The following is a 144,179-nucleotide window of genomic DNA, read 5'->3' on the forward strand; positions in this document are numbered from 1 at the left end:
CCATTTCCAAACCCTAGAATCCTGGATCTGGGGATTACACCTTGGACAGCAACTCTGCTACTCGATTCATTTCCCAGTTGTTGAAGTTTCTCCTAAAAGTAGGGGGTCCAACAAAGCTCGCCCCTCACATGACAAATTGACAATATGAGTCAGCAATTGAGGCTTCTTTGTTGCTTGCTGACATGTACAAAGGAAAAAGACCTTTTAAAGGTCCATCACACCAGGGTTCCTTCCAGAAGCTCAGCCTTCTACCATTCCTTATCTTGTACATGATACCTTTTTTGTAGTGAGGATATGCCTTGCAAATGCCTCTCCACACCCAAGCCACCACAGTCAATGGGTTTACATGCCTGCTCCTACTTAATTAACCAGGGAATCTTGGAGGAACCTTTCCAACCTGTTCAGAGGAAGTCCATCATAGGTTACTTCACCTTTTCAGCAATTATCTAATGAACTAGAAAGAGAAACATAGAATAAGCAGGGAACCTAACCAACACAGTTTTGATCAGTATGAGTTTTTCACCTTTGGAAAGGTACCTAACCTAGCTTTCCAAGAAGCAAACTTCCTACCCATCTCAATGCTTTTAGAGGTACACTTGGCCCCCAAATAGCATTCCTAAATAGTTTGAGGGGAAAGAGCTAACAAAGCAGCCGAACACCTTGGCCAGGCCATTCAAATTATCTATATTCCTGATCGGCGGCATCTCACTTTTAGCTAATTAACCTTCAAGCCTGAGATAATCTCAAGCCAACAAATGTGATATCTGACGTGATGAACCTTGTCAGCTAAATCACGGAAGAACAGAGTATCATCAGCAAAGTGCAATAGAGCAATCTTCAGGCCATTACTACCCATTTCAAAACCTTCTATAAGGCCTCCATCAGTTACTTTAGCAGTCATTCTACTCAGTCCTTCCATTACTACAATAAAGAGAAAAAGTGACAGAGGGTCACTTTGTCTCAAGCCTCTCAAACTAAGGAAGTTACCTTTAGTAGGTCCAGAGAAACTTTGAAGTTGAAACGCATAACTTGAACTTGATCTAGTTCCTATATTTTCTTTTGATAAATTAGTTCCTACGTTTTTTTTACCCTGTGCACTCTGCTAAGCATGTAATCCAAGAAAGCCCTATTGATGTGATCCTAGCAATGACTTAAAAAGCATGCCTAAGTGCACAGGTGAGATGCATTTAGGGTATACGCTTTGCCTAAGTCCCATGCGCAGCACTTTCAAAAGGCATTTGCCTGGTGCACCTTACACTTCAGCCCAGGCACATGCCTTTTGAAAATTTGTGCATTTTTCTGTTTTTTTTTTTTTATGCCTAGAGCTGGGATGGGGGCTCTGGGAAGCCCCTCGATACAAGCCCAAACAAGTCCATATTTAGGGTCTTAAATTCTTAATCCCTATAAAAAAAAGATTTTATAATTTTTATTTGTCTTTTAAAAATATTTTTATTAGGATGAATGAACGAGACTAGAAAACCCCCTATTTGCTTTGCTCATTCATTCATCCTAATAAAAGGTATTTTTAAAAGACAATTAAAATTATAAAATCTTTTTATAGGAATTAAGAATTTAAGACCCTAATATGGACTTATTTGGGCTTGCCTAGGGGGGCTTGGTAGAAAGGCATCTCATAGAATCAAGAATGCATAATGTTCAACATCACATTAGCTATTTGAAATAATGCAATTGGGGAAAAATAAATAGAATGAGAGTTTTACATTCTTGAATATGTTTTATATGTTATGCTTGATTCTATTTTTAAATTTTCATTTTAAATATGTTTTACATGTTATGTTTACATATTTTAATCTGAGATAAATAATAGGTTTTTTAAAACAATATTTTAAAATTTAAGTTTAAATTTTTTTAATTAATATTGTGTTTACTATTTTGCATTTTTTTCATTTTTGCACCTTTCTTTGAATTTTGAAAAAGTGGACGCCTCACTTTACGCCTTGCGCCTCGGGCAGAAAATTCCCTTTGTGCTTGAGAAACACTGGATCCTAGTCCTTGTCTAAATCAATCTTACACTAATCCATTCTTACTCCTCTTGCACATTCAGTCGATCAGTTTGTTGGCAATAAGGACTCCAGGATGGAAATGATTGAACCCAAAAAAAAAATGTAATAGCTCATGAACCTGATGGGACCCTCCAATAAACATCAAAGATGAAAATGAAAAACTCCCTCTTAAGACACTTTCAAACAAATACAACAACCCCTTCCCTGGAGCTACAAAGGAACTTTATAAGAAGGATATCCCCATCCTGCTTCTAACCCCATCATCAATTCCTTTAGTAAATTTTGCTGGAATTTTGTAAAATACCTTTCAGTTTAATGAATACTCAAGCTCACAACCTTTTTTTATGGTGCTTCCCCATATATAATACACTTCCATTTTCAAAAATAAAAAAGAAAAAGAAAAGGCTCAAGCGATAAACAACTTCTATTCCATTCTTTGAGACTGCAATAATATTTATCCTTCAGCACTCTTTAAAGCTCTATACAAGATTTTCTGCAACCATTTTCCTATTTTGTCATTTTTTTCTTTTCTTTTGGTTTCCCTTGCCAGCCAAACTAAGAAAAGTCCCTTTTAAATTTTCTTTTACATTATTCCATTTTCTTCTCGACCAAACACAACTAAAGGAATAACCTCGTCCTAATCAACCAAATCATCCTTCCACTCTCTTACCACACCACAACAACAACAATAATGGTGCAGTGGATTCCATCTATACTTTTATCAAGAATAAGCTTACCTTCCCTTAGATATATATGAAGAGTTCAGTAGAGCTAACCTCCTTCTGAATAGCCTTTGTGCAACATAACTAGAAACCTATACAAGTCAAAGATAAGAAGGAAATGTTTCTACAAAGCAACACAATGCATCAACAAAGTCCTCCGTTTTCAGAAATGAAATTTTCTCCAACTCTAAAACTCTCAACTTCAAAAAATTTAGTAGATAGTCTTAAAATGACTAAAAAGTATTATAGCATTTTTATTGGTAACAGTCCAAAAAGCATTATAGCATTAACAATGTCGTTCACAACTAGCATTCTATGAAAATGAGGGAATCATCTCCTTATCATCGCAATGAGGTACAATGGCCTCAATCTACCAGAAGAAAGCCTTAAAGTTTCAGCCCCACAGATAAACGATTAAAGGGACAAAGAATCACCTTGCTTCAAACCCCCCATAGCTCCTAACTAACAAGTTCTGGATCATCTGCTTCACAGTACCCCTAGATCTTTATACCTAAATAACAACTGCTCTCTCCATGTCGATATAATAAACACTTGGATCAGAACTTCCTTATCCAGGCAAATGGATTCTTTGGCTAGTAAACACAATCCACTGAACCAAAATATGCATTCCTTATGGCACATTCACTGGAACATGAAAATCAATAGAACATCAGATTTTCTAGCTACCAAGTATTATTTCTTAAGGTTTTAGCTTAGCTGCCCAGAAGGCTAAAGTAGGCTGCTCTGAGCTGTAATGTTTTAGGATGATTAATGTGCCTTTTGCTTTTTGTTTCATCAATAATGGATTTACTAAGATCAAAATAGGAGCACTAGAGAAGCACAACAACAAAATTGTAATTTCATCAACCCCTGTAGATGAACCAGCTTCATTTTCAACTAACACCCACCTCTTCTACATGCCCTCTTGGTAGAACAAGAGAAAGTTCCAGCTTTTTTCTCACGCATTTATGCATCCTACCGTAATACTTAATTCATGGATCCCCCCAACCAGTACAATTGGTGTCATACAGGGATTCTGAATTAGGGGTGTCAATTGGACTGGATTTGGTCCAATCCGATCCAGTCCAACGTGAGTCCATCACAAATGGACCAGGTCCAATCCATTCCAATGAATATTTTGGACCGTCCAATCTGTTCAAGTTTGTTTTAGTTTAGATTAATTCTAACCCAAACCTGGTCCAGTGACACCTATATTCCTATCTTCTTTTTTTTTATCAGCAACACAGAAATGATTTCATTACTAAAAAATAGGCATGAGTACAACAAGAGGTTGTGAAAAAAGAAGAAAAGCACAGCTATGAAAAACTGACCCCACCCAGATATTACAATTGAGTCCTGTGTACCCCTTGCTTAGCTAGACCATCTGCCAAGCTGTTGGTAGTTCTTCTCACCCACTTAACTCTGATAGTCAAGCCCTTTGCTAACCATTTAAAACACCTGAAGTCATTCCTCAGGTGCCGTGTCACCCCCTCTCCTTCCTTCAGCCATTTCACAACAGTTCTCGAATCACCTTCAATGACTAAGTTATCGATGCCCAACTCCTTTGCCTTCTCAACCCCATACACTGCAGCTAACAGTTCTGCTCTTGCCACATCATCCTGTTCAGCAGGCCCTGAGTATAAGGCTATGATGTTTCCTTCCTCATCCCTAATTACCCCACCCCCCATCGGCCATCCCTAAGGGGCCTGGGTTACCCAAGCAACTCCCATCAAAATTCAGCTTCTTCCAGCCGCATAATGGGGGTGGCCACATCTCAGCAGGTTTCTGTCTTCTAGAAGATGAAGCAACAATAACAGCCCAGGCCCTAAAAAAAGTCTTCAACCTTAAAGTCTGAAAACAGTTTCAAACTTTTTGCCCATTGTGCCACTCTTAAGGTTATGATTTCCACCAAGGCTTCCTTACTCCTTTCTCTTTCTTCAAATATTCTTGAATTCCTTTCCTCCCAAACTGTCCATAGTATCGCTGCTCTCACACATCTCCCCAGGATCCTGCCCCTCCTTTTAGTACAGCTAAAAACAGGAGGGATAAACAATCCTTCTAACCTGTCAGGAGACCAAAAACATCCAAAGAGGGAGGAAAATCAATTACAAATTCCTATCTTCTATCAATGGACCAGATATTGGATCAATCCAACCCAATCCAATATAAATTAGGGTCCAACCCAAAACCAGTCCATTGGCACCCCCATTCTGAATCAACACACTCCACTTCATGAGATGTTACAACCACTGACCGCAAGGGTTCCCTAGGGCCTGCAGATTCATTCCTTAGTCAGCTGATACCGGTCTATCAATCCCCACCCCACCCCCCCGGAAAAAAAAAAAAAAAAAAAAGATCTACTCAGACTTAGATTGGAGAGGAGAAACTTCACTTTAATTGAGTTTCCAAAACCAATAGGGCCAGAATATACCATTGGAATATCCCCATTGTGGATTCCAAATGCCCCACCAATGCCTGAATACCTGGATTCCCACTGCAGCATCTATCAAGGTTAAATTTATGTGATACTAATTTTCTCACTATTGTTCAACTAGTCAGTTTTAATGTTATTTAAGCACAAACAGATAATCCTAAAAAAGCATACAGAAATTTGAACGGATGTTTTAAAAATTAAATAAGAAAAACATAATAGCATATAGACTCGATTTTTCTTTTAGGAGATACACAAAATCTGGTGCAATAACCAGAACCATGTTGGGTATTATTTATGACCCATAGGACTAACTGTCAATTTATAATCTATATCTATCAGTCCCAGGATGAAGGAACTCATAATCACAAATCAAGTGGTTTATATATCAGAATCCCTTTCTTGTCGAACATTATTAGATGTAGACCAAGAGCTCCATCCAAAAGAATAAGCTTGAGCTCAAATACGGAAAACAAACCACAACCAAAGTAGAAACATAGTATAATTACATAACTGGATTGCACACAAGGCATATGTAAATATATAATTACCTGCATCTGATTCATGGGAGTCAACTACCTTTTCCTTGTTCGCCTCGCTGAACTCCCACGGAATGTCGGGATTGTTATCCGGAGAATCGATATGCTTTACATAGGTCAAATCATGAAAAACAAAATGATTAAGTAACTAACCAAAATACATTCGAGACTGCAATTATGATGTTTATTAGTGGAAAATGAGACTCACATAATTCAGAGCAGTGGAGAAAGAACGAGAGGCCTGCAAAATACAATGTAACAATTGATGAATTAAAAGAGAGATGCAAGGGAAAAAAGTTGAGAGATGGGGAGGCTGATGGAATACTTGATGAATCTCAAGCAACTTTTTGCTCGCAAGACGAACTACTGGAGCGAACATTGTTATGGCATGCAGAGCTAGGTGTACTGTGGGAGATGGAGAGAGAGGGAACTGGGAAATGCACGAAGGTTATGGAGAGAGCTGGGCGTACTGTGGGTGCGTAGAATGCACCCTTTGCTAAAGGCGTTACGTACGATGTCACAAGTCACAATTTACACTCGTGTAGGGATTGCAACTTGGGCTGAGTTAGCCCGAACTTTGGGTTGGATCGGGTTGTAGTTCAAGTTAGGCCCGGTTATATAGGATTACAGGGTAGAAAACGAGTCCGGATCCGGTCCGAACATAGGTTTTCCACGGCCATTACAGCGGTACATCGGGAACATGAAGGGAAATATTCGCAATGCATGGCTGCAATGGCTGTTTGGACCAAATCCCAAACCGTAGGAGTGAGAATCGAGAGATAAAGTCAAACCATCTATAAAAAAAGTGATAAATTGAAATTTCATTAGCGAATTATAGTAACGAATATGTGACTAAAGTAATTAGATCATATGATATTTTTAATATGATTGGTTATTTTTAAAAATTAAACAATTTATGTAACTTATTCAAAGTGATTACTTTTTTTTTTATTTATGCTATGTTTAGTTTGAAGGAATAGGTGGGGAAATACAAGATTTGTAAAGGTTTCTTTATCTTTTCCTTTCTTTATCTACTTTTTCCTTCAAACCAAACACAGCCTTATTGTGCAATTATTATATTATATTTAAATTCATATGTGTATGTATATATCAACAATTTTTTAGTTTTAAAAATGTAATATAAAGTTAGTGATCGTTGAATCATACAATATAAGTATATAACAAATATAGTAAACCTTATAATTAATAAAAGAATTCGACATGATACCAAAAAGACAATGATACTAAAAAATTTATAACCAACTAACCAGCATCATAAAATTAAGAATCAATCAGGTGGGGTTTTCATCAAAATTCATCGAGATTGCGATAGGTTAAAACTTTCCGATATGGTGTCTTTCCAGCATCATAGAATTTTCCTTAATAAAAAATTAAGGTGGTGTTCAATTGGTGATTAAAAAAAACTTATAGTTTAACCATGATAAGGTATGATACTAAAAAAATCTTGTAACCAATCAACCAGTGTCATGACAGAGGTAACCAATGAGGTGGTATTTCATTTTTTTTTTAAATGAGGTGGTATTTATAAAATTCAATTTTTGTTGACATGACATGTGCTATTTTTAGAAAACAAAACTACCCACATTGTCAAACACCCCTTAGTTATATTTTTGCTGATGTGGAACGTATTTTTCTTTGTTTCAGAAAAAAAAAAAAAAAACATTTCACATTCTCCAACACCCCCACTTGATTTCGTTCCTTATGGATGTGAGAACATCAAGTTGACAAACTAGCTCCCTTTACAATGGCTCTACACTCTTTGACCAACTCTCTTTCTCTCCACGGAATGTTTAGATTACCTCAAGAACTCTCCGTTAAGGCCTTAACTTTCTACTTCTTATTTAATGTCAAACCAAAAACAATCTTAATGACGAAGAGTTTGTTTGGTTTGCAGGAATAGAGGTTTAGAATTGGAATCGGAATGGTGCAACCATTAGGTAGGGCAGAGTTAGAATCCCATTCTCATTCATGGTGGAATGACATTCCCCCATTTGAGGGAGTGGCCATTCCCTCCCCTCCCCTTAGAGTGAAAATCCATTCCATCCAATTTTTGTATTCTAGTCTAAACCAGACAGATGAGGGGAATAGACCATTCTGATTCCAATTCCAACTGTGAATCAAATTGGACCCTAACTTTATGAGAGTAATTTTTACCACTATGGATAAGTTTTTCTTTTTTCCAACAAGTTTATAGGCATTTCTCATTTGAATTTGCTAATCTTTAAATTTGTGGTTAATACTTTTTGCAATCTCCTATGCAAGTTATTTGATCAAACCAAAATTGATTTTCCAAAGAGTTTATTTTATTTTATTTCATGAGAGAATAGAGGTGTAAATCGGGTTGTGCCGCCCATGGCCCAACACGAATTTGGCCTGACCCGGCATGGCCCAACACGACGGTCCATGAGCTATGCCAGGCCCAGCACGACCGTGTGGGCCATGCTAGGCCTGGGGTTTTAGGTCCACGGGATGGGCCGGCACGGCCCATATATATTATTTTTATTTATATATATATTTATATAATATTATATAAACTATAATTACATAATAATGTATAGTATATAATATACTAATAAACTAAATAATTTTTTAATTTTATTAAACTAATGGTCGCAAGTGGCACGGCCCATATATATTATTTATATATTTTATATATTTTTATATAATATTATATAAATTATAATTATATAATAATATATAGTATATAATGTATTAATAAAATAAATATTTTTTTAATTTTATTAGACTAATTTATTTAATTATTGTATATATAAGCAATTGTATACATCAAAATTCATATAAAATTAAAATTTTAAGTTTTTTGTCAGTTTTTTTAAATAAATAGCTTTGTCCCGCTGCATAGCCCGACCTGGCCCAAGGCTCAACCCATGGGCTTGTTTTACACCTCTATGAGAGAATATTGGTTTTTGCATGGAAAATGGGGATTATATGCAAGGTTCAAAATATTGATACACCCGATACGCCAAATGATGTGTATGGATACTTTGAACTTTGATCTTGTGCTCTCTTTTTTTAGTTTTCTTTTTCAAAATTTTGCAGGGCGGTCTAAGCAAGAACTACCTCTAAGGATGATCATTTATGGCCTAGCCCAGCCCGGCTTGCCCATCCTAGAAAATTCCTAACTTGGGTGTCTATTTTATTTTTCGTGGCTTGGCCTGATCCAGGCCTGTACCAAGCTCGTATGAAATATGGGATAGGCCTGGGTGCAGAAAACATTAGGCCTGAAAAACCTGGCCCAGTCCGAACATATAGTAGGGTTAAGGGTTTTTTAGTTTTTAAGAGTTTTAGTACTTAAGACATGTAGTTGTTGTCTTTTACATGTTTTCCTCAGAGTTGTACTTGTTGTCTCTAGGTTTCTTTTTACACTCTTACAACTTACAAGTAGCTTAAAAGAAAGTTGCATGTGACTTTCCATCTACTCTAGTATCTTTTTTTTTTTATTTTGGTAGAAAGGATATTCATTAAAACAATAAGAACAACAAGGAAACTAAAAAAAAAGAAAAAAAAAAAGAACAACAAAAAGATAAATCCAACTTTCAAACATCAGAGAAACAAAGCGGGTTTGAAGCACTACACTTAAAGCTTGACAATCTACCCTACTTTGCAGCAGCATGAGCTGCACCATTAGATTATCTCAGGCAAAAAATAAAATTAGAAGTTTAAAACATTTCCCTATAGATAAGACTTTAATGTCTTGGCAAAAAAAAAAGAGAATTTCAAAAGCTTCAACCACAAATCATTTCTAAGAGCTTTCACTAAGCAAGAACAGTCAAATTAAAAAATAACACTTGTTACTCCTAATTAACCTACAAAAATTGTCACATTCAAAAGGGCTTTTGCCTCCACTACCAATGGAGAAGAAGCTTTCATTAACCCAAAACCATAGCTTCCATGCTCTAGATTAAGGCCTAAACCCAAGTTCAACCAAATGTATCTGGCTTTAGTACATAGTAAGAGGGAGAGCAAAGTAGATTCAAACTCATTACGACACTTATCACATGCATCTAAGACAACCAAGCCCCTTTTGAAGAGTTTTTTTCCAACTAATCCATCAATATTGCATCTCCACAAAAAGTGTTTGATTTGGTAATTCCCAAATCAAATTCCAAAAGCTTTTGTCAAACCTTGGTCTAGAAGAGAGAGTAGATTCCTCCTGCAATTTTCAGCAATGGAGGAGGCTAACCGAACTAAAAAATTCCATTTTTACTACCAACCCAAGTTAATTTATCATTCTAAGGGATAGAGGAAAGGTCCAGGTCCAAGATATTTTAGGCAAAGCCAAGGAAATAAGAGATTAATTATTTCCTTGTTTTAACATCTATTTTCATGGTTAATAAGATCAACAACTACCATATTTGTTGAACTCTCTGGTTTAGGACCCATTAGCCTAAACTCCAAAATTCCCCAAATCCAAGGGTTATCCCATACTCTCACATCCAAACCACTACTAACCTTTCAATAGATGCCATTTTTAACACTTCTCTTCCTGCAAGAATATTTCTCCAGCCCCACAAAGGTCTACTTCTCAACTATGCATGTAGAAAGTGGGACTCGGGAAAGTATTTTGCTTTTAAAATTCTAGCCAACAAGCTAGAAGAGTTATAGGACAAATGCCAAGCCAACTTAACTAGTAGAGCTAGGTTAAAGGAATGGGGATCTCTAAAGCCAAGCCCTCCATTGGACTTATTTTTACAAATTTGAGTCCATCTGGCCCATCTAATCCTTTTTCCTTTGCTCACTATCGCCCCATCATTAATATTTTTTATTATTTACAAAGGATTTATAAGTTTTCTTAATCAAGAGAAAATAAGGCAAGCAATAAGTCAGGATTGTTGATAAAACAAACTTGATGATAATCCAAATAATTAAGTAGAGGGTTTTATTGACAAATCTCTCAGCCAACTATTTGAAGGTTTGGGGTTTCCTCCTTCCAATAAGGGGATGGGAGCCCAAATAAGTATAGGGTTTCTTTGAGAGGCTTTTCTTAGCCTTTGTGTCTAGGTTTTCTTTTAGACTTTTCTTCATGCCTTCACTTTTACTTTTTGTCTCTATATGATCTTTCACCAAAAAATGAATTTTCACTACCAAGACCACATGAGTCAAAGATGATAGAATCGAAGAATTCACCATTGTTCTCTTGAACCAATGTCAAAGGCACCTCATATTTTAACACATATATATTTATCTTTTAAGCTTTTGATTTCCTAACCTGTTGATATGAAGTTTGAATTTTGTATCTTTTTTCAATAATTTTATTTTACATTTTGAATTTTACTATAAGAAAATCCAAAAGTATGATCTTGTATGGGATTGGAAAAACAATACATTTAAGTGAAAGTGTGAAAAGACAATCATGTAATTCCTTTCTAACCATATGCATTTGTTTAATATTTCTTTTACCCTATTAACTTTATCACCTTTATTACATAACATTTATTATATTATATTATAATTTAGTTTTAGATTTCCCTTTTATTGTTACTATGTAATGTTAAATTTAATATGCTTTAGTTAATGACAATAATATATCTAAAACAAATTATTATTTCATGCTTTTTCTTTTTTAATTATTCTTCTTTTCTTCATTTGATTTAGTTATGTCAATGGTTGTTAGTGGAGACAAGGTTAATGAGAGTGGTGTAAATTCTAATAATAATGTGAATTTAAATGTAGATGTGGATACCGATGTAAGTATGGGCATGCTTGGGACTATAACTAAATTGAAAATGAGAATGAAAATGAAGTTCAAATTAAAAAAAATAAAAAAAAACCATCAGTTGCTTGTTGGCTAGGTATAATCATTGCAATGAGATATTTTCAATTACTTGTTGGTAAATAAGCTAGAGATGGGTCAAAAATTTGGATATTTGTGTTTCTAAGGCAAAGAAAATGCGTCAAGCAATTATGTATATGCTTATGAAGATTGAGTTGTCATTCATTTTTTGTTGAATCTCTAGATTTCAAACATCTCATTAGTGTTGCACGTCAAAAAGTTAAGGTACCATCTCAACATACCATTTAGTGTGACATATTATTACGTTTCAAGAAAAAAAAGAAAAGACTGATTTAGTGGCTTCAATTCCTAGGCATATTTGCTTAACTATAGATTTGAAGAGGTTTATTGTAGGTGATGAGTACCTGACCTTAACATCACACTTTATTGATTCTAATTAAAAGTTGCAAAAAAAAAAAAGGAATTGTCTTTCCATTGCATTCCTCCTCATACTGGGTTGGTTATTTGTGATGCTATTATATACCATGTTAATTAGATTGGAAAATTGAGACATTAAACACAACATACTTTCTATCACCTTAGACAATTGTATTGTTAATGATGTTGTTCAAGATATTTTGAAATGACATTTATTGGGTAAGGATGTTCTTATATGTGGAGGTGATTTTTTTTCATATTCGTTGTTGTACACACATATTGAATATTATTGTTCAAGCTGGGATAAAGAAGGTTGCGATTAGATAGCATTAAATATATAAAGCTTTCAGGTCCTAGGAGAAAAAAAGTTTAAAGATACTACTTCACAATTTTGTTTAAATCCAAAAAGAATGTTGCGATTAGACTTTTTTACTCAATGAAGCTTAACTTATGATATGGTTGTGTGTTTTGTACTTTAAGTGTACAATTTCTCATATGGCTCTCATGATACAAACTTTTAGTTTTGTGTCATAGAAAAAAGAATGGTCAAAAGCATAAACTCTTTGTGATTTTAAAGGTTTTTAATGATGTAACCAATATATTTTCTGGTAGCAAATACCTAATTGCAAACTTGTATTTGGGTGATTATAATGCTATCTTGTTTATAGTTGTTATTTTGGACCCTTGTTACAAAATAAAATTGGTTGATATTGCTTTACCAAAATTTATGGTTTAAAAGTTTATTCATAGTTGGAGAAGGTAATGAATGCATTTTATGCTCTATTTGGACAGTATTCAACTTGAGTAAATTCCAATTGTTAGGTGAACGTGAAATTATTAGCTTTGAAACTGGATAGTCTAAAGGTTATAAGAGCAATTTCTTAAATGAAGCTAAGTATGCCAGCTGCCAAAGCAAATTATCTCGAGTGAAATTAAGGTAAGAAATCAATTCTTAATATTTATTTGGAAGAACCAAGGCATAACAATAAAGAGGAAATAAATATTTTAGAATGATAGAAATCAAATGCAATGAGGTATGGTGAATTTGCAACAATGGCTTGTGATGTTCTATCCATTCTTATTATAATCGTTGCTTTAGAATCAACATTCAGCACTGTAGGAAGAATAATAGTGCAATATAGAAATTTATTCAAATAAAAAATAATAGAAGTGTTAATTTGCCTTCAAATTGGTTACAAGTACAAACATATAATGGTAATTATATAACAACTTATTATATGTATTTATTTGACATGTAATTAATCTTTAGCAACTATTTATATGTAGATGATTTGAATGAAAAATACTTCATTAATGATGAAGATTATAACAACAATGAAGCTAACCAAGTTCGAAGTAACTTAAATGCTTTTCACTATATATAAAATGATTTTTTTTAATTTTATATCAACTAATTACATTATTATTTCATTCTTTATATAGTAAAAATTATTTCTACTTTGTTCTTGGAAGAACTGATCAAGAGATCAAAAGTTAGGTTCAAAGTTGGTTACAGGACATGAATCGTATGGAACATGGAGTTGATTCATCTTCTTTGCTTTTTTTTTTTTTTGTTCGTTTGATGTCATTAAACTTGATGAAAAAACTAATATTGTATTGAATTTTGAACTTGATGTGGTAATGCTAATAATAAGCACTATAGTTGCAACATGTTGTGATTGTTTTTTAGATGAATGTAGCAAGTTATGCTTTTGGATTTTTAAAAGTAGGTTATGATTATTTTTAGATGAAGGAAACATGTTATTTATTTAATTTCTTTTTTTTTTTATAAAAATACTATGTTATGTATATATTTTTGTTGAATGCAACAAGTTATGGTATTGATATTTAAAAAAATATAGGCTGCATTTATTTTTATTTTATTTTATTGATATAGGGTTACTTTTGATAGGAAATTAGATGTTAATATGTTGTATTTTTTTAATAAATATAGAATAGATATTTACAATTAAAAGTTGAATCGTTATTTAATGTTTTAGCATAGTTGGGGCCTAATCCCAAACTAGCCAACGTGTACTTGAAAGTTGAATTGTCAATTGATGCCTATGTGGGTACGCATAAACATCCAGCTTAATGTGGCCCAGTCTTAGACCTAAATACATATTATTAAACCTGGGGTGTGGTCTGAGCCAAGCCTAAGCAGCCCTATGCTTTGTTAATATTCTAGCATAAGCCAATGTAATCCACCATGATCATCCCTGACTACTTCTAGTTACATCCAATTTTAAAAAATCTAATATTTCACATATTGAAGCAAGGCCAATATCATACAATATGCCCTAATACATGATAAATTATAAGTTACATGTGAAAATATTTTCATTAGGAGTCCATGAGTGAATTGTTTGAAATGGTCTACCTTCTGGTTAAACCATTTCACTTATTCAATAGAAATTAAAGAAAATGTTTTAGATTATAGTCAAAAGCAATTTTAGCTACCAATTCTTAGTTTTGACTATTTAATTATTGATTCCACTTGGATATACTTGTTCAAAGTACATATTGTTGTTTTTGGAATTTTAGCTAAAATGATACATAAATACGTATGTAAGTATTTATATTTATATATGTATAGTGTACTTGAAAATTACTTATAAAATTATGTGTGGAACAAAACTAAAATTCCATCAAATTCTTTATGCTTAACTTCTACCCAACTACTCTTAATTGGCTTTTAATACATTTACTAAGGTCAATCCCTTTTGGTATTATGTCTTTTTGGCATCATAGATTTTTTCATATTTAAGTTTTAGATAGTATATAATATGAAAGATTTTCATTCATAATAGGGAGAAATTAAGAAAGAATATAAATAATCATTAATTAACAAAAATATTGAACACAAAAAATGGGGGTTCTATAATTGTACTAGAACTTAGATTTAGGTCTTGGAGGTTGTAACTTAAAAAAAAATATTAGGGGGCGTTTATTTTTTATTTTTTTTGAGGGGGCAATTGGTCAATGGGATTGTGACCAAGAAACCCATATTCCTTTTTTAGATTTATGTGTGGATCAAGGAAAGTTTATTTTCTTAGGCAAGTGATACCCAAATCCCAAGTAGGTAAATAACTTTCCCACCTGGGGGAATTGCTAACACTTGGATGGGACAAAAATGCCCCTTTTGATAATGGATTTTTTATGGATAAAACAGTCATTACATTGTTTACCTATGAAATAAAAGAACATGGGTAAATGCACTTAGCTGGATAAATGTTTCTCAAGAAACAATTACCCAGGTAAGTAACTTACTGAAAAGTGAATGGCGCCTTAATGCATAAAGTTTTCTACACTATCTTTAGTCCACGCATAGAGTTTTTTATAAAGTTAGTCCATACATGGATTGAAACTATAACATTTTTTGTATTTTTTTCTAATATATAATTTGGCTCTAAACTATGGGGCTATTTGGTAATTGTTGAAGTAGCTGAGCTGAACAAAATTGTTTTTGAAAAACCAAATGATGTAAATTCAGGGTTAAGCTAGCCAAACAATCTAGTGGATTTGCTTCTTAGATGATCTCCTATTAGGAAAGTTGTAATGAGTTTGTTTTTAATTTGGCATATTTAGTCTTGTATAAAAAGGCAATGGAAATAAAAATCCCTCCAATGTTTAAATTCATTTTTTCTGGTGGCATATCTAATTGTGGGTATACAGGATTGTCTTATCAGTAAGGGTATTATAAATTAGTGAAAATTTATACCCTACATATCTATATGAATAATTAAAGATGATTCCACTATGCATTTATTTTATTACAGTTCCTTTACCAAAGCTTTGTATTTGCTAACCCATGGAGCACAACTTTTCAAAACAATTAATTTGTTTATTGTTAGAGGCAACAATTTTTAACCCAACCTGCTCAACCTACCCATTTATTATTAGGGTTGGGTTGTACTTTTAATATTGAGTCCTTAGCAGGTGGGTCAACCTAATAAGAAGAATTTTAATGGATTAGACAAGTTGGGTCATGGGTATCCAATGGATATCCATCAATTAGGATTGTGTATATTTTTCATCATTTGTTTTTTTTTTTTTTTTAGTTTGGAGATAAGCCTATCGCTCGACTATTTATTCTCTTCCTCTACAACACACACACACTCTCTCTCACTCTCGTTTTGTACTAAAACCCTAACGTAGTGTTTTTAACCTAGCCAGTTGAATCATTCAAACAATCACCTAGCCAAGATTCCAAGTTCAATTTTAGTAAAACCTATAATTTTGTCAAAAAATGTTGACCAGGTAAAAAACCATATGACTTGGTCAGTCAGACCATTGACCTGTTTGACCCAGTGACCAAGTGACGAGTTGAACATTAAACATGTGTGCAAACTTTTAGAGGCCATAACTTTATGCTCCAATGTTTGACTACGGTGACATTTTTTATTTTGGGTAACTTTTTGATATTTATGCACCCCAATGGGCTTGTAAGTGCCTTTCCCCACTATTTTTGCCAAAAGAAAAACCTTTTTTGGCATCAAATTGTAATTTTCAATCTTTTTTACAAATAAAATCTTAAAACTAAATAAGCGATATAAATTAAACGTAAAATAATGCATATATTGCATGTAGATTATAATTATATGTTATTACACACACATATATATATGCATATATGTGTGTGTATACTTAAATATATAAAATGTTGATATGGAATGGTCTAACCTATTCGACCGAGATGGTTGAATCAGTGACTCGCGATAAAAAATGGTTCAGCCCCTGAGTTAGTTTTAAAACAATACTACCCTAATTTGAGATATGAGGTAAGCTGACAACAAATAAATGCATCAAGAACTAAAGTGGTTCATCCTCCTCCTAATTTTGGCCATAGTTTATCAAAAACTGTAGTTTTAGGTTGATGATTAGCTTCAACTTTATCGGAAACCATGGCTATAGGTTGAATATATCTAACTAGAGTTGTGCAACAAACCGTGGAAAAAAATCACACATTTTGTTCATGATTTGTCAAAAATGATGATATGGAATGGTCTAACCTATTCGACCAAGATGGTTGAATCAGTGACCCACGACAAAAAATGGTTTAGCCCCTAAGTTAGTTTTAAAACAACACTACCCTAATTTGAGATCTGAGGTAATGTGACAACAAATAAATGCATCAAGAACTAAAGTGGTTCATCCTCCTCCTAATTTTGGCCATAGTTTATTGAAAACCGTAGTTTTAGGTTGATGATTAACTTCAACTTTATCAAAAACCATGGCTATAGGTTGAATATACCTAACTAGAGTTGTGCAACAAACCGTGGCAAATAATCACACATTTTAGTCACGATTTGTCAAAAACCATAGCTCTATATAGATTGAAGTATTTAGCTTTGGTTCTGCCAAAAAATCTATGGTTATAAGTGGCGTATTTAGCTACAGTTCTACCAAAAAACTATGATTATAAGTGGCATATTTAACTACGGTTCTACAACAAATGTGGCTATAGATAACACGTTTTAGTCATGGGTTTTCGAAAACCATAGCTATAGGTTGAAGTATTTAGCTTCGGTTCTGAAAAAAAGAAAAAAAATCATGGTTATAGGTGGTGCACTTAGCTATGGTTTTACAACAAACCGTAGCTAGAAATAAAGGACTTTAGCTATGGTTTAAGAAAAATCTGTGGTTGTAGATTTGAATAATAGCTACAGACAACTTAAAATCGTAGTTATATGCATCTTTTAGGTACGATTTATTATGTAGTTAAAGGCTCATACAGTCTGCATCCATCCCTCAGTTATAGATAACTACTATAGCTATAGATGTGCTATAACCACGGATTAGTTGAGCTGTAGTTGTAGGTTATAGCCACGTGAACATAGACTGTGGTTTTCTGTTCGTAGCTATAGAGCTATAGCTACGGAGTTTTTAACACTTTGTCACAGTTTTGTCTGTAGCTAAAAGTCATATTTCTTGTAGTGGTGTGTACTAGAACCCTAATATGAGATCTAATGTAAGATGACGACAAATAAAATCTAGGGTTTAAGATTTAAGATGGGCCAATATCACTTTGAAGGAAGATCGAATATTATTGGAGGAAGAGAAACCATTGTCCAACTTACTGGTTTGGGTTTTTTTCTTGGATTGCCTTTGTTCAACTATTTTCTAAGAAAATAGGTTCATTGGAATCGTGAATCAATAGGCTATGTTATTTTCTGCCATTAATCAACTTTCTTTTACCTCTATTTTTCTCGAAGAAAATGAGTGATTCTGTTTCAAGTGATTTTGGTAGTCAGGCTTATTGAGGTGTGTGTGCAGTAGGGCTATTGTTCTTGTTTGATAGAAATCTCAATGGCAAGTATCTTTAGGGTTTTCCATACATGTTATCTTAAATACGATGATATGTATTTTACCTGCCAATGGATTTTATACATTTTTTTTGTCATTTTTTGGTGTTTTTTATATTTTGTGCAATTCATTTGAATTTGCATTGCTTAATTTTCTATGTTTTTCTATAAATTTTTAAACTAGTCTACAATTTCTGTTATTTTTCCCGCAATTTGTAGTTTTTCTTTGTTTTTTAGTAAATTTTTTTGTTTTCATAATTTCCATGTTTTTCTATAATTTTTATTATATTATTGTGCAAATTTAGTTTTTTGTAATTTTTTTTGTTTTTCATATATTTTTTATATTTTTATTTTTCTATATATTTCTTTTGTTTTTTTGTTCATTTTCTATGTTTTTCCTATATTCTTTTTGCAAATTTATTTATTTTTGTAATTTATGTTTTTATTGAATTTTCTATTTTTATATACTCTCTATTTTTTATAATTTATGTTTTATTTTTCTAGAGTTTACATATGTCTCATTTAGTGAATGAAAATTTAATGGGTTGGGCGGACTGACTTGATCATTCCTTGACCATTAGTAAAAACATATGCTTTTTTTCTTAAAAAAAAAAGAGATCCTTTGGATGGATTTTAAAAGTGGGTATCATAAACAATAAACTCTAACTACTACATTTTTTAAGGTATTGTTTATTAGAATTTGCTAGAAGGTTTCTACCCATCAAATTTTAGGTATAAAATATGTTTGGAGGTGGTATGAGAAGTGATAAGAAAGATTCATACGCTAAGTTTGGAAAGAGTACAAATGCAAATATTTACGGTACAAATACATAGAAAATAATACAAAATTAATTAAAACTCAATTCAAACGGAACCAAAAAAGGGACCATTTTTGGTCCTCCATTCACAACTTGCCACATTTTAATTGCCGTTATGAGGTCAAAAGAGAAACATAAAAAAGAAAAGCAATAAACTACTCACTGGAAGAAACTTTCATATGTTTTTGAAAGAAAATAAAATAAAAACAAAATTTGATTTAAAAATCTTAAAAACAGGACATAGCACTCTCTCTCTCTCTCTCTATACCATGGTAATAGAACCGGTGGTGAAAAGGAAGATAACCAACAACTAAGAAGAAGCAAATAACGCAGTTGGATGGTTTTGGGAGAAAAAGCATGATTAAGTTCTGATTTGTTGTTTAGTTACCAAAAAAACGAAAAGTTTTGATTCATTGTCTATTCTCTGCTTTTTTTATAGGTTGTTAAAAAAATCAAACCATTATATTAAATTGATGGTATCCCAGATGATGAATCCTAACTAGTGGAGTAAAGTGTAAAGACATACCCCATTTTGTCACCTAACCCCAAAAGGTCTATGTTATAATCTATTAAGAACATTGTGAACATCGAAAGAACTAGTTGTTTACTTCATGGTTGAATAGATGGAGTCGCCACCCATACATACTTACATTTGCATTTTGTAAATCATTTCGAAATTAATAGTCTCCATACCATTCAGCCAAGACAAGGCTAACCTATGTAAGTTGTGAAAGAAAAAGGGAAAGGGGTTAGGGACCCCTCTCTCGAGTTAGTGAAAAAGCCAATTTCCATCTCTATTTTTTTTTTTTTTCTGAGCAATGAAAATGTACAGACCTACATTCCTGATGACTTGAAGATTGACGTTGACTATGAAATTCTCCCTCTCCTCCTCTAGGCCACACCACTTTTGGATGCAAGAGCTTGAGCAAAAGGGTGAGAGGGTATGTCCCCACCCCTTTTCTATCAGAAGCCCCACCCCACCTTCGGACTCAGTTGACTGGCCAAGGAATCGAGATAAGTAAAGAGTCGCCACCTTCTAGATGCCGAAGAATATATGGTTCTCACACTTGCAAAAGCAATATAGAAAACAAAATGACATAAAAGAAAAACAGGGAAAAGATACTAATAGCTAAAATAGGCTAACTAACTACTTATCTAGCAAAGACAATGGAAATCTTTAATTGTAACGTGGGAATCTGAGGTAAGTGTGTTACCTTTGTGTAGCCTTCGAACAATGAACCGATGCTACTATTGGATCCTAGAGAGCTTAGGAGTTAGACAATTTGAATGATTTGGTGGTGTTGATCACTTGAATTGACACTATAGGAATTTTATCTCGGTGATGACAAAGAGATAAGTTGATGACACAAACAATGGCACTGGAATCCGAATGGTAATAGGATATGAATGGGAAAAACCTTCCCCCCTTCTATCCTTTTGATCTCTCATTCTCTTTTATTTGCTATTGAACCATCCCTTTCGTTTAAGCTCGATAGTCCCCTTTCAAAATCGAGAGAGCCCTCCCTGCTCATCCTATTCGAGAGCCTCTCTTTTACCGAAAATTGGTATCTCTCAAAACATCTATACTCCCTCTCAAGCTCTCCCTTCTCCTACTCTGAGAGACTCTGCTTTTTTGGGAATGGTGCCTCATATTTATAATGAGAAGGAAGAGGTTTTTGTAAGCTTTCAAAATGAAAGGGGGGGGGGGGCGGTTTTGGCAAGTCAGGATTTTGAGGGGTATTTGGATAATTTGGTGAATGAAGAGTATTTTAATAATTTTGGCTTTGAAGGGTTTTTTTGTTGATTTGTAAAGAGGTGATAGTAGTATGTGCTTGGATTTAATGCTTTTGGTATGGGTCATCGAACTAGGGGATCAGGTAAGGTCAATGGTGGATTTTGAGGATTTTGGGTTAAAACTTGGACTTTTTGGGTTTTTAGTGTTTTGGAGAGACTGGAATGGTTAGATTGGACGTTCAGGAATGAGTTGGGGTTTAGATGGAGGGCCGAGCAAAAATCGAGTGTTGACAAACTTTCATCATTAACATGTTGATATTGAAAATAGGAACAAACTGATCAAAAGACACTTTTGTTTGAGTGGGATAAAAGGATAAATAGAGAAGTGAGTTTGAAAGTGAAGATCATAATTGATCGTTGGAGGGAGAGGAATGGTGGTGAGGGTTTCGAGAAAGATGACGAAAGATATTACGATTTAATTTTGATAAATTAAAGAAAGGAGAATATGACAAGGGCAATAATCAATACCTTGAGCATTTCATCCTTTAATATTCTATTTTATTAGATAGGGTGGCATGATCTGAATGGAAATCTGAAAAAAGGCCCTTTTTTGGTGCATCCACATCGAATTTTTACCCATACAAAATACACAAGGTTTTGCACCTTAAATATTTATATTTGGACTCTTTCCAAACTAAGCCATATGGTTTTATTGGACTGAATATTGATAAGCACTTTGTTTTAGTTGTAGGTAGAGGCAGATCTAAGGGGACCTAGGGGAGCCTTGGTCCCCTTATGCCCCAAAATCCATGTTTATTCTCCCTCTCGCCCCCAACGGATGGTTCCACCCTTGTTTGCAGCCTTGTAGGTGTCTTTTTGGACTTTTTGCATAAGAGTATTGAAACAAAACTATGACCTATCTTCAAAGTGATACTTTTCTGCTGAGAATATGAAGGAAAATTGGTTGAAATGCATTTTGACTCTCATAATTCTATTTTAGCTTTGAAGGATCAACGATTGCTATCATATAGGCCTACCAGTGGATGATAAATTAAATAAAGAAGATATTGGATTTCCTAAAAGCAAAGACTTTGTGAATACTATGAGAGCACCACATCCAGCCACACATTGTGAATATCTGTCCATGAATCTAGCATACAAGGGAGATATTTCCTATGTGGGGTTGGATGTTGTGCTCTCAGTGTTTGTAGTAGGCCACCCTTTGAGGTGACTTGGGTTTGATAAAGAATGTGCCATTTTTTTGATAAAGTCCTATTTTCTATATTTGTAGAACATTAAATAGGTACCATTCATGTGTCCCCAAGGCTGTGTTTGATTTGAAGGAAAAAGTAGGAAAAATAAAGAAAAGGTAGGGAAATCAATACAAGGTTTGTAAAGGTTTCCCTACCTTTCCTTTCCTTTCCTTTCCATACTTTTTCCTTTAAACCAAACATAGCTCAAAGGATTAAAAACTTTCTCCCCTAGAGTTGTGGTGGGTTAATTCTCTTGGTCTATATTTAAATTTCTTTGAATCACATTAATATAAATTGACAATGATCCTATAAAGACATGATACAACAAAGTTTATAATCAATCAATTGACATCATACAAGTGGTAAACAACAACATGAATTTTCTCAATCACGGGTTATTTTCATAAAAAAATAAATATAGGATTAGCTAAATGCTGAATGCTGAATGCAATAATTATTTAGTAGGCTGTAGGACTAACGATAATGCTCCACGGTCCACACTAGTTTTTTAATCCATGGTACCCACAACCATTCAACTTGTGACTATGGACCCCATGCATTTTGTCATTGGCGTGGGATGTTATCATTGGGTTCTTTATAATTATTGTGTTCAATTAATCTGAATTCTCAAAATTCACCCTGGGGTAGATTGGTCAAAGTCTTTTCAGTATCATGTTTTTAGGTTTCTTTTTTCGGTAGAAAACTCCCTGAGGTTTCAAACAATAATAAAACATCCCCTAATGTTTTGCTTCAACAAAACCTCCCATGTAGTTTAAAAAAAAATTCAAATTACATTTCTTCTGTCATTGGAAACTTCGAATTTACAAAATTACCCTAACTACTTGTTAGTACATCTTTCTACGTAATTAATGTTAGATTTGCCCTTCCAAACTTCACTCTACTTGACAATTTACATATTAAAAGTATTTCATTCTTTTCAATTTGACCCAAATAACTTTTTTAGTTAAAAGTTAAAAATTGTTTTGGGGGTATTTTAGTAAACATATAAATGAATTAATAAGCATAAGGGTAAATGGGCATTTTCAAAGAATTAATGCATTAAGTTAAGGGTAAATTGCTGAAACCTCCATTATACTATCTGACAATTGCGGTTTAGTACCCTGCTTTATGCATGCTAATAGCAGTGTCATCCCCTAAACTTTTTGACATTGTTGCATCTACACCCCTCCATTATTTTGACCTGGAGAAAGTGGGCAAAATTACCAAAATATCCAACTTTGAACTTTTGAATGGTTAATTGGCTTCTAAATTTGCTTTTCCATATTACATTGATCATAAAATTCATAAAATTTGTGCTTTTTTCTATAATTTCTTTATAGTTTTTTGAATTATATATATGTATATATAATATTGTTTTTTATGAAATTTGTATATTTTCTATATTTCTACATTTTTATTAAAACTTTATCGTTTTATGTATGTTTATGCAATTCTGATTTTTGGTTGAATTTTATTTTTGAAGAAAATCATATCATTTTTTTTATGTTTTTTTAACTTTGGCTTTTTTAAAATTTTATCAATTTTTGTGACTTACATTTTTCTTTGAGTTTTGAGAAAAATATTGAGAGTAGTGAATATACAAATCAAAGCAGGTGGGTTGAGGTTGGTGAGAGTTAGGGTGGGTTCTAACCCACTCTTCAAGCAAGATATAGATGATTCTTCCCCGGGCAGTTTGGTTAGCGTAAAGCCACATATTTTCATGTAAGGGCAATCTTAATCTTAACATTTAAAAATGTTGAGATGATGCCATCGTCAATTTTGGTTAACATTCTAAAGTTGAGTTAATGAAGGGGTGTAGATGCAATAATGTCATAAAGTTTATAGAAGGATGATGCAATTAACAAACTAGGGTACTGAACCGCCACACTGAGAAAGTACAGGGGAGGTTTTAGCAATTTAGCCATGTGTAAAAAGTCAACAAAAACATCACTCCGTCACTAAGTCCGATGGAAATTTTAAAGTTACTAAATTACCCTTGACTAATTGTCATGGTGTTTTTGAAGCTTCTTGCATTGGATCCTTGAGTTACAGAGTGAATATGGTCTAACACAAATATTAACTGACACCGAAACAAAAAGACAGGGGTATGAATAGAAGGCGAGAGAGATGGATGGGCGAGATTTGGAGTTCGAACGAACACAAAGCGATCAATGCAAATCGTCCATCCTTTTTTATAAGCAATGGCTCTCCCACCTTCTTTTCCTTCTTATCCGATTTCACAAACTGGGTTACATCAAAACCCACCAACGGACGAGCTTTAAGAACGAATCCTTTTCTTCCCAAATTACTGGAGAAAAATTCAAAGAGATGCCAAGGGAAGCTAAAGAGGACGAATGGAAGATAAACGCAACATCCGATTGCGCAATGAGACCATATCACTCATCATCTGTACTGCCCTCCATGATATGAGCAACGGCAAGATCACTCATCGCTCCGGTTCCTCTCCCGAACAGATTTCCTATTCTTTGCAGAGTAGGCGAATAATCCAAAACTAATTTAGATTTTTTACGATAAACTTCCCTCTTCCAAATTGAAGAAAACACGAAGAAGAGGAGGAAGGCGGCTTGCTCTTGTTCTTATAATTTTGGTAGCCTTTGGAATTTTCAACGAGCCATCTTCTAGGGAGTATAGTCTTGGGTGGAGATAGAAAATTAATGGCATTAGTTTTGGATAAGTGGGTTCGAAAATGCAGAGTGAAGACAAGAGTAAAGAGGACTATATGAGCATAAATGGACATTGCTGATTGCGCTTTGCTGATGAGGAGGTTATTGCTACCATATTTGTAGGAACCAAAAGATTTCATGGATGAAGAAGGTGAGGACGAAGAAGAATAGGAGGAGGATGATGAAGATGTGAGCATTTTTTTCTTCCTGTTGATGTATTTGTTGTGGTCATTGCCATTCTCGTCGTCTGGGAAGAACACCAAGAGAAGACCCAAACCCTGACTTTCGTTGCTGCTCTTGGCCTCAATAAAGATGTCCATCTCTGCCATTAACCTCTTCATCAGCAAAACAACAATGTACATAGATGCCAAGGACAATTTAGTGAATCCTTTATGGGTTCAACATCATTACAACAACAATAATAATTTGGTAACAGCATTGTTGGCATTGGCATTAGAGAAAGAGTGATGCGGCTCAAGAGAGATCCTGATTGCCATGGCATTGTAGGGCTGGTGGGAATGGTGTTGGAACAGTGGAAGCACATTTTTGGGTGAAGGCGTGCCTAATTATAAGGGATGGGATCTAATAAACACTTGATAAATATTTTCACAATTGTCAAATCAAAAGTGGGTATTAATCTTTTTCAATGGACAAGTGTAAAAAATTTTTGTAAGTGATCATTTAAGGAACTTACAACGTGTTACCTACCTGATCCGAACTGCAGTTGTAATTGCAAAGAAGGTGAGTAATGCTGAGGCATGCCCAATTGTAATCCTGAGAATGACGGATCATCCAGAATTAGTTGCACTATGTAAAACATCTGAATCCCAATTCTCTGAGACGTGTTATCGCACTTATTGCTTTAAAGACATTTACTTGGGCACATTCAGTGGCACCAAATTCAGCTACGAAACCACTACAAACAAGGTGTGTAGTGTACAATGGGTTAGTTACATGGTTCAAAGGCACTTCCTTCTGCTATTGTGCGATAGTGACGAAAATATCTTTGCTTGTTTGGGCTTTGCTTTATTTCTACTATTGAAGAGTAAAAATGGTAATTTTGTTGAAGGGTTTTTACGGATACACACATAGGGAGGTGGATTCCTTTCTAGTATATATGGGGACCGGCAAAATTTGGGAAAATTGGATGCATCAATTTAACATTTTCGGTGTAGGTTAGCTATGGAAAGGAGGTATTTATCTAATTTTTTAGAAGTTCAGGAGAGTTATTATTAAATTAAAATTAAAGGAGAGGTTTTTATGATTGTCAGAAACATTAGGGGAAGTTTTTGTATATTACCCTGATGTTTTTCATTTGGAGTTAGAACGTAAGGGAGGTCGGTGCAAAATTTTCAAAAATATATAAAAGGTTTTGTTAAAATAAAACCTCGGCTTTATCATTGTCAGAAAATTCAGGGAGGTTTTTTACATTTATCCAATATTTTTTCCCATAGTATATCTACTAAAAAATACGAAATAATATGGCCTCTCAAATCATTCCTAACCGCCTATCCGGTATCCAAACAAAATCACGACTGGCGACGTTCAATCCGATCACTGATCTTGCCATCTGGCAATTCCCTACAAAGATCTCTCCGGCTGCAGCTTCCTGGAGAGAGTAGCGAACCAATTTTATCCGGCTTCTGACTCACAGGCGCACTGATTTTTCGCAGCCGCAGACGGTGAAGCTTGGAACTCGGGAGGACCCCAAGCCAAGAGCTCTACCGGGAAAATCAAATCGGATGTTTGACACAACCAATACGGGGCGAAGGAATGGAGAAAGCGGTGAAAATGCTGAAGCCATCATCAATTCTATGCGTATTCGTTCTCATATTCTCTGCCATTTCTGTCGACAGAGCTGTGGCAGAAGGTGTTACTCCCGATGAAGCTAAACAGCTTAGAGACGAGGTGCCTTTTCTTGTCTATGTTGCCAGAATAGCTCATTTTCTTTTCCGATATTTTGGTAGTTTTAAGAGGGTCAACTGTTATGAATTTCTAATTGTAAGGAAAATAGGAACTTGTTTGATTGAAATTCATGATTGATCTGTTTTTGGCCCGGAACGTATCGGAAGGTAGTTCTTTTATTACAGTCGATTATCTTCGAATTTCTTCCTTTTGCTAAGAGTATAATTCATTGGGTCGAGGTTGCGAACTTTCACTAACATAACCAGTCGACTCTCATTTACAATTTTTTTTAGTTGATTTTAGATATCGTGGGGTTCTCTAGTTCCTTTTAAACTGACCTAATGCTTAAATTCACCGTCATATGAGATGATTGAAAGGCCCGGCATACATCATGATATTGGTTCAGGTTTTCGTGCCAAAACGAAAAAAGTCTAGCTTTACCATATCTATTATAATGTTTCAACTCAACAAAGCCATATTCCAGATCCCAACCACTTGGGTTGGGCTACATAATTCCTGTTACCACATTCCATTTTACTGTATTTATGTGCTGCAAAACGTAGTTCCTGGACACACTGACAGAGATCCATTAGTAGAGAAATCGCCCTCATAGGCGTTTTCTACTAATGAATTCTTTTTGGTGTTTGTTCTAAGGTTTCGATAAAATTCTATCTAATTATGTGCTTAAGTTGATACACATCTATTGGAGAAAATTTATTTTATTCTTTTTTGTTCCAAAGCATATGCACCCTGGTCCCAGGGTATTTGGTTTTGTTCTTTCCTGTTCAACTGAAGATGTTAGCTGAAAATACCGTGGATTAGAGTGCTTTAAGGAGTTTATCAACTAATATTTCAAACACAAAGAAACCGTAACTACTCTCATAGTCATGTTTTTTAGATGAATGATAACACATATTTTCATATTGACTAATATTGTAGTTTATGTCTCTTAAACAGTATTGTCTGTGTGTTCAATACACTATTAATTGTTTATGAAATGGTAGTTGATTATTATTTAATATATCTTGTAAATTTACACTTCACAACTTTCTGAGAAATTTAGTTGGTGATATATCTGTTATTTCCTATAGGTGCGTGAAATGTTCTACCATGCCTTTGATGGTTACATGGAGCATGCTTTTCCACTTGATGAGTTGAGACCTCTGACATGTACAGGAGAAGACACACTTGGTGGTTATGCCTTAACACTTGTAATAAGATAATCCCATCTTTTTTTTGTTTGAACTTTTTTCCCAGTTTAATTTTGTTTAAATATGCTTTGATCATTCATGATAAAACAGATTGACTCCTTGGACACATTAGCCTTATTTGGCGATCGTGAGAGATTTGCTGCCTCTGTTGAATGGATTGGTAAAAACCTTCATTTTGATATTGTAAGTGCCTCATATGCTGCATTGGCTTTACTGTCTTGAACAAGTAACATTTTCTAATTCTGTGATCCTGAAACTTTGAAATATATCAACATATAAATTATCAGAAATCTTAAATTGTAAAGATGCATCATGTCCCCAGTGTGGACCAGACTATATTGACACTTTGCCGTGAAAATTATCTTTCTATCTTTTGTTGTTACTGTTGAAACAATCATGCTTAGTTAAATATACGTGTTTATATGCTTAAATGTACATATGGACATATGAAAAATGTTTTCCAAGGGAAACTCACTAGATGATGTCATATAATTCTGCTACATGGGAGGATTCTTGTGGCCAATCCAAGCTGTCCATTGAATAAGGGACCTGTTGATAAGTCATATGTTCACTCTATTCCGTATCGGTCATGTACCCACCTTTGTGGAGGAGCTTTCTTGGAGTTATACTGTTATACAATCCATATGGAGTTTCATTTTTTTTTTTCAATTTAAAAGATGTTCCAAAAGAAGGCTGAGGGGCTTATTTTGATAAGTGTTAAAATTGTTTTAATTATTAACAGGATATGTGCATAGCTTACAGACCCTTAGGGAGGGTAAAAAATTCTATCATTCCCAAACTCAGACTTCCTCTTTACAATTGCTCCCTGGTAGCACCTTGTTAGGCTAATGCATTAGCCGACCTTTGTACGTGTTGTATTTTTACATGTGTGTTCCTTGTCAGCCATTTAAACTTTCCAGACTTCATTTTTGCAGGACCACAACACTCTCTCACTATTCTTCAGTCAACTGCTCATCACTTTTGAGTTCCTTTCAATGATTATCTTGTTAGAATTCAAGTCTTTTGCCAGCTGCCTCCCCTGAAGAACAGCTATGAGTTCTGCTCTTGTAGAGTCCCCAACTCCAATTGGTCCCGAGAATAAAGCCCTTGCTTTTCCTTCTTCATCCCTAAATACACCTTCCATTCTGGAAGGACCCGAGTTTACGAGGCTGCTTCCATTAAAATTGAGCCTAATAAAATCTTTTTTAAGTGGTGTCCATTGTCTATGCTTCCTGCTTCCATTAAAATTGAGCCTAATAAAATCTTTTTTAAGTGGTGTCCATTGTCTATGCTTCACATTCCTCTTAGAAGAGGTTGCAGCCACTTCCCCCACTTAAAATATCATCAAGGGAGAAAGGTGAGAATGCATCCAGTGATATTATCCAATGTGCCACCCTTATTGTATGCATTCAATTAATGCCCTACCTTCCTACTTTCTTGGTCTTTAAAGATTATTCAATTGCTTTCATCTCAAATTGTCCAAACAACTGCTGCTCTAGTGCACCTCTACATAATTCTTCTTCTTTTCTGTGGCCCTATAAATGTTGATAAGGAGAACAAGATGGCTACTTCCAAAGGAAAATCCAACTACACTCAAATAAGGAGAATAACCATTCCCAAAGTAACAAATGGACAAAAGATTAGTAAATGATAGCAGGTCTAATTAGTAGTTTTGCAAAGAATGCACCAATTGGGGGATAAGCACTAGTTTGCCAATCTCTTTTGAAGAGAGTTGAAAGTATTGATATTCTCATAGATCTGTCAATGGGTTGGGTCTACCCAACAGAACCAAACTGAACTGATTATAATGATTTGCCAAATGCTGACACTGAATCGCGATGTCATCTACTTCCACCAGGATCCTAGCCACATCAATTTTCTTCCAACATCTATTTCTATCATCACACCTCACGTACTTACAGCAAAAATTACCAATAACTTTAAAAGTAAAGAGACACCACACATGTGGAGGAATACCGAGGACCCCAATCCACATTGCTCTCCTCCTTCGCCCCGCTTGAATCAAACCTGCTGCTGGGAACCACCACTCCCTGCTCTTCTTTTCTTCTAAACTCAGGACCCACTCTGCATCTTCTCTAGAATGGAACATTAATAACAACATGCCTCCATTCAGCTTTCAAACACCCCAAACTCTCTCTTTCTCCCATTCAAACCCCGCCCAAGATTCCACCTTTTCTTCTTCCAACTCAAACCCAACAAACCTTTCTACTAGACTTGCATTAAGGAAATTTAATCTCTCCCAAACCTTCCGTCTGAGTTGCCACATCCTGCATCACTCCTTTTCCTTCCACTTTTTCTTCTCTCCTTTCTGCGACCCGGCTGCCCCTCCTCCATTTCTTTCATCGGTATCATTTGAATGGTTCATATCTACAACTTCTGCTGCATAGAAGCATCAGACAGATCCCCAACTTCTGCTGCATAGAAGCATCAGACAGATTCCCAACTTCTGCTGCATAGAAGCGTCATATGCCCTTCACTAGGTTGACTCCATACAGGCAATGAACCTCATCTGTGAAAGATATCTCCATCTTTGATCAGAAATCCCTCGTCCATTGACTGGAAAATTCCTCCTTTCTAACTTCACTAGCCTCTTATGTCCTGCCTCCTCTTTTCCAACTATTTCCTTTTCTTTAAGCTCTGCAAAGAAAGCACCTATTAGAGCCCAGTTTCCATTAGCTTCTTCCCTATCTTTCCCCTGCTTCTCCTTCCTCAACCCATAAACCTCTATCCACCCCTTCTGGCAATGGCAGAGCACTTGGACAGTCTACAGAAGCACCTACTACAGGCTCAACACCCAACTAAGTAACCAAAACTGAATTTACACAGGTACCTGGCTTTTGAGGCAAAGAACAGGAGCCCACAACATTTTCCTGGCCATGACTGGACTAGAAGGGTCAACCTGGTTACACAAAGGAGTTTGTTGATCAGTGTACTTGGGACAGGAAACAACTCTTTCTGTGGATTTAGCCTTTCCAAGCTCACCCCTTCCTGGACAGTCTGAACAAATCCTCTGAGAAGAGAAAGGCTCCACTGTACTGACACCCTGACTTCAATACATGTAATGGCTCCTCTGAGAAAGGGACAGTGACCTGCTCAACTTTGGCTTCAGGTTCCGTCACCTTCATTGTTTGAGGTGCCTTGATTGTCCTATCCAAACTCGTTTCAGCTTCTTCACCAAAAGCAACTTCAAAATCTTCCTTAAAAAGAACATCCGTGTGGAAACTATTGACTTCTTCTATAACCAAAGTCTTGTCTTCATTGACACTGCCTACGCTTGGCAATTCATGGGAATCTGAATCAAAACTTTCGTCGCTTGAGCTGGTTAAACTTTGGGTTACACCTTTCTAGAGAACCACATTGTTTTCCTAACTCAGGATCCATTGCAAGGTTGAGTGAGCCACTGTGTTTGCCTTACCTAATCCTGACCAATGAGCCCTGGCCGAGGACAATTGTGGACCCGAAGAATCATCTACCATTGGCCCTTTGTCTTGATTCACATGAGACTTTAAACAGTCATGTGCCTCTCCCTTTTTGGGCCTAAAGCTCGGCCCAATTTTTTCAATCAGGCCTGTATTCTCAGGCTTCAAACAACTAGGCTCAGTACCCACATTAATACCTGACTTCTTCACGTGACTAGTTAAAGAGTCACACAGGGGGATTTGGACTGTTATTCCTACCTGGCTCAACTCTCTTTGGTCTGCTTCACCCCTACAACTCTCGACCAATCTTTGAGCCTACATTCAGTTCCCCTTCTTTTTGTGTGTGCTTAACCTCTTTAATGCCATTAGTCAGTGCCTGAGCATACGCCCAATCACCTGTCACTGCTTTTCCTTTTTGATTTCTCTGTGCACAGCTTCTGTTCTTCCAATTTGGTGTAATTTCCCATTCCTTCTGCCCCAACGAGCCAACGCCTGCCATGTAAGCTATCTCTCTCTACCTGGTCATCTTCCTCCCTTCTACCTTCCTTCCAGAATGAAGCTTCCATGGAGGTTGTCAACCGCACAATAAGACAAACCATCTGTAAAAACCTCCACCTTTCTGGGTATTTCTTCTGGTTTGACACCATTTAGCTTTAAAACTACTGAGTGAAGATCAGTAGGCAAAAGTGCCAACAAACTGAGCACTGCATAATGACACAGGGGATTCAAAACTTCTTTCCACAGATGAAAAGGCAACCCAATGATTCTAACGATAATATTATCTTCTACTCCAGCTTCTTCTGCGTTAGACAGAGGACACCACCTTGAGACTGTTACAATACCAGAACCTATTTTGAAGCTTACCGCTGCAATTATTTTTGATAAGATATGTATTTTATTGAAATTAAAGAGAAGCAAAAGAAAGGTACAAAGATGGACACTACAACCACAGAGGCGCGAGCTGCAGCCTCAGAGTAAAACGCTAATTACATCTGTGCCCAGAATAACTGATTCTTGTGTACCCCTTGCTTAGCTAAATAATCACCAACTCCATTGATGATCTTCTTTCCCAATGAAACCTCACTTCAATGCTTGTGGTTAGCCATTTAATTCTTCACAAAGCCCCCCTAAATTACCAAGGTGCTTTCTCTGGTTCCCTTGGCCACCCGATTACCAGTTTAGAGTCACCTTCAACTAGTAATCTGCCAAAGCTCAACTCTCTAGCAAGCTCCACTCCTTGTAAGGCTGCAAGGAGTTCCGCATTCACAGCATTCCCTACTCCAATTGGACCTGAGAATAAAGCTAAAATGTGATCATCTGCATTTCTGAATACCCCCCAATCCCAGAGGGACCGGATTGCCTAAGCTGCATCCATCAAAGTTCAACTTGATAAATCCTTCTTTAGGGGGCCCCCACTCTATCACAGGCTTCTCCTTGACAGTTGAACCTTTTGCAATCAGTCCCCAATTCCGCCATAGGTCATCAAAGGAGTAAAATAATGTGAAAAATAGTCAGATTGTCAGAGGCTTTAATCCAATTTATAACCCTGTTGAGTAGACACTCCCAAACCGCAACCTTATCTCTCTCCTTGTCATTGAATGTTCTAGCATTTCTTTCCTCCCAAACTGCTCACACTAGAGCCGCCCTAACTCATCGCCACATAGTCTTACCTCTCCTGTTAGGCTATCTGAAAGATGTAGGATCAAAGAGGCTATTAATATGCGAAGGCTCAGTTCATCTGCAACCAAAAGTACCAAAAATCTTTTCCCAGAGACCTACAGCAAAGGGGCAGGATATTAGTATACACCAGTTTGGGGAAATACTAAGACCAGGTCTTCTCTTTTGCAAGTTGTCCAAGGTGTTTAACTTTCCAAGAGACACTTCCCTACAAAAATCCCTCACTTTAGGGGGAATTGGTCTAGACCAGATTTCCTTACAAAAAGACAACTGGGGGTTAGACACAGAACACAAGGAATAGAAGAAGGATGCACAAGAGAAGGAACCCAAAGAGTTGGGGTCCAAACACACGCATCAGGTTTAGAGGGGTCCAGGCAAATAGGTTCAAGAGTCTTGAGAAGCATGGCCACACAATCAATCTTTGAATCCCTCAGGTCTCTCCTAAAACCCAAGTTCCAATTAAAACCCAAAGAATGAGAAAGGGACACAAAGCTTTGAACGGGTTCATTTTTAAAGAGAGAAATAGAAAAAAAAGAAGGAAATTGATCCTTTAGGGCGGAGTTACCAATCCAGATGCCTTCCCAGAAAAGAACCTTATCACCAGAACAGACGTCATACCTCATGAGGCTCAAAAAGTGGGGGAGAACCTCAATTATAGCCTTCCATGGAGAGTTCAAGGTGGCCTGCCAAGATACACCAGTATCCTAACCATTATCTGCACGACCATGAATACTTCCTACAACCTTATGCCAGAACCTTCCCTCTCAAGCTTACCGCTGCTATTTCTATCTCATTTTCCGTTAAATCAACACAGAAGGGGTAGTAATAATGGAACTTTTTAACTTTAACTCCTTCAACAAAGCTTCTGTGACTATCTTCCAGTCTTGTGGATGCTCCCTGGTTTGAACTACCCACTTCTTGCCAGTCCTCCATTCCTCCGTTGGCTATCACCCTGCAACTCTGGGATCTCCTTTCCAAAAACTGCTTGAACATCTTTAGTTACCTCCTCCTCCTCCATAGCCTCCATTTCTCCAGATTTGTCAATGAACTAGTTCTTGGTTGGAAAACTGGGCTTCTTGCTGTTCATTCTGCTTCAAGAAATCTTGTAGCACTGTTAAATCTCCCCCCATCCTTTGATTTTGCTGCCTTCAGGTAAACATATCACCTGTTTTTTTCCCTCTTCCAAAGAATTCATAGAGTTATAAATAGCCCCTTAACATTTGGTTTTCTCTCTGCCTTAAACTCTCTTCCTGCCTCAATGTTTGTACTCTTGTAAGCAACCTCTCTTCTCAGATTTAGAGCTTCTTCCAAGAAACTTTGAAACCATTCTATTACTTCTATCCCTACTAACAGCACCATCACCATGTTCATCTCCCTTGCCTTCATGGTAATCCTACCTTGGGTTCTGAAACTCTTGAACAGAAAAGTTTTAGCTTCAACCTTCACTACTCTCCTCCATCTCCCAGTCTTTGCAAAGCTCCTCTCCATGTCTCCAACTCTCAAATTAAGTTCTGAGTTGTTATATTATAGGTGATTATAGATGACAAGTATAATCGAGTCAAACTTGATTATCCCAATTAATAATCGGTTTGGTACTTTGGTTCTGGGTCTGATTTTACAGAACTGATAGGATCTGGTTTGGAACTGGTTCTACCCTATCCGGGACCCAACATGACCCATTGACAGCTATATCTTCTCATGGAAAACCTCCCAATGAAAAGCTTCAATTCTAGAGGGAATAGGGCTGCACAAAATCTCTTTCAAAGAAAAGACCTGCACAGGGTTTAAGGGAGGGCAAAGAATATGGAAAAAGGAGGCATGATAGAAAGATCCAGATGGATGAGGAGCCTAAAATGAAGGCTTATCTTGGTCATATGGCAGGGGAGTTGAGCTGAAATTTACGTTATGAATAGAGGGGATGGTGAGAGGAATTGGACCCTCAAATCATAATTGCCAAATGGAAGATCTCTAGGTCATTTAGACTTCTTCAGTAAATAATTTGACCAACAAAAACTGTTGATGCAGAAAAGACTAAAGCTTGTACAAAGAATTAGATTAGATATGGGGCTGACCACAATCCCAAAAGAATACAAGAGATAGTTAGAAAATAGCAAGAAAGAGGGAGAATGAGACAGAATAAAATTGCTGTCTAAGATTTGGCTCCAAGAGTGAATGAAATCTCAACTGAAACATAGCAAAGGGGCAAAATTAGTGTTGCATGGACTTCTTAAATTAATGTTGTCTTCATGTTAGACATGCATTGGAGTCTGACACTCCATGGTTTTTTGGAGAAAACTTTCCTGTCTCCTGGCTTATATGACATATTGACATAAATGAACAGATAAGTTACAATATAAATGCCATTTTTCATACTGAAATTACATGTTAACAAAAACAACTTTTTTTGCAGCTATAATACATAGAATTCAAAAACATTTGAACTATGTTAATAGTATATACTTATTCCATAGATGTCTTCACGAGTCATGTTTTCTCATCTGCTGAGTTAGAATCTTGGATACATGTCAGTTCTGATTCATGTGTCCGTGTTTGTGCAAAACTGGACAAAATACCCCTACAGTCTGCATGTCCACTGACAGGTTACTTAATGTGCAAGAAAAGAAAAAAGAATAAAAACCGAACCTCATAATTTATTCTTATACTCAAACAACCCTAGGAAAGAGCTAAAACATGGAAATCAACACATGCAATGCATCAGCACAAAAGGCCACTACCCAATAATGCCTCTGGACCTCCTGGTTATACAAGGTCTTGGGAGAGGTAGACTGGATATGGACCTAACTTCTCTTTTGGCACAAAGTTTTAGCAATCACCTCTGTATATCCTTTTTCATGTTGAATGTGCTGCCTTCTGCAATTGTCTGTCTGTTGTAAGAAAATTTCGATGTTATTGGAAGTTGTTTTACTTTGCTCATTTAGTTTGTAACTCTGAGCCTTGGAGACTATTTTCCATCCAACATGCAGAACAAAACAGTATCTGTTTTTGAGACTACAATCCGGATCCTTGGAGGTTTGCTTTCTGCTCATCTCATTGCAAGTGATTATGCTACGGTATATTTCTAGTTCCATGCAGTCTTCAACTATTTAGTTTTTCTGTTCTTTTCATTCTCTTTTTTGTTGGATGTGGTGAAATTAGGTCTCCCAATTAATAAAAAAATTAGGTCCCCCTATACCCAATTCTGAAGAAAATTTTATATGCTTACAGAGTTACAGTAAGAAAGGCATTTGTTGTCACATACTTTCTATGCATAAAAATTACAAAACTCAATAGTTTCCAAGTGACCATTTTTTGATAGGTCTACTTTAACTAAGTTTTGTCCAAGGTGCAGATTTAATACCTTGCTTTCTAGTGCTTCTCCTTCATACTGCATGGATTAATAACTTGAAATCCTTGGGTAGAAATCTTCTGAATTAAAAAATATGAAAGAAAATTAGTTTCTTGAAGAGAGAAGGAAGAGAGAAGGAGAAGAAGTTGAAAAGAAAAGAGAGCAATAATCTGGTTGCCCCATTCACTTATTATTTATACTAAAAATAATAGAGCAGTACAAAGACAGCTATGCCCTTATAGGACGGCAAAACATAAAACAACATATATAACACTCAAAAACATAATAAAATTTGGACTCACATAACTACTGTGGTCCCCACCTTCTATCTAACAACTAACATAAAACATCTACTCAGAAAAACATCATAAAACTGATTAATCTTCAACACTCCCCCTCAAGTTGGGAGTAAATGTCACACATTCCCAACTTGCGTAGATCATGTTCAAGCTTGTTCTTTGCCACCCCTTTAGTGAGAACATCAGCCAGCTACAACTCTGAAGAGACATAAGGCAAACAAACTTCTCCGGTTGTTACCTTTTCTCTTATAAAGTGTCTATCAACTTCAATGTGTTTTGTCGTATCATGCTGAATTGGATTGTGGGCAATATTGATTGCAGCTTGATTGTCATAGTATAGCATCATAGGTTCCTCTGCTTTCACCTCAATCTCACTCAAAAGAGATCTAACCCAAAGAAGTTCTGAGACACCATGAGCCATGAATCTATACTCTGCACTTGACCTTGCCACAACCGCTTGCTTCTTACTCTTCCAATAGATCAAGTTTCCACCTACAAAGGTACACACTCCTGATGTAGACCTCCTGTCATCTAAGCATCCCGCCCAGTCTGCATCTGTATGGGATTCTAGCTTTAGATTCTCATGATTTGAGAAAAGAATGCCTTTGCCAGGGTGCTTTTTCAGATATGCAAGTATTCTCTCAATAGCTTTCCAGTGCTGAACCCGAGGTGCATGCATGTACTGACTCACAACACTGACAGCATAAGAAATATCTGGTCGTGTCATACACAAATACAGCAATCGGCCCATCATTCTTTGATATCTCCCCACATCCTTTACCAACTCACCATCTACACTATTAATTCTGTGATTTGGATCAATAGGAGTGTTTATTGGTTTGGTCCCTAGCTTTCCAGTCTTCCATAGTAGGTCAAGTACATACTTTCTCTGTGAAATGAAGATCCCATGCTTGGATCTTGCAACTTCAATCCCCAAGAAGTATTTAAGCTCACCAAGATCTTTGATATCAAATTCTTGCTACAATGATTTTTTGAGATCATCAATCTCCTCTAGATCATTTTCTATCACAACTATATCATCCACATACACAATCAAAATTGACACCAGAGCATCTCTCCTCTTCACAAAGAGGGTGTGATAAGACTGTGTTTGTGTATCCAAAACGGATGAGTGCCCCTTTGAACCTGTCAAACCAAGCCCTAGGTGACTGTTTCAGTCCATACAGAGATTTTCTGAGTCTACACACTTTTCCTTTACCAACATTTTCATAAAAACTTGTTGGAATGTCCATATATACCTCCTCTTGTAAATCACCATTGAGGAAGGCATTTTTGACATCAAGCTGGAACAAGGGCCATGAATAGGTGGCTGCTAGAGATAAAAGGATACGAACTGAACTCATCTTAGCTACTGGTGCAAAGGTTTCTAGATAATCGACACTATAGGTCTAAGTATACCCTTTTGCTATCAACCTTGCTTTGTACCTCTCTATCTTGCCATCGACCCTATACTTCACATTGAATACCCATCTGCATCTGACTGTCTCCTTGTTTGGGGGGAGATCAACTATTTCCCAAGCTTGGTTTTTAACCAAAGCCTCCATCTCATCTTGCATGGCTATTTTCCACTCAGATTTGGAGAGAGCTTCAATAACATTCTTGGGTATAGACACAGAATCCATGGAGGAAAGAAAAGCATGGTAGGAGGGTGATAAGGCACTGTAGGAAAGATGGTGTGAAATGCAATGGGCTGTATACTTTCTCTTCTCCTTACGAAGTGTAATGGGAAGATCAAGGTCAGTGGGATCAGCTGCAACAATGGTGTTAGGACAGGAACATTATCATCAGAAAACATAACAGGCTCAGGCTCAAGAGGAATACCTGGAACTGTATCTGCCGAATCTGGAGTTTCAGAAGGACTGATAGAGAGTGGTGTGGGTTGAGGATGTGTGGAGTCAACCATCATCTGCCAGCGCTGATATTTTTGTGAGGCTGCTCGTAGTGGCTCAGGTAATGAAACTGGAGGTGTAGGTGCTGGCTAAACTGATGGAGGCACCAAAGAAACAGGAAGAGGAATAGGTTGTGAGTTCTCCTCCCCAAAACTCTCCCCCTGAGGAGAACCACTCGAGAAGAAGAAGGTGGATTCAAAGAAGGTAACATCCATAGTAACAAATCTGCTCCTCGACACTGGGTCATAACAGCAATACCCCTTTTGGTTTTGAGCATACCCAAGAAAAACACATTTATTGACCTTAGGATCCAATTTCTTGCGATGAGGGCCAAGAATGTGAACAAAGGAAACACAACCAAAAATCTTCAGAGGTATATGAGATATCTCCCCGTCTGGAAAAAGAAGACTAAATTGCACCTTGAACCCCAAAGTCCGTAAATGAACATGGTTAATCAAATGCACGGCTGTAAGAATTACATCTCCCTAGAACTGCACAGGAACTGGAGCACACACCATAAGACTCCTTGCCACCTCCACAATGTGTCTGTTAGCAACTCCATTCTGTTGCGGTGTATATGCACAACTGCTCTGATGAATTACACCATGTTCTAAGAGATACGTGATCAAGTCCTTCTCAAAGTACTCTCTGGCATTATCTAATCTAAAAGCCTTAGTTCTCACTCCAAATTGTGTGAGAACCATCTGGTGGAACTGTCGTACCAAGTTAGGAACCTCATTACGTGATCTCATCAAATATATCTAAGAAAATCGTGTATAATCATCCACAAACGAGAGAAAGTAGCGGAATCCTCCCATGGAAGGGATTTGATATGGCCCCCATACATCAGTGTGAACAATATTAAAAGTAGAAGTACTTCTTTTATTACTTGGTTTAAAAGACTGTCTACAATGCTTTCCTAATTGACAACTCTCACACTCCAAAGTAGATAATTGAACAGACTCAAACAGCTTTGGGAAAAGACATTTCAAAGAACTAAAAGAAAGATGTCCCAAGTGATTGTGCCAAAGCATAATTTGGTTCACTGATTCTGACCCACTACTACTGCTGCTACTAACATGATGCCCCTGATGTCTCGGAATCTCATCCAGAAGGTAGACTCCATTCACCTCACGACCACTCCCAATCATCTTCTTTGACTCTAGATCCTGCAAAACACAATTACCAGGAAGAAAGGTCATGAAACAATTCAAATTTTTTGTTAAAGAACTAACAGATAGTAGGTTGGTATGAAGTCTAGGGACATGTAAAATAGAAGACAGAGTTATATCATTGGTCACTCTAACTGTCCCCTTCCCAACAATGGGAATATGTGAACCATCTGCTGTAGAGACTCTATCTCTACCAGAGCACAATTGGTAGGAACTGAAAAGGGTAGGGGCATTAGTCATGTGCTTAGATGCTCCCGAGTCTATAATCCAGGAAGGTCCCTCCTTACTCGAAGTGGATGCAAGATTTGCAATTGCATATGGACTACTTATATATGCAAAGGAAGTGGTGTAGTTGGCTCCTGCATTCTGCTATCCATTTGGGAGGCTAGAGCTAGGTGAATCTTTCTTACTCATAAGCTGTCCACACCTCTCCAATTCTTTTATCACTGCTGCTACTTCAATGGATTCCCAATCAGTTTGGGAAAGAGGGGCCCAAGAGTCTCCTGTAGTGGCTGCATTTGCATTTCCCTTCTTGTTCCTTATCTGGACAGGCATAAGATTTGGATGAAGCTTCCAACAAGTGACCCTGGTATTCTCAGGCTTCTTGCAATAATCACACACCAAGTCCTTCTTATTTTCCCTTTCTAGTCTCACTACTCCCCCTGTCTCCATTCGGCTTAGGTTTTGTTGTACCAACCATAGCCGACTGGTCAATCCCAGGCTGTCTCAGCATTACATTCCTCCTACTCTCCTCTCCAGAGACAAAGGCATAGGCTTGAGAGAGTGTCATACCCTCCCTAGAAAGAATATGCTGCCTAGCAATGCCAAATTCAGGGTTCAGCCTTGCCAAGAACTCGAAAACCCTATTCTCTACCAGTTTGTGATAGGTTGCTGCATCATTTACATTTTCCCATACCATAGTTTCTAAGTGATCTATTTCCTACTATAGGGTTTTCAGCATGGAGAAATACAAAGCAAGAGGTTTTTCTCCCTGTTTCATACTTATCACCTGATTCCTTAATTGATAGGTTCTGGCTTCATTTTGCTTCTGAGGGTAGGTCTCAGTCATTTCATCCCAAATCTCCTTAGCAGTATTAGCCCATAGGAAATTTTTTGCAATATAAGGAACATAGAATTACACAGCCAGGACATTACCATGTAATTCTTCTGCACTCATCAGGAAGAGTCTGTATCAGGTTTCTTCTCCTCCCTAGTGAGATACCCTAATTTTCCACGGGCACCAATAGCCATCTTAGCTGATTGTGCCCACTCCAAATAATTTGTACCATCAAGTTTTACTGTAGTAATGATCCCAAACCCAAAAATATCACTTCTACCTCCAACACCCAGTCCCACAGTACTAGTAGATTTCATCTCGGTATTCCAACTCTCCATCTTACTTCAAACAGTTCAACAGTAAGAAAAAATAGATTGGAGACCTTCCAAAAACAATTTAATATCACACACACAGAAACCAACCCTTCTGGAAGAAGAAAACCCTATCTGGAGAGAAATCTCTCTCCTTCCCACGCCTCCCAACAGTGAGAAGAGTGATCGATCACCTTTCTGATGACTAGATCCCACCAAAAAAATCCAAGAACTGGGCCATCTATAGCAGATCGATCAGCCCTTTATTACTTCATGCAGTCGGTTGATCTAGGGCTCCATGAGAATGCTTCAAGAAACCCTAGCCGATGCTTTGATACCAAGTAGAAATCTGCTGAATTAAAAAATATGAAAGAAATGTAGTTTCTTGAAGAGAGAAGGAAGAGAGAAGGAGAAGAAGAAGTTGAAAAGAAAAGAGAGCAATAATCTGGCCGCCCCCTTCACTTATTATTTATACTAAAAATAATAGAGCAGTACAAAGACAACTATGCCCTTATAGGGTAGCAAAACATAAAACAACATATATAAGACTCAAAAACATAATAAAATTTGGACTCACATAACTACTGTGATCCCCACCTTCTATCTAACAACTAACATAAAACATTTACTCAGAAAAACATCATAAAACTGATTAATCTTCAACACCTTGTTAAGAGGGAAGGGAGTCATATAGAGGAAGAAAGAAGGAAAACAAGAATAGAAAGTCACCTTGCATTTGTTCTCCTCCTCCTTTTGGTAAATGGCGGTATATATCTATATATATATATATATATTTATCAATAACAGAAATCTTTATTGAGTTCAATTAAGCATAAGTTACAGAAAAGTGGAGGGAGGTAAACTATCTTAACTCCCCCAAAACAAGGAAAAAGAAAAGGTACAGAGTTAGAAATAAGCCCAAAACAAAGAATCCCTATTCACCCCTTGCTTAGCTAGCCCATCAGCGAAGGAATTTGCAGTTCTTTTCTTTAACCAGTTTACCATTACCTCTGAATCACCTTCAATAATCAGTGTCTTAATATTCAATTCTCTTGCCCTTTGAATCCCTTCCAAGGCTGCTAAAATCTCAGCCCTAAGAGAGTCACCCTCACCAGTCGGGCCAAAGAAAAGGACTAAGTCATTCCCTTCCTCATTTCTGAAAATTCCCCCAATACCTGACAGCCCTGGATTCCCCATGCTACTGCCATCAAAATTCAGCTTTATATAACCAGCAGGAGGGGGAATCCAAGAAGGATTTATGACCCTTTTAACCTGGGCAGAACTTGCAATTTCTTTCCATCTTCTCAACAAATCATCCACAGTAAAGTCTGAAAACAGGTCCGGGGATTTCAACCAATGTGCTGCCCTTATGTGGATCAACTCTGTTAAGTTCTCAGCATTCCTCTCCTTATCTAAAAATAATCTGGAGTTTTTTTTTTTGATAAATTAAAATGTGAATTCATTAATCAAAGAGAACAATCTGTTACATGCATCCCTTGTAGAAGCACAAGGTGCAGCCTCTCCTAGATATTACAGTGAAACAAGAAAAAACAATAATAATGTAGGTACGTGGTTTGCAATTAGTCTGTTGCTCATTTTTTTTCCCTCTGTGATAAACTTATAGTACATTGCAGGTTTGTGATGAACACATGATTCATCACACGATTGCGATAAACCTACGCTCAACGCAAACCCAAAACAGATTAGGGTTGAAACTGCGATGAATTCTTATACACATTCGGTTCTGTGATGAACCTTGAGTGCGTGCGACCCTGCGATGAATCTCATACACAATCGGACCGGTGATGAACTTCGAACGAACGCTGCCTTGCAATAAATCCTGGACCGATATGGAACCCCAGTTTGATTAAGAATCGGGCTTAAATATTGACTGCATGTGTAATTTTGAGCGATGTGCGTAACAAAGTGCCACGTAGGTTTAATAAGAGATTGTCCGCCAAGCAGTGACATCACTAGCGCCATGTCGGTTAAGTAAGGTGCAAGAGGCGGTAATACACGTGGATTATGAGAATCCCCGAATAAAAGGAAAGTCAACCTTTGAAGGGATCTCATAAGACACATGGTGAAACCCTATCTATGCTCCTTAATGACCGACAACGAATCTAATGTCCCTTTCCTAGTAGAAAACAAACTCTTTTGGCTCTTTCCTTTCAGCACCTCGGGATCCTTCTCCATAAATAGGGATTCCCCCTCATGACGAAGGACATTCGTTCTACCACTGGTTACCCCTATCATTGATTCCCTGCTCGAGCGATCTCACTATTCTCTCTACCCTAACCTTTTGGTTGATTCCCTGCTCCTGGTCCTCCTCTGTCCTTTCAAGGAGGCCATTCCCCTAGCCTGACCACTACCTTACTTACAAATAAATTACAAACTTGCCCAAAAAAGCTCTTCCCTAGAAACCCCTTGTTTGGCAAGATTGTCAGCAAAAGTATTTGCTGACCTACCCACCCATTGGACTCTAATGATCATGTGTCTTGTTAACCATTTAATTTTTTTCATAAGATCCCTATAGCTCCAAGTAGCTGAATTGGGGTTCTGCAACCAGCCCACAATCACCTTAGAGTCCCCTTCAATCAGCAACTTCTCTATCCCAAGTTGGTTGGCGATCTGGCCCGTGTAGAATCACCTACTCCCACTGGGCCTGAAAACAGTGATAGGATCTTGCTATCGTCAGTTCTCAAGACTCCTCCAATCCCTGACAATCCCGGATTGCCTTGACTGCTCCCATCAAAGTTCAATTTGATAAAACCTTCTGAGGGAGGTATCCAAACTGTTGCAGATTTATTTTTCTGAGAGGACAAATTAGCCATTGCAGCCCAGCTTCTCCAAAAATCCACAAAGGAAAATGGAGAAAAGGATTCTAAGGTTCTCAACCACTGTATAGCTTTAGTAACGATACACTCCTTTACTGCTGGAATGGTTCTCTCCTTGTCAAGAAAGATTGTAGAATTCCTTTCTTCCCAAATAGTCCACAATGTGGCTGCTCTAATGCATCTCCACATGCATTTCCCTTTTCTTTGTTGGCCAAATGGAGGTAGACGAGCTAAACAACAGATTGACTTCTGATGGAAGAACCCACCTGCAACCAAACAAATCAGAAATCCAATCCCACAGAGCTGCAGAGTAGCAATCCTCACTATAGGCTTTGCACAAAATACACCAGTTTGGGGAAAGACACAAAAAAGGCCTTCTCTTTTGCAAGTTTTCCAAGGTATTAATCTAACCATGGTACACCTCCCAACAAAAGACAGCTATCTTAGGGGGAATAGGTTTGGTCCAAACTTCTCGTACAGGGAAAGACCTAGGCACATCACTAGAACAAAGGGATTTGAAGAAAGAAGCACACAAAAAAGATCCTTGAGGAGCAGGGGCCCACACCCTCTTATCAGGGGAAAAAGGGTCTAAACAAACATTGCCAAGAGTAGAAAGCAACTCGATGACACAAGGAAGTTCAACCTCCCGTAAACCTCTACAAAAGCCAAAGTCCCAATTCAAAGAAATAGGGGGAACTGGAGAGGAGAGGAAAGGGGAAATAAGCTCTTTTTTTATAAAGGGAAAGAGAGTAAAGAGAGGGGAAAAGGTCTTTGAGAGACAAGTTACCCATCCAATTATCTTCCCAAAACAGAACTAGATTGCCTACACAAGCATCATACCTTACACATTGAAGAAATTTGGGAAGAATGCCATGTATGCCTTCCAAGGAGTTGATAGAGTATCCTAACGAGATACTTAGGCATCCCAACCTGAATCGGAGCAACCATGAATGCTACCCACCACCCTATGCCACGAGCTTTCTCTCTCCATCGACCATCTCCACAACCTCTTTCCCAACAAGGCCTCATTTTTAAGAATCAAATTCCCTAAACCTAGCCCCCTTCTCTCTTTACCTTGACTCACTATCTCCCAACTAATTAGATGGTCCTTTCTTTCAACCCCTGATTGCCACAGGAAATCCCTCATCAACTTTTCCAATTTTCTAGCCTCCCTAGAAGGGATCCTAAAAACGGAGAGGAAGTACATCGGGAGATTGGTAAGCGTGGCCCTGATCAAAGTTACCCTTCCCCCCAAGGAAATATAGTTCTTTTTCCAAGTTACTAATGTTTTTTCAAATCTCTCCACAACTGGAATCCAGAAGCTACTTTCCTTAGGATTCCCACCCAAAGTTAAACCCAAATAAGTCAATGGCTAGGATGCCACAAAACATCCCAAGTAAACAACAATGGACTCGACCTCACTATCCTCCCATGGAACATCCCAAATAATTTGGAGTTTCTTTCTTCCCACAAAGACCAACACATAGCTGCCCTTATAGTCCTCCACATTATCCTTCCTCTTTTTACTGGCCAACTAAAGAAAGATGGAGAGAGCAAACTCTGTACATTCAAAGGAGGTTCCAACTACACCCAAAAAGGGATAAAGCCCAATCCTAAACAGCTTTTGCATAATGGCAAGACACTAATAAGTGGTACCCATTCTCCCCATCTGCTTTGCAAAGAATATACCTGTGCAGGGATAAACAAGTCTTGGGTCTTTTTTTTCTGGAGAAGATCACAAGTGTTGATTCTTTCTAGGAAGGATTCCCTACCCGAGGAGGGGTAGGTTTGCACCATATCTCTTTAACAGGGAACGACATGCCAAGGGAGGTAGGTTGCTGAGTTAGGATTTTAAAGAAAGAAGTACAAGAATAAGAGCCCGAAGGGGAGGGGGTCCAAATTCTACAATCTTCCTTTTGGGGGTCGAGAAAACCATTTTCAAGCAATGCCAAAAGGGAAATAGTGTTTTCTAACTCTGTATCCCTAACCGCCCTTCTCAAGTTCAAATTCCACCCATAACCAGAGGTTGTATCTGAGGGGACTAAAAAGGATGAAATGGGCATATTCTTTAAATCAGAGAGAGCATGCAGAGAGGGGAACTGGGTCATCAAAGGAGAGTCCCGTACCCAAGTTTGTTCCTAGAATTTGATAAGGTTGCCTGAGTTCAAGTCATACTTGGTCCACTGGGAGAAAATTGGCAGAAGGTTATGGATGGCTTTCCAAGGAGATGTGCATGTAGTCCTTGCCATGATTCCGGTATCCCACCCATTGTCCTCCATCCCATGAATGCTAGCCACTATCTTTGCCCACAATTTATCCCTTTCTAAAGGAAATCTCTATAACCACTTCCCCAATAATGCCAAATTCCTTTTCCTGATATTCCCAATCCCCAATCCTCCTTGTTTCTTGCTTCTTGTTACCACCTCCCATTCCACCCTATGGACCCTCCTTTCCTCTCCTGTCTCCCACAGAAAACCCCTCATCAACTATTCCAACCTATTAGCTACCTGAGAGGGAATCTTAAACACAGATAAATGGTGGATATATATTGTATTACTATAAATCAGAAAGAAGGGACCCCATGGTTACAAAGAATAGAAAGTCACCTTGCATCTGTTCTCCTCCTCCGTTTGATAAATGGCGGATATATATTGTATTCATAAATTATTAGAAAGAAGGGACCCCATGGTTATGAAAACATAACATGTATAAATGGTAGAACCATGTATGAGATATACATGAATTCCTGCATACACAAAAGCCCCATTGAAAATTAACTTGCATCTGTTCTTGAATTTACATTCTTTTGCCATTAATTAGAGTGCACATCTTAGGGAAAGCTTCTTCTGAATCATCTAAATGAACAATATTTGCAGTATTGTATCATTGACCATGTTGTGTTGATATTCATGAATATTCTTTGATACATCTTTCGGTTTTAGGGAATGGGAATTCCATCCTATGATAATCAGTTGCTTCACTTAGCTGAGGATCTTGCACAAAGACTGTTACCTGCATTTGATACTCCTACAGGTAACTTCTGGATTATTCTTTTGTCTTTTGTCTATATGCATAGAATGATATCACTGTTTCAACCTCTAGTTTCCTCTAGACTTGAGTTTTTCTGCATATCATGTGTCAAATTCTTTGGAGGATTATTTAACTTGGATACTGATGTCTTATTTTTCTTATGATCCTTATGGTATGCATTACAATCAAATTCTGTACAGGCTAAACATAGGACTGGAGAACATGAGTGCAGGAATCATAGATGGGTTTAGAGTCTAGACTATCTATAACTTGCCATAATCATCTGGCCTAGTAGATTAGCTGGGTCTGTAATCATCATGTGCAGAGGATTATAATCATGTGATCTTACTGTATTTTGTTGGATGGTGGAGAAAACTTTTAAAGTAAACTGGCAGAAGAGCATGTGCTTCGCATGTATATATAATGTTAAAAATATATGGGTATTATATACATTCTAGGTTTTGACTAGTTTGTCATGTAAAAAAAAAAAAACAAAATTATTTTCTCCATCAAAAGAAAATGCAGAAAAGATTCTCATCTTTAGAAGTAGATTGAATATATTTTTTGATCAGCAACACTGAAAAATATTCATTCATTAAGATTTTAAAATAAAAGCATAACAAGTTGTGAGAAATCAACAAACTCATTACAATTTACAAACCAAACCACCCAACATTGTATTACAATTGTGCCCAGTACATATGTTGTCTTTGAACCACTTGCTTAGCTATTTTCCAAGCTATTAGCAGATCTTTTAACCCATCTTATTTGAATGTTCATGTCTTTTGATAGCAGCCATCTGAAGTGCCTGAATTCATTCCTCAGCTGCCAAATCGCCCCTCACCTTTTTTCATCCACCCCACTACTAGTTTCAAATCACCTTCAATAATCAACCTACCAACTCCCAACTCTGGCTATCTCAACCCCAAAAAGTAAAAAATTCTGCCCTTACCTGATGTGGACAGAAAAGAATATATATGCAGAACTTTAAGTATATAGCAATAAGCACAATAGTACCAATCTGGAAACAACAAAAACAAGTTGGACTATTAGGGATTTCAGACTAGAACCTGAAGTAGAACTCCTCTTGGAACAATTCTGCTACAGTAATAATGGCGTCAAGCTCTCGCGTGGAGACAGCGATAGAAGGATTGGAAGGCGCTAAATGGGTAGATTCCTCAAAACCCAAGCCCCCAATACTTGAAAACCCTAATTGGGGCTGAACTATAACTCAAATAAGAGAGAAAAAACAAAAAAAAGGACCACCATAGAAGTACCCCCTTCTCTTTCATAAGACTCAATGGCTTGCTGGAGAAGTTAACTAATATATTTAAACATAAGCCCCTAAAATGTTCTCCTTTCACAAACGACACCTTAAGAACAAAAACCAACTTCAGGCAACCTCCCAAAAGATAAATTTTATTACAAAAAGATCTAAGAGACCAAAACCCAACAGATGAGCACCTTGTCCTTACCAAAATCTGAATTATAAAATAATGAAAATACCTCTGGGCCTAAAGTGACAACAAAGCTACCCCAGAACAACTATTTGGGATCCTACTACAAAAACAAACTTAAAACATAGACATTATTTTTTTTCTCTTTTTTTAATTCTCTCTCTCTCTCTCTCTCTCTCTCTCTCTCCCTCTCTCTCTCTTTGGGCTCCTGAACCTCATAAAGGTACTAGGGGCATTAGATGACCCAAATGGGCATAACCAGCCATTCATAAAGACCTTCCTTAGTCTTGAATGCTGTCTTCCACTCATCCCCCTCTTGGATACGAATTACCACTTTTCAAATCTATCTTTGAAAAGACTTGTGAGCTAGCCAATGTGTCTAACATATCATCGAAGTGAGGTATGGGAAACTTGTATTTAATTGTTTTTTCCTTGGTAGCACAGCTATCAACACACATATGCTAACTACCATCTTTCTTTGGTGCGAGCAAAGCTGGTACAACACATGGACTTAAGCTTTCACAGATCAACCCCTTCTTCAACAACTTTGTTACTTGTCTTTGGAGCTCCTTGTGCTCTTTAGGATTCATTCTATAGTGGGGTAAGTTAGGTAATGTTGCTCTTGACATTAAATCTATGTGATGCTGCACTTCCCTTAATGGGGGAAGGCCATCAGGTAATTCCTCACGCATCACATCAGCATACTCATGAAGTAGCTTTTTCATATCCTTTGGAACAGGTGTTTCCTTCTAACTTCTTTTGTAACCAGCACATAAACAATATTCAAATTCCCATTTTCTTAAGCTAATTAATTTGAGGTGAAGAGGGTAGTGGTTGGCTTAGTTTCTTTCTTTGGAAATGAATTAAGTTGCATTGGTTTAGCAGTTATCTTCTTATTGTCTTAAACAAAGCTGTATGTGTTCTTGTCCCCATAATGAATGTTTTTATGGTCATATTGCTATGGACATCGAAAAAGAATATGGCATGCGCCCATTAGGACAACATCACACCATATTGATTTGTCGAATGTGTTACCAATAGAGAAATTAAACCTCATTTCCTTGAACCACAAAATGCGATATGGTAGGGAGTGTTCAATAGTCTTGAGTTGCAACTTATCCACTATCTTTTGAGAAACAAGATTGTCACTACTCCCACAGTCAATAATCAGATCACATAACTTCCCACCAACTGCACAATGTGTTTTGAAGATATTTTTTCTCAACTAGTCCTTGGGTTGTGGTTCTTGAGATGCAACTATGGAGTGCCGTATCACTAGTGTTTCACCCTTAACATCCCCTTCATTCATTTCCTTACAATCAAAATAATTTCAATGATGTCCAACCAATCTAGAAACTCTTCAAGTTTCAACTCACCATCAAACATGCTATTCGGTCTTCCCATCACTGGTTGTTGTTTCTTTCACATTGGTCACCTTTAGGTTGCTCAATGTCTACTTCATTGACAATGTTAGTGGGTTGTTCATCAAATCTAGGAGCTTGTCTTCTTCCCAACCCCAAATCACTTTCTATGTCACCATCCTTGGCAATGTTTTTTTTTTTTTTTATATCAAATCCCTAGCCGTATGTTGAGCTACAAGTTAAGCAAGGTGTTCAATTTGTTCTTGCAACCCTCTTATAGCCTCTTGGAAAACCTCTATAATGACATGTGGTGGCCTTCTACAACCTCAACCACGTATACCCCTTGCAACAATAATAATATAAGCAAGATACAACAAGAAGATGAACTTTGAAGCAAGCCTAAGGAAAGAACTTGCTTTGATACCACTTTATGTGGATAGAAAAGCAAGGTATATGCAATGCTTCAAGTGTACAACAATACCAAGCTGAAAACAACAAAAATAAGTTGGATTCTTAGGACTTCAGATCTGAATCTAAAGTAGAACTCCTCTTGGAATAGTCTTGTACTCTTATTGGAGTAATAATAGCGTCAAGCTAGTCTCTTGTGCGGACATGCAATAGTGGAAAATTGGAAAGCACCAATTGGGCCAACTCCTCAAATCCCAAGCTCCTAATGCTTGAAAACCCTAGCTAGGGCTGAGCTATGGTTCAAATAAAAGAGAAAGAACCAAAAGGATCCCCATAGAAACAACCTCTTATCTGTTATAAGATTCAATGGCTTGCTGGAGAAGCCAACTAATATATTTACACATAAGCCCCTAGAATTTTTCCCTTCACAAACAACTCCTTAAGAACAAAACTAACTTCAAACAACCCTCAAAAGATAACAGTTGAAAACAGCCCTCTTGTAGTCTAAAACAACTTGAGATTAGATACAAAACCAGAAAAAGAACAAGAGAAGCTTAAGAAGTTGAGAGAGGAAGAGACCTGGCGGCAATAAGAGAGTTAGAGAAGAGAGGTTCGAACTTAACCTCCCTCTAACACTCTAAATCATTTTATTAACTTAATCTTTGAAATATTACAGAGGGGCCCTTGGATGGGCAAGAAATTACAAAACAGAGTATATAAGAGTATGGGCCTAGAATAAGGCCCATTACAGAGAAAAAACATAAACATAACATAGAATGATAGCCTATGGGCCATTTGGCCCATCTCCTCTACACTCCCCCTCAAGCTGAGCATATATGTTAATCATGCCCATCTTGCCAGTGTCATGCTGAAGCCTTGCCTTGGGAATGCCCTTGGTGAGAAAGTCTGCCAATTGTCCTTTATAAGTGATGAATGGAAGACACACTTCACCCGAAGAGACTCTTTCTCGAATAAAGTGTCTATCAACCTCAATATGCTTAGTCCTATCATGTTGTACTAGGTTCTAGGCAATGTTGATGGCTGCCTGATTATCACAGTACAACATCATTGGCTTGTCATGATCAATCCCAAGTTCTTCCATCAATGACCTTAGCCACAACAGTTCAGAGACTCCATAAGCCATGGCCCTGTATTCTGCTTCTGCTGAGGATCGGGCCACAACTGATTGTTTCTTGCTCCTCCAAGAGACAACATTACCAGCCACCAGACTACAATACCCTGAAGTAGATCTTCTGTCATCAATATTGCCATCCCAGTCAGCATCAGTATAAGCTTCAAGCTTCAGATGACCATACTTAGTAAATAGAATTCCCTTTCCTGGAGAGCCTTTCAGATAACATAATTCGTTCTGCAGCTGCCATATGAGTATCTCTGGGAGCATGCATGAACTGGCTAATACAACTGACAGCATATGCAATATCTGGCCGAGTCATGCACAAGTACAGGAGTTTCCCAAGAAGTCTCTGAAAGACCCCTTTGTCTTCCAACAATGTTCCATACAAAGCTGAATGTTTTTGACTCGTATCAATGGGAGTTGCAGCTGGTCTAGCACCCATCTTTCCAGTTTCAGACAACAAATCAAGGACATTTCCTTTGGGAGATAAGAATCTCATCCTTAGATCTAAAAACTTCTATGCCAAGGAAGTATCTCAACTCTTTCAGATCCTTAATCTCAAATTCTGTGCGAATGAAAGACTTAAGGGCCCGAATGCCTGAGGCATCATCACCAGTTACTATAATGTCATCAACATACACAATGAGATACACTACTAGAGATCCACTTTTCTTCACAAAGAGAGTATGATCTAACTGTGTCTGGACATAGCCGAATCTAACAAGTGCAGCTCTAAACTTCTCAAACCAGGCTCTAGGAGACTGTTTGAGTCCATAAAGTGATTTCTTCAACTTGCATACCTTTCCTTGCATATCTTTCCCATACATTCCTGGAGGGAGAGACATATAGACTTCCTCATGTAAATCACCATTTAGAAATGCATTCTTTACATCTAACTGATAAAGAGGCCAATCAAAGTGAGCTGCCAGAGATAGGAGAACCCTCATAGATGTCATCTTGGCAACCGGTGCTAAGGTATCCAGGTAGTCAATCCCATATGCCTGTGTGTAACCTTTTGCAACCAGTCGGGCCTTGTACCTCTCAATAGTCTCATCAGCCCGGTATTTAATGTTTAAGATCCACTTGCATCCAACAGGATACTTCCCTTCAGGCAAATCCACCACTTTCCATGTATCATTTTTGTGTAGAGCATCTATTTCAGACTTCATGGCATCTCTCCATTCTGGAATCCCAAGAGGTTCTGATACAAACCTCGGAATAGGGTTAGAAGCAACTGAAGAGAGGTAAGCAAAGTATGAAGGAGAAAGTAGATCATAAGAAAGGTGTTTGGAAATGCAGTGTGCAGTGCACTTCCGCTTTCCTTTCCTAACAGCAATGGGGACATCAAGATCTGGGAATGATGGTTCCAAGGGGGCTGGAGCAGAACCTGTTATCTCATTTGTGATTGGGAGTGTATGAGCCTCATCTGTTGTAAGGGAAACAACTTGCTCATTTCTGGATCTTTGCCTTTGGTACACTTTTGGATTATGGGTAGGGCGAGGAGGTAAAGAAATAGGAGCATCAGGACGGGATGAATGAAGTGGCTGATCCTCTTTTGGTTCATTTGGTGAGGATACAAGCTTGTCAAGAGACTCAACTGGGACAGGAAGAGGAAGAGCAAATACTTGTGACAAACTCTCCCCCTGTTGACAATGTCCTTCCTGAGGGGATCCATAAAAAGGTGAAAGCTCATCAAAGGTAGCATCCATAGAGACATGCCGAGTACCAGTCTTAAGATCAAAACAACAATAACCCTTTTGTGTGGGGGAATAACCAAGGAAAATGCACTTGTGGGCTTTTGGTTCAAACTTATGTCTTTGGGCACTTGGAATGTGAACATAACAAGTACAACCAAACACACGAAGAGGAATCAGAAAAAGATCCAAGTCTGGATGAAGAAGATTGAAGGGGGATTTAAACCCTAAAACCCTGGATGGCATACGGTTTATAAGATAGGTAGCAGTAAGAACAACATCACCCCAAAATCTTGTAGGAACATGTGAGGCAAACAAAAGGATTCTTGCAACTTCAACAATATGTCTATTTTTCCTTTCAGCAACTCCATTTTGTTCAGGGGTTCTAACACAAGAGCTTTGGTGAATAACCCTCATGTTAGAGAGATACAAGGATAAGCTATTTTCAAAGTACTCTTTTGCATTGTCAGATCTGAAAACTTTAATTCTGGTATCAAATTGGTTGAAAATAAGCTCATGCAATTGCCTCACAAGTCTTGAAACTTCATCACAGGATTTCATTAAGTATATCCAAGGGAATCTAGAAAAGTCATCAATAAACAGGATGAAATATCTGTAGCCCCCCATAGAAGATAGGTGGTAAGGCCCCCACACATCAAAGTGCACAATATGAAAAGGAAAAGAAGATCTTTTATTTCTCACAGGATAATTGTTTCTACAATGCTTTGACAACTGACATGACTCACAATTGAGACTGGACACACTGACTCCCTTAAACAATTCGGGAAGTAAATGACTCAAAGCAGAAAAAGGTAAATGACCAAAACGACAATGACTCAACAAAATTCGACTGACAGACTCCGAAGAAGTAGAGCCAAAGGCAGCGTTCTTGGGATAATCAAGGCATTGGCCAGGAGTGTCGAGCAAGTATATTCCGTTCACTTCATGGCCATGCCCAATCACCTTCCGAGATTCCAGATCCTGAAACACACAGTGAGAAGGAAAAAATGTTACACAACAATTCAATGACTTGGTCAAGCTACTTACAGATAATAAATTTGTATTCAATTTGGGTACATGAAGAGTGGAAGATAAGAGTAAGGAGTTTATAGGCTTGACAATTCCCTTGCCAGAAATAGGGGCAAGAGAACCGTCAGCTAAGGTGATTTTGTCACGACTAGGAAGCAAATCATATGAAACAAACAAAGTGGAACGGTTGGTCATGTGATCAGAAGCACCTGAGTCTATGATCCAAGGGGTCTTGGGATTACCTGAGGTGGATGCATGGTTAGCAGAAGCTCTTATACTTGAGTGAGCAAATGCGGTGGTGGCTGAACTTCTAGAAGGATTGGATGATGAAGTTACACCTTCAAGCTGGTTGATTATTGTTGAAACTGAAGAGAGGAGAGTTGAGTGTTCTGCAATGAGGGTTTTTGAGAAGAGGATTTCGAACTCACACTATCCCAGCCCCCTAACACTGTTTTATTAGATATATTTGAATAATTACAAGGAGGCCCTTAGTTGGGCAAGAATTTACAAAGAACTTAATATTGACAGGATGGACCCAAAATAACAAGAAGAATAAACAACCTATGGGCCATTCGGCCCATCTTCTCTACACTCCCCCTCAAGCTGAGCATAGATGTCAATCATGCCAAGCTTGCTGGTATCATGCTGAAGATTTGCCTTGGGAATGCCTTTGGTAAGAAAATCTGCCAACTGTCCTTCAGATGTGATGAAAGGAAGACACACTTCACCCGAAGAGACCCTTTCCCTAATGAAGTGTCGATCAACTTCAATATGCTTGGTTCTATCATGTTGCATTGGGCTGTGAGCAATGTTGATGGCAGCCTGATTATCACAGTACAACATCATTGGCTTGTCATATTCAACTCCAAGTTCTTCCATCAAAGATTTTAGCCATAATAATTCAGAAACCCCATGTGCCATGGCCCTGTATTATGCTTCAACAGAAGACCGAGCAACAACCGATTGTTTCTTGCTTCTCCAAGAAACAACATTACCAGCTACCAAGCTGCAATATCCAGAGGTAGATCTTCTGTCATCAATGTTCTCGGCCCAGTCAGCATCGGTGTAAGCTTCAAGTTTCATATGACCATGCTTGGCAAACAGAATACCCTTTCCTGGGGAGCCCTTCAAATAACATAGGATTCTCTTTGCAGCTGCCAAATGAGTGTCTCGAGGAGCATGCATGAATTGGCTAATGCAACTGACTGCATATGCAATATCTGGCCGAGTCATGCATAGGTACAAAAGTTTCCCAAGAAGTCTCTGAAAGATTCCTTTGTCTTCTAACAATGTCCCTTCTGAGGCTAAGAGTTTATGACTCATATCAATAGGAGTAGCAACTGGTCTAGCACCCATCTTTCTAGTTTCAGAGAGCAAGTCAAGAACATACTTCCTTTGGGAGATAAGAATCCCATCCTTGGATCGAGCCACTTCTATGCCAAGAAAATATCTCAATTCCCCCAATCTTTAACCTCAAACTCTGTATGGAGAAAAGATTTTAGATCATGAATTCCTGAGGCATCATTACCCGTCACTACAATATCATCTACATACACAATGAGGTATACTGCCAGAGGTCCACTCCTCTTCACAAAAAGAGTATGATCGGACTGTGTCTGCACATAACCAAAGTTAACAAGTGCTGTTCTAAATCTCTCAAACCATGCTCTAGGGGATTGTTTTAGTCCATAAAGAGATTTCTTCAGCCTGCATACCTTCCCTTTCATATCAGTTCCATACATCCCTGGAGGAAGAGACATGTAAACCTCCTCATGTAATTCACCATTCAGAAATGCATTCTTCACATCCAATTGATAAAGGGGCCAGTCAAAGTGAGTAGCTAAAGATAGAAGAACCCTCACAAATGTCATCTTGGCAACAGGTGCAAAAGTCTCTAAATAATCAATCCCATATGTCTGTGTATAGCCTTTTGCAACCAGCCTGGTCTTGTACCTTTCAATGGTGCCATCAACTCTGTATTTGATAGTAAAGACCCACTTGCAACCAACATGATCCTTCCCTTCGGGCAAATCCACACTTCCCATGTGTCATTCTTGTGTAGGGCATCAATTTCAGATTTCATAGCATCCCTCCATTCTGGAATCTTAAGAGCTTCTGACACAGACCTGGGAATAGGATGAGAAGCAATAGAAGAGAGATAGGCAAAATATGAAGGTGAAAGAAAACTGTAAGAAAGGTGCTTGGAAATGGAATATCAGGGTCAGGGAAGGATGAATCCAAAGGTGCTGGACCAGTACCTGTTGTCTCTTCTGTGACTGGAAGTGTATGAGGCTCATGTGTTGTAGGAGAAACAACCTGCACATTTTTGGATCTTTGCCTTTGATACACCTTGGGATTGAGGATAGGACGAGGAGGTAGGGTACTGGGACAAGGAGAATGGAACGACTGATCCACCCTTGATTCATTTGAAGGAGAGGCAAACACATCAAGGGACTCAACAGGTACAAGAAGAGGAAGAGCAAACACCTGTGTCAAATCCTCCCCCTGTGGACAATGTCTTTCTGGAGAGGAACCATAAAAAGGGGAAAACTCATCAAAGGTGACATCCATTGAGACATACTGATTGCCAGACTTTGGATCAAAACAACAATAACCCTTTTGTGTGGGGGAATAACCAAGGAAGATACACTTTTGAGCTTTGGGTTCAAACTTATGCCTTTGGACACTTGGAACATGTACATAACAGGTGCAGCCAAAGACACGAATAAGAACAGGAAAAAGGTCTTTGTCCAGATGAAGAAGAGTGAAGGGAGATTTAAACCTCAAAACCCTGGATGGCATGCGGTTTATAAGATAGGTAGCAGTAAGTACAGCATCACCCCAAAACCTGGTAGGAACATGTGAGGCAAATAAGATACTTCTTGCAACCTCAACAATATGCCTGTTTTTCCTCTCAGCAACCCCATTCTGTTCTGGGGTCCTAGCACATGAGCTTTGATGAATAACCCCCATGTCAAAAAGATAGCAGGATAGGTTTTTCTCAAGGTATTCTTTTGCATTGTCCGATCTGAAGATTTTAATCCTGGTATCAAATTGGATTAGAACAAATTCATGGAATTGTTTTACAAGTCTTGGAACTTCATCATGGGATTTCATCAGGAATATCCAAGTGAACCGTGAAAAGTCATCAATAAACAGGATAAAATATTTGCAGCCACCCATGGAGGGTAAGTGGTAAGGTCCCCACACATCAGAATGCACAATATTAAAAGGAACAGAAGATCTTTTATTTCTCAAAGGATATTTGCTTCAACAATGCTTTGACAATTCACAAGACTCACAATGAAGACTGGACAGACTAATTCCCTTAAACAGTTCAGGGAATAGATGACTCAAGGCAGAAAAAGACAGATGACCAAAACAACAATGACACAACATAATCCGACTAACAGACTCTGAAGAGACAGATCCAAGAGCAACATTCCCAAGATGATCAGTGCATTGTCCCGGAGTATCAAGCAGGTATATTTCGTTCGCCTCATGGCCACTCCCAATCACCTTCTGAGACTCCAGATCCTGAAAAACACAGTAGGAAGGAAAAAATGTTACACAACAGTTTAGTGACTTGGTTAAACTGCTCACAGACAACAAATTTGTATTTAGTTTAGGTACATGAAGGGCAGAAGGTAGGTACAAGGAATCCGTAGCCTTGATGGTTCCCTTACCAGAGATAGGGGCAAGTGAACCATCAGTTAAAGTGATTTTATCACGTCCAGGAAGTAAGTCATATGAAGCAAACAAGGTAGACAGATTGGTCATATGGTCAGAAGCACCTGAGTCAATAATCCAACGGATCTTGAGATACCTGAAGAGGTAGCATGATTAGCAGAAGCCCTTGTACTTGAATGAGCAAATGCTGAAGTAGTAGAATTTCATGAAGGGTCGGAAGGAGAGGTCACATCACTCAGCTGACTGATCATCTTCCCAAACTTTTCATATTCTGCTATCATGGCTGCCAACTGTGCAGAAGCAGACATCTCTTCACTATCTGGCCCGACAACTACATTTGCACTTCCTGATCTTTTACTATCATGTTTTTTCTGAAACCGAATGGGAACAAAATTAGGATGTAACTTCCAGCACTTGTCTTTGGTGTGCTTCGGCTTCTTGCAGTATTCACATATAACTTCTTTCTTTCCTGTGCCACTAGAAGTTCCAACATTCCCTTTAGGTTTAATCCCCATATTGGCAAAGTGATCATTAATATCAGCCCCTTGAACCTGGACAGCCCTTCTGCTCTTTTCACTACTCACCAATGCATAAGCTTGTGACAAAGAGACACACTCCTTGGAAAGAATATTCTGTTTTGTGATATCATATTCTGGGTTTAGTCCAGTTAAGAACTCAAAAACCCTGTTCCTTTCAACCAATTTCTTGTAGGTCTCTGCATCATTGGTGGTGTCCCAAGTTACAGCTTCTATTAGGTCAATCTCTTGCCATAGGGATTTCAGGGTTGAGAAATATATAGCAAGAGGTTTCTCTCCTTGCCTTAAATTCTTTACATCACTTCTCAATTTATATGCCCGGGCCATATTGAGTTTTTGGGAATAGGTTTCTGCAACACTGTCCCAAATTTCTTTTGTTGAATTCATCCATAGGTAGTGTTGACTGATTTGTGGCTGCATTGAGTTCACAAGCCACCCAATGACAGTGTAATTTTCTTGCATCCACTTCTCGTAGGATGGATCATCTTCTGGGGGAGCCTTCTTACTCCCGGAAATGAACCCCCACTTTCCTCTACTACATACATGAATCTTTATTGATTGTGACCATGCCAGATAATTAGTTCCATCTAGTTTAACTGTGGTCACAGTCAATAAGGAATCACTTGGAGTCCCCTGAACCAGTCCATATTCAGCACCACTTTTGTTTTCAAACTCTGAGGAGTACATCATGTAAACACTCCAAATATGATTTCAGATGACTTCTACAAGTATACTGAATAAGGACAAGCAATAACTGAGTTCAACCGACCACAAGGAGGCAACACATTGAGTTCAGCCGACCACAAGAAGACAATACACTGAGTTCAGGCTTCAAGAAGTAATCAGAAACTCCTAGGCACTGTGCACTCAGCCGAAGTACCTTTTCAAAGTTGTACACTTAGCCAAGAAGAGTAAGTACCAATTGGTATTGCTGAATAGGCCTTTTCACAAACACAGTGTGGGCAATAGAGACAACCCCACTGTCAAGGAAGAGAAAAGACCCAAAAAAACAGTTCGTACAGCCCCCTAAAACAGCCGAACAAGAGTAACAATACACAACCTTGTTACAAGGATGTTTCGGTAGGTTTTAACAGTCCAAGAAGAAGAGAAAAAACAGCCCAGAAATTTCTGGGTTAAACCAGATTTAATGCAGTTGAAGGTTATAGAACAGCTGGGATTTTCGGACACTTCAACAGTCCAAACACAGTTGAAGGTAATACAAAACAGAACCAGAAAATTGAGCACAACTTACAGTTCGAGCTTCAACAGTCCAAACACAGTCGAGCTTCAAAACAGAACCAGAAAACTGAGCACAACTTACTGTTCGAGCTTCAACAGTCCAAACACAGTCGAGCTTCAAAAACAGAACCGAGCTGTTCCCCTTCCCCCCCCCCCCCCCCCCCCCCCCCCTTTTTTTTTTCTTCTTCTCTGATTCTTCCTGGTCACTGAACCCCTTCTCCAAGAGATTCTAGTCTTGGGCTCGTCCAATGACCTCCAAGAATCAGGCAGTATGTGACTAAGCCTCCAGCCCTAGGATATTCAAGTTCAGATACGCTCTGATACCATGTTGAAACTGAAGAGAGGAGAGTTGAGTGTTCTGCAATGAGGGTTTTTGAGAAGAGGATTTCGAAATCACCCTATCTCAGCCCCGTAACACTGTTTTCTTAGATATATTTGAATAATTACAAGGAGGCCCTTAGTTGGGCAAGAATTTACAAAGAACTTAATATTGACAGGATGGGCCCAAAATAACAAGAAGAATAAACAACCTATGGGCCATTCGGCCCATCTTCTCTACAATTATCTTTCCAAACTTCTCATATTCAGCTTTCATGGTTGCCAATTTTGTATTGGCAGACTCAACCTCTGTATTTGTACTTGTGGTTGCATGTGCACTTCCTGTCTTTCTACTATCATTCTTTTTCTGGAATTGGATAGGGACAAGACTGGGATGCAATTTCCAGCACTTGTCCTTGGTGTGTTTCGGCTTCTTGCAATATTCACACACCACCTCCTTCTTTCCTATGCCACTGGGAGCTCCTATAACCACTTTGGGTTTAATTCCCATATTTGCAAAATGATCATTGATGTTGACTCCTTGAACCTGCACTTGCCTCCTACTCTCTTCACTGTTGACCAAAGCATATGCTTGAGACAATGAAACATCTTCCTTGGACAAAATGTTCTGCTTTGTGATGTCATATTCAAAATTCAGCCCTGTCAGGAACTCAAAGACCATGCTCCTTTCAACTAATTTCCTATATGTTTCAACATCATTAGGGGTATCCCATGTCACAGCCTTTATCAAATCAATCTCTTGCCATAGAGATTTCAAGGTTGAGAAGTATGCTGCAAGTGACTTCTCCCCCTGCCTTAGATTCTTCACATCACTCCTCAGTTTATAGGCTCTAGCAACATTCAACTTCTGGGAGTAAGTTTTTGCAACACTATCCCAAATTTCCTTAGCCGAGTTCATCCAAAGATAGTGCTGACTAATCTGTGGCTGCATTGAATTCACAAGCCACCCAATCATTGTGTAGTTTTCTTGCATCCATCTCTCATAAGATGGATCATCCTCTGGAGGAGCTTTCTTGCTCCCAGAAATAAAACCCCATTTTCCTCTGCTACAAATGTGGATTTTCACTGATTGCGACCATGCCAAGTAGTTGGTCCCATCAAGTTTAACTGTAGTTACAGCCAACATGGAATCGGCTGGGGTTCCCAAAGTCTGTCCATATTCAGCAGCATTCTTGCTTTCAAGGTTCGAAAAATCCATCATGCAAGGCTCCAATTAGGATTTTAATAAGTTTTCCAAGGTACTGGGGTACTTGATGAACTTAGTTTGAGCTGAATCGGCAGCAACAACCAGCTCACAGAATCAGTTCAGTCTTGACAATTGTGACAGTCCAGCACGGTGGCAGCTCTTTCTAGAGTAAGAAATACTATTTCAGCCTTCAAGGGACAACCAGCAGACCCCCAAACACAAAGTACTCTAGGTCCCCAACAACCGTTGTCCCAAAGAGAGAGAGAAAGTCCACAGTCCTTAAGAGACCTTTTGTCAAACACTCTGTGTGCAGTAGTTAACAGTCTACTGTTAACTAGTAGAAACCACTTCAATAGTGTTCCGTATAGGTCCAAGAAAAAGGCTGGGCTGAAATTGAGACTAGTACCACTTAGTCCAAATCAGTTTCAGCAGCTTGGCAGTCCAATAACAGCCGAACTGCTCTCCAAAATAACCCAGAAATTTCTGAGTTGAATTAGTCCAGCAACAGTAAGAATGGAGGAGGGTTTTTAATGCTTTAACAGCCCTCCCAAGCAACGAAAATAACCCAGCAAAAATTGAGAAAACTTACAGTAAGAGAATCTCTGATTTGAACTTCAAACCAGGCTGAACACCTTGCTTTCTGAGATAACTTCGACACCATTTTCTCTGATTTCAAATCAGGCTGAACACCTTGCTCTCCGATTCTTCCTGGTCACCAAACCATTCTCCAAGTGTGTAGAGACTTGGGCACCCTCCAATGACCTCCAAGAACTAGGCGAATGACTTTAATCTTTCAGCTCTAGAATCTCCTCATGCAGTTGGCTGAACTAGAACCACATGAGGGTCACGCCAAGCTCTGGCCTGCTCTGATACCAAGTTGAAAACAGCCATCTTGTAGTCTAAAACAACTTGAGATTAGATACAAAACCAGAAAAAGAACAAGAGAAGCTTAAGAAGTTGAGGGAGGAAGAGAGCTGGCGGCAATAAGAGAGTTAGAGAAGAGAGGTTCGAACTTAACCTCCCTCTAACACTCTAAATCATTTTATTAACTTATCTTTGAAATATTACAGAGGGGACCTTGGATGGGCAAGAAATTACAAAACAGAGTATATAAGAGTATGGGCCCAGAATAAGGCCCATTACAGAGAAAAAACATAAACATAACATAGAATGACAGCCTATGGGCCATTCGGCCCATCTCCTCTACAATAACTTTTATTACCAAAACACCTAAGAGACCAGAACCCAATAGATGTGCACCCAACTGCCCCTAACCAGAATCTGAAATATAGAAATGACAAAAATAACTTTATAACCAAACTAACAACTAAGCATCCCAAGACAACTATTTGGGGCTTTGGGCTCTAACTATGTAAATGAACTCAAAACAATATTTATATTATTTTTTCTCTTTTATTCTTTATTCTTTTGTCATTTTCTTTTTTTGGGGCTCTTCATTACCACCCCTCCTTGCTCAATTAGGCCTGAATACAAAGCACAAATAATACCTCTCTCATCCCTAATCACCTCTCCAATTCTTGAGGGACCCGGGTTTCCTATTGAACCAATAATAAACACTGAACCAATAATAAGGGAGTGCAACAAAGAGAAGAACAATCAAGGAGGTGTTGCGGAAAAAAAGACCTGATCTAGTGCTTATCCAGAGTCTAACCTTCAGGAGGTTGATTGCAAATGGGTTAGAGGCCTTTGGGGAGAAAGGAATTTAAGGTGGAGCTTTGCTCCATCTTGGTGAGCATCGGGGGGTATAATAACAGTCTAGGAGGAATCAATGCAGTGTATTGAGGAACTGGTGGGTAATTTTTCAGTCTCTGTAAAACGAAGGAGTGTAAATGATAGTTTTGAATGGGTCCTCACAAATGTCTACGGGCCAAACTCATATAGAGAGAGGAATTTGTTTTGGGAGGAATTGGCAGATATTAGAGGACTGTGAGAGGGACCATGGTATCTAGGGGGAGACTTTAACATAATCAAATTTTTTGAAGAAACGAATGGAGGTAGGGGAAGGATCACTACAAGTATGAGAAAATTTAATGAATTTATAGAGGCCTTTGAGTTGAAAGATTTCTCTCTCGAACATTCTAGCTTTACTCGGTCCAACCTTCAAGTTAATGCAATCTACTCTAAGCTGGACAAATTTTTAGTTTCTCTAGATTGGGAAGAGCATTGGACAGATTTGCTCGGAAGAACCTTGCCTAGAATCACATCAGATCATTGGCCAATTTGTTTGTTAAGAAGAGTTTTGATGGGGTCCATCTCCCTTTAGATTTGAAAACATATGGCTTACCCATCCGGAGTTTACAGCCAGAGTCAAGTGGTGGGATACTTCGTCCCAACCACCAACCTGGGAAGGCCAAAACTTTTTGAAGAAATTGTAGTTTCTTAAAGAAAAAGTAAAAGATTTTAACAAATTGACCTCTGGGAGATTGGAAGAATAAAAGATAGGATTGATTTCTCAGATTGGGATGATTGATAGGAAGGAGATGGATGGGCCGCTGTCGGATACTGATAGAGAGTTGAGATGGTTTACGAAGAAGGAGCTAGATAGAGGTTACTCTCCTCCGAGAGGATTTTAGCTGGGAACAGAAATCTAGGGAGAAATGGATCAAAGAAGGTGATGGTAATATGAGGTTTTTTCATGCCATTGCAAATGGTAGGAGGTGAAAGAGCTTTTAGTCACTTCACTGTTTTTGGGGGAGATTGAGATTACATATCATACTGAGATAGCTAAAGCTTTTGTAGATCACTTCAGATCAATTTTTCGTAGACCTCTCAATGAAAGATGGTCCATTGAAGGTCTTAATTGGGAGATATTGGGAAATGATCAAGTAGAGTTCCTGGAAAGAAGTTTTGAGAAGGAAATTAAGGAAGCAGTTTTTTCAATGGACAGGTCTAAAGCACCAGGGCCTGACGACTTTACAATGGATTTCTACCAGGACTGTTGGGAGATAATTAGAGATGACTTGATCAGAGTTTATGGGGAATTCCATAGGAGGGGCAAACCAGCCCCGGAATGAACTCAATTTTCTTATCTTTAGTCCTTAAGAAAATTGGTGTTGCCCATCCTAAAGACTTCTGACCCATCAGTCTGGTTACAAGCATTTATAAGATAATTGCTAAGGCTCTGGCTCTTAGAGTGAAGAAGGTAATTCCCTCACTTATTTCTCAATTTTTGTTCATGATAGGCAAGTTGTAGATCAGATCCTAATTGCTAATGAATGTGTTGAGGCTCAGAAGAGATTAAGAAAGAGAGGAGTTGTGGCTAAGTTGGACGTGGAGAAGGCTTATGATCTTGTGGATTGGGAGTTTTTGGTTAAGATCCTAAGAAGCAGTGGTTTTGGAGAGCGGTGGTGCAAATGGATCAAAGGCTGCTTGCAGTCTATTCATTACTCAATTCTTGTCAACGGATTGGTGGTTGATTTCTTTGCAGGGATTCGAGGTCCTAGACAAGGTGATCCATTGTAGGGCTGGCCAGTTGGTAGAGATAGAATCCAGGTAACTCATTTACAATTTGCAGATGACATTCTGGTATTCTGTGAAGGGGACAATAAAGTTGATGTGGAAAACTTGAAGTTGGTAGTGGATCTATTTGAAAGGGTCTCCAATTTGAGGATTAACTGGAATAAAAGTGTGGTGGTTGGAACCAATGCGCATGAAGAAGTGTTGGGGGACATGGCAAGTTACTTGGGATGTGAAAAAGGAAATTGGCCGATCAAGTACCTGGGGTTACCACTTGGTGCAACCCCAACTCTTTGAGTTTTTTGAATCCAGTGGTAGAAAGGTTTGAGAAGAGGTTAGCTGGGTGGAAGAGAAATTACATCTCATTAGGTGGGAGGATAACTTTGATCAAATCTACCTCAGCCAATCTTCCTGTCTACTTTATGTCAATTTTTAGGATGCGCTTGGCTATTGTGAGAAAGATGGAAAAGATTATGAGAGACTTTTTGTGGGAGCCTAGGGAAGGGAAGAAAGATCATCTGCTCAGGTGGGAGGTGTCGAAGTTGTCTTCCTGCCTTCCTCAATCACATCAGGTATGACTTGGTTTCTGGTCTTAAGATCAGCTTCAGGTTTTGGGAAGATATCTGGATTGGGAATCCCCTTTGATGGGGATCTTCCCCTCACTTTATGCTTTGTCCATCCTCATAGGCAGAACAATGACCGAGTTCGTTTGCTCCTCTTCCTCTCCTTCTGAGTTAAATTGGAACTTGGGCTTTGTTAGGAATCTTAGAGAGGGAAATTCCCCTTGTTACCAGTTTGCGCTCTCTATTGAATCAGTGGTTCTTGGGGTTGGGGGTGAGTACAATAGGGTCTGGAGCCTTGAGTGTTCTGGGGCTTTCACTTGTAAATCCTTCTTTTACTCTCTTGTAGCTTCCTCTTTCTCCTTCCCCTTTCCCTGTTAAAGAAATTTGGTGTTCTCCCGTCCCTCCTACAGTTGGTGCTTTCTGTTAGGAAGTGTATCACGGTTGCATTAATACTTGCGATAAGCTTTAAAGGAAGGGGCCAATTTGTGTTTGTCCCCCAACTGGTGCAGCTTGTGTAAGCTTAATGGTGAGACTGCAGTCCATCTTCTAATTTTCTGTCCTTTTGTTAGCTTTATTTGGGAATGGTTTGCTTCACTTTTTGGTTGCAGGTGGCTCTCTCCTGTTAGCTCAGAAGGGGTGTTCAACCCTTCTATTTGTAGGTGTTCTACTAAACGGGGTAAGCTGTTGTGGAAATGCACAAGGGCGGCAGCTATTTGATCAGTTTGTGAGGAAAGAAATTCTAGAATCTTTGGGGAAAAGGAGAGGAACAAGGAGCACTGATTGAAGTCATAACTCTAAGAGTGGCTAATTGGGTTTAGACTGTCAACTTGTTTTTAGACTTTAAGTTCGATATTTCTTCAGGGCATGGGGGGCTATAACAGCTTCCTCTTCTAAAAGACATATTGCAATGGGGGACTGGTCTCCCCTGCCCTGTGGTTGGTTTAAAGATGAACTTTGATGGGAGTACTGTGGGTAATCCAGGCCCCACTGGAATCGGAGGGGCTATCAGGGATGATGAAGGTAATATATGTGCCTTCTTCTTGGGCCCAGGTGGACAAAGTGATGTTGCATCAGAATTCTTAGCAGCTGTCTATGGGCTTGAGAAAGCAAAGGAATTGGGTCTAGATAGGCTAATTATTGAAGGTGATTCCAAAATAGTTGTGGATTGGTTAAAGAAAGGGGAAGGAGTTTCATGGCACCTAAGGAATGATCTTAGGAGGTTCAAAAGTCTCTCCAGGGATATGTTGATTCAAATTAATTGGATTAGAAGATCGGCCACCAGTTTGGCGGATAGTTTAGCCAAACAAGGGGTACATAGACACCATGTTTTGGGCTCAGGTGTAACTTTGGGGATTGGACAGTTGGTGTCTATTTGTAACCTTCACAACTACTTGTTGTGCCTCTTTAGTTAATTTAATGAAATCTTCTTAAATCCCAATTTGAGGATCACTTAAAGTCCAAAACTTAGGTTAATTCTAATGGGTCAAGAAAGATCATTTTATAAGTATAACTAAAATTTATATCTTGAAAAATCAACATGTTCAAAACTAGATGACAGAAGCAACCCAATAGGTAGAAAACTAATTTTCATTTCCTAATCTAGGTTAAAAAGTTAGTTCATGTCCTTTAATCACAAATGAAATCCAATTTTGTTTCCTAATTTGTTTGTTCATCATCAACTTAATGGCCTATCTCATTTATCTTTTGGGTTTGAGCTATGTGAATATTGGTCATTAATCAAGTAGAACTACATAAACTTATTGAGCTTAAGCGAGATCCAAAACAGAACTAAAAATAGTTCGGATTATAAATGGGTTCAATTAATGAAAACTAAAACCCAAATCTGAGTGCCATCTAAATCCGATCAGATTTGAACATTTGGATTGAATTCAAAAGGGCGGGAGGAGAGGTTTGGTGTGCAAGCTAGACTTGGACAAGGCTTCTGATATGCTGGATTGGGATTTTCTTTTGGGTGTAATGAGAAGCTTTGGCTTTGGAGATAGATGGTGTAGATGGACCAAGGGGTGTGTTAGGTCATGTCACCACTCTATTATGGTAAATAGAACTAGGGGTGAGCAAGGATGCAAGCGGATTGGATCAGATTTGAATCAGGGTGTATTCGAATCCGATCCGACATTGTTCATGTCAGATCCGATCGGATGTGATAGGACTTGTTTGAATCTGAATCTTATCGGTAAGTCGGATCTTCGAATTTGATCTTATCCAACTTGTTTTCTTTAAAAATTAATAAATTATTAAAAGAAAATAAAATATACTAATTTAAATAAAGTAAAAACAAAAAGGCAAGTATTTTTTAATTATTTTCATCATATATATACATATTTTTTATAAAAAATAAATAATATAACAAATTTATAAAAATATAATATAAAAAATATATTTATAAATAAATAAATAACATATATATATATATGTATTATATATTTTTATTTATAAATATATAATATATATCAGATTGGATAGGGGTGATTCGAATCCGATCCGAAGATCTGAATAGGGGTGATCCGAATTCGACCAAATAGGATCGGATCTCGGATTGGATAAGATCATGCTTTGATCCATTTGCACCCCTAGGGGTGAGCAAGAAAAATTGAACTGAAAATTCCGCTTAACCGGATTGGTCAGTTTGGTATTTTAAAAAAAAACAAAGGTACTGGTTTGGTTTTGGTTAACCAAAATAAAAAACCGGCGGTTAACTGAACTGATCGGTATACATATACTTCTATATATTCTATGTATATTTATGTATATTATATATATTTTTCATATATATTTTATATTATCCATATATTATAAATTAATAAATATGCATTATATATATTTATAATATGTAATATATTATTTATTATTTAAAGTATAATATTTTATATGTATTTCTAGCTTTTTTATTATATATTTATATATTTATTTATAACATATAGTATCAATATAAAAAAGCCAAAAAAATTGAAGAATCAAACCGGTCAACCGGTTAACCGATCGACTTCTGTTTGGTTCCAGTTACCGGTTTTTCCAGAAACCGGTAGTACTAATTCAGTTTCAAAAAAAAGCCCATCCTAGTCGATGCCTGGTCCAGTTCTTTGAGCATTGGTTTTAAATACTACCTAGGCTAGAAAAGGATTGATCCTTTGTCTGTGGATGTACGGTTAAATTGACCATTGACCAATGGTCTTTAGGGCGAGAATCTTATCAATGTGGGTGGGTTCCAACCCCATCATGTGCATCATGTGTCAATATCACAGATATATTATAACAGAAAGACCTTCTGTGAAATTCAAATTGTGGCATGTGGATGCACGTGCATTGTAACACTGTCTCAATACCATGGGGTCTATGACAGAGTAGAGAGATAATAGGAGAAAGGAATGAGAGAGAGGGGGGATAACAAAGTGAGTATTAGTGAATTTAGAAGGGTACTTCGAGGATATAAAAAGTCGATCATTGACGAAAAGAGAGAGGGTGTGAAACTCTCTCTTTTTATATAGTAGATAGATAAATGCTATGCACATAAAACCCAAACCAGGTGGTTAAAGGCCATCTTAGTTTGCTGATTTTCAATATGCCCACTGTCTAGTGGGAACCATCCAATGGCAGGTCCCAATCCTTGAAACATGGAACATGTGGCAAGATATGGAGAGGGATTAGAGCTTTTGGTGTCAGGGTTGAATATCTCGTTTAGGTTACTCCTAAGATCTGCTAACTTGGCCATAAACAATTGTGCTTAGGGAGGGGTTTTGAGGAGTCACCTTTTCAGGGAGCTGGTATTCCTGAGTAGTTTATGGCTGCATTTTTTTTTCACCATAGCAGTTCCTTTTTTTTCAGCCTCTTGGAGGTAACTAGGCCTGTCTTCCCTGCATCTAAGTTTCTTTTCAACAACGAATTATCTGTTATTGATATAAAACTGCCATATTCATCGAAAAAAAAAAGATATAATACTGCCATGAAACATATATATTCCCTGTTAGGCTTGCCACATCAAAATTCTGTAAGGCTTGCCACATCAACTTGATGATGTCAAACCTAGGCAGGTATTTGGATAAGCTTTTTGCTTTAAAGCAGGAAAAGGGGTGGGGTGGGGAATGATTTTCACTTTTTTTTTCCTAAAGGTAGATATGTGTTTTCATCTGCTGTAGGAATATTAGCAGGGTTTCATTCTTTCTAGAAGTTATTTATGTTCAGTGTTACATGGACTCTCATAAACTGTGAAGTTTCCAAGTTAGAAACACGTTGGTCTTTTTTCTTATAGATTTTTTTTTTTTTAATTTCAAAACTCGACTATAGACATATTCTTTTATGAGTATACATTGTTATGGACCATTTTAATGGTACATACATTTCTTTTGATGTTTCCTAGCTCATGTTGTATTTATCTTTCTAAATCAAACTCCTGGACATGCATGGCTTCTAAGTCCCATGCCTGTCTATGTGCAAAACTTTTCTGTTTTGAAATTTAACAAGGAAAGAAATTGTCTTCTGCAAAAATGCAAGGATTTTGCTGGTTTTTATGACAAAAAGAGTAATCTCTGGGATGTTAGGACTTAGGAAATTCAGTTTTGAACCTATTTTATGTTTTTTCTGGCAGTAGTATATTAGTTGCTTCCAAAATCTTATTCAAACTATCTATCTTCTTTTGATGCAAAACACTTACTAGTGGGTGGTGCTAAAGTTATTTTGTATTTACTGCTTCCTAATGGTTATTATACTTGTTTAGTAGAGCATGTTATTGGACAGCAGGCACTTTTGACTTTCTGAGTAGAGAGTATAACAATTCATTTGCTGGAATTCTAAGTTTAAGATGCTTTTAACAAGTTTTTAGTTTTCCATGTTATGATTTTTCTTTTTAACTGTAATGTATATTAGGAATCCCGTTTGGATCTGTCAATCTATTGCATGGAGTTGATGAAAATGAAAGCAAGGTATAGCTGTTCTATATTTTCTGCACTTTTTTCATCTAAGAATTCATACTGTTGGGCTGATGTAGGGATATCTACTGATGATTGAATCTAAAATGAACAATGGAAAAGATAGAATCTTAGAATAAGTAAAAACAAAGATTAAGAGAAGAAGAAATAGCTAGAGGAGTCACACTTGTCTTCTATCAAGTATAGAGTCACACCTAACTGTTCTTGAGCACTTTTCCCAATAAAAAGAAGCCAAAAGGAAAAGCAGTATTTTTATCAGCCAAAAGGGAAAATGATATTATCATTTTTTTCATTCTCTTTCACATCTATATTATGGACCTTACTTGTATTTTCCCTAATCTAAAAGGCACCTAAGAACTCCTCAATTCATACCCATAGGTAGAATGACTTCAACATTACATTTTACTCTTAAACCAAATCCAAAGGTAGGCTTCGTAACCATTGTAAGTTTGATATGAGTTTGTGGATATTAAGCAACTTCTAAAACAAACACTGAACAAATAAATCGTAAAACAAAACACTCTTAACCAGATGTTTCAAAAGAATTGAAAAATCTTGTCACAGATTGATTTACTGTCTGTAAATGTGTCAACATCACACAATCTTGACTCTCTGTAAACAACACAATCTCTCTCTCTCTCTCTCTCTGTGTGTTTTTGGCTTGACTTCCAAATAATTCATAGATAACTCTCAGCTTTACATATTGCTTCATACACACACATGTCAAAACTTCTATTATCACATCTGTATGATGGTAATCTTTGACATGTTGATCAGCTTAGGTTTCTTGTTGATTTCCTGGGAGTTTTTCAATAAACTATATTGTATATTTATACTGTTCACCATGCCTTTATATTTTAATTTGTTATTTTGTGCACTGTTAACAGTTTTGACTTTCTTAAGAACCATATCATCTGGTCTAGTCTTAATACATTCAATTTTCTAAGAATCAATGACTTCAAACAAAGACTAAGCATTGTAAATGCTATGGCAGTACTCGTTACAAATTTCTCCTTACTCTGCTTTCAAAGTAGATATTTTGGCCACTTATTATCTGAGGCTTATAGGATGGACAAGGGGTAATGAGTTGGGCCAATGGCTGTACCTACACTCTGTAAGGAAAGATAGATCTTTGGCATGCGGTAGGAACACTTTGATCAGCTGGATCGAAATAACTACTGACTTTTTTACAGATCCACTAGCTAGTGAAGGAACAAATAGGGAAGTTAATATTGGGGGCTGTCCCAAGGGGACGGATCAATCTAATTGAGTAATTTCTTGTTGGGATATGCCACTTCTTGGGTTCTGCTACCTATGCCAGCCTTTTTTTTTTTTCTATTTATTGTACTCTTTTATTCCACAATAAAATTTTCATTGATCTGTTATAGATAGAAAAAAGTTTCATTTTCTTCTCCTTTTCCATTTGTTCTCTATTGCATGACAATACTATTTGGTAGAAATCCTAAAGTTCTTTTGGCTGTTTTAGATAACATCAACGGCTGGTGGAGGGACTTTAACCCTAGAATTTGGAATACTGAGTATTTTAACAAACAACTCAGGTGATTATTGTAGTTGCTTTTGTCTGCAAAGTTTATGTTAAGCGTGATTATCAAAAGGAAAGTTTATGTTAAGCTTATAATTCTATCATCTGCTGTTATCCAGTTTTGAATATTTTGTCCACATCCAGCATGACTTATGCCTTCAATAATATACTTTCAATTATATCACAGATATGCTATTTTGGTGGTTTATCTGTCCTCTAATGGGAAATAAAATTCGTTGAAACTTAATAACAATGTAGCTTTTGAGATTAATTTAGTAATTTACAGTCCTCTTCAACATTGTTTCTTTTATTATTTTACTGCTCTTATTTCTTTTACACTTGATATAATCTTTTTTTTTTTTTTATGTTTCCACTTTCTAGTACATGTGCTGTCTTTTCTATTTTCAGTGTGCCTCAATTCTTATGCCATACAATATGCTTTTTTCCCACAGTTGGACATACTGTATCTAGAATACTCTTTTAATATTTTGCTCTCTATTCTTTCTTTTTGACATGGTACGTTCATTTTGTATTTCTGGTATGTACCCTCCCTTTTCTATTTTCTTAGTCTGCTTGAAGTACCATCAGTAGGGGTGTCAATGCACCGGTTTTGGGTTGGACCCCGTCCAAATCAAAATCAATTTGAATGGATTGGATGGACCCACAACACATATTGAATTGGACCAGTCCAGACTTAATGGTCCAAGGTATTTATTGGATTGGACCTGGTCCATCCTGAATGGATTTATATTGGATTGGGTCCGTTTCATTGATAAAAGATAAGAATACAGGTGTCAATGGACCAATTTTGGGTTGGAACCAATCTAAATTAAAGCCAATTTGAACAGATTGGACGGTCCAGACTCCAGACATTGAATTGTGCTGGTCCAAAATGGTACCTGGTCCATTTGTAATGGACTCTTATTGGACCGGATTGGATTGGACCAAATCCGGTCCAATTGACACCCCTAGCCATCAAAACATGCTCTTTTTCCCAACAGTGCATACCGTATCTAGATCTAATGGGTATTGCCTGGTGGGGACTGGTCCACCTTTTTTAATATTCTCTCTCTCTGTTTATATTTATATATATGCCAATAAAAAAGAAAAAAAGTATATAAATTTATGTACAGTGACTGAAAAGGTTATTTTGACAATGACCATGTTTTAATGAAAAAACAGTGAACATGATTTGTTTAACGACTTTGCAGTTTTTCAGCAAGTCACAAAAAATGCAGTGCGTGGTATTTGGGCCCGCCGCTCAAAACTGAACCTTGTTGGTGCTCATATCAATGTCTTCACAGGTGAATGGACCCAGAAGGTAATGCTCCAAAATTCTTTTGTAACATTAATTTAGTAGTTTAGCTGCTAACTGATACTTGTGGACATGCATATAACATTCAAATGTGTAATATAGCGCATCAAACCATCTCCAAACACAATTGGCATGTATCATATGCTCAAACTGTGCGTCTGTGCCCTGGGTTAAAGATGGTACTAGCTCTTTCATTTAGTGAAAGCCCTGACTTCTAGTTATGTCTTTTTAATCAAGGTTTCCTTTTTGTTGCACGAACGGGGTTTATCATAGCAGCTTGATTAAATATGATTGTTAATGTGATTTTTTTAATCTTTTATATGAAGAATTTCTTGTAGATTTATTTCTGCTATCTCCTTCCAACATTAATGCCAATATACTTGGGAATTGATGGTTCTCTTTAGAGGGTTCTTTTAGAGCTGGAAACTTGTGATTTCTTCTTCGTTCATCATTCTTATAATATTTGAGCATTCCACAACTGATGAGAAAATTATTTTTAGTGGTAATCAAAAAAATTCTAGCACTTTGGTGGGGTTTCCTATTTAACCTAGGGAGTGGGTTCTTTTAGGATTGGGATAGTAGTACATATTTGATTAGCATATGGAGAATGTTAGTCTTTGTTGAAGCCTTTTCCTCGTATTTTCAGAGGGCAGTGGTATTAAAGGGTTGGTGGTACATTATACCTGCTTTGTAAAGCATGATGAATCATCGGGTTAATGTTTTGAACTTTGAAATGATTGGAGCCTTCAACAATACCGGATGTAGTAAAAATTTTATTAAGAAGATGAGCAATTTTGAGGAACAAAGTGTTGTCTAAATAATATTTAGACAGCTTTATGTAGTAGACAGCCAAGCTTAATTCTTGGAGAGCACATCAACAGATTCACACTTGCTATAATAAAGTTAGATCTACCTATTTAGTATGCCTGCGGTCTTTTCAGAACCCAAAATCAATTCCTCAAAAATGGTCCTTTAATGGATCTAGTCTACTAAACATTACAATCAAGGTTACCAGTTAGTGCATATGCTTTACTGATCCTAGCAATGTAATCTTTCATCACTCAACACACTAGGAGTTAGCATTTGAAGATATGTTTTGATACAAAAAATGTTTCTAAACAGCTCTTTTAGCAACTTCAACCTAATTTTAAACATGTTTCTTTGTTATTAAGAATGGGATTTCTTAACATGGAAGAGGAGATAACTTATCAAAAGAAAAAAAAAAGACATGGAGGAGGAGATGAAAAGAAAAGGGATAGTAGAAAGCCATGTCCCAAGGAGGATGACCAGTGGTTTTCACAATAATATTGACAAAATGCACAGAACATTACTGTAGAAATTTCTAGATAAGGGGGTGTTTGCCAATGTGTATGGTTTTGTTTTTCAAAACAAAAATAACTGCCACATCAGCAAAATCATATTGCTTTTACTGATACGGTAGCTAATTTTTATTTTGAAAAACTAAATCATACATATGGGGGAGCACCCCTAAATTGTCCTTTGGAGATATTAATTCTAGCTGATAACCTCTGCTTCATTTCTTACTTCTAAGCTGATTGCTTTGCTTTGCAGGATGCTGGAATAGGTACCAGTATCGACTCTTTTTATGAGTATCTTCTAAAGGTATGGTGGCTTTGTTGTATAAAAGGAGAAATTTCATTGCCTGCATGATTGTTTTTTAAGACTAATATATTAGGTGCATTATCCCAAGGTTTAGAAAAATTATGAGGCCATCATTAGTTTAATTCCTTAATCCTTAGTACTTTTTGCAGAGATAAAGTCCATATAAGGTTAGTGTTACTTATATTTTAACATGCGTATATCTGTTTGTGTGAAACTGTATTCTAATTGGGCCGGTTATGATTTCCTTTTGTCTGGATGAACCCTCCTATTTGTGCCATGTTTGGAATCATGCTGAGACTATCCATCAAATCAGAGACCTTGTTGATTATCCATGTATAATTCCCAGGCTTCACAAGCACTATACCCTTTTAGTGAAGTTCTGGCCTTGTGATGTTAGTCATTGGTAGTTTCAACTTTTGATTGATAAAATGCTCACAAGCGGCTTTTTCATTAATCCACACCAAATTATATTTCCACATGGAAGATTCCTGGGTTGTATAAACTTCTTTAAATGGCCCAACTAGCAATTTGATGCAGGAACAACCAAACCAAAATGTTTGGACCTACTTTCAACCCAATCTCAAGGTTCAAATATCCATTAAAGGTTCTTTAGTCTAGTCTGAAGATCCAAAAATGGTGCATCATTCAGTCCAATCTCAAGATCCAATAAAGACCCAATGGTTTGGTCCATGCTGTCAAAATAGGAAAAAAACATTGGGAAAGAACTATGTAGGGGTGTAAACGGATCAAATTCGAATCGGATCAGGCAATATCCGAATTCAAATCCAATTAGAAAATCCAATATCTGAATTCGATTCGATATCTGACGGATATTGAAAATTAATATCTGAATTCAAATCCGATTAAATATTTGAATATTCGATACGATTCGAATTTGATTAATTAATTATTTTAGATAATTAATAAATATATAAAATAAATATTTTATTGATATAAAGTATATAATAATATAAATTATTTAGATAACTTAATTATTATATATATTACATAAAATATTTTATATATTATATATAAGAATTAAATAATCAGTCAAATTTGGATATTTATCGAATCGAATCAGGTCATATCTGAATTCGAATCCGATTAACTATTTGGTAAGAATAGGATATCAGAATTTGACCGATAGATATTTGAATTATCCGAATTCGATTCGATTATGTCAAATATCGAATTCAAAATCGGATTTTCGAATACCGTTGACACCCCTAGAACTATGGGAGATAGAGACTTCACATGGTAACAATGGAAGTACAACTTTGGGACTTAAGCCAAAGATTGGGTGAAAAGGTAAACACTGAAAGTTAGAGTGTTAAGTGGTGGGTTTCATTAATAGGGAGTTGGATCCCTGAGGCATTGACTAAGAATTAATAGAGTATAGGGTCCTATCAATTAGGAGCTAATTATGCATAGGAATCATTAAGTGCAAATACTTCATAAATCAGCACATCATGTAGGAAGCTAGAGCTTTGTCATCTTGAGTAAATATTTCAGTCAGATGGATTGGAGATCTGTTAACTCTTTAACAGACAGTTTAGCTAGAGTTGTAGGGAGAGCAGGGTTCTGCTGCAGAGTGCGAAGCCTTTCTCTTAGGATATAGATTTTGTTGTATACAGGCTTGCTGTAATGGTAAAATCTTGGGCTGCCATTTGTGTGAACATGGATTTGAGTATGTGATCGGCTATGCTTGCAGAAAAAAGCCAGAAGTTAGGTCTGTATTCCAGATTCCGGCCTACCCCTCCCAAGACTGCAGATAGCTGGGACCAACATCAAGTAATGGCCTTTAGGTAAGACTTATAAGTCTAAAGTTGTTTATTTCTATCGCCCCTTCCATCTTCTGGATTAAGGAGATAAATGTTGCATTTGCACTTTTCTCTACAGATTTTGTTAGTTTGCAAATCCTTAAACATATTTATAGTCTCCTACTCTCCTCCTTGATCAGCAACCATCATGCTTTTAGCATGCTATGTTGAAACCATCTGAGCTTGGAATCTTATCTCCATTCATTGCCTTTCCCACACCCCAAATCTCCTCAAATGATTGATACCCGTATCTTAGACAATAAAGTCTTGGATGCAAGTTGCATAACCTCCTAATTTCATAATACTTTTTTTTTAAAGGTAAAGATTTTTTTGCATAAACCACATCAACAACACACACACATGCACTCTCTCTCTCTCTCTCTCTCTCTCTTAATGTAACCTCCAAGACTCCAAATGCTGAAGGCCAAAGGGATAGATGACCACTTCCCTTAGTATCAGAAAACCAAGGGCCAAGCTTGCAGATTGCAAAGTTAATAAAGTCCTCCTTAAATCTGCACCTCTTAAGGAAAATCCTTCTATTTCTTTCAGCTCAGATTGATCACACCACAGCTGCAGGCACCATTCCCTACACTGATTTTCCATTCTTACTCATGCCATGCTGCTGCCAACTAGATAGCATATCAGGGAGGAACTGTTGCAAAATTCAACATAGACTGGCTGACTTCAGGAAATGAACCTACAAGGCTTGGACAAAATGACAGTGAATGAAGAGGTGCCCACACTTCTTTTTCTCTTAATGAATTTTATTTTGGTATAAAAGAAGAGGTGGTCCACACATTCAGCCACCCTCCCACACAAACCACAAAAATTGTCCTGGATGTCAACATCTCTTCTTAGTAGGCTATCTCTTGTTAAACACTTCCCAATGGTAGCTGACCAAATCAGAAAGCTGGCCTTATGATGCAGCTCAAATATGAAGAGAGATAATGAAAGAAATTTGCTCAAAAAATATGAAAAAGAAGAAGAAAATTGGATGGAACTTTATTAATATGAGATGGCTTACAATATGAGGCAATAAGGTTGGGGACTCGGTCATCCAAAGAAGAGGGGATTCACTCACCCAAGAGAGGACTCTCTTAACTCTCAAAGAAAGCTCTAAGCTTCTCAAAGCAAAGGGAATAACTTGATTGCCTCTAGCTTGAGATTACAAAGCTTTATATAGATAACAAAAACTAGGTGTTAGAACATTTAATGTAAAACTAGCCATTAGAGAATTTAATAAAACTAGCTGTTAGAAGCCCTCTAACAAACTAGTTGTTACAAGCCCACTAATCAAATGGCTATTGGAAGCCCATTAGTGAGTTCAAATTTAGGCCCACTTGTCTTCTCCTTTTAAAGTGATATGGTGCTTCTCGGGGCATGAACTTGAACTGCATCAGTCTCCCCCTCTTGAAAAGAACTCGTCCTTGAGTTTTAAGAACTTTAACAAAATGATTTATCACCATGCTTCCACTGCATTTTTCTATTACTGATCCTTTGATAGGCAATTGATGATGTAAACCTCCAATATTGATCAGAATTCCTACATCATGTCTCCTAGCTGTTGAAACATGTTTCTTGTGCTTCCAATAACCCAACTCTTCATCTAACAACCATTTTAAGCTTGGAGAAAATGACTCCCAGTAAGGGTCCTCATACACTTGTATAAAAAAGATGTAATTCAAAGCTCTTACTTGATGAATGTTGTCTCCATCAATTTGAAATTGATCACAAACGATAGAAGATTCCTCATAAGTAATGGACTTTTCGTCAAACTTTGGAGGGCTATCCCAATCAAGTCTTCATCACTTTGAAATTGATCATGAACAATAGAAGATTTCTCATAAGTAATAGACTCTTCATCAAACTTTGGAGGGCTATCTCAATCAACATTTTCTCTATCACTTTGAAATTGATCACGAGTGATAGAAGATTTCTCATAAGTAATAGGATTTTCATCAAAATTTGAAGGGCTATCCCGGTCAATGTACTCTTTTTCCTTTGGCATTGTTAATGAAAAAGGAAACATAAGATTGTCATTACAATCTTTCAAGGCTTGATCCAAAGATAAGGTTGGAGCAATATGGTCATTCATAGGAACTTGTTTGGAAGCCTTCGTAAAATCTTCTTCATCATGCATTGAAGGTTTTTGTAGCCATTCTTGAGCTCATTGATTTCTTCACACAGATGGGCATTTTGAATTGGAGCCTTGTGTTGATTCTTACTTGGCATGATATCTTACTTCGTTGAAAGATTTAGATATGCAGCCAGTTTCATTGATCAATCTTGTTTCACTTATAACTTTTTGTAGAAAACTTTGATTGATGAACTGTTTGTCGCATTAGAAATTACACTCAAAGAGCTTTCCAATGATATATAGCATGACCCAATTTGATGAAGATTTCATTGCTAGAATTGGGATGTCATTTGACCTATTTTCTATAACTGCAATACTATTTTGGATGAGGAAAGAGGGTTGAGTAATGAAGTTACAAACTCTAACTACACCCGCTCTGATACCAATTGATGCAGCTCAAATATAAAGAAAGATAATGAAAGAAATTTTCTCAAAGAAAAAAAAGGAAAAAGAGGAAGAAAATTAGATGGAACTTCATTAATATAAGATGGCTTACAATATGAGGCAATAAGGTTGGGGACTAATTGATGCAGTTCAAGTTCATGCCCCAAGAAGCACAATATCATTTTAAAAGGAGAAGACAAGTAGGCCTAAATTTGAACTCACTAATGGGCTTCCAATAGCCATTTTGGTTAGTGGGTTTCTAATAGCTAGTTTGTTAGTGGACTTCTAACAGCTTGTTTTATTAAATGCTCTGATGGCTAGTTTTACATTAAATGTTGAAACAACTAGTTTTTGTTATCTATATAAAGCTTTGTAATCTCAAGCTAGAAGTAATCAAGTTATTCCCTTTGTTTTAAGAAGCATAGAGCTTTGTTTGAGAGTTGAGAGAATCCTCTCTTGGGTGAGTGAGTCCCCAACCTTATTTCCTTTTATTGTAAGTCATCTCATATTAATGAAGTTTAATCCAATTTTTTTCTTTTTTTTTTTTACTATTTTTTGAGCAAATTTCTTTCATTATCTTTCTTCATACTTGAGGCATCACCTTAGAAGGCACATGCTGTCTCCAAACCAAAGAGCTAGGAAAGAAAGAACTTAGGATAGATCTCAGGTTCTTTGCTAAAGAGCTAATCAAAAGTTCCCATCACTTTGCCACTTCAGGGCCCAAGCATCATCTTGTCCCAGTCTAATAGATTGATTCCCAAGAAGCTGAAGCAACTGCAACAGGCTATCAAACTCCCAATCTTGCAGTTTCCATGGAACTTAGGTGACCACACTACATTACCTCCCAGCAATTGATAAGAGTCTTCTTTTTTGTTTGATAAATAGTAAGATAATTTATTAATACCAACAACAATGTTACAGAGATCCACCAAGAGGTGTGTGCAACCTCTCCTAGAAATCATCAACAGATTATAACACTAAGCCCAGAATAAGTGGTCCCTAGAAACCCCTTAGCTAGAGTATCTGCCATTCAATTAGCTGATCTTCGTTGCCACTGTATTCTTACATTCATATTACTGACTTGCAATTTGAACCTCTTTATCTCCTCTCTGCAAATTCAAATTGCTTCTTCCAGGTTCCTCAACCATCCAATCACCACTTTGGAGTCCTCTTCAATGACTAACCTGTCAAAATTCAGCCTCCTTGCTAATTGAACTTCCTTCAAGTGCAGTGAATCCCCCATACCAATTGGACCTGAAAACAAAGCCACTATACTCCCATCTTTATCTCTAAATACACCACCTATTCCTGAGGGGCCTGAGTTACCTTGGCTGCTACCATCAAAGTTATGTTTAATAAAATCTTCTTCAGGAGGAGCCCAACTGGAAACTACCTTCTCTTTATGAGCTATTTGCCACTGACATCCAATTCCTCCAAATATCAACAAAGGAGAACTGTGAGAATAACTCCGTAGTTTTTACCCAATGTATTACCCTTGTCGTAATGCACTCAATTACTGCTTCCACACTTGTTTCTTTTTCTTAGAATGTTCTTGCATTTCTATCTTCCCATATGCTCCCAACAATTGATAAGAGTCCACCACAATGGAGGAACACCTGCTCCAAAGGACTGTTATAACACCACTTATCTCTCCAAAAAGCTGATCTGCTACCCTTGTTCCACTCATCTCTCAAAGTGTAATTTCATAATACTTTTTGATCATTAATGATAATGACTATCAAAGGGTGCAGCAAAAAAGTGATGATCTGGGTTTCATATATAGTATAAAATTAGGAGGAAAAGACTCTCCTATTCTACAAAATGACCATAACAAGGTCAGAAGTACAAGAAGCCATACTATGAATCAGCACCTGGGCCTTGAGTTCCTCACAACATTTCAGCTCTTACAACATTATTCCTGGATAGTGTATCCACAAGCTTGTTGATCTTGGTATCCATCTAAACGAGCAGTTCAGCATAGATGTCAAGGCCTTGGCTTCTCCAACAAAAAGTGTAATGACTTATGGACCTACAGATGTCTCAAAGATCAATTCAAGCACAACCAGGAAAACCAATTTTATACCATTCATCTTCCCAAAATATCTCTTGTTACATTCTTTTTTTTTTATCAGTAAATATCTTTTGTTATATTGCCAACAGTGAATTTTGTGCATTCAGAATGAGGACATTGAAGCTTAATATTCCCTTCAACAACTAAACCATTCAAGGATGAAACACTTCTTGAATTCTGCTCATGAAACATTACTTAGGTTTTTAGACTTTCCTAAGTTATGGATCTGCACATGATGATATTTACAGGTGAGACAGTAGAAGGATTTTTCGAGGTGCCAAAGCCCAGGGAAGTAATTTGTGTGCTGGTTCCAAAGGGATTTAGAGAGATGAGGACTGAGACACATTGACTTTAATAGAGACTAGGAATCTAGGAGTAGATCATAAAACATGAATTCATTAGAAATTACCTATTTTTTTGTTCAAGATTTTTGACACTCATGCAGAGCCTCTTGCATTGTGCATCTTCATGTGCCTATCAACACTATTTTTGTTATCTTAGAAACAAAGAAGTTACTATTGCACTGCTTTTTTTATTGTTTTTTTATGCGTGATGCATAGTCAGGCATGACCTTGGCCAAATGGTCTAAGGTGCAACTTGCATTCTTGATGATTCATTAGATTCTGCATTTTACTTCTTATTATCAGTTCTTGTTGTTTGGGTTGGGAAGGGGGAAGGGAAGCCAGTGAACTTGGTCCTCTTTTCTTTTCATTATTGGCCTTTCTATTGCACTGCAGGCTTACTTATTATTTGGAGATGAGGAATACTTATTCATATTTCAAGAAGCTTACAAGGCTGCAATGCACTATCTTTACAATGATCCTTGGTACATTTCTTCTCTTTTCTATGGGCATTTAAAAAATAATCGTTTTATTGATTAGTTATTTTTGTTTTCATTGTTTATTTTTTCTTTAGAATTTAGCTTATTAACTCTTAACATACTTGTAGGTATGTGGAGGTGAATATGAACTCTGCTGTTATTGTCTGGCCACTGTTTAATAGTCTGCAGGCATTCTGGCCAGGACTTCAGGTATTTTACACTTCTATGTTTTATCATTTTATTAGGCAAAATGTTGTTTCCCCTGGGAGAAGTGATGGCATTATTGACTGTGAAGAAAATTGATCATGTTGTTTGGAAGGTTCTAGCTGGGGATATTGATCCTGCTATTCGTACACATGCAGCCTTCTTTAGTGTGTGGAAAAAATATGGCTTCACCCCAGAGGGTTTTAACCTTGCTACACTCAGTGTTCAGGTATCTTCTTCAACCACAAACTTCTGGATGTCTCTATATTTTTTTAAACTTGATTCTTAGGGAATTTATATTTTACAGATGAAGCAATTTGATAGTGTAAGAGGCTTTATTTTTTTGTTTGAAAAAGGTAAAGTATAAGTTCATTAAGATGAAAGAAACTGTACATGAGATAATGTACCAGAATGTAATTTTAGTCCCCCCCCCTCCAAAAGAATCCATCCTCAAAAAATAAGAGAAAGTATCATTTTTAAATACAGTATTTATGGATAACCAACTTCTAAGATCCTCTACTACGCTATTAATCACCACAGATTTTGGTGAAGCCTTCTGTTCGAAAATCCTCAAATTTCTTTCAGACCAAATGACCCACAAAACTGCCAAAGGAACTGCTGATCAACAAACTTTCCCTTTCGTGGATAAACCTGGAATGCCCCATTCTTGCATCAAGTCCTTGACTGAGAAGGGACAGCTCCAGTTCAGATTGAGGGCCCTTGTGAAGTGACTCTTTTATGTTACTTTTTGCTGACTGAACTTGCTATCTGGCAGTTGATGTGTTTTGCTGGTACTGTCACTAAAACTTAGGTTGGCACATAATACTAATAAATGAAGTTCTCCTCAATGAAATCTATGGTTTGAATATGGTAACGAAATTGATATATCCAGATTTGGGGTCCTGAGTTGGCACCAAGGGTAATCTGCTGACATCACAAAACGAAATAGGCTGAAAAAAAATGGAATTTCAGTCTAAACCTTAGTTTTTTTTATATATAAACAAGAATGTATAATGTGGATTGCAAGGGGTAAAGTTACCCCAAAGAGTACAGATAGGTATAGTTACCCCAAAGAGTATAGATATTGCAACAGAGCCCAGTACAGTTGCTCCCTATCAACCCCTTGTCTAGCTAGAGAACTTGCTAGCCCATTTGCCTCCCTTGGGATCCATTGAAAAGTTACTGTCGTTCCCCTTAGTAATCATTTGATTTTCTTAACCCCTTCTCGATATTTCCAAGCTGCCTTCTTCTTGTCCTTTAGCCAGCTCACCACCACTTGAGAATCCCCTTAAAAAACCAACATTTCCAAACTTAACTCTTCTGCTATTTAAGCCCCATATAACAACTCTAATGGGTATTGGACAACAATTTGTTTCCAACCCTATTCACACTCTGAATGCTCGGTCAACCCCCATCACTATCTTTATAACATGTTAGAACCCTAGGAACCCAAATCTCAACTCAAATACCCTCAAATCCACTGTTAAATATGTAAGGTTCCCTTCTAACAATCACAATTGTGCCACATCTCCACTCCTGTCACATGATCAGACTCCTTAATACGAAATAAAACCCTTAACATCCTTAAGCTCCAACATTTCGTTGTCCATCCATCAAAGATTCCATTTTGACGGATTTGGTTCTGACACTTTTTGAGCCCAAAACCTGTAATCTGCACATCCTGATGCAATCAAACCCTTCCACCAATCCTATAACCCAAATTCCTACCACTTTACCAAATTTCAATCCAAAATTCCCTTATTTACCCTTCCATCAAACCAAAATTCTATTACGAGCTCTCTCATTAGTCAAAATACCCGCATCCTAGATTCCCATGATTTCAACATCTCTAAGTTTGTTAGACACCCCCATTAGACTCGAAATAACCTAAAATATCCATCCACCAAATTTTAGCCATAAAATCCCCATTTTTCCTGTCCTACAGAAAAGATTCCAAATCAAGCACTCTCGTTGCCCGCCACTCTCAAAATCCAAGATCTCCATTGTGGCACCTCTCCCAAGACCTCCAAACCATGATGTTACCTTCCTAGGCTTCTCGATCAGCCACCCATCAAATTTTGGAATTCAGACACAAGATCCCCATTTTACCCTTATATAAAAAGATTTTAAATCGATTATTCTTATTGGCCACTACTCTCCTCATTCAAGATCTTCATCGTAATACACCTCCCAAGACCCCCAAAACCCTACCAATTCCTTCCTAGACCTCCTGGTTGACCATCCACCAATTTTCAAACCTCAAAATACCCAATTTACCGCTCATATAAAAAGATTCCAAATCGACTATCCTCATTAGCCACCACTCTCCTAATTTAAGATCCTTCATTGCAACACACCTCCCAAGACTCCCAAAACCTACCAACACCTTCCTAAGCCTCTTAATTGACCATCCACCAAATTTCAGACCTCAAAATACCCATTTTACCCTTTATATGAAAAGATACCGAATCGGCCATCCTTATTGGCCGCAATTATCCTGATTTGAGTTCTTCATTGCAGCATAACTTCCAAGATACCCAAACCCTACCAGTATCTTCCTAAAGCTCCCGATTGACCATCCACCAAATTTTAAACCTCAAAAAACCCATTTTACCCATTGTATAAAATGATTCCAAATCAACTATCCTCATTGGCCGTCACTCTCCTAATTCAAGATCTTCATCGTAGCACACTTCCCAAGACCCCAAAGCCTTACCATCACCTTCCTAAAGCTCCCAATTGACCATTGGCCAAATTTCATACCTCAAAATACCCATTTTTCCCCTCATATAAAAAGATTTTAAAACTATCCTCACTGGCTACCACTCTCCTAATTTAAGATCTTCATCACGACACCTCCCAAAACCCCTAAAACCCTATCAATACCTTCTTAAACTTCCTGATTGACCATCCACCAAATTTTAGGCCTCATAATACCCATTTTACCCCTTGTGTGAAAAGATTAAATCAATCATCCTTATAGGCCACAATTATTCTAATTTAAGTTCTTTATCGTAGTACAACTCCCAAGACCACCAAACCTTACCAATACCTTGGACACCCATTCTTTTTTGGACCCTTCCGTATTCCCAAAAATCATTTTTTAGGCCCTCTCCATTAAATCCTTCATATCTTTGGATTTTGCAAAAAAAACTCTTCACACATGGCACTTCCCTAGCTGTTAGATTTCCATGGGAGGTTACTCAATCTTGAGCATCCAAAAGGCCCATATCTCTTTAAATATCATGGAATTACATTCTAGGTCATCCCCGTAAACCCTTAACCTTTTGAAAATTGCAGGAACGCCTCCTACCACTTGTGGTTACCCTAGCCCTTGGATTTCCCCAACTTAATCCTCTTTAAATTTCAACCATCAGATGGGGAAACCCTCTTTAGAAACCCTAGGCACCCCTCTACTTTTTTGGAAATTTCAGCCCACTCCCCCTTCTTCTAAAAGAAGAACCTTCTCTCCTTCCCTTTTTCTCTCTAGCATAAAAAGGCAAAACCCTCTCCTTCCTCTCCCTCTATTCATTCTTCAAACAAAAATAACCTTCTCTACCCCCAAACATTTTCAACGAAACTAACCTCCTCTCCCACATCTTCTCCTCTCTAGCCTCTGCACTTTCTTCAACATACCTCACCAACACCATCACCGTCCCCCTCCATTCTTTCACACCATTATTCTAGTTTCTTAAAAAAACAAAATAGAGAAAGAATGATTGGAGTTTGGCCAGCTGTTGGAGATCTGAAAGTAAGAAGGAAAAGCAAGTAGAAGAAGAGGAAAAGCGAGAGGAAGGTGAGAAGAATTTTCCAAATGTTTCTTTTTTTGGGGGGGGCGGTGTTCTCTACAAGCTTTTGTCACCATTTTGGGTTTTATTTGGAGTCTAGCAACCTATAAAATGTCTCAGCCATCTCCACATACTTGGATTTGTCAAACACCGCCTCCATCACATTCCAAGTGTATGCAAAGAGGCCAAACAAGGTATACAATCCTCCACTGGATTTTTTTTTGAAAAAAAGAACGATACATAAATAAGGGCTGGCGTTCCTGATTTTTAGTGATACTGGGGACAAACACATTTTTCTTCTTTTTTGTAATAAGTCCAGATTGTTGATTTTTCCACGATAAACCTCCCTACGTAAAGCCTCTATTTTTGAAGAAATTGGTTTACACCAAACCTTAAGCATCGGAAAAGAGAACCCATTGGAAACAAGAGAAACTGGAGTCTAGAAGGAGGCACAAGAAAAAGAATCTTTGGGGTTGGGGGTCCAAATTCTCTCATAGACTTGAGAGGGTCAACAGCAACTGAATCAAGGATTTTGTAGTAAATCAATGACTAGGGAACACTCAAACTCTCTCAAACCACTTCTGAAACCCAAATCCCATGTCACCCATCAGATAAATAAAAAAAAGGAGTAAATAGACTCATCTTTTAACAAAGAGATGGCCTAAAGGGTAAGGGAGGTGTCTTTCAAAGTAGCACTTCCCACCCAAAGGTCCTCCTAAAACAGAATTTTAGACCAAAAATCATATCTGATAGGGTTGAGGAAAAGAAGTAGGACCGTATGAATAACTTTCTAGGGAGAGGCCATAGATGTTCTGTTGAATAAACCAGCATCCTAGCCGTTTTGCATCAACCCATGTATACTTACTATCACCTTATGCCAAAGCTTCTCACCTTCCAAAGGCAATCTCCATAATCATTTCCCTAACAAAGCTTGAGTTTTACAAGTGACATTACCTACCCTTACCCCTCCTTGTTTCTTACTTGTACATACTGTTTCCTACTTCACCAGGTGGTCCTTCCCTTCTCTAGGTTTCCAAAGAAAATCCATCATTAGTTTCTCCATCAAGTTACCTATTTTCTTAGGTACCTTAAACACTGAAATGTTGTATACTGGAAGATTTGATCAAAGTTATTCTCCAGTCCATAGCCTATAGCTCCTTCGATTCCCCCCCTCCCCCAAGGCAAACCTAGGTACTTCAAGAGCCAAGTCTAAACCTTAGCTTCCTAAAACTTGTTTTGTTTATTTAAATCTATTACAAGCCCTCCTCTAAATTGCAGCTAAATAGTTGAATGGTCCCAAATTGGACAAATTCAAACTGAAATTTTGAATAGGCATAGAATCCCATAAAATGATGTTGATGGTGCAAATTAGATGCCAAATCATTGATGAAGAGAATGAAGAGATATTAGTGATGTAGGACTGGCCGCTTTAAGACCAGATTGATGTAGGTCCAACCATGAACCAAGGATGATCTAGAAGGGAAAAGATCGTATACTAAATTCTTAGAGATGATTTTAGGACTGAAGTATGGATGGATTTATAGCAATTGGAAAGGTTGTGGGTCAAGTTACCAAGAAGTACATGTTCTCCCTGGGAGGTGGAAAAATAAAAAATTCAAAAACTAAGACTAGGGATGTTTTTTTTTTTAATGAAGTTTTACAACTATGTTTGGGATAGTAGATTATATGGGGGAATTTAATTTGTAGGTATTCTAAGTGGGTTTTCCATGAAAGGATAAAAATTCCTTTTGTGAGGAACTACCAAAATTCCATAAATTAGTTTTTTCTTTTTTCTTTTTAAATTGAGTTTTGGGATAAAATATGGCAGGACAAAAAGTCAGGTACCTTGCTTATGTATGTCTTCCGATACTTCCTAGAAATCAGGTATCTTGCTTTCAAGATGAGTGAATGATTCTTTCTTTTGTTCCATTATTTTATGGTAAGTGATTGTTTCACTGCACTCTCTTTTTTTTTATCAGTAACCAAGAATTTATTATAAGTGCACTCATTTTTCAGCATGGGCAAAAAAGCTATCCACTGCGTCCAGAATTAATGGAGAGCACATATTGGCTTTACAAAGCTACAAGAGATACAAGGTTAGCTTTGCATTCGTTGTTGTCTAGTTCTTCCTTATTTAATTTTATTTGTTAGGAAATTCATAATTAATTGAAATAGTTTATGCTGTAAAATATGGATATGGGTAGTTGGTTAGGTGTACCTTTTAACTTGTTTAGCATTGCATTTACTACTTTATAGGATCACATTTGAAAGAGAAAAAAAATATATATATATCATCTGTGGAATTTCTTTGGAGGTTCTGAACCTCTGCTTTCCCACGTTGACTGTAATGAAACTGTGTAAAAGAAAAATTGTAAGTTAGGAAAAACCCATCAGACGTGAAAAAGCTTCCTATTTATTACTTTTTTTGGCTGCCCTAGGGGTTCTCTTACCTTGTCCATTTCAAAACAATTTCCTTCTTTTTTTTGGCTGCCCTCACAATGTTTGTTCAATCTTTTGAGAAATGGATACACTATTTCTTATGGTCTGATATGATCTCTATTTTCTTGTAATCTCTATCCTGAGATTTTTCCCCTTTCCTGCCAATGTATTAGAAGATTAAATCCAATTATTGTCACAGTTTTGTTAATAGAGGATGGAAGATGGGGGACTTTGTTCAGGTGACAAGATGGAAGAAAGAACTCAAGGTGGAGAAGAAGAGATTTCTTATAGATGAATCAAAGACTAAAGGTGGAGCGGATCTGAAAATCAGAGAAGATAGAAAGACAACAGTTATGAACATGGAGGTGCTAAACTGGTTCAAAGGCTTTATGGATGGAATGATCTTTTTGGTTAAGACACAGGGCTGGAGGAACTAACTGTTCAAATAAGGCAAGAGGGCATGCTAGATAGTTATGTGAAGCTCCGACCCAGATTGACGGGAAGCATGTGAAACCTGAGAGAAGGCCATGACGGGAAGCATGTGAGGACTGAGAGAAGGCAATGACGGTGAAAGAAATCTTCGTGAATTCGAGTGAAGGAGTCTTTGAGAGAGTGAAGTGATTAGAGAAGTGTCTTGTGGGTCGGTTCATGAACTCTGGTCCTGATTAGGTAGAGGTTCTGAGATGGGTCAGATTGGAATGAAGTTTAAAAGAAGCCATTCAGGTGAGAAAATTGAATGCAGGCTTCTTTATTTTTACTTTCTGTAGCAAGAAAGAGACGGGGGCGCCTTGTCGCCTAGGCGATGGATTTTTTTAAGTAAAACCATATATCCTAGGGTAGTTCCCTAGGTTCCATAACCATCTTTCCTTAATAGTTATCCATAACTTTCATAAAAGAAGTATAAATTTCCTGTTTAAGTCTAGAAAACCAACATTTTATGAGAAGATAAAGAACAAAGGAAAGAAAATTCAAAAAATATAGGGGCTGAACCTCTACTTTTGTTATAGGAAAAGATTAAGTTCTTCCCTTGCTTATTGGTTCAAGTTTTGAAATCTTTGAGGATTCAATCAAGGATCAAAATTTCAATACGATATGCCCCGTATTGAGTGTATTGTATTGTATCTTTGGCATCTTGATACACATGTTTACAGGTGTTTTCAGGAACCCATTTTTTAAAATAATATATGTATGTATATGTGTGTGTGTGTGTATATATATATATATATATGTATGTATGTATAAAATTGAAAACCAAAGAAATAAAAAATAGGGGGAATATCGTTATAAGTATTGATACACCTCTACCGATACACAGAGGTGTATCGATACTTTGAACCATGGGTTCTATACAACACTTAGCAATGTTTGTGTTGATTAAGCCCTAAGAAATAAGAAAATAATAAAAAGAAATTAGTATATAAACACATAAAATGAGTATTCTAGTTTAATAAATGTCTATTTTATAATTGTAATGTCAAAAATTTAAAAATATAAAAGTATTTTATAACACAGTGCACAAAACTGCTTGGCGACTGGGTGAGGTGAGCCTCCAAGGCGGCTAGGTGCCCACCTAGGTGTCACCTTGACAACTATGCCTTCGGCTGGGTAGATGGAATCCTCTTGTGAGGGCAATTCGAGAAGTAGGAAGCAGAAGCCTTATCTGGATTTTTGTCTTTGGTATTCCTCTTCATGCTTGGAATCTTAATATGTTTTGTGCCATTGGGAATGCTTGTGGTTGTTTCAGAAGAGTTCATGCCCAAATGTATAAGTTGAAGAATCTGGTTACAGCAAGAATCCTGGTTGAAGTTGAGAACCTTCACTTGATTCCCCTAAGCCTAGTGTTAAACTTTGCTGGGGAGTGGTACAATTTGAGGTTAGTGGTAGAGGGATGCATCCCATTGCGTTGGCTTCAAGTGGAACCAACGATCTTTCCTAATCAAACTTAGGAGTCAGTCTGTTTCACAAAGGAAGTAGGGGACTAGAAGCCTGGAGGAAGAAGATGATGGAATCTGAAGGGTCGGGCAGGCGGATAGTCAGGAGGGGGTGAGAGGGGAGAATCTGGAAAAGGGGGGTGAAGTTGTAATTTTCTAGGAGGGAGTTGAGAAGTATTCAATGGAGAAGGGACATGCAGAGGGAGCATTTAAGAGGGGGAGCATTACCGATAAAGCTAGTTGTTCTTCCTCGAGACTGAATGCAGCTAAATTTAAGAGTGGATCCTACAAGTTTAGGAGATTGGTATGTAACTTTAAGAAGGGTGGGCCCCGCATCTTGGGTAAAGGCAAGTTTGGGTTTTGGTTAGGGAGAATTAAGGGAAGAAGAAGAACTAGTCAAAGGCTTGGGGCTTCTTTCATTGGAGGTGGATGTTTCTTGCGCTTGATTTATTGAGCATGGCTCAGGAGTAGGCTAGACTTTTGAGTTTGAGCGAGGCACTTCAAGAGTCACAGGGCAAGGTGTTCTTGCCTCTTGATGAATCTAAAGGTAAGCAGGATCCACTTTCTTCATCTCCCACTTTTTGGTCTGAGTCGAGAGAATGGGGGTACTGTTGCTTGTCACAAGAAGGATGGCTTGAAAAGGGAGGTGGTAGTGAAGGAAGTGAGCAAGGGTGGATTGGAGAAGGCAGAAGAAGGGTCGACCACTGAGATCAAGGAAGGGGAGGAAGGAGCCATCATTGAGGTAGGAAGTGGCTCTTCAAGAATTGAGGGAGAGAAGGGGACTGCTTCGAACCTCCAAGATAAGTTAATTAAGGATGGTATCGATTATGAGGTTTCCGAAGTGGTTGTTGAAAGACTGGGATTGGATTTGGGTTGTAGGGATAAGAAGAAGAGGTTGGCCGGAATGTTACGAAGGTATTTTCAAGACTGAAATATGCTTTGGTGGGAGCTGGACCGACCAATAAGTATAAAAAAGAATTTACAGAAGAAAAGGTGTTAAAAATAACTCCTCGAGTCATGAGAACTCGTGTCTGGAGTCATCCCTCTCTTCTGAAGGGGCTGGAAAGGTTTTCCCTGTGGTGAAGTCCCAAAGAGGTTTCTGCTGAAGTGAGTCAAGTGATGGTGGGGGATAAGGCAACAGAGTTAAGAGGAGTGGACTGGAAGACTCTAGTTGATAGAGAGGTGGGAATTGGCAAGTCTTTGGATTTGTTCTTTCTAGGAGGGGAGGAATTTGGGATGAGGAAGGAGGCCCAGAAGAGTTTGATGAGGCGGAAGATTGATCTGCACATAGGATCTGATTGACTGGTGCAGTGTTTGTGCTTTCTCATGTTTCTCTTTCTTGGTTTCTTCTTTGTTGTAGGCGGTTAAATGTAGTAGTCGTTGGGCCTGGGGGGTGTTATCTTAATACCTGCCTTTAGTTTGTATCCAGATTTTCTTTTTCAACAAATTATCAAAAAAAAAAAAAAGTAGAAGCAAAAATGGGTGGTTCATTACTCTTACAAAATGTGAGAATCGAAGAATTTAGTCACTGAACAAAAAGAAACATGAGAAGCCAATGAAAATTTTGATGATGGCTGAGGCCTTAGAAGAGATTCTGTTAAAACGTGAGAAGCTAATGAAAAGTGAAAGTATCAACAGCTTTGAAGAGGAAGATCTGGTAGACACAGAAGAAATTGTGATTATGTCTACCACAACAATACCAAGAGTAATTTGGGAAGATAAGAAGATAGGTTGGGACAAGATAAAGGAAATATTGGCAAGGTATAAAGTTGATGATTGGAAAGAAATCCTGGAAGCAGTAATGGAGAGGATTCAAACAAAGGAAAAGTCATTTCTTATTCCATTCAATGAAAAGAAAGAAATATTAGATTTGGGGGAGGTTCATACTGATTTGTTAACCTTTAAAACAAAAAAGGGGTTGATAATGGTAGAAAATTGATTGCCTTCTTGCAATGAAAAGGAATTTTTAGAAGGAAGCATTGCCATTATTGCCGTTTAATCTGTGGCAGAAGTACATCTTTGAGAAAATTGCAGCGGTGAGTGGTGGTGTCCTAGAAGCTTACTTCTCACAGGACCTGAGTGCAGCCAAGCTCAGAGTCATGGGGGTGAAATCAGAAAATGTTCCCCGAGCACTAGAACTATTTATTGATGATTGGTGGAGAACGATGTGGTTGGCATCATAAGTGAAAGCAACGCTTTGGCTACCAGGGTTGAAGAAAGAAGACAATGCTGGCATGGAGGTTTGGGTGCCATGTGGAAGAGATTGGGTGGAGAGCTTGAAAATTTGCAATGTTGTTAAATGTGAGGAAATTGAAAATTTGGACGTGAATGCAAGAATGGTCCAATTTCCTTTTAGGTCAAAAATTTCAAATTTCTTTGAATTTAATAACGACGCCTAAAGCTTCATATGCGGAGGTATTGAAATCGAACACAAAGTCAGGCCGGTCAGAGGGAACCCATGGGGTTATTAAAGAAATTCATAATCCGTGTAAGTTGTCCGACTGAACCAACCCCACCTGAACAGGGAGTAGAACCGAGTGAAGTTGAGAAATTGGCATGTGGAGTGTCTTATGACAAGGATGACAGCCGAAAGAGAGAAAAAAGGAGAGGGGAGTTGTAGTGTGGTGGAGAAGGTTAGTGTGTCTTAAAAAGATTGGAATGAAGATTCTTTGCTTGAATTTAAGGGGTTTAGGGAGTTGTAAAAAAAGGAGGTTATAATAAATGTTTTAAGAAAAGAGAGGCCAGGTATTTTAATGTTACAAGAAACAAAGTTCTCAGAACTGGACAGGAAATGGATAAGGAGCATTTAGGGTAGTAGGGGGTTGAGCTAATCTTATGCCTCTTCTAGGGGTGTTTCAGGTGGAATACTGACAGTATGGAGAAATAAGGGAGTGGAATGCTAGGAGAGTCACACGAATTTTCAGTCTCAATAATGTTATTTCCAGTCGAACAGAAGAAGATGAAAGAGAGTCACACGAATTGGTGGGGTGTGTATTGTGTCTCACACACCCAGAAAGAAAGATCTTTATAGTTTATCTTAATATGTGGATGGACAGTTCCGTCCTTACTCCTTACAAGAATAGTCATGTACAACAGTGTACAAAGAAGTATACAAAAGAAATAAAGAAAGGTAAAATTACAATATTAGCCCTCATCATCTCTACAAATAAAAGCTAAAAATGTGGTGGCCAAAGGAAATGGGTCTTGACAAATGTTTATGCCCCTAACTCGTATAGAGACAAGGACCTTTTCTAGGAAGAGCTATCTGCAATTAGGGGTTTATGGTAGTGTTTTAAAAGTGCAAGGTGCAAAAAAAAGCGCAAGGGCCATTTGCATCCGAGGCGCAAGGCACAAGACGAGGTGCATGCCTTTTTGAAGCAAGGCGCAAAAAATGCAAAAAAATCGAAAATTAAAAAAAATGCCAAAAAAATTCAAAAAAGGTGCAAATTATTGAAATATTAAACAAATTATTAATTACACATATAAACTTAAATTTTAAAATAGATGCTTTGAAAAACATATTATCTCAAATTAAAATACATAAACATAACATGTAAAACATATTTAAAATGAAAAGTTAAAAATAAATTCTAGCATAACATATAAAACATATTCAAGCATATAAACTATTAATCTCTTTATTTTTTTCCCCAATTGCATTTCAAAGAGCTAATGTAATGTTAGACATTATGCATTCTTGATTCTACAAGCCGCCTTTGCACCAAGCTCCTTGAGGCAAGCCCAAACTAGTCCGTATTAGGGTCTTAAATTCTTAATCCCTATAAAAAGAAGGGTTTTGTAACTTTTAAGTGTTTTAAAATATCTTTTATTAGGATGAATGAATAAGCAACATTGGCAAGGTGCAACAGGCACATGCCTTTATGAAAATACCATGTCTGGGACCTAGGCGAGGCACATACCCTAAAATGTGCCTCACCTATGTGCCTAGGCACACCTTTTAAATCATTGATCCAGCAAATATATTCCATTCACCTCATGGCTACTCCCAATCATCTTTTGAGGCTGCAACCCCTGAAAAACGCAATAAGTGAAAAAAAAAGGTTATGTTGCAATTCAAGGATTTGATTAAGCTACTAACAGAAAGAAGGTTAGTATTAAGCTTGGGAATATGGAGAACAGAGGATAGATTAAGGGTATCTGAGGTCTTGATGCCTCCCTTGCCAAAGATAGGGGCAAGAGAGCCATTGGTAAAGGATATCTTGTTACGGATAGAAAGGAGTTGATTAGAACTAAAAAGGTTAAACAGGCTGGCCGTATGATTAGAAGCACTGGAATCTATTTTCTATGGAATTCTATGATTACCTGGAATAGTTACATGATTTGCAGAGGCACAAATATATGAGTGGGCCAAGGCGGATGAAGATGCATTGCTTGAAGAGTTAGAAGTGGTAACTGTGGTCTCCAGATGGTTAATAAGTCTGTTATCTCTCTCAAATTCTGCCTTAACAGCTGAAAGTTGTTCCATAGCTAATTTCTCATCACTGGACCCTTTCTCCCCTTGGAATAATAGTATCCACTCTTTCCAGTCTTCATACTATTATTGTTATTCTTGAATCTAGTTGGTGAAAGATGTGGATGTAATTTCTAGTAGTATCCTTAGTTTGCTCAGGCTTCTTACAATACTCAAATGGTATCTTTCTATTCCACAGCCTTCGTCTTTACCCTGGCATTTGCAAAATGATCCATAGAAGCTCCTTGGACTTGCACTTGCCGCCACCAATTTTTTCCTTACAAATCCTTCAAGATTATTGGAAAGGTTCAAATGTAAAATGAAACCTTAAGTGGGTGTTGAAAATCTTAAATATGTAAACAAATCATACACACGAAAAATTTAGAATTGGTCTTTAATTTGGTTTTAGGATGAGATACCTACTTGAATTAATGTCAACAGAACTCTACTTGACATAAGGCATCTCAAGGTGTAAGGCCAGTTCCTTGTACTTTTAGGTATGAACCTCAAGGTTGTCTTAGGGTCTTCCCCTTTAGGCCTCACCTTGAGGCAAGTCTTAAGGCTTAGGCCTCATATGCCTTCTAAAATATTGTTGTTTCAGCATGTTTAAATTGTTTTTAGTTGTTTTTTACAGATACCTTGATGCTGGACGTGAAATGGTTGCCAGCCTCCAATATGGGGCCCGATGTCCTTGTGGATATTGCCACATATCTGATGTGGTATCTCACAAAAAAGAAGACCACATGGAGAGCTTTTTCCTTGCTGAAACAGTAAGAGCAACTCAAATATAGGTTATTCAAGTTTATAGTTTCTCATGTGGTTTAGTTTTTTGTTTGTTCTAGGCAAGTTATTGTTATCTTGAAAAATGTGTAGAGCATCAGGGATCACTGTCTAACAATCAGATTTTGTAGGTAAAGCTTCTCCTTGAGAAATAGTTCTAGTCATCCAATCATTGAATTTGTCACGATAGCAAATAATGAATTGTGGATATTCCTGAAAGTGGAAATCATAGATGATATGTGTGTGTTGATAAGTTGATTGATCAGGTTAAATCTTGATTAGCAACGATCTCCCTGAGTTGATCTGTTGGATGAAGGTCCTGACCACACTACATTTGTGTGTCCAAGCCCTGTCTGCTATATATGTGGTATTTCCTCGTCTTCGGGCCTCCCTTTTATTCATTTCCATTTTAGGTGTCTTCCTAGCAAGCATTGACCTATTAGAATTTCCTTAACATCTCCTTTGTTTATCTGTTGTATGGTTTGAAATAAATAGTTGGATGCACATAAAGTACAAAGAGATTGGATGGCTTATTCTTTAACTTTGGACCAAGGAGATCTCCTTGGTGAAGGCTGTAAAATAGTTTAAGAATTCCCTTTCTATGTGTACAATGTATAGAGCAATAGCAGGGAGGAGAGTTTTATCCATTGACCCTATTGACACTACCTGGTGTTTATCTAATTTCCTTTTATTTTTCTTTTTTTTTTTTCATTGCACATTACCAATCACCTAACAACAAATTTCAGGTTAAATATTTATGGCTTCTATTTGATTTGGCTGCGGGGTCAGACAACCTGGTTGAAAATGGTCCATATAAGTAAGTATATGTATCTTTTTGTCTAGATTGTCTGAGGAACTAGAAAATCAAGAACATAGCAAATGTCTGATGGCTTTTACCAGAAGCATGTGACTGGTCTTGATCCATCTTGCATGCAGGGAAGAGATTTTCATTTTTCTTTTGTTATTTCTTCAATTTACTCTAGAAAATCTCCCACCTGCAGGTATATATTCAGCACTGAAGGCCACTTACTGCCAGCAACACCTCAAATATCTCTAGTAAATGAGCATTGCTCTTACTTCGGGGCATTCTGCAAAAATGATGATATTAGAAAGAGATCACGAATATCAGATATCTCAGTTGATCCTCAAGAGGCTAATAATACATTGCATGAAAGTTGGGTTCCTAATAGGTTTCCATCAGACCCTCTATACCGTAACTTCATTTCAGTATCTGGTGTGATCAAGGTTAGTACCACTCCCATTCAGTATTCATGATAAAGTAATTTAAATAATGTTTAGTTGGACATTAAAATATTTATTCTATCTGTTGTGTATTTTCTTGTATTTTTAACAGGGGCTCTGTCCAGGATTAACTCATGGGCAGAAATTTGGAGTATCATATCTTGCTGCAACAGATACAGATAATGAGGATGAATTGACAAAGCAGCAAGAGAGTAATGTGGCTCAGAGCTATTCTTTGTTGGTCACTAACATAGCTAATGATTCACAGCCCAATGACAATAAGAATAGTGACGATTCTCAGGAACCAAATCAGGGCAATTCAGAGTGACCCTTCCTGGAGATGATGAAAGAAAAATTCAAAGGAATTCAATCTGTTGGAATGATCAGGATCTGACCTGCCAACATCCTGTTGTTACTTAGCTTGCTCAAGACTGGAAAGTCTCAAAGAATGCTGAATGCAGGGATGTTGTAAAGCTTCAAAACAGGTTTGGGCTTTCGGGTAATGTGTAAAAGGACCTTCCTGTGTAATGATAAATTCAGGTGGATTTCATTAACAAGGGCGGCAATTTTGAGATCACAGGTCAGATAATCTTGCTACCAAAAGAAGAAACGAGGAAACTCTGAACACATGTAGAAGAACTTGAGTGAGTGACCGTCGTGTGATATTGTTTTGGTCCTATTTTTTCTTCATAAGCATAACTTAAAACAAACACATGAATCTCTATTTACTAGATCTTTTTTTTTTTCTTTTGCTACTAAAGGAAGTCGAATAATCCAGAATAAAATAAGATAAATCAATCAGTTACGACTAGAGTTGTATTTATTGGAAACTTGAACATAATGATTGCTTTAAAAAGGGAGCAGTGATGCACTCATTCTGGTCCATCTAAGTTGTACTCAAATACCTATTTCTCTTCTTTGCCACCCTATAAAACCATATTTCTCATCTTCCTGTCTCTCATCTCATGCTGTCATGCATGAAAACAACTATAAGCAAGGTTAAATATATCTGTTATCACAAAGCGTATCGGTAATTGGAAATGGACTTATCTTTGACATTTTTTGCATGGATTATTCAGGCTGCCAAAATTTTCTTCATATAAATACATAGACGTAATCATCATCGTCAAGGTTCGAAGTATTGATATGCATTGTAGTCCGTTGTAATGATCGATTTTTAGGGCCATTGATACGTAATATCATGAGATTTTAACCTTTTTAATTGTTTTGTACATCAGTAACAGATGTGGTATTTCTTTTATTAAAGTATCAAATCAAAATGATGAAAAAAAGAAAAGAATATTGAATGATGTAAGCTCCATTTTTCTAATTGAGAGTATTGATACTTTGAACCTTAATGATGTACATTATGTAGAATGTGAACTATTGGGATACATTTAGAAAACAGAGAAATGAAAGGAGAACAAAAATATGCATATATAGTTTAGCAAGTCAGAGTAAATTTCATTAACACTTAAATTAGAGTAAATCAGGCCAAGCTGGCCTTCCTATCAGGTCATGCTCTCTGCTTACGTAGCTGTGTGTGGTTTGGGTGTCAAAAACTGTGTAGGCATGATTAAGAAGGTGAATAGTTTGGTGATGTGGGGGTAGTTTTGTTGTTTCAAGAGAAGGAAATCAATGGATGTTCACGCAGGGGGAAGGATGATGAAAAGGAGAAGGGTAAAAAGGAAAAAATCCATTGAACGTAAATGCAAGAAGGCTTAGAAATGAGGTGCTCTGGATACATTTTAAGGAGAAGGATTTTAAGATTTATTTTAGACAAGAACCATGGTACCTGAAAGCGAATTGGAAAATGTGGGCTTCTCAAAAGTTGAGTATCACAATTAGGATTCTTGGAGTTCTGGTGAGCAGATAACATGGGAGTGGGGTGCTAAAACTAATTAGCTGTGCAGGTACTTTGTTTAAAGAAGAGGAAGAAGAGAACGAGTGAGAGGATGAGTAACTGATGTCAGATAGGCACTTCTAGGCAAGATTCAAAGTATTAACACGTATCGGCCCATATTGGCCGATATGTATCGTGCTGATGGATTTCCGATATGCCCCTCCAGGGGTTGTATCAGGTCAGACCATGGTTCAGAGGGTAGTCGGGCCTTAAACGACCCCTCTGAACCGGTTTTAAAAAAATAAATAAAAGTAAAAAAAAAGTACCCCTACTAACGTATCAGCCTGTGTCGATACTTTGAACCATGCTTCCAAGATCAACACATAAAGTGTAACTTTATTTCAGAAGGACAAGCGACGGAAGAGAAAGCAGAGAGGTTGGGTAGACAATTGATGAATTAGGAGGAAGGGGGTGCGGGTTCAAATGGCTTAAATTTGAGAGCGTTGGTGGATTGCGATGAGTCCAAGCTTACAAGTAGGACTGTAGGAGGGATTGGGTAGAGCTTCGTACAGAGGGAAGAACGCGTGGAGAGGGGGAAACAAAGGAAGAGGTTCAGATTTCCTCTGCTTGAGATGAAGTTTGTTCCAGAATTCTCAGAGCTTCAATCGGGACCTAAGAAACTTTCTCACTGGCAATAGAGAGTTTCATGTGATAATCTTGCCAGAAAAGACTGGCATTGAAGTTAAGAATGGCTGGAATTTCTGGCTAGGATATGAACGAAATCCTTGATAAGGAAAAATAAAGGTAAGAGGGTGGTTAGATCGAATGATTATAAGGGTGAATCGGGTTGGTGCATATGAATTATCATGGTTTTTAAAACCGAATCGATCAGGGGTCCGGTTACCGGGTCGAACGGTTAACTGCCTAATTTAGCGGTTTGTCGACCAAAATCAACAATTTTGGGGGGAAATCCGGTTTTTGGGAAAAACAAAACCAATCAGATGACCAATTCCTGATTTTTCCGGTCCGACCGTCCAATCCAGTTTGGTATTTTGAAAACCATGTGAATTATTGAACATCCCAACCTTCCTTCGAGGGGGCAATATCTATGCACTAGGCTGAGTTGGTGCAAACCACCTGAGAATTTGATTAAAATGAATGCTGATGGTGCTCTTAATCACTCTATGTTTGGTATTGGCATTGTTGCTTGTGATGGGGATGGCTTAAAGGTTACAATGGAGTAAGCCAACTATTGAGCCATGTTATAACTAAATAAAATAAAAATTAAAAAGATAGAAAACAAAAATTATAAAAAATATAGATTTTGTAGAAAACATTTAGACACATTTTTTATGTTATATATTTCTCTTATCAAACAAAAATTAAATATTTCAAATAAAAATTATTTTTATACACACAAATATAAAAAATTATAGAAAAATTTAAACACATGCAAAGCATGTATACATTTACTAATGTGTTTGTACTCTATTCGGACTCGACCTAGCCCAAAGATTGAATATCCATGCCCTCTTGTACAAATCAATGTTTTAAAAACCAATCTCAAGGCCAAACCATTTATGCTCCTCACATAGGATCCACCATGCACGCCTCACACCGACATCATAGCACGTTTCAGCAGTGCATTGGAATATCTCTGTAATTATAATTTTTTATTCATGGGGAGATGTTCCTAATGTATGATTGAAATGTGATATGAGGTCAGTGTGAGGCACGCTCTATGATGAATAAATCCAAACTCCTCACACGGACCTCATGAGCATGTTCTAGTTGCACATCAGGAACATCTCTCGTACTTATATGTCATAACGGGAGATGTTCCCAAGACATGCCAGGGAATTGAGATATGCTCCTCACAGAGCGCTCCTCAAACCAACTTCATAGCCCCACCCCACCGTGTATTGGGAACTTCTCCTCATAAATAACAATACAAAGTATGAGAGGTGTTCCCATGTGTGGCTGGGACACGTTGTGAGGTTGGTGTGAGGAGCAAATCCGAACTCCAAGGCAAGATGTGTAGCTGTGAAAGTGAGGTCTATATGAGGAGCAAATCCTGATTCCCCTATAGCACATTCCAACCGTGTATTGACTCCCTATGCGGAGAGATTCTTGGGCGAAGACTCGGAGTTCGTATTGGTTCCCCACAATACAGAATGCGTCCCACACGCGCCCTATTGCAATGGGGGTATGTCTACAGTGAAGAAATTAGTGTAGCGTCCAAGCCATGTTCGACCAGGACAAGCCTGATGTGTGTGTAAGGGCCATGTGTCGGCCCAATGAATGGCTCCATCAAGGTCAATGGCACTGGATCATGACCTCACGGCTCATAGTCGGGGCTATCTATTGGCTCTTGCCGGTTCATGGGAGGTGTCTCTTATGTGCCAAAGGGGGATCACCATGATGAGAGGCATAAGTTGTGTTGACGATGTGTAAGAAAACCGTTGGACCTTAGCACACCCGTGCTCTATGGGAAACAGGGTAGCTTGATCAACTTAGGCATGGAGTTGGCGAGGTGTAGGGACATGATCAAGGTTCTAAATATCGATATAGGCCAATATGCTGGTAGGGTGTATCGGCTTGTATCGGTGCTTTTTTAATGTTTTATTTATTTTTTTCAAAACCGGTTCAAAGGGGTCAGCTTAAGTCCTGGCTACCCTCTGAGCCATGGCTTGACTCGATACATCCCCTGTAAGGGCGTATTGGGAAGGCCTCGATATGGTATGTATCGGCTGATGCTGGCTGATATGTAATGATATTTTGAACCTTGGACATGATTGGGGTAGACCCACATGGAAAGCCCTAACTTCATGTGCATTGTGCAGTGCCGGTCCATTCATTGTTCCCATGTGTGTGTGTGTGTGTGTGTGTGCCCATGAGGAATCTTGGTAGCCATGTTGGCCTTTAACCAAGGCCATCCCGCAAGGGATGCTCATCTATGAGTGCCAAGGTTAGACACCCAAGGAGATCAGCCACCCCTCCTCAAAGAGTACATTAAGCTTTTGGAAGTCTACCAATAGGAAACATCACTTTTCCGAAAAACCATACTAGCAATATTTACGATAGTGCCACTCAACATAAGCCTACCAAGCATAGGTAAGGCTAAGCCTGTGTGAGACCGTGATAAGCTCTCCCACTCAATCTGTTGTCATCCCGACAATGGCTCCTTTGTGAATGGGCATATGTGTCCTACGTCATCCACTTGTGCTCCAATTTAGGGCTGCCTAGTCAACATGGGTCTCACTTATGTTGGTATCATTTATGGGGATGGAACCATTTCACCATGCCGACTTGTTTGGACTTCACCCATTGTGTTGGGGTTACTCAAGCCGTGCAATGGCTATGCCCTCGATGTGTGTATGTATGGCCCTCAAAGAAGTGAGTGTGATGCTTCGCGGAGGTTTGCCCCATGTTCTTTTTACCTCAAGGCTCAATTGTCTTCTTGGTAGCTTTTCGGTGGTGTTACCGAACTCAAGGTGATAGGTCTTCTCCTGCTATTGGCGTAGTGTCCTGGGAAACCCTTTCACCATGTTGGCCTACAGATTTCACTTCACTATGTTCGGATTACTCAAAACTAGCCATGACTTATACTCTTTTGGCCCTTGAATCTACACTTCACCTCGTTGTGTCTGGGCTACTTATTCACACCGAAGGGGCCCTAATGTGTTCAGCATCAAGGATCTGACTACAATGTGTGCGAGTGGTGGCATCTTTTACCCATGATGTTATCGAACATGCATTTGCTTGTGCGATATGTTGTTGTTGTTGCGAATGTTCCACCGGTGTTGAATTGAGCATGTCCCCCGATGTTGTGCCGGTGCTAGGCTGCCATGCTCCAATGGCTAGTGTACCCACATTCCTATCATTCCAATATTGTGGCTTCAACTATGGACCATTTTTGTAGCAAAGTTGTCAACTTAGTGATATTCCTTGATTAACCATCAACACCGGCCAATTTTGAACTATCGTCACCGCCTTAGTTGTACCTTTGACAAGCTACGAAATAATGGCTAGTACGTCATGAAACCAAGATGTAGGTGCACCACCCACACCTCACCAAACTGAATAGCAACGGATGTCTGTGAGGATGGCACTCCCCCACTCAAACCACCACAATATGCCTTCCATGAGAGCACCCATGCGTCTGCCCCCACATGAGTGTTGCTTCGGGTCATTGGAATGGAGGCATAATGAATGACCTCTTGCTAGGCCTAATGCTTGATGCTTGCTTGAAACCGAGTGGGAGTGCTGAGGGACCGCACCCCACAATGTGGTTGCTTGATGGGATGACCGCTTCAATTAGCATTGTTGTTTGTTCTAATACCAACTATAGCAATAATTGGCTGATGTGCTCTGATACCAACTATCACGAGGGTATGCCTACATTGAAAGAAACATGTGCAATGTCCATGCCATGTGCGGCCAGGACAAGCTTGATGTGTGTGTAAGGGCCATGTGTTGATCCGATGAATGGCTCCACCAAGGTCAGTGGCACTGGATCATGACCTCGCAACTCATGGCCAGTACTATCTATGGCTCTTGTTGATCCATGGGAGGCGCCTCTTACATGCCAAAGGGGAATTACCATGATGAGAGGTACAAGTTGTGCTGATGATGTGGGCACCTATGTGCCGATGATGTATAAGGAAACCATTGGGCTTGAGCACACCCGTGCTTTGTGGGCAACGAGATAGCTCAATCAACTTAGACATGGGGCTAGTGAGGTGTAGGGACATGCTTAGGCCAGACTCACATGGAAAGCCTCCCTTTCATGTGTGTTGTGCAATACTGCACTATTTCCATGAACATTTGTGTGTCCATGATAAACCCTTGCAGCCATGTTACCTATTAACCAAGGCGAGGTCAACCACCCTTCCTCAAAGTGCCATTCAACTTAAAAGGTTAAGCGTGTGTAAAACCGTGACACTACGGCACATCCCAACCGTCCCAAAGCAAACTCCATTCAAAGGAGATTCTGTTGTTCAAGCTCCCCACCCCCCCACTCTCCCTTTAAAATTGAAGGCGCGAAAATTGCTCCTATTTCCCGCGTATTTCCGACCTTATTTCCTCGCTCTGATGGTTCAGTCTCCCTTTCACCTCTCTCTTCCACTGAAAAAAAAAAAAGAAAAAAAAATGCAGCGCAACTACCGGCCGCCTTCTGATGCCACCACTCCCGACTGCGCCACCACAACGGAAGTCACTAATGTAAAGCGCATAAAAAAGCGCGGGAACTACAACTGTGGGCGCTGTGGTCTCCCAAAGAAGGGTCACTCCTGCAACGTCAATGTTAACTCTACGACGCCAATCACCGATTCTTCCTCAGTCATCGCTCTATCCCCCACTTTTCCCACCCCTCCTCTTCCACCGCCACGACAGTCATACTCTCACCTCCGCCGCGCTCTCTCTTTTGACAACTACGAGGTGGATGAATCTCTCGTGTCAGAGGACGAGGATGAAACCGGTGGATCGCCTGAGATAGGGAACGACTATGGTGGAGCTCGATTGCCGGCGAAATGCTTGTGGGAGGTATTGCGGAGGTTGCCGCCGCCAGCGTTGTTGTCGGCGGCGAAGGTTTGTAAGGGGTGGAGGGACTGTGCTAGGAAGCTCTGGAGGGCCGCCGAGGAGCTCAGACTCAGGGTTCCGGCCAAGGCTCAAGTTGGGTTTGTTGGATCCGTGTTGCAGAAGTGTTCGGGGCTTGTCAGACTCTCTCTGCGGATGCAAAGGTTAGGTTTTTCTTGGGTTTATTGATATGCTTTTGCGGATCTACTTTTTTATTAAAAATATGGTGAGATTGGTAGAAATAGGATCGGGAAAACGGTAATTACATTATATATGGCTTTAATGACACAATTACAAGTAGGATTTTCTTTCTTAGTTGTTTTTTTTTTCTGTAATTTTGGAGATTCCTACACCGTGAATCCTTGGTAATATTTTGGTGTTTAGTTATCTTCATCAATTTAGTTCTATTTGCCAACTAACAGAGAAAAACTGAAAAAGGGATGGATAAGGGAAGCTAGGAAAGCATATGAACAGAATGGATTTTGGTTAATGCTATTATCTATCTTGTATTTGTTTAAGGAGTTGGGTTTTTGATTTACTCTATTCGGTTTAGCAACCAAATTAGAGGCAAAATGGAAAGCAAACTAGAAAGATGATAGAATTAGTGAATTTTGTTAGTGTAGGATATTTGCTAATCTAATTAATTATTTTTTTCTACTGGGTATTGCAGTGAGGTGGATGCTACAATGTTGGCCTGCATTGCATTTTCATGCCCAAATCTGGAGTCCATGGATATCAGTTTATCTGATACCGCCACCAATCGGATATCCGGGTATGCTCCGCGTCTGTTCCTTCCTTTTTTTTCATCATGGTTGCTAGCATTTAGTTTTGCTTTTTTTTGGATTAAAACACTGGCCAAAGGCTAAGTAAACTGATATATTTTCATTTTCTAGTTTTCATTTGCGCTTTAGGCCACAATTTCATTTAATTGGAAGCTTTCTGGACTCTTAATTAAAGATTTGCCTGAAGTGATTTTGAGTTTTTAAGAAATGATCTTATTTCCATTTTCTCTTAGCTTTTGGTGGCATCGTGTGCTCAAATGCTATTGAGAACTGTTTTTTATAAGTGTGAACTAAAAGAAATGATTTCTTTTTAAGTAGCATCTGAAAATGTTATGTTTGCTTCTCTCAAACGTTTTAGGAAACCTGTTCTTTGGTAGATTTAAAGAAAGTCTTGCCTTTTCCAATTGTTCAGTGGGCCTTTGGAATATTTACTGTTTTCCAATTGGTAGATTTTGAATGTTGTTTGTCTGACTACTCGATTCTGTATTTTTAGTTTCCTATTTTCTTTCTACAGGAGTAAAATTTCCCTACTGTTTAGAAATTTTAATTGTAGTGTTTTGCTACTGATATGACTTGGTTGCATTTCCCACATCCTTGTGTTTTGTTGGTTCTGGCCCATCCCATTGATATGGTCTGTGAGAAACCAGAGAAGAGAGTTTGTGTCCAACTGTCCATTGCAAATTTTCTTTATGTTACATTAACATACATGTAGTGCAGGGATGAATTAAGTCGGTTTGTTGCTGATAAACGATGCCTTTCAAGCCTTAAGATGGAAGGTTGCTTTAACCTTGGTGGTTTCAGACTCTGTTCATCAAGTCTATCAACTCTTTGGCTTTCCGGTCTCTGTTCCCTCTCTAAGATGGTGATTCTCTTTATCTTTTCTCTTATGCCTAGAGGTGGGATTATAATTACCATCTCCATATGTTTTCTTTATTCTCCCTGATGATGCATTTAATTAATCTCTTGCTCTTCATGTTGGCTTTGTTAGGTATTTAACTGCCCAAATTTGAAGGAGATTTCCTTGGATTTTTCCAGCCAAGAAAATGACTGTACTGATCTTTCTGCTGTGGTAGATGGTATGGGAAGGAGTTGCCCTAGGTTGCAAAACATTCATTTTTCATCAGTTCGACTCTCCCATGCTGTTGTGCTTGCTCTTACTGCTGCAAACTTGAGGTTGGTTAAGTGCTATGTTTGTTTTTCCAATATATTCATTTGCTACTGTGGTTGAAATGGACTAATGTTTTGTTTACACTTTGTAGAAAATACCTATGGTCTAAATTTTGCTCGTTTAGCTAATTGCTCCATTTCTATTAAGCTCATATTGAATTTTGTGTTGTTATAGTAAAATGATGTGATAATTACAAGTGTTACAAATGAATTATCAAAAAAAAAAAATACAAGTGTGACAAATGTTTTTTGTTTTTCTTCTATTTTCAGGTGTCTGCGCATGCTCTCACTTGTACTTGGTTCCGAAATCACCGATGCATCTGTTGCTGCGATTGCTTCAACCTATGAAAATTTAGAACTGCTTGATTTAAGTGGGTATGTGTTTATTACTTCTCCAATGCCATTTGGTACTAATGTGGACCTTGTGGGTTAGGAGCTAACCTCATGCATACATAAAACATTAATTTTGCTTTGATTCGAGTGTTGCTGAAACATTTTGAAGATTTAAAAAGTCAATTTTATAAGTGTGCTATTGTAACCATGGTTACCAAATTGCTAGGTTCCTTTGGAAATTAGTGAACTGGTTCAGTATAAATCAGCCTGCAAGTTAATTCAACTGCATTTGGTGTATGTGGTGCTTTACAGGAGACTTTCAAATTTCAAGTAACATGAAAACAGAGTGCTAAAAATTCTTATGTGATCTCCCACTGCCTATGAAGTGAGGAGTCAAATACTTAAAATTTGATAAAATACTGTTTAATATGCATTAACAGTATATAATTAATTTAGGAATTAGTGAAGTGGGTTCTTTCCAAAATCATGAATCACAAACTATGACAGACTTGAAACCGCTCGAACCAACAGACTAAGTAATTATGATTGCAAGGCCGTACCAAAACTTTGTTAACAACATAATAGCATGAACCATTGTATTTGTTCTTGATTCTTTGTGACCATTTATTAAGAAATCCTGGGGGCTGCTCAAATGTAAATTATTAGGAGGGACTCTGCCTGCCAATACTGAAGTGGCTTGGTGGGGTTTCTTTAAAACTATTGTGGCTGCAATATTGATTGCTAAAAACAGTTTCTGCTAGCTACCACAGTGTAAAGTGGGCCAAGTTTAAACTGGATAACTCAATGGACTGAGTATAGCTCTACTGTTTACCAAAAAAAAGTATGACTATGCTAGGTCTCCATCAAAAAATGTGTTTGAATTCTGATCTCAAGTTTATCAATGTAATGATTATTGACCAAGAATGTCGTGAACCCAATTGCCTGCAAATTTGTCTCCTGCCACTTAAACTTGTCTAACTTAACTAGATATGCTAGTTCTGCAATTGGATAAATCCTTGGCTGGGTTATGGGCATCAAAGAAAGTTTTATCTTGGTATTCTTTTCCATACCTAACAGAACTGTCCCAATTGACTTTCCTTAATTGATCAATGATATCCTGGAAATTGCAGTAGCATCATTGTTCATTAACGTGTAAAACTTCTTTTAGTTTTCAATTAATCTTTTCTGTTAGAGAGTCTCAATATTGTGCCTTCTGATCTCAGGTCCAGCATCAGTGACAGTGGCATTGGCATGATCTGCAATGTCTTCCCTGAAACTCTATCAAGACTGCTCATTGCACTTTGTCCTAATATCACTTCAAGTAATCCTCTCTAAGCTGTAAATATTTGTAAGTACTCTGATTTGTGGTAATTCAAGTGTTATTTCTAAGGGTTTTTCCATTTGCCTCTTCTATGCATTTCAGGTGGTATTCAATTTGCTACTGCACAGTTGCCACTTCTGGAGCTTATGGACTGTGGCATGACCATATGTGAGCCCAATTTGAATAGTGAAACATCTGTTGAAAATAGGTCCCATCATGTCAGTGGTTCTGAACCCAAGTACCTACAGAAGTCACCCAACAGTAAGCTGCTTCATATTTACCAAAAACTGATAATCAAGCATGCAAAATTGAAGAAACTCAGTTTGTGGGGTTGTTCTGGTTTGGATGTAAGAGCCTCAGCCTTGAGGAAAAAAAAAAATTCTTCCCCACCCCTCTCTATGCTATGGTATTATTAAATTGTTGTAATGAACTACAGGCTCTGTATCTGAATTGTCCTCAGCTTAATGATTTGAATCTAAACTCTTGTGCAAATTTGCATCCAGGTGAATGATCAAGAGTCTCTTTTATATGATTCATGCAATCTTTAAAAGTTGTATGTCTGAATTAGAACCCATGGTTTTATTTTCTATTCAGAGAGGTTGCTGCTTCAATGTCCACGTCTGCAAAGTGTTTATGCTTCAAGATGTGAAGAAGTTTTGATTGAAGCAATTAAGAGTCAGGTAAGCTCTTTTCTTGATTCTAATAAAGAGAACAGACATCTTCAAGAGGGAGACCATTGATTGGCCATGGAATTTTGAAATTGTGACCACAGTTTTTACATAAAGTGACCTAATTCATCACAATGGGTCTGATCCACTTTTGTTCGAGGTTGAAAAAGGAGTTTAGGTCTTTGTCTGAAATTTGAGTCATGTAATTAATTTGTGACGTGACTTGTTGCTGTTGGTTTGTCCATTGATCTTGCAATGCATCAAACAAAATTCCAGAGTCATGAGTTTCTTATTCATTTCCATATGTTTGCCTTGCAGGCCTGTAATGATTTTGTTTCTTCTGAAGAACGCTTCCCATGCAAGCGCTTGGCAGATGGTTCCAAGAGGGTTGGAGTCCCACATTATATCACCCCAGAGGTTGAATAGAGAAATAGATTTGTAAATGGAGCAATTGTCTTGTTTCAGAGTACTGAAAAGCATGATATCTTATATAAGCTTTCTATTTCTCTTGCAGCCATCTGATGATGAGAAGCGGAAGAAGGCCTGGCAAATGCAGTGTACAATACATGTGGACTGATTAGAATGGTTTTTTTTTTTTTTTTGTGAATCTTCGGTCAGCTCCCCCTCAGAAGTCAAAACTTCAATTAAGGACGTACGGAAATCCGAATCAATGCTACCCCCACCTAATAAATGTAAAATTTATTTTAGCTCCCCTCCCCTGCCACGTCAGAAAAGTTAAAGTTTCGATCCCATTATACCCCTCATCCCAATTGTAATCTTCTTCCTCATTCGAACCGAATGCAGTAGCGTCTCTGTCGTCTTTTTGCTCACCCCATTCCTCATTCGAACTGAACCAGTATGTCTTCTTCTTCCTCGAAGAACTGAACCAGCAATGTCTTCATCAAAGCTACCAACGATAACTTTCAGTCTTCTTCATTTGAAACGAACGCAACAGTTTCAATCTTCCTCATTTGAACCGAACGCAGCAGTTTCAGTCTTCATCATTTTGAACCTATAGGCTACAACAACCACCCTCTTCTTTGTTTCTCAGAGCCGAAAGGTACAATATCTTTCTATTCTCTTCCTCATTTTGAAACTACAGCATTCACTCTCTTCTCCATTTCTCATTGTCGTTAATCCTGCTTTATCTGAATTTCTTGTGGAATTCATCTGAATAATATATTCAACTCACACTAATAAATATTTGGTTTTATTAACATTTTTTAACATTTTTATGTATCTCGAATGCAAAGTTATAAGTTTCTTGCAAGGTGCAACTGGTATCTCGTGTCTGTTGTTTACTACTAAAGTAAAAAAGTGTGTAGTGTTGAGAGACTTGGAGCCAAGTATAATTCAATTAGATTAATTATTCAAATTTCCAAATTCCAAACTACTATCATTACTGTTATATCCTGATACGCTCAATTTATCTAACAAGAGGGAGAAGGATCTAGAATAAGGAGAAGAGAGAGAGAGAGAGAGTGTTTGCAGAAAAGCCAATGCCAACTCCATTCATTCAGGCTATATTTATAGCTTTATGGTGTTACAAACTGGGAGTAGAAATAGGAACTACTGCCCCTTAATCTTAGGAGCTTATCAACAAAAAAACAGAATGCACTTATCTAGGAAATAGAATGCACTTATCTAGGAGCAGAATTGAAGACTTATCTATTCTAACAGAATTAAAACTGAATGGATAAGGCTTATCCCAATTAAGAGCTAACATGACCGGGTCTTCTGTTGCTATCCACTTTGATCGGGTCTTTGGCTGTTGCATGCATGCACGTATCATTCTCCTCCCCCCTGAAGGACCCTTGTCCGCAAGGAAGTCGGGATAAGCTTTTCTGAAGTGTCATTCATTCTCCCAAGTTGCATCCTCAGTTGGTGCCCCAATCCATTTGACCAAGACTTCAGATTTTGGGCGGTATTTGCCTTTGTGAATAATACGACGATTCAGGATTGCTTCCGGTTGGGGTAGGATGGTCGAAGTATCTGAGATTGGAGGAAGCTGAGTGGAAGTAGGGGTGATGGGTCCCAAGTGCTTCTACAGCAAACTGACATGAAACACATTGTGGATTTGAGAGCCGGGGGGCAAGGCTAAGCGGTAGGCTACTGGACCAATCTTCTCATGATTGGGTACGGCCCAAAATAACGTGGGGCGAGCTTCATGGAACGCCGAAATGCCACCGAGGTCTGCCGGTAAGGCTGTAGCTTCACATACACGAAGTCACCTGCTACGAACGAGACTTTTCGTCGGTGCTGGTCCGCTTGACATTTCATCCGGTTCCGGGCTACCTGGAGGTTATGTTGTAGTTCGCGTAGGATTATGTCCCGGTCACGCAAGTATTCGTCAATTGCCCCTACTCGAGTTGTACTCGGTACATAGGTCAGGAGACTAGGGGGTGGGATTCCGTAGACTGTTTCGAAGGGTGTCATTTTGGTGGAAGAGTGAGTGGAGGTGTTGTAGCTGTATTCTGCCCAAGGAACCCACTCTACCCATTTTCGCGGCTGGTCACCTGCAAAGCACCGTAGATATTGCTCCAACGTCCGGTTAACAACTTCGGTTTGCCCATCAGTTTGGGGGTGGTAACTGGAACTCATACACAATTTCGTCCCATGCATCTGAAAAAGTGTCTGCCAGAATGAGCTGATGAATACTTTGTCACGGTCGCTAACAATGGATGTTGGTACTCCGTGTAGGCGGACAACGTTGGCAACAAATGCCTTCGCGACTGTGGTGGTAGTGAATGGGTGTTTTAAGGGAATGAAGTGGGCATATTTTGTCAACCGATCCACAATTACCATGATAACCGTGTACCCATTGGAGGAAGGCAATCCTTCGATGAAGTCCATGGAGATGTCTGTCCACATTTGAGTAGGAATTGGTAATGGCTGAAGCAATCCCGTTGGTCTCATGCAATCTGTTTTGAAGCGCTAACATACGTCACATTGTTGCAAGAACTCCTTCACCGTCCGACGCATGTGGGGCCAAAGGAAGCTGTGCTTGATGCGAGAGAGGGTCTTATGAAACCCAAAGTGTCCCCCTACAGGGGATGAGTGGCAGTCCGCCACCACCTTTGAAATCAAGGTGGAGGTGGGGCTCAAATAAATCTTGTCCCCCTTGAACCATACCCCATCCCGTTGAAGCAACTTGTGGGAGGGTCGCTTTTTCATCAATTCCCCATAAAAGGTGTCTTGTTTGACCTCTTCTTGTAGCGTCGGCCACCAGTCTACGTGTGGTATAGAGATGGAAAGAAACTGAAATTCAGCCATACGTGACAAGGAATCCGCACCTTGGTTCTTAGCCCCTTTTTTATATTCGATCTCATAGTCGTAGCCCAGTATCTTTGGCAGCCACCGCGTTTGTGCCGGTGTGGTTATCCTCTGCTCGAGTAAATATTTAAGACTTTTTTGGTCGGTGCGGACTGTGAATGGTTTCCCAAGCAGATATGGGCGCCATTTCTTAACGGCTTTGACAATAGCTAACATCTCCTTCTCATAGGTGGATAATGCCAAGGCTGAACCTTTCAATGCTTCACTGAAGTAGGCCACCGGTCGGTTTTGCTGGATGAGGATGGCGCCAATCCCGGTTCCACTCGCATCGCATTCAATCACAAACCGTTGGGAGAAATCTGGTAGATGTAGGATTGGCGGTGAAGTGAGTGCCTTCTTCAATTGCTGAAAGGCCAGCTCTATTGCCTCGTTCCATTGAAATCCCCCTTTGGTCAACAGTTGGGTTAAGGGAGCTGCAATGCTTCCGAAGTCGCGAATGAACTTCCGGTAATATCCTGCTAACCCGAGGAAGCCACGGACCCCCTTTGCTGATGTCGGTGTAGGCCATGCGAGAACAGCTTGTATTTTGGCTGGATCAACGGACACACATTGTTCTAAAATCACATGACCCAAGTACTCGACCTGCGAAACCCCAAATTGACATTTTGACATTTTTGCAAATAATTTGTTAGAGGATAATACAGTTAGAACAACTCTCAAATGAGATAGGTGGTCTTCCCATGATTTAGAATAAACTAGAATGTCGTCGAAGAAGACCAAAATAAATTTCTGGAGGTATGGGCGGAAGAGGTCGTTCATGAGGCTTTGAAAAGTTGCAGGTGCATTCGTCAAGCCGAACGGCATCACTAAGAACTCGTAATGCCCTTCATGTGTTCGGAAAGCCGTTTTAGGAACGTCTTCTTCTTGCACTCGAATCTGATGGTATCCCGACCGTAGATCTAGTTTGGAGTAAAATTTGGTGCCGTAGAGCTCATCTAATAATTCATCAATCACGGGAATGGGATACTTGTTTTTAATAGTGATTTCGTTCAGTGCTCGGTAATCCACGCAAAACCGCCAAGCTCCATCAGCCTTCTTCACTAGCAAAACCGGCGATGAGAATGGGCTATTGCTTGGTCTTATCAGCCCTGTCTGCAAAAGCTCCTTCACCATCTTCTCTATTTCGGTCTTCTGGTAATACGGGTATCGATATGGCCTCACACTCACCGGTCCTTTGTCGGGAAGCAGTGCAATCCGGTGGTCATGTGGTCGTTTAGGAGGCAGGCTTGTGGGCGGCTCAAACACATGGGAAAATTCGGTGAGAAGGTGGTCCATCTCGGGTGGAAGAAAACCTGGTTGGCCGCTGCTATGTGAAGGAACTATTTGAAAAAAAAATCCCGTACCTTGTAACCCATTGCATTCCTTGTTGGTTAAGGCTTCGATGCTGGCTCGTCCCAATCCTTGGAAGGTGCAAGAGAGTCCCTCCTTTTTGAACGTCAAGGTTAGTTGTTTGTAATCCATCTCAACGGGTCCAAGCGTCTCTAGCCACTGTACTCCCAACACCAACTGGCATGCTGCGACGGGAAGAACATAATAGTCAGCGGTAACGGGGTGTCCTTGAATGGCGAGGGTGAGAGATCGGCACTGCCCCATACACTCGATCCTTTCACGGTTGGCCACCATAACTTGAAATTTCTTGTCTCAGTTCACTGGCAACCCGAGCTTGGAGACGATGGCTTGGTCAATGAAGTTGTGGGTGCTGCCGCCATCAATTAATACGGTCACGTTCTTGTTTTTCAGTTTCCCAAGAACACGTATGGTTTGCGGGTGCTCAGCTCCTGCAATAGCGTGGAAGGAGATTTCAGGGATGGCTTCTTGGTTTTCCTCCTCTGATTCGACAGTTTTCGCGTCCGCCGGTTCCGGATCCTCAATTATGAACAGTTGTGGACGTGCACAACGGTGGCCGGAGGTGAACTTCTCATCACAGTAGTAACACAGCCCCTTCTCACGACGTTCTCGCGCCTCCTGGTTGGTGAGTCGCCGGAATGTTGAGGAAGGAGCACTGGAAACCTGGTTCGCGCGCGAGCTTGGTGGAGGCCCAAGTACACCGGCCATGGGGTTGGGCGACGCCTTATGGGTTGTCATGGCTGATGGGGATCGAATCGGTTGGCTAGCTCTCCGCTGTAAGTGATTTCGTTCCTCAATTAACCAGGCCACTCCAATCGCCTCTATCAAAGTTCAAGGCTGCTTGATCTTCACATCTAAACGAACGTCATCACGAAGTCCTGCAATGAAACAACCAATGAGAAAGCTCTCGGGCAGGCCGTCAACTTGGTGAGAGAGCCTCTCGAAGGCTTCTTGATAAGCCGTCACAGTGGTGGTTTGCTTTAGGCGGGTTAATGCCTCTGATGGGTCCTCGTAGTCGGTGGGGCCAAACCGTTGTAACACCGCTTTGGAGAGTTCTTCCCATGTGAGCGGTCCTCGATGCTTGGTCAACCACCTGTGCCACTGTAAGGCGATGCCTTCCAAATGGAAGGAAGCTAGCTGCACCTGTTGGTCCGGAACAATATTTTGAAATTCAAAATACTGCTCCGCCTTGTAAATCCAACCGCTCGGATCATCCCCATTAAATTTTGGGAATGACAGCTTGACGTGTTGATGAGGGTGGTCATGGGTGGAGCTTGAACGGGAAGTATGGGGCTGTGAGGATTCTTCATGGGCGAAGGGGTTGGTCTCGAGAGTGGTATTGGGAGTGGTTCGTGAGGCTCGAAGGGCTTGGAGTTCAGTTAACACTGCTTGCAAGACAGTGTTCATTTGGTCGAAGCTCGACTCATGTCGTGCTAAGGTTTCATTGACCTCATTGCGGAACTCCGCGTTCGTCTTTCCACGGGTGTCCATGGTCGAACCGGCTCTGATACCAATGATACGCTCAAGTTATCTAACAAGAGGGAGAAGGATCTAGAATGAGGAGAAGAGAGAGAGAGAGAGTTTGTTTGCAGAAAAGCCAATGCCAACTCCATTCATTCAGGCTATATTTATAGCCTTATGGTGCTACAAACTGGGAGTAGAAATAGGAACTACTGCCCCTTAATCTTAGGAGCTTATCAACAAAAAAACAGAATGCGCTTATCTAGGAAACAGAATGCACTTATCTAGGAGCAGAATTGAAGACTTATCTATTCTAACAGAATTAAAACTGAATGGATAAGGCTTATCCCAATTAAGAGCTAACATGACCGGGTCTTCTACTGCTATCCACTTTGACCGGGTCTTCGGCTGCTGCATGCATGCACGTATCATATCCACAATAAAATTGACAGCACCTTTATATTTTATATATAAAAACTTTCCTATTGGTTGTAGTGGAGATTTGAAATCGAATGTCATCTGCACCTACGTTAAGGATTCAGGGGATAGAATACCACTGTATAGCCCAAAAATTATATATATTCAGGCGCAAATCAAATCAATGTTTTAAATCTATAACCATGTTGTGTTAAACTATTTATTTAAATATGTCATGTATTTTGAAAAATTATTTAAATATTTCTAAGCTGGTCCCACATAACATTAACAGGCCCTTTGTTTATATTTTATAAAACAAACGGTCTAATATTATATTGTTTTAATGTCAAACTTGCCCCTTTTCAAAACATTGTTCATCTTCTTCAAAACTGAACTCTAGACCAAACACTACGACTATTCTATTCTCTTTATTTTTTTGAAAAAAAAAGATTAAGGGTCACTTCATTTCTTGGATTTTGAGAGGGAAAAACGCTTCTTTTTTTCAGATTTATGTATAGTCCACAGAAAAATAATTAATGCCAGTAGCCAGTCGCTAGACACATCATCTCAAGTTTCTCACAAACTTGGGCTGAAAAGTACTTTCTGGACCCAAACAAAGCTGGGCAAATGATCTTTGAATCAAGTCAATTCCGAGGCGTGCATAATCCTTTATAATGTTGTGTTGGATATTGGGATTTATATGGAGCTTTGCCTCGGATTCAGCCAAGCCAAAGACTGAAGGCTGAGGGCCATTCTCAGGGTTGGACCTAGATTGGCCAAAATCTAGACGAGCCCGCAAAGTTGAAACAACTCAGAGAAATGATCGATTTTTAAAACGATCTTGAAACCCATGTGGGTTGTAGCAAATAAGTTGGTTCTTAAAACAAAAATGCAGAAAACTGATTATTGGTTGTACCTCTCAAACCAATTTATTTGGAATTGGGATTTGCTCCTCACAGATACATTCCATCCACCATCTATTGAAAATATCTCCCATGAATAATAGCAATTTTAGACAGTTGAAATCCTTCTCCATAACAAGTGATTCATTGCACAGTCCAGGAATAGGAAAGTCCCATGGATTGGGATTGGGATTGGGATTTGGGAGGAAGTATCTTCTATATTAAAAACGGGGCCTCTTTAGGATCTGCTGATTTGGTTCAGGTAGGAACTATCTAGACAAGTTGGCCCAGATTAAAATTGCATGGGGGATCAGTAGGACGGAGAACTTAGAGAAAAAGTGGGCCGCTCGCTCAGACAAGTTGGTATTTGGTTCTTCAGTGAGATCTGTTGAATCACATTGGACTAATGTGATATGTACCAAAAAACAAACAGAAATTAGGCTAATATGATTATATTTCTGGTTTAATAAGACGGGCGGGCCCAGCCGCATCCTGACCCAGAATTTGTTGAGATTGAATGAGCTATTAGGGCGTGTTTTATTACTAGAGCTAAAAATTAGAGTCCGACTATGACCCAGAATTCATTGGTATCTTGTCTACCCGGCACCGGCATCATGGTTTTATTTTTTAATGAGCCCAGCCCGAAGGCATAGTAATGTAAAATGTTCATGGGCCGAGCCCAAAACCCAGCCATGAACAGATCCACCACGTGAACACTAAGATAAAAAATGCCTCCATGCGGGATCGAACTAAGACCTTCAGTTTACAAGACTGACGCTCTACCACTGAGCTATAGAGGCTTAACGCTTCGGGTTGCGAGCTACGTTTTATCCATTAAATTTCTGTATAAATTAGCAATTAATGACTTTTCTCCCTCATAGATTCCAAAATCAGTTGACAACTTGACATTTTCGGTTCGTGATTGATTTTTGGCGTGACCATTTCCATATAACTGGAATCTGCATCCATTCATTTTACAAAATGCACCAAAAAAAAAAAAAAGTTTCGAATAACGTTTTTCTGTTTGTTGAGAACTTGAGAAGTGATATGGGCTCGGTTTGGAAGGAGTGTAAATACAAATATCTACAGTGCAACTAGTTGTTGAGAAATACAAAACACAAGGTCTTGTATTATGCACTACTTCCAAACTGAGCCTTAACATCCATTTTACAGATGCCAGTTTCAAATGCCTGAAGTTGGAATATGAATCAATCAGCTTATACGCCTTGCTTTGCTGCTATATTGCTTCAGGTAAAATAGAGTGGATTTATTTTATTTTTCGTCTTTTGTTGAATCTTTTTTATAGGTCGATAGATAAATTGGTAAGCCAATGATTTATTTCCATGTTTCATAATATGATTAAGCAACATGTTAATTTAATCGGTTACAATAAAATGGATCGGATTTGGCAGTTTTTTCTTTTGTAATACCCCGACGTGACAAGAGAATCAATTTTCATTTTTGAAGGGCTAAAAGGAAAATTTTGTATGAAAGTAGCGTTATGTGGCTATGAGGAAACATGCCCTTTTTTTCTGTTTTGTCTAATGAACATATAATTAATTTGTCTTAAAAATTGTATGCATGCAGGTTTTAAGTTAATAAATTCATACTTTTAGAATAAAATTAATATTCAAAAATAATAACTAATAACAAAATAATAATCATTAAATAATTAAATAATAATAAAATTAACGAAATCATTATAGTAATAAAAATAATAAAATAATTAGAAGAATGATTCAAAATCATTAAATAACAAATAACTAATAAATTTATAAAACTATAAAATAATCATAAGTTATTATTATTTTAATAATAAATAATTAAATACATAAATAATAATAGTGATGATCATGATCATGATAAAATAATAAAAATATTAATGAAATAGTAAATAGTTAAATAATAATAAAAGTAATTATATAACTAATAATAATTATTATGAGTATTTTAATAATAATATGATTGTTATTGTTAAAATAATATTTTAGTATTATTACTTATAAAGTTTTAGTATTCTAAGAGTATGTTACTAATAATAGATGTTGAATAAAATGTGCGAAGGAATTTTGCGGACAAATAAAAAAAAAAAAAATGTTGTCAAGTTTAATGCTTGATGTCTAATAAAATAAGAGCTCCCATCTGCACCCCACAAGGGGGCGCCCCACAACATCCCACAGCCATCCCCACCGTGTATTTGGGAACATCTCCCAAGTACCAGAAATGATGATATCATCATCAGGAGATGTTCCCAATACACAGCGAGGATGTGCTCTGGGACGTGGGGGCACCCCTTGTGGGGTGCAGATCTGAACTCTTAAAAATAATAGTCTAGCAACTTTTTAACCCAATCAGTTAACTCCCCCAACCCATGGGGCCATAGGTTGGGTTGTATTCATTTAGTCCTACTTCATTGGCAGGTTGGTTAATTAACCCAATGAAGGGCATTTAATGGATTAGGTGGTTTGGCTCAATGTTTTTGAACCATCGTTGACCTAGACGGTCAGACCATTCGGCCTGAAAATCGTCCAACCAACCGATTCCATTTCACCCCTAACCCATTCTTGGGTCAAAAACCATTGACTTCGTTAGAAAAACTCTGACCCGGGCGGTCGAACCGTCAACTCGTTTGACCCTGCCAGCGATTTGCAATATAAAGTTGCAGAGAGGAGAACTCAGATCTGAGATCTATTTTGAGACACGAACTCAAATCTAGATCTCAAATCTGGGATCTAGCACAAAGAGAAGAAGAAGAAGACTACAGGTGTTTTATAGAAATCAATCTCATATCTAAGATCCGAGAACTCAGATCTCAAATCTGCATCCATTGCCATTGCCTCCCCATCACCATCGCTGCTATCATCGCCGATGAGCATCGAATCCTCCTCCTCCTCTTCTTTCTTCTTCCCTCCTTTTTTTTTTTTTTCTTTCTCAGCCAACAACAATTCTCTTTTCTCCTTTCTAGCTTTTTCAGCCGACATCTCTTCTTTCTTATATGAAGTTTGCATATTAGGGCAAATATCATATAAACATTTTCCCTAATATGCAAACCATCCGAACCGTTCAACCCGAATGATTGGACCGATGATCCAAAAACCGGTAGCTAGAACGGTTATGATTCCATGTTGGTTTTTAAAACCTTGGTTTGGGTCATAATTAGCCAACGGGTAATGCATTAACATTTGACAGTTCAACTTTCCTCAATCAGTCATGAAAGATTATTACCATTTGTGATGTTTGACTGATATTAGTGTAGTTATTCCTATGATAACCATCTCAGCAAAGTTGCAGTTTGATTCATGTTGTTTAGTGGAGATTGGTTTGTAGATTCAGTTATTCTAGTCAAATGTAATCATTTCTTTAATCTTCTAATAGACTTAGGGCTGCAAATAAGTCGGATCAGATCCGATTTGAATTAGAACCTGATCGATTAGAGTCGAATTCAGATACTTCTCTTTATCCTAATAAATCGGATCAAATCAAGAAAGTCAATCCGTTTAGTTAATAGATCGAACTCATGTATACCCCGATCCTATCTACCATGAACCAATCTGATTTATGTTAATTATGAAATATTATATATTATTATACTATATAAATAATATAATAAATATTTATATTATATCATAATTTTTTTTTTGTTACAATTCTAATCAAATTGAATATACGATAAGATATTCAAATTTGAATTCGAATCATTGACGGATTCCTATCAGATTTAGATCGGTCGGATTTCTTATCGGATCAGATCTGGCATACCCTTTACCAAATCCTATCTGATCTGTTAGCAGCTCAATTTCCCAAATTGTAGCCTAATTTCCTAGTTCAAAGAGAGTGAAATATGTAGCCCAATTTCGCCAAATTATTGTTTGTCTTTCTCAGTTGCTTTGATTAGTTTCATCCACGGCTTTAGGTTTTAGGTTTTATTAGAATTCCTGTTGTTTCTCCTTTCTTGTTTCCTATTTAGTTTAATTAGTCATTTTACCTAGGCTAGTTTTCACTACTCTATCCGTTTATTTAGTGGTTTTCTCTTTTGTGCTCGTATAATGTTAATTCCACAAGTTCCTACAGAATATAATCAATGGGGGAGTTCTAGTTAATTTAATTAATTCCAATTCCTATAAATACACATTCCCTCCATCATTCTCATTACACCAATTCTCATACTTTCTCTAATTCTTAATTCTCGATTTTGTTCAAGTTTCAATAAGAAGAAGACTTATTCAAGTATCTCAAATTAATAATTTGGGAGATTTAGAAATTTCAACAGTTGAAATTCTCAACTGGCAGATCAAGTAAGTTGTAATTAAATTAATTTTCATTGTTTTAGTTTTAATGTTATAATTTTTTAAAAATGGCTGGCTCATCTCAAAATCAATTTTCCAATATGTTCAACTTTGATGATGTCCAATCACAGTACGCTATCATCACCGATATGGTCAATGTTACCGGAGTTGCCACCCCTATTGCTCCTACTTAAGGAATTAGAAAAAGACCACTAAGCTAACTAACCCATTTTGGAAAGTATTTACTATAGAAAACTTTGAAGTTAAAGGAAGAAGAGTTTTATAGTAGCTCTGTACTCACTGCAGAATTCTAAATTACAGCCCCCCATATTCAAAGCATAGTCATTAATTACCGGAGGTTCATCTCTGATTGTCGGAGCTACAACGTTTTCCCTATTTTTTATAGCCGTTAATCACCGGAGCTTCGGAGCTTCATCTCTCATCGTCGGAGCTAAAAAAAAAGATTGAAACTGCTGCGTTAGGTTCGAATGAGGAAGAAGACTGAAAGTTACCGTTGATAGCTTTGCGGAATTGGTTCGGTTCGAATGAGAAGACGATGGAAGATGTTTAGCTTCGAGGAAGAAGACGCTGCTGGTTCGGTTTGAATGAGGAATGGGGTGAGCAAAAAGACAATGGAGACGCTGTTGCGTTCGGTTCGAATGAGGAAGAAGATTATCGTTGGGATGAGGGGTATAATGGGATCGAAACTTTAACTTTTCTGACGTGGCAGGGGGAGCCGAAATAAATTTTTCATTTATTAGGTGGAGGCGGCATTGATTTGAATTTTCGTACGTCCTTAATTGAAGTTTCGACTTCTGAGGGGGAGGGGGAGCTGACCGAAGATTACCCTTTTTTCTTCAAAAATTTTCTGTAAAATTCAGGCTTCTCTGCCTTGAAAATTGAAATGTCCCAATGCTCCTTACCTACTCATAGTGATTATATTGGTGACAGTATTTGGTGTTAGCGTTCAGCATGTCACCAATGGAGTTGGTTCATGCTTAATCCATAACATCATAGGGAAAGGACTATTTCATGTCAAGACTTTTTTTCTTCGAAGGGCTACTCAAGGAATTGAGGGGTAGCCCTTTCCCTTAAGGTCCATGTTTGCCTTTCAATCTTGGGCAATAAAAAGAATAATCTCTTGATCATAAATTTGATTGATCTATTGAAAGATTGAGTGAAGACTGGGTGCTTGGATTCATATTGGAAATACCTTTACAGTCTGCAACCTGGGAACTGAAAAGTGAAGTTACTTGCATCACTAAAATTTTATTGGAATTTGTTATTAATGACATCCTTATCCTTTTTTATGGAAATAAGATTTTCCTAAGAGGCTAAGGCCAAGTTTCTGAACACTGTTTTGAACTCAAAAACCGTTGGTTTTCAGGGTCACCGGTACACCACCCTTCCTTCCCAGTTCCCATAAATGGCCTGGTCCAAAGCTTGAAATTCAAAACAATTCCTATCCATGTGTATCATCCAATGGGTCGTGCCATATGCAATTTTTGCCTATTGCCGAATTGATACTTTGAACTTTGCTTAAGATGACTCCACTTGCCTTTTGGATCTTCAGCAATTTTGGTATATTGTGCATATTGATACTTTGAACTTTGCCTAAGATGATGATTCCATTTATCTATTGGATCTTCATTAAAAAATGATGCAATTTTTGTATATTGTGCATATTGATACTTTGAACTTTGCCTAAAATGACCACATTTATTTTTTAGTCTTCACTAAGTGATGCTATTCTTTATGTATTGTGTGTATTGATACTTTGAGCTTTTCTTAAGATGAATCCACTTGTTTTTTGGAGTCTTCACTAAATGATGCGATCTTTTGTGTTTTGTCGGTATGAATCCACCTGTGACATTGCAGTTTATATAGGTGGATGTGGATCTCACCTCAACTCTTAAGCTGTGTTTGGTTTGATAGAAAATGAGAAACAAAATATTGACGGAAAGTTTCCAACAAATTTCACCTTTATGTTTATCTTATTTTCTTTCAAATAAAAAAGTACCAAACATAGCCTAAGTTTAAATATTGGTGATAAGGGGTGATTTGGCCCTTCAATAACATTGTGACATGTGGCATCACAAAATTGTCAAATGACACTTCAGTGCCATGTTAAGCATCAACCTCAGGAGCACCTCGATCATGTTGCACCCCTCTCGATCTCCTCGACCCCACCTCATCAGGCCAACCTATGGATGTCCCGAAGAGTATTAGGTCAGTGTAAGAGGCGACTTGCCTCTGCCAACCTGACCATGGCCCAATTAGCGACCTATGCAACGTGGTTGGCAGCCTACTTCACAAGTGGGCTATCGTCCCTGACTCTTCTGGGCTCACATCGCCACATCGACAGAATTGACCCCCTGTCCCGCTCACTTCGGAGGCAATTGAATAAGCATTATCGCTTTACGCAGAGTCTGCTTCCAAGCGTGAAACCACCTCCAAACCAGACGGGTCAGTGATCTTGGACGTGTTACGCGAAGCCCACGATAAGTTGTGTTTATATAAAAGCGTCCCATTTTTCAAGAAAGGTACTCGCAATTTAGCTCTCAAGCGTATTAGCTCTCTTGCTTTCTATTTCTCTAAATATTCCTCGCTAACTTAAGCATCAGAGTGCCCACCTCGGGTAAAGCAACTTGTACACTCTGGCTTTCCTCTTTGCAACTTGACCAAGCAACCTCACCAACCTAGTGTCCGAGCTGACCACTAGCAGGGAGCACTAGATCGTGCATCCTCAATTGGCACTTATGTTGTTCTTAGGGATGTAAATTAGGGATGTCAATGGGTGAGTTCATGGAAGGTTTTGTAAATTTTAGACCCTACACGTCTCTCTAGATCTTCCAACCCGTCCCCAAAACCATAGTGGGTTAGATTTTCATGATCCAAACCCTCCCCGTGCTTGAAAGTGCAAAATGCTTTCCAACCCTACCTTCCCCACATTTGAGAATTGAGGGTGGGGTGGGTCAAGTTGGCAGGTTGGGTTCATAACCCACATTTATTTTTATTTTTTTATTTTCTGTTATATATAAGCAAAAAATAAGTAAAATAACATGAACAAACATAAAAAATTCTAATTATTTGATTAAAACAAGTGAAAAAACACATAAATTATCAATTGTCCTTGACATAAAATTCAAAATTTTGTTAAATTCAACGCATAATACATAAGTTCATATTCCTCCCAACAATATGTGGGTCAAGAGAGTTGAGTTTAGCCTAATACTGTACCTGTATGGGTTGTGAAATCAAAGAACTCATCCCTGCCCAAAATGTTGTTTTTCAAGAGAAAAAAAAAAGAAAAGAAATGATCTGCTGAAAGGGGTAGAAATTGTCATCCCTACTATTTATCATATCCAATTGTCTAAATTGGAACCTGTTAAGGGTGATCCAAATTTTATCTGTTTATAATTGGATCAAATATGAATCAAACCTTATTCAGTCGAATATAATTCAATTTTATTCGATTGAAATATATAAGCTCATATATGCTTAAAATTTATATCATTATTAAAGTTTGTCTGCATGTTGTGTAGTTTTATTGAACTATCATAACTTCGAATTACATACAAGTAATTTGCAATTCATTTTGTTTATAAAATAAAATAATAAGTCCATTTTAGTTCACTTTATTAATAACATATAATATTTTTATCATTTTGAATCTACTTTATTTATACTATTTAATATCCAATGATAATTCGAATTCAATTGAAATCCGCTAGATATTCAATGGATACAATCTGATTTGAATCGGAATACAAAATGAATCAAATTTGCATCAATATACTAATCCGTTTGCAGCCCTAGCTGCTCCTGTTGCTGTACGAGCGGATGTAATTTTTCATCCATATCTGAAAAGATATTGAAGTTCATTGCATCAATTCATTTATCAGTCAGGTCCAATATTGACTTTTGATAACCTCTAAGACCCAAGCCCAGCTCAGTTACTCAGTAGCAATATAAATGAAGCCCTGTAAATCCTAATCTAGCACGATCATCATTTGTCTCACTTCAATGTATTAAAAGAAAAACTTCTCATTTGTTTCTCGTTGATGTTAGGAATGAAATTGGGTTTTTCTTTTAGAATTTTGTTTTCATAAACCCAATTAGATAAATGGTTAATTAAATAAAATAAATATAAAAATGAAAATGAACGATAAGAGAAAACATACTTTGGCATTGCTGTGTTGGTTTGCAAAGCAAATATGAACCAGATACAAGATTTGCACTCAATTTAGTTTTGTATCCATTTATTTGTGACTACAATTTCCACTCTTATGCCTCATTTGCATCCATGTGCAAATTTTGCATCTAAGAAACTGCTGTAAATCTGCACCATTTCCTCTACCTTAATTCTCTTTCAATTAAATAACCTTCCACCTCATTTCTCTTTCATAAAAATAAATTGGGGACTACATCATTTTACGTTTTACAAACAAACAAAATAAGGTCAAATGTGAAGCAAAAGTAAACCAGGATTTACACTCCTATGCATTTACACTCAAGGTTTTTAAAACCGACCTGGACAACGAATCAGTTAGAGGTCTGGTTCTCAGGTAGAATGGTCCAACCATTTGAATCGAACGAACAGCCCGTTCTGACAAAACCGTCCAAACCATTAAACGGTTCAACCACCTGGATCAACGGTTTACTGACTAAATCAATGGTTTTGGGGAAAATAGCAGTTTTAGGATAAAATGGAACTATTACCTGACTGGTTCCCGATTTTCTGGTCCAACCATCCGGTCCGGCTGGTTTTGAAAACCATGCTTACACTAGTGAAAATTAATTCTGCATCGCAACCAAATGGAGCCTTATTTAAAAGTTAAAGTTTAGAAGTGCCAGTATCAGTATTGCTCCTTTACATCTCTATCATAGTTCAGATAGAATCTTTCTTATATTTCATCTATTTTCTTTTTTTAATTAAATTATGTGTTCATAGATTATATATTAATTTTCTAACATAAATAGTGTTATGAGCTTTATGTTCAAAGCCCCTTCTACATACCCATGTCAATGTCAATAGGTGGACAACGGATGTGACTGACAACTTGGCCCTTCTAGAGGCTCTTCTAACTGAAGGACTGTCTGCGGTTTGATGGGAGTCGTTTTCTTGATGTTTAACTTCGTCATTTGCACTTTTGTTATATCCTCCAGTTTCAATTAATCAACCATCAAAAGAATTGATACTGCCAAGGTTTTCGGTAAATTAAATCTTGCTGTTAGGAGATATTTGCTACATAAGGAATTTCAGGCATAATACCTGGAACTTAGGTTTTTTTTTTAAACTTTTTATTTCAACAGAAGAAAAAGGAAAAGTAATGGGGATATTCTAATAATTCATGATTATCATAAATGAAGGTGGAAGAGAAATATTGGGCACTAGGGCAGTAATTTTTTCTTACTGTGTTGTAAGTGTATAGAGTATAATCAGACTGCACAAAGAAATTTGAAATATGAGATGGCTGCATTCTTACTTATTTCCAACTTATTTCTCAAATGAAAATAAATGCTTATTGGTATGGTCCTAACCTAAAATAAGTGCTTATTCTAATAATCACTTATTTTTAAGTATTCCCGAGTTTAACCTAAATTCTAGAATTCTTAAGATGCATTGGGTGCAAATACCCATGATATACTCTATCCCAATCGTTCAATCACTTGGGTGGTGTTTGGCATCGATCCCATTTTCTGAGAAAACAGCACCACGTAGGCACCACATCAGAAAAAGCGGTGCTTCAGAAAATGGCTTCTTATTTGGTACCATTTTTCCATAAAAAAATGTTGCTCCAAACCATGCTTGGAAATCAGGAAAGTGTGGTATGAAGAAACGCCAAATTCAATGTTTTCTCAGAAAATAACCCGTTGCTGCCAGCGGTGCAATGATGTGGAATCAATGTGGCGTCACCTTAGATGTTGGATAATATAGGCCAATGCTGAAAATGGTTCTACAACATTGATACCAAACAAAACTAGTATTGTTTTCCCATAAAGCAGCCTATGTGGAAACATTGATGCCAAACAGAAAAAAAGGATGGACTCGCTTTTCCAGTCCAAAATCAATTTGAATGGATTGGACGGACCAAAAAGACTTAGTGCATTGGACCAATCCGGTCCAAAATATTTATTAGATTGGACTGGACCTGGTCCGTCCATAATAAATTTATATTGGATTTGATTGGATTAAGCCAATATTCGCTCCATTGGTATAAGATCAGAACACAAGTGTCAATGCACCGGGTTTGGGTTGAAACCAATCTAACTTAAAATGAATTTGAACAAATTGGACAGTCCAAACATTGAATTGGACCAGTCCAAAATGGTCCAAATGATTCATTGAATTGGATTGGACCTGATCCATTTGTAATAATCTCACATTGGACTGGATCGAATTGGACCAAATTCAGTCCAATCGACACCCCTAAAAACGATGCAACAGACCCTTCATGCACACAACTCGTTTTCTCATAAAACATCTCTAAACCAACAATATCAATGCCAAACACCTACTTAATTGAACAAAAGAAAGCTAGGTATGATTGCCCTTAGTGAGGCAGACGCATGAGAAGATTATGAAACAATAGTATTGTATAGGGAACTAGCGGGGACCCGTGCGATGCATGAGAATTATTAAACGAAAGCTAAATAATAGAAAGTGTCATTTACTAAAATACCCCTCATAGTTTCATAGATTTACAAAAATCTACCCTATAGTTAGTATTTTACTAAAACACCACTTATAATTTGCAACGGATTTAATCAATCTTCCATTAGGTGATAGTGGAAAATAACTGAATTGACCCTAATGTTCATTTAAATAAATTTAATCAAAAGAAAATAGAAATAAAAATACCATTCTTGCACTTAATAAGACACAGGTAACCACCCTATTGGCTATATTTGGCCAATTTTGTTTTATGTATAAAAAAGCGTTAAGGGTATTTTTGGAATAAAAATCATGGGCCTAATGGCAAAACAAACACTCCTTAATGAAAAGTGGATTAAGTAAAAAGTTGTAAAATATATGGGATGTTTTAATAAAACGAAAACTATAAGCTAGGTTTAAGTAAATATGTAACACTATAAGGTGTTTTCTAGTAAATGACCTTAATAGAAACATGAAACCGACCAACTCAACCCGAGTTGGTCGATTTTCTAGTATTTTAGGTCAGATTTGGTTAAAATTTTTTCCAATTTGACCAACTTGGATCAGTTTCACTTTGGTCGTTTGTAAACCAACCAAAATCGAACAACCTAACCATGGATATATATATTAATATTTAATATTTTAAATAAAACTTTTAATATGAAAAAGTGAGAAATTTCTCATATTTCTTAGTCTAAAATATTTTATTTCATAAATCTAATTTTTAAACTTATTTTTTTAATAATTGTACTATAATTTTTAAAATTAAATTAAAATTTTAAGTTTAAACCTTTTGAACTGATTGACCTTTTGTGAAAACCGACCCAAACCGATACAACTTGAGTGAGTCAGTTTTCACAAAAGGTCAATCGATTTTAGCTGACCAACTCCCCAACCTGACCAGGTCAATTTGGTTGGCCAAATAGCCTACAGTCGGACCGAACCAACTCACGAACACTCTTAATTTTAGCTAAATTAATAGTCTTATCTCTGATAAATAACAATAGTTTAATCTCCAATAATTATTGAAAATTTATAGCAAAAATACACAATTATTGAAAATATATTGATAATAAAAAATACAATAATTACAATAGTTACAAAAATACAATAAGTACTAAAAACATTTTAACTTAGTCAATAAATAGTAGTTTAATCTCTAATAATTATTGAAAGTTTTCTGTTAAATAACAAAACAAAATAAATTTATATATAATCATTGAAAATACATCTATCACAATAAAAAATAAATAATTACTGAAATACAATAAATATTAATTTTAGTATATATAATTATATAATAAATACAAATTAAGAGTTTAAAATTATTATTAATAATTATTAATTTTTTTGAAAGTTATTTTCTTGACTTATAACTTGATATAAGTGAAATTAGTTATTTACAATATTATGTAAAAATATTAAACTATTACTAATTTCAATATTATGTTATAATTATTTTTCTAATTTTCAGATTTTTTTTAAATTTATTTCATAATTTCTTTATTTTAACTATTTAAATTATAGTTATGTTAAATATTTTGTTATTTAAAATATTTAGTTATTTAAATACTTAAATAGTATGTAAAATATTTAAATTCTAAAATATTAATTATTTATTGAATTTAATTATCCATAAAATCATAATTTATATAATTATTACATAAATTCATTATTAATTTGTAATATATTAAATTATTATTAATTTCAATATTATGTTATAATTATTTTTCTACTTTGAAGAAATTTTTTAAATCTATTACATAATTCTGTTATTTTAACTATTCAAATGTAGTTATGATAAATATTTAAATAATCTATAAAATATTTAAAATTTGTTGTTATTTGAATTTTATTTATTTAAAGCTATTACATATTATTAAATATTTGAAAAACATTTAAATTGATAATCTGGAAAAATATAATTTAAATTGTCAGCACATAATTTCGTGATATATTTTGTGGAAATATAAAATTATTTTTTTTATGTTTTTAATAAATATTTTAAAGTTATTTTATAATTTTATTAGAATATTTAAATAATTCTTAAATTTTTTAATCCAAACTTTCTTTAGATAGATATAGATCAATAGTAGGGGATAGGATAAATAGGAATTAGAATTAGTTTAGGAGAGAAACCCTCTACTAAATTAGAGATAATTTTGGAGATAAATAGGAATTAGAGACAATTTTGGAGAAAGTGGGGGAGGTAGTTTAGGAAAAATTTTAGGAGAATTGATTATTTAAGTTATGGGAAAGTGCATCTCATTGGTTGTTTCAAAAATGACATTGAACAAAAAATAAATAAATAATTCAAAAAAAGGAGAAAATTTCTTGACCTTTTTGTTTTAATATATACTAGTGGGAACTCGTGCGATGCACAGGATTTATTAAGTGAAAGCTAAATAATAGAAAGGGTCATTTAGTAAAATACCTCTTATAGTTTCATGGATTTAACTAAAATCTACCCTATAGTTAAAACTTTACTAAAACATCACTTATAATTTGTAATGGATTTAATCAATCATCCATTAGATGACAATGGAAAATGACAGTGTTGACCCTAATGTTCATTTAAATAAATTTAATCAAAAGAAAATATAAATATAATACCATCTTTACCCATTATAAGACATGAGAAACAATTCTATTGGCTATATTTGGTTAATTTTGTTTTTTTGTACCAAAAAAGTGTTAAGGGTATTTTTGGAATAAAAAAAATTATAGGCCTAATGGAAAAACAAACACTCTATAATGTAAATATGTGTTCTAGTAATGACCCTAATAAAATGAAAACTATAAGGTAGGTTTAAGTAAATATGTAAAACTATAAGATGTGTTCTAGTAATGACCCTAATAGAATCACATAAGAGTATATACAATTGTTTTATATTTTCAACATTTTAAATAATTAGTAATTATTCATATTTTATATACTACTTTTAATAATTTTTTTATAATACAAAAATAACAAAACTTAATTTCAGTTAGGTTTATTAATCAAACTGATGAACCGACCAACCCGATCAACTCGACCGCGAGTTGGTTGGCTTTCTAGTATTTTAGATCGGCTTTGGTTCAAAAATTTCCCAATTTGACCAAGTTGGATCAATTTCACCTTGGTCATTAGTAAAGCAACCAAAATTGAACGGCCTAACCATGTAAATATATATAAATATAGATTTTAAACATAATTTTTAATATGAAAAGTGGAAAATTTCCCATATTTCTTAGTCTAAAATGTTTTATATCATAAATCTAATTTTTAAATTTATTTTTAATAATTGTACTATAATTTTTAAAATTAAATTAAATTTTTAAGTTTAAATCTTTTGAACCGACTGACCAAACCAAAAAATCGATCCAAACCAATTCAACATGAGTGGGCCAAATAGCCTACAACCGAAAAGAACCAACTCATGAACACTCATAATTTTAACTAAATTAATAGTCTCATCTCTTATAAGTAACAATAGTTTAATCTCCAATAATTGTTGAAAATTTATAGCGAAAATACACAATTATTGAAAACATATTGACAATTAAAAAATACAATAAGGACTAAAAATATACTTAGTCAATAAATAGTATAATCTCAAATAATAGTTTAATCTCTAATAAATATTAATCAATAAGTTATAACAAAAATACAATAAATATAATAAGTACAATAAATTAAATTTAAAAATTTCAATAATAGTAGTTTAATCTCCAATAATTATTGAAAGTTTTCAATTAAATAAAAAAACAAAATATACATAATTATTGAAAATGCATTTTATCACAAAAAACAATAAATAATTACTGAAATACAATAAATATTAATATTAGTATATCTAATTATATAATAAATACAGATTAAGAGTTTAAAATTATTATTAATTAATTTTTTTGAAAGTTATTTTCTCAAATTATGTTATAATTACTTTTCTGCTTTTTAGAATTTTTTATAAATTTATCACATAAGTTCTTTATTTTAACTATTTAAAATCTAGTTATCTTAAATACTTTGTTATTTAAAGTACCCAGTTAATTAAACACTTAAAAAATATGTAAAATATTTAAATTTCAAATTATTAATTATTTATTGAATTTAATTGTCCACAAAATTATATTTTATACTATTATTACATAATTTCATTATTAATTTTGTAATATATTAAATTATTATTATTTTCAATATTATGTTATAATTATTTTTCCTTTTTAAAGAAAATTTTTAAATTTATTACATAATTTCATTATTTTAACTATTTAAAATCTAGTTATGATAAATATCTAGTTATTAATATTTAAATAATCTATAAAATATTTAAAATTTGTTGTTATTTGAATTTTATATTTTTAAAGCTATTACATATTATTAAATATTTGAAAAACATTTAAATTAGTGATCCAGAAAAACATAATTTAAATTGTTAGTACATAATTTGGTGATATATTTGGTAAAAATATAAAAATATTTATTAGATAATTTCATTATTTTGACTATTTAAAATATAGTTATGATAAATAGTTAGTTATTTAAATATTTAAATATTCTATAAAATATTTAATTGTTTTTTATTTAAATTTTATTTATTTAAAGCTATTACATATTATGAAATATTTGAAAAACATTTAAATTAATAATCCAGAAAAACATAATTTATATTGTTAGTACATAATTTTGGGATATATTTTGTAAAACTATAAAATTATTTTTTTGTGTTTTTAATAAATATTTTAAAGTTATTATATAATTTTGTTAGAATATTTAAGTAATTCTTAAATTTTTTAATCCAACCTTTTTTTAGATTGATATAGATAAAAAGTAGGGGAGAGGATAAATAGGAAGTAAAGATAATTTAGGAGACAAACTCTCTACTAAATTAGAGAAAATTTTGGAGATAATTCTGGAGAAAGTGGGGGAGGTAGTTTAGGATAAATTTTAGGAGAAAATATTATTTAGGTTATTGGGAAAGTGCATCTCATTGGTTGTTTCAAAAATGACATGGAATAAAAAAATAATAAATCCAAGAAAAGAAGAAAATTTTTTGAACGCTTTGTTTTAATACTATAGATAGATAGATAGATAGATAGATAGATAGATAGATAGATAGATAGATACTAGCGGGAAAGGTGAAATAATGCATTTATAAATGCTTTTAATTAAATACTATAATTAATAATATTAATTAATTAATATGCTTAAATAGTAAAAAATATGAAAAATAATGCAATTATAAATACTTCTAATTAAATACTATAATTAATAATGTTAATTAATTAATACTGTATTTTTAAAACGTTGTTTTACAATCACATATTAATATTAAAATTATACCATAGTTAACTAAATACAAAAATACTGCAATTAATTAAATATATACTATATTAATTAATACTATATTTATTAATTAAATGAAATACAGTATTATTCTAATACTATTAATTATTATTATTATTATTATTACACATCAATCACATAAATAACATAAATATTCCAAACATTTTCAAATAAATGGCAACATCAAAAAAACACAAAGTATCTAGAAAATTGGAACAACAAATTGAAAGCACATCAATCACATAAATAAATCAAATATTTTCAAATAGAGGGAAACAACAAAAACAAAAATAATCTACACCATTTTCAAATAAATAAACCAAGCATTTTAAAAACAAAATGTTAAGAAATAAATGCTGTAATTAATAATGTTAATTAAATAATATTGTTAAATGTTAAAAATACTGTAATTATGAAAAAAATACTATTACTTAATAATACTGTTTTTCAATAAATACTGTATTTATTTAAGCTATATTAATTTTTGGAAATGATCATATTTTCAGAAATATATTGGTAATTTCTTGGCTAAAACTAATTAAATGTAAATTTTTGGTAATTACAGTTTAAAAATATTTTAATTACAGCTTAAAAATAAATAATGTGAATTATATTACTGTTAATTAATAATTAGTGTTAATTAATTACTATTAATTAATGTTAAATGTAATTTTCTGGTAATTAAATGTAACTTTATGCTATTTATAGCTTAACTTATAATCACTGTTAATTACAGTTTAAAATTCATTTATACCTTGTAATTTTATGCTATTTATAGCATAATAGACATCACTAATGTATTTTACATTATTTATAGCATAATAGCATAAAATTACATTTAATTTAAGTTTCAATATTTTGAAATATTAACAATATTTGTATAATTGATGGATATTTTTATTATGTTTTGGTTACTTGTGCTAAATTCTATCACTAAATTACATTTAATACCGCATTTCAGTAAATACTGTAATTATTAAAATACCAAATTATTAATAATACTGTAATTATTAAATTACTGTATTTATTGAAAAAATATATTTATCGTTAAACATAGTTGAAAAATAATTATTTAGTTACATTTCAAAAATAACTACTGTTAACTGCTATTAATTAATACTATTTTTTATAAATATTGTTAATTAACGATACTTTATTTATTGAGAATACTGTTAATTATTAAAAATACTGTAATTATGAAGAATACTGTTAATTATTAATAAAATACTGTATTTATGGAGAATACTGTTAATTATTAACAACACTGTAATTATGAAAAATACTATTAATTAATAATATTATTTTTCAATAAATACTGTAATTATTATATTACTCTATTTATTTAAAATACATCAATTTCTAGAAATTATCCTATTTTCAGAAATATAGGGGTAATTTCTTGGCTAAAACTAATTAAATATAGTTTTCTGGTAATTATATTTTAAAAATAATTTAGTTACAGCTTCAAAATAAGTACTGTGAATTATATTACTGTTAATTAATAACTAGTGTTAATTAATTATTGTTAATTTATGTTAAATGTAATTTTCCAGTTATTAAATGTTGTTTTGTGCTATTTGTAGCTTAACTTATAATTACTGTTAATTACAGTTGAAAAATCATTAATAACTTGTAATTTTGTGCTATTTATGCTATCTATAGCTTAACATTTAATTACTATTAATTAATGTTAAATGTAATTTTATGCTACTTTAAATATAATTAAAAATAATTAGTGTTAATTACTATTAATTACTATTAATTAAAAAAATATATTATTTTTTAAAAATAATGTATTTATTAATTACTGTTAAATGTAATTACATGTAATTACTGTGAGTTATAGTTTAAAAATAACTACTTTTAATTACATTACTGTTAATTAATAAATACATTATTTATAAAATATTTATTAATATTGCTTTCCAAAAAATATTGTAATTATTAAAATACTAAACTATTAACAATACTGTAATTATTAAATTACTGTATTATTGAAAAAAAAATAATTACTATTAAATACAGTTGGAAAATAATTATTTAGTTACAGTTAAAATATAAAAATAGATTTATAAATAATTATTGAGAGCATATTTATAACAAAACAATAAATAATTACTGAAAATAAATAATTATTAATTATAGTATATATAAATATATAATAAATATACACTATTGTTGTAAAATTATTACTAATAAAAATAATTATCTTGATACTTATTTTCTATAATTATTAATTGATATAAGTGAAATTAATTATTTACAATATTTTTTAGTTATTGAAATAATATTGTTATTTAAATTCTTAAAATATTAATTATTTATTGAATTTAATAATCCATAAAATTATAATTATACTATTATTACATAATTCGTTATTAATTTTTTAAAATATTAAAATATTATTAATATGAATATTATGAATTCTATTATAATTATTTTTCTACTTACAAGAATTTTTTTAATTTATTACATAATTTCGTTATTTTAACTATTTAAAATTTTGCATGTTCAATATTTTGTTATTTAAATATTTAAATAATACGTAAAATATTTAAAATTTTTCATTATTTGAATTTTATTTATTTTATTGTTATTACGTAATATTAAATATTTTGTTATATTAGTTAGCTATTTTAATGTTTTTATTTAATATTTTTAGTTATTGAAATATTTAATTAATGTTTTATTTTTTAATATTATATTTTTATTATTTAAATAACATTTAAAATGAATCATTTGTAAAATTATAATTTATATTGTTACTACATAATTTTATGATGAATTTTGTAAAAATATTGAACTATTAATAATTGAATATTATTAAATCTATTAATTTTTTGTGTTTTGAATAAATATTTTGAATTTAGTATATAATTTAGTTATACCATTTAAATTGTTCAGAATTTTTTTTAATTGAAACTTTCTTTAGATAGATATAGATAAAAGTGGGGGAAAGGATAAATAGGAATTAGAGATAGTTTAGGAGAGAATATCTCTACTGGATTAGAGATAATTTAATAGATAAATTGGAGTTAGAGATAATTTAGAAGATAAATGGGAATTAGAGACAATTTAGGAGGAAGTGGGGGAAAGTGGTGCCACTTGGATAAACATTAGAAAAGCAAATCCCTCTTTCTTTATGGTTGTTAGAAATAGTTAAGCATATATGATTCCATTATCGGTTTAATGGGTAATTATGTAGAATTAAAAAATAAGAAAAATAAAAAAATAGAAAATTAGAATGAGGGATTCCTTGAAAGGAAAGCTATGCTAACATAGAAGGACCAGTTTTAATATATACTAGTAGGGACCCATGCGATGCACGGGAAAATCTGAAAGATTTAATAATTATTTTTTATTTAATGTTGATTTATAAAAAAATAATTATTGTTAATTGAATATAAACAAATATTTTTTAATAAATTTAGTTTTATTCATGATTTGTAGTAATTTTAATAATTTTTATTCTTTTATAATTTTAAATGAAATTTTGATTAATATTAAATAAATAAAAATAATTATAAAAGCTAACATTTTTATTAATTCCACTAATAATTAATAATTATATAGGAATGACAATGGGGTGGGTTCAAGGCAAGGCACCCCATCCCTTTCCCTGCCCCATAGTCAAGACATTCTACCCCATCCTCGCCTTGTCCCCAGTGTCATTCGGGTTCAGGGCAAGGTAACCATTCCTCAATGTCGAGCGAGTTCAGGGGCAAGGCACCCCACTCCTCATCAATGATAGAAAATCCTCGAATTTCCCTACCCCATCCCTGTCAACCCAATATTCAATTTGATGATAGAAATGATCAAAAGGATATATTGAGTGTCAACCACATGATAAATTTCTAAAAGTACACTAAATTGTCTTTAATATTCAGAAATGTAATTTTATAAAAATTTTGGAAGTTTTATTGTACCTGTGTAATTTTGAAAATATATTCAAAATTTTATTAAACAATTTATTTTATTTTTAAATGGTTTACTTATAGAAATATACTAATTTATCTTACAATTTCTAATATAAACTAACCAATAATTTCCTTTTTCCAATATTATACTAATTTATCTTAGCAATTTGTGTAATTATTTGTTCAAATTATAGTTTTACATTTCCCATAGTCATTTATCTTTAATAATTTTCAATAATTTGCAATGAAAATTACATAACTTTTCAATGATTTTCCAAAATCTATCAAATGTAATATATTTTCCTAAAATTTCCAAAATATTATAATAATTATCAATAATTATTTAATACATTTTAAATAAACTTTCAAATACTTCATATCTTTTAATTTCAAAAATGGTATTTTACAAAAAAAATGTAGTTTTATGAAAATTTTTGAAAATTTTATTACATTTGTGTAACTATGGGGATTTATAGAATTTTTTTAAAATGTTATTAAATTTATATATTTTTTATTTGATAGCTTACTAACAAAATTACACTAATTTATCTTTTATTTTTCAATATAAATTAATTAATAATTTCATTTTCAATATTATAATATTTTGTTCCCCCATTTGTATTTGGTTATTAATTATAATAATAACAATAACTAAAATTTTATACTTTTTGATAATTGTTAAATATAATTCTCAATTTTATAGAAATTAGTTAAAGAGTTTTCAATTTCTATAAAATGTTGTTAATGAGTTAATTAATAACAATATTTATTAATTTTTTGTAATTTGCTAACCGTATTTAATAACTTTTGGTAATAACACTATTTATACTCATTGAATAAGGGTGCGATTAAATATTAATATGAATATTTTAAATGAGGGAGAGCGGATATAGATTGAGGGATGCATTTTAGAAATTGATTAGGGAGTGGGGCAACATAATACTTTTCTATTGGTTTAAATGAGATACCTTAGGAGAGAGATTATAGGAATATTTTTAGGTAGTTAGGTGACATGGCTTAATGGAAGTAGTGGGAAGGGAAGAGGAGAGAAAGTCAAAGAGAATGCAAGGTGGGGATAATGGAGCAAGGAGAGGCATGGTGACGGGGACCCGTGCTTTGTTAAGCGAAAGTTAAACAATAGACCCAAATCGATACAACCCGAGTTGGTGGGTTTTCGCTAATGGTCAATCAATTTCGAGTGATAAACTGCGGACTTGATTAGATTGATTTGGTTGGCAAAACAGCCAGCAACTGAACTAAACTAATCATTGAACACTCCTAATTTCAACTAAATTTATAGACTAATCTCTAATAAATAACAATAGTTTAATCTCCAATAATTATTAAAAATTTATAGCAAACATACACAATCATTGAAAATAAGTTTATACTGAAAATATAATAGATATATAATAAAAATACAATAATTACAAAAATACTGAAAATATGATAATTTGTTAATAAATAGTGTAATCTCAAACAATAGCTTAATCTCTAATAAGTATTAATCTATAAATTATAGAAAATATATAATTATTGAAAATAAATTTATATAAAAATACAATAAATATGATAAATTAAATTTCAAAAGTTGAATAATAGTTATTGTTTAATCTCCAATAATTATTGATAATTTTATACTAATAAAAAATAAAAATACATTTATAAATAGTTATTGAAAGCATATTTACAAAAAAATAAATAATTACTGAAAATAAAATAACTATTAAATATAGTATATATAAATATATAATAAATATACACTATTATTGTAAAATTGTTACTAACAAATATAATTTTGTTGATAGATATTTTTTATAATTATTAATTGACATAAGTGAAATTAGTTATTTACAATATTATTTAGTTATTGAAATCACATTGTTTTTTAAATTCTTAAAATATTAATTATTTATTGAATTTAATAATCCATAAAATTATAATTGTACTATTATTACATAATTTGTTATTAATTTTGTAAAATATTAAATTATTATTAATATGAATATTATGAATTCTATTATAATTATTTTTCTATTTTTTAATTTATTACATAATTTCGTTATTTTAACTATTTAAAATTTTGTCATGTTAAATATTTTGTTATTGAAATATTTAAATAATATGTAAAATGTTTAAAACTTTTCATTATTTGAATTTTATTTATTTTAATGTTATTATGTAATATTAAATATATTTTTTATATTATTTAGCTGCTTTTAATGTTTTTTATTTAAGATTTTTAGTTATTGAAATATTTAAATAATGTTTTATTTTTTAATGTTAATTTTTTATTATTTGAATAACATTTAAATAGAATAATTCGTAAGATTATAATTTGTATTGTCACTACATAGTTTCGTGATGAATTTTATAAAAATATTAGAGATAATTTAAGAGATAAATAGGAATTAGAGATAATTTAGGAGATAAATAGGAATTAGTGACAATTTAGGAAGAAGTGGGGGAAAGTGGTGCTACTTGGCTAAATATTAGAAAAACAAATCCCTCTATCTTTATGGTTGTTAGAAATAGTTAAGCATATGTGATACCCATCTGATTTATAGTGTTTTTATAGTTGTAGTAGAATGTTTTCCTACCATCCAAAATTAATTCATCAATTGTGGGCCCCGATTTTTATTAAATTTATAAATCAATTGTTTGGGTTGGCTCCTTGGCTAAAATATATTTTCCATTTCAGCTTAGAGTTTTTCGCAAGAAAATTAATCATTAAAAATATCTGTCATAAAACAATAGGAGAGAAATTCTAAACTTCTTATTAATTTCCTTGTCAAAATAATTTTGGAATTTTCTTGATTAGTTCATCACTTTACCCTTGTGCAAACGTCATTTTGATCGTTCCAGTTTTCCTGGTTCCCTTCTAACTAGACAACTTGCTGTAATCCCCATTAAAGGAAATACATAAAATTCAACGTCAGATTCGAGACCCATTTGCTGAATTTGATGACAATCTTCATGGAGTCGAGTGAATTAATTACTCATAACGAGAAAATGTCAATTATTATGACCTGCCAGGTTGAATTCCAGAGAACCCAAATAAAATATTTAATTTTTTTATCAAAGAAATAAAATATTGGGTAAGTTGCATACTAGGACTAGATACTTCGAGGCTCGTTTTACTTTATTACCCAAATTTTAAAATATATCATTATAATACCTAAACTCATGAAAACTCTTAATTTAGTACCCACCATTAGCATTAACGGGTTTGTCAGTTATCTATATCACATACATGATAGATACGGGCTTGTCAGTTATCTATATTACATACATGATAGATAAGTGTAATTAAATTCTTTAAAAATGTCAAAATTACTCTTTTAATATTTATGAGACCATTTTACCTTAATTGTCTTTCTCGGTCTTATGAAGAATTATCCATCTTCTTGGACAACAATGGCAGTGTAAAACCTTCCTTTGTTATGGATTGAATAACTTAAAAGATGATTATAACGACGTTGGTCTAAATCACTCCTCTCTAGAAATATTTTTTTTATGTAATTTTTCTAAGGTATAAAGTGAACAATGGTGCCTAATCGCAGCAAAAAGGAATTTAAACATGTATGACTATTTTGACTATTTTAAAATCATGTTTCTCTCGCCTATTTCAAAAGTATTTGTGTCTTTTTAAACAAGATTAAAAATATTGATATGCCTGATCTATTGGTAGAGGCGTATTGGGCAAATCGATATCTTTAATTTATTTATTTCTTTTTTCAAAACCGATTCAGAGGGGTCGGTTTAGAGCTCCTCCACCCCTTGAACCGGTCAGACCCCCAATACACCCACTGTAGGGGTGTATCGGAGAGGTTCCGGAACGATATGTATCGACCGATACAGGTCGATACGTGTTGATACTTTGAACTAGGGGTGATCATTTCAGCTCGGCTTGGTCCGGACCACACAAGCCCGGCTCGGAAATTTTGGGCTTGGGCCTGGGTTTTGTGTTCAAGCCCAGCCCGGGCCCGAGCCCACATCGGGCCCACAAATTTTAGGGCCAAGCTTGGGCTTAATACTTCAAGCCAGCCCAGCCCAGCCCGCATATATTTAGACTTACACATTTGGTGTATAATATATACATATGTATACATGTTATTTTACATTATATTATATATTTTATATACAAATATCATAACATGACATGTATAATTTATATTATATATAATACTTTATATTATATAATGTATAAAATAAGTTTATATGCATGTTATGTCATTTAATATATAGATATATAATGTTTTATATATAAGTGACATTATCCTGGAAACAGGTCTGGCCCGACCTGGACCTGTATAGACCTGAGCTTGGGCTTATGTTTCAGATTCGAAACCCTAGGCTAGGCCGAGCCAGGGCCTAAACTATAACCCTTATCATAAGTAGAAAGCCCAACCCGGCCCATGATCACCCCTACTTTGAACCTTGCTTTCAAATGCCATCTAACATAGATTAACAATTTTGGACTAAATTATTAGTTTTCGAGAATTTAGATACATTGCAAATTGCAATGACGTGTTTTAAAGTTAAGGTGCTAAAATGAGACTAGCCTTAATCTGCAATTTACCTAAAACGTTTAATTAATTGAGTTGATGTTGGAGACAACTAATCAATACAACATGAAAGCTAAGCCTTAATAATTTACTCGTAAGCGTAGCATAGAGTTCCAACCCATCAAGAACCATCAACTCAGTATAGACCATGGTCACTAGTCAAGCAAGTAATTGATTATTCTACAATAACTGAACTAACTAATAAACAAATAATATAGACTACTGGGATGAATAAATGCCCCATCAACATGCACATGGCCTTGCTCCCTACTTCACTTGGTTCATTGATGTTATTAATTCCTTCCTTTCTTTAAAAATGGAAAAAAAAAAAAAAAAAGAAACAGAAACAAAGCATGTCAAAAAGAATCTCGACAGAAAAATACAGCTGAAATATAATTGAGGCCATTAAGAAAACACACAGCAACTTCAGCAGCAATAACATATGGTTTGATTATTAAGCACACCATTAATAATAACCTAGCTAGACATAGCCCAAGTCTCTCAAATGTTATTGCTTCTTGTCCATAACAAATATCTCATCTTTCTATATGTTCATAGAATCAAACCACATAGTACAGAAAAACCAAGCCATCCTGCTCCACCCATCTCCCCCCATTTTACTTGCAGATTTCCCTTGTCAGAATCTGAGAGATCAAATAAGCAGGCTGTGGCGCTGGTCAGGTCTTCAGCTTCTGTTCTTGCATTTCTCCACAGCTCTTGGTGCTGAAATTTTCAAGTAATTAATTAAGACCCACATTAACCATAAGAGAAATACAGCACATCTCATCTCTTCTATAAGCTATGTATATATATATAGTTTAACATGGAAATCAAATTTCATAACAAAAGCTTAAAAGTAAAACTAAAGCCAGCTCCAGAGAACAAGGGCTTTAGGGTGGAAGGAAGGATGTCATCAACAGTTCTGCAACAAGTCTGTCAATAGTAAATTTTCCCTCTAGGAAACCACTGACAAGCTACAGTTATAGGTGGCAAGGGTTGTTCCCCTGGGAGGAACCTCACAGCTTAGCTTGAAGCTTGAAGGGGCACATTATACAACCATTAGCAATACAAAATAATAAGCAGTTAAGCACAGTATAATTGTGTACTAAGGCAGGAACTTACCCAGCCCAATTGCCTCGGATCCCTTCATTATTCGTAAGCGCTTGCACGAATCCACAAACATCCTGATCAAAACCAAACACACAAGAGTTAGCCACACCCACAATTCGTCGACCAGCAGCTGTGCCATCTGCCATGGCCACGGACCGCTCGCTGCATGCAGCAAGCTCCCGGCCAATGCTTCATGTAAAAGCTTAGCTTTGCATTATTAATTGAGCGAAGAACTTACTCCCATGGGACATCGCCAACCAGCATCCAATCGCCATCCTTGTCTTCATACGTTGGCACGTACTCTGAACCGTTCAACAGATCCATCAACTTGCTCTCGTTCATGAAATCCTTCATTCCCTGTGGCCCGCAGTTTCCTTCAGCCAACAACACAGAAAACACAGACGACGTAAGCAAGGAAAAAGAAAGCAAGAAAGCAAAAATTGTTATAAAGAGATCTCTATCCTGACTCCTTGGTTGATAATTACGTACCAATAGTGAAGGAGGAGAACATCTTTCCTAGAGCGTCAGAGAGCTCCTGGTAGCTCTTGTACATCTTCAAGTCCACCTTACGAAGGTAGGGAGCCCCATCCATGCTAACCTTCACAAAAGCTGCGCTGCTGCTAACCTTTTCACCCTCCTCCGTGCTGCTCTTGTGCACGGACAGGATGTTCTTACGGAACGATCGCACTGGTGGCCAACCCACCACCTGCGCCCTGAAATCCCCCCCATGTGCACGTTAGAGTAACACGCTTTTACTATGGGTTTACGATGACAGAAACCATGAAGCAACTAGCAAGCTCCAATTCTGGTACAGCTTGCTAATGAAATATCCAATCAAAGGAAAGCTCAAGAAACTGAAACTAATGAAATATAGCGAGACATATAGCAGTAGAAACAGATTTTATATGTAAAAGAAGAATGTAAATTCCAGGCTTAGAATACTAATGTGACTACTGTTCTAATTATTTCTTCATTGTCATGGATGCATCAAAAGGAAAAGTTTCTATCTTTGATTCGTAATTTTATTATATTTTAATCATTTCTTTTCTGTCTGTTTGATCTAGTTTTCTTCTCCTCTGCTTGATATCAAAAATCAAAATTTTGATAGTTTGGATGCAACGTTGGGATCATTATCGTTTGGATGAATAATAATAATAATAATAATAATAATAATAATAATAATAATAATAATAATAATAATAATAATAATAATAATAATAATATGATATATACACTTATTGTTAATTTTACAGTTTTAATTGGGATCTGGGTCCTCTTTGAATCTTCCCCACTAGCTTTCCATTTAAAAAAGAAAGTGAAAAAGTGTAATTTTTTTTAGTTTTTTGTATTTAGAAAAAATGCAAAAAAATATATAAAGAAAAAGATGTTTGGGTTTTAACCTTTCACCACCACAGGGACATGCAATAATGTAAAGAAAAATAAAAAAGAAAATTTTTCCTAAAAGAAAAAGGCAAGAGAGAGCTAACTTGGCTGGGGGCTTAGCTGGGTCATTGGAGCAAGGAAGGAGGTTCTTCTCCTTGGGTGAATTCTTCTTCTCAGCTGGGTCTAAGACCCACTCCTTGGTGGGAAGGTTGAGCTTCAAATCAACAGTCTCAGCGAACCCTCTCTTGGCACCATTAATCTTGGTTGCCGAGGGAGTCGTATCGCCATCGCCACCTCCTCCGCCACCCGGCAGTCCAAGGCGGAGCTCCGTCTCTTCGAAATTCAGACTGTACTCGTCAGGCCCGCCTCCGAGCCTGCTCACCATTTTCCGGCAAACTTCCATGAAAATCCTGGCAGTGAGGTCTCACTTTTGGCCTCTTTCGTTGGTTGTCCCGTAGCCTTCTTTCGGTTTTTTCTATCGTTAACTTGGTGGTGTGGGTTCTGAGAGAGAGGTTAATAAAATTTCAGAAGAGGGTGCATTTGGCTGAGTGTGTATAAATATATGGACGAGTATGAGTGCGCATTGTCCCTATCGGGTATCGGGTCCCTATCGGGTATCGGCGGAGGAGATTCAAACACGTGGACAAACATGATTAACTGGATCTTGGAGAGAGTGGCCGTGGGAAGGTGACAACATGTTAACGTCAGTAGCGAATGATTGTGGTGAAGCGAGTGGACAGCCCAGTTGTCTTCGGTACCTTCAGTCTCTTCTCCCCTCCCTCTTTTTGTGGGTTGGGTTGGGTTGGATTGGATAATTAGGCTTAGTCTATCTCTTTATCGCCCACATTTGAACCAACCCTTCTCCAACTCATCGCCGATTAATTCTTCCTTTCTTCTTATATATAAATTTCTCATTTTGAACAGATAAATTATAATTAATAATTTTGCTTTTTCTTTCCGATTAAAAAATTAGTTTAAACTTAATAGAATTAGTGGTGATATTGTCCTGAGCTGATGAGTTTAATCAAGTTGGAAGCTTCCACTTTCAAATTAGTTAATTATGAGATGGAAGCCATTTAAGGCTACCATGTGAGTGCATTTTGATTTAAACAATTTCCAAAAATGCTCGGCTCATGAACAACTTTTTCGTTGAAAATAATTTGTAAAATGCTTAATGGAATGTATGGTTTTCTCCCCCCTACAACTTTTTATAAGTTATCATTTTTCTTTTTTGTATTGTTATAAATTATACGC

The 144,179-nt window shown here is 36.5% G+C and overlaps 3 protein-coding genes, 1 non-coding gene and 1 pseudogene across 6 annotated transcripts in view; 2 read left to right on the forward strand and 3 right to left on the reverse strand.

Annotated features, from left to right (window-relative positions):
- The window catches only part of LOC148864856 (NADH dehydrogenase [ubiquinone] flavoprotein 2, mitochondrial-like), a 13,500-nt pseudogene extending 7,435 nt beyond the window's left edge, over positions 1-6,065 (reverse strand). Inside the window, exons 1-2 of the transcript XR_016110844.1 lie at positions 5,925-6,065; positions 5,729-5,822 (exon numbers count right to left, since the gene is read on the reverse strand). The product of XR_016110844.1 is annotated as an NADH dehydrogenase [ubiquinone] flavoprotein 2, mitochondrial-like (transcript). The remainder of the gene's footprint in view (positions 1-5,728; positions 5,823-5,924) is intronic.
- Positions 6,066-26,026: 19,961 nt separating this feature from the next.
- LOC148864857 (Glycosyl hydrolase family 47 protein) lies at positions 26,027-97,406 on the forward strand. Its single transcript, XM_088978308.1, has 17 exons — positions 26,027-26,611; positions 27,700-27,819; positions 27,910-28,002; positions 35,921-36,007; positions 46,811-46,901; positions 69,894-69,949; positions 71,442-71,514; positions 72,710-72,819; positions 74,386-74,436; positions 81,586-81,674; positions 81,797-81,878; positions 81,988-82,101; positions 87,677-87,756; positions 95,136-95,271; positions 96,028-96,098; positions 96,283-96,526; positions 96,636-97,406. Exons 1-17 carry the CDS (start codon positions 26,477-26,479, stop codon positions 96,849-96,851), a joined length of 1,848 nt encoding a protein of 615 aa, XP_088834434.1. The 5' UTR covers positions 26,027-26,476; the 3' UTR covers positions 96,852-97,406.
- Positions 97,407-103,226: 5,820 nt separating this feature from the next.
- On the forward strand, positions 103,227-109,484 carry LOC148864858 (F-box/LRR-repeat protein 17-like). 2 transcript variants are annotated; one of them, XM_088975343.1, is made up of 11 exons: positions 103,227-104,107; positions 104,614-104,715; positions 105,443-105,587; positions 105,714-105,898; positions 106,163-106,267; positions 107,449-107,546; positions 107,649-107,893; positions 107,983-108,049; positions 108,141-108,226; positions 108,533-108,631; positions 108,729-109,484. In XM_088975343.1, exons 1-11 carry the CDS (start codon positions 103,461-103,463, stop codon positions 108,789-108,791), a joined length of 1,842 nt encoding a protein of 613 aa, XP_088831469.1. In that variant the 5' UTR covers positions 103,227-103,460; the 3' UTR covers positions 108,792-109,484. The 2 variants fall into 2 exon arrangements, with proteins under 2 accessions (XP_088831469.1, XP_088831470.1); XM_088975344.1 differs by lacking the exon at positions 107,983-108,049 and having other exon boundaries at positions 103,228-104,107; positions 107,649-107,807.
- Positions 109,485-116,403: 6,919 nt separating this feature from the next.
- TRNAT-UGU (transfer RNA threonine (anticodon UGU)) lies at positions 116,404-116,474 on the reverse strand. The gene has a single exon. It is a non-coding gene; the product is annotated as a tRNA-Thr (tRNA).
- Positions 116,475-140,800: 24,326 nt separating this feature from the next.
- Positions 140,801-143,798, reverse strand: LOC148864860 (auxin-responsive protein IAA16-like). The gene is made up of 5 exons (XM_088978646.1): positions 143,030-143,798; positions 142,032-142,255; positions 141,781-141,916; positions 141,555-141,616; positions 140,801-141,155 (listed from the first exon to the last, which is right to left on the reverse strand). The coding sequence occupies exons 1-5, from the start codon at positions 143,326-143,328 to the stop codon at positions 141,118-141,120; spliced, it is 759 nt and encodes a 252-aa protein (XP_088834772.1). The 5' UTR covers positions 143,329-143,798; the 3' UTR covers positions 140,801-141,117.
- Positions 143,799-144,179: the final 381 nt, after the last annotated feature.

Source organism: Nelumbo lutea, chromosome 3, assembly GCF_056320005.1.
Source record: "Nelumbo lutea isolate HS-2025 chromosome 3, American lotus-T2T, whole genome shotgun sequence".
NCBI classification, from domain to species: domain Eukaryota; kingdom Viridiplantae; phylum Streptophyta; class Magnoliopsida; order Proteales; family Nelumbonaceae; genus Nelumbo; species Nelumbo lutea.

Excerpts from the sequence above, each read along its gene's own strand:
- LOC148864857 (XM_088978308.1), top strand. The coding sequence starts at position 26,477 with ATGGAGAAAGCGGTGAAAATGCTGAAGCCATCATCAATTCTATGCGTA. Across the intron at positions 72,820-74,385 it reads CAGGTGAATGGACCCAGAAG|GATGCTGGAATAGGTACCAG; the intron begins GTAATGCTCCAA and ends TTTGCTTTGCAG. Across the intron at positions 96,527-96,635 it reads CAGTATCTGGTGTGATCAAG|GGGCTCTGTCCAGGATTAAC; the intron begins GTTAGTACCACT and ends TATTTTTAACAG.
- LOC148864858 (XM_088975343.1), top strand. The coding sequence starts at position 103,461 with ATGGTTCAGTCTCCCTTTCACCTCTCTCTTCCACTGAAAAAAAAAAAA. Across the intron at positions 104,108-104,613 it reads CTCTCTCTGCGGATGCAAAG|TGAGGTGGATGCTACAATGT; the intron begins GTTAGGTTTTTC and ends TGGGTATTGCAG. Across the intron at positions 105,588-105,713 it reads TCTGTTCCCTCTCTAAGATG|GTATTTAACTGCCCAAATTT; the intron begins GTGATTCTCTTT and ends TGGCTTTGTTAG.
- LOC148864860 (XM_088978646.1), bottom strand. The coding sequence starts at position 143,328 with ATGGAAGTTTGCCGGAAAATGGTGAGCAGGCTCGGAGGCGGGCCTGAC. Across the intron at positions 141,917-142,031 it reads GTTCTCCTCCTTCACTATTG|GAAACTGCGGGCCACAGGGA; the intron begins GTACGTAATTAT and ends TGTTGGCTGAAG. Across the intron at positions 141,617-141,780 it reads GTTGGCGATGTCCCATGGGA|GATGTTTGTGGATTCGTGCA; the intron begins GTAAGTTCTTCG and ends GGTTTTGATCAG.